This window comes from Taudactylus pleione, unplaced genomic scaffold (genome assembly GCF_031769625.1).
Source record: "Taudactylus pleione unplaced genomic scaffold, aTauple2 ptg000032l, whole genome shotgun sequence".
In the NCBI taxonomy this organism is placed as follows: Eukaryota; Metazoa; Chordata; class Amphibia; order Anura; family Myobatrachidae; genus Taudactylus; species Taudactylus pleione.
This window is the reverse complement of record NW_028284434.1, coordinates 36,345,388-36,489,566: the sequence shown is the minus strand read 5'-3', so window position 1 is coordinate 36,489,566 and position 144,179 is coordinate 36,345,388. Positions and strand designations below refer to the sequence as shown.

General features: G+C 44.9%; 1 protein-coding gene across 3 annotated transcripts; it reads left to right on the top strand.

Annotated features, from left to right (window-relative positions):
* Nucleotides 1-47,337: 47,337 nt before the first annotated feature.
* On the top strand, nucleotides 47,338-125,764 carry MICALL2 (MICAL like 2). 3 transcript variants are annotated; one of them, XM_088452022.1, is made up of 18 exons: nucleotides 47,338-47,543; nucleotides 53,745-53,888; nucleotides 72,722-72,770; nucleotides 73,678-73,819; nucleotides 80,445-80,605; nucleotides 89,431-89,552; nucleotides 90,708-92,075; nucleotides 93,053-93,321; nucleotides 94,340-94,430; nucleotides 97,726-97,892; nucleotides 99,950-100,132; nucleotides 111,164-111,219; nucleotides 112,505-112,628; nucleotides 114,545-114,635; nucleotides 117,885-117,958; nucleotides 122,433-122,547; nucleotides 123,969-124,018; nucleotides 124,447-125,764. In XM_088452022.1, exons 2-18 carry the CDS (start codon nucleotides 53,746-53,748, stop codon nucleotides 124,545-124,547), a joined length of 3,306 nt encoding a protein of 1,101 aa, XP_088308148.1. In that variant the 5' UTR covers nucleotides 47,338-47,543; nucleotide 53,745; the 3' UTR covers nucleotides 124,548-125,764. The 3 variants fall into 3 exon arrangements, with proteins under 3 accessions (XP_088308148.1, XP_088308146.1, XP_088308147.1); XM_088452020.1 differs by having other exon boundaries at nucleotides 94,337-94,430; XM_088452021.1 differs by having other exon boundaries at nucleotides 47,338-47,548; nucleotides 94,337-94,430.
* Nucleotides 125,765-144,179: the final 18,415 nt, after the last annotated feature.

Genomic DNA, 144,179 nt, shown 5'->3' with positions numbered 1-144,179 from the left:
ACATTTTCAACATGGTCACCGTCGACATAATATACTGAACCCATAATAAATACAGTGGTCTGCAGCCCAGGGGCACATGCTCTGCTTACCGTTTCTTTTTGGCCAGTGGCATCACAACCCCTAGACTGCGAGCGCCGTATGATCTGTAGGGGATCCGCATCACAATCCCAGCAGTCAGGAGTCAGGCGTTTAAAATGCCGGCTCCAGAATCCCGACACCTGCCAGAATACCAGCCCTGGCATCCCAGCCGTCGACAATCCCGACAGTAAGTACTGGAGTTAGCGGGAGGTTTAGGGATTAGGGTTAGGCACTAGGGGGAGGGTTAGGCACTAAGGGAGGAGGGTTAAGTTTAGGGTGAAGGGAGGGGGAGGTTAGGTTTAGGATTTGGGGGGAGGTTAGGTTTAGGCACAAGGAAGGGAGGGTTAGGAGTACGGAGAGGGGGAAGGTTGGGATTCTGACCGACAAGTGTCGGTACCCTAGCAATGTCGGGATGCCGGTGTCTGGATTCTGACCGCCGGGATCACGAGCACCGGTATGCCGTACTCATACTAGGGGAGTGCACCGGCCACTTTTCGTGTTTTGTGTTTTGGTTTTGGATCTGGATCTTTCTTCGTGTTTTGGATCTGGATTGGTTTTGCCAAAACCACCCTTCCATGTTTTGGGTTTTGGGTTTTGTGTTTTGGATCTGTATTTTTTTTTAAAAAAGCATAAAAACAGCTAAAATCACAGAATTTGTAGGTTTTTCTGCTCCTATGCTATTATTAATCTCAATAACCTTAATTTCCACTCATTTCCAGTCTATTCTGAACACCTCACACCTCACAATAGTGTTTTTATGTCCAAAAGGTTGCACCGAGGTAGCTGGATGACTATGCTAAGCGACACGAGTGGGCGGCACAAACACGTGACCCATCTAGGCGTGAAACTGCAGTGGCAGACAGGATGGCAGTTTGAAAAACTAGGCCCCAAACTGTACATAATGCAAAGAAAAAAAAGAGGTGCAAGATGGAATTGTCCTTGGGCCCTCCCACCCACCCTTATGTTGTATAAACAGGACATGCACACTTTAACAAACCAATCATTTCAGCGCCAGGGTCTGCCACACAACTGTGGCTGAAATGATTGGTTCGTTTGGGCCCCCACAAAACAAGCTGGCAATTAATCTGTCCCTGCACAAACTGGCTCTACGGAGGCAAGATGTCATCCTCATCCTCCTCATCCACCGATTCCTCACCCTCTTCAGTGTGTACATCCTCATCCTCACAGAGTATTAATTCGTCCCCGCTGGAACCACAGGTCCCTCTGTACGTTCTGGAGGCTGGTCTCCCTGGAAGAGTTGATAATTCATTTTATGAACATCATCTTCTCCACATTTTGTGGAAGCAACCTCCTACGCCTTTCGCTGACAAGGTTCCCGGCTGCACTAAACACTCTTTCGGAGTACACACTGGAGGGGGGGCAACTCAGGTAAAATAGAGCCAGTTTGTACAGGGACCTCCAAATTGCTTCTTTTTCCTGCCAGTACAGGTACGGACTGTCTGACATGCCTACTTGGATGCTGTCACCGATGTAATCCTTTAACAGACAGACGCACGCTTGTCGCTGCTGCTTTGAGGATGCAAGTGCGGCTACAGCCCACACAATTCACAAAGACAGAAAAAAGAAGAATATTTTTATTGTTTGTGTAGCACAGACAGACGCACACTTGTCACTGCTGCATTGAGGACAGTATCATATGCAGTGACAGTAGACTTGTCAGAAATTGTTGGCATGTCCTTCAGTCTGGACCAGGTGTCCAAACCAGCCCTTGACTTATGACACAGGCGCACTCTTGGCGCTGCTACTATGTTGATGCACGTGCGGCTACATCGCACACAAGTCACAAACACATTAAAAAAATAGTTTTTTATTTTTTGGAGCACTTTGAGGGTTACACCACCCTTTAACAGACAGATGCACGCTTGTCGCTGCTGCTTTGAGGATGCAAGTGCGGCTACAGCCCACACAATTCACAAAGACAGAAAAAAGAAGAATATTTTAATTGTTTGTGTAGCACACTTTGGGGGTGTCACCACCCTTTAACAGACAGACGCACGCTTGTCACTGCTGCTTTAAGGATGCAGGTGCGGCTACAGCCCACACATTTCACAAAGACAGAAAAAAAAAGAAGAATATTTGAATTGTTTGTGTAGCACACTTTGAGGGTGTCACCACCCTTTAACAGACAGACGCACGCTTGTCGCTGCTGCTTTAAGGATGCAGGTGCGGCTACAGCCCACACATTTCACAAAGACAGAAAAAAAAAGAACAATATTTTTGTTGTTTGTGTAGCACACTTTGAGGGTGTCACCACCCTTTAACAGACAGACGCACGCTTGTCGCTGCTGCTTTGAGGATGCAGGTGGATCTAGACGGGATTTGGAACCGGGGACACACTACCTCCATCAATTGTCTAAATCCCACTGCACTAATGGCGGCTACCGGACGCACGTCTAACACCAACATAGCAGTCAAGGCCTCAGTTATACGTTTTGCTTCAGGATGACTGCTGTCGTACTTCATCCTCATCGCTAGGGACTGTTGGAGGGTCAATTGTTTAGTAAAAGTAGTGATGTTCCTACTTCCTCTCTGGGATGATGAACAACTCCCAGCAGCAGCAACAGCACTAGGAGGAAGTGGTTCTTGATCTTTCCCTATTTTATTTTTATCGGAGAAAGTTTGGTCCTCCATTTATGTTATATTGATATATACGTGCGGCTAAAGCGCACACAAACACAGAAAATATTTTTTTTATTTTTGCTGGAGAGTAGTGCACTTTGTGGGTTACACCACCCTTTAAGAAATGAGCCAGCCGGCTCTTTACTTATGGGACACAGGCGCACGCTTGGCGCTGCTCCTTTGTTGATGCACGTGCAGCCACAGTGCACACAAGTCACAAACACAGAAAATATATATTTTTTTGGTTTGGAGTGTACTTTGGGGGTTACAGCACCCTTTAACGGTCAAGCCAGCCGGCCCTTTACTTATGACACAGGCGCACGCTTGGCACTACTTTGTTGATGCACGTGCGGCTTCTGCGCACACAATTCACAAACACAGAAAATATATATTTTTTTGGTTTGGACTGGAGTGTACTTTGGGGGTTACAGCACCCTTTAACGGTCAAGCCAGCCGGCCCTTTACTTATGACACAGGAGCACGCTTGGCACTACTTTGTTGATGCACGTGCGGCTACTGCGCACACAATTCACAAACACAGAAAATATATATTTTTTTGGTTTGGACTGGAGTGTACTTTGGGGGTTACAGCACACTTTAACGGTCAAGCCAGCCGGCCCTTTACTTATGACACAGGAGCACGCTTGGCACTACTTTGTTGATGCACGTGCGGCTACTGCGCACACATTTCACAAACACAGAAAATATTTTTTTTTTGGTTAGGACTGGAGTGTACTTTGGGGGTTACAGCACCCTTTAACGGTCAAGCCAGCCGGCCCTTTACTTATGACACAGGAGCACGCTTGGCACTACTTTGTTGATGCACGTGCGGCTACTGCGCACACAATTCACAAACACAGAAAATAATTTTTTTTTTGGTTTGGACTGGAGTGTACTTTGGGGGTTACAGCACCCTTTAACGGTCAAGCCAGCCGGCCCTTTACTTATGACACAGGCGCACGCTTGGCACTACTTTGTTGATGCACGTGCGGCTTCTGCGCACACAATTCACAAACACAGAAAATATATATTTTTTTGGTTTGGACTGGAGTGTACTTTGGGGGTTACAGCACCCTTTAACGGTCAAGCCAGCCGGCCCTTTACTTATGACACAGGAGCACGCTTGGCACTACTTTGTTGATGCACGTGCGGCTACTGCGCACACATTTCACAAACACAGAAAATATTTTTTTTTTGGTTTGGACTGGAGTGTACTTTGGGGGTTACAGCACCCTTTAACGGTCAAGCCAGCCGGCCCTTTACTTATGACACAGGAGCACGCTTGGCACTACTTTGTTGATGCACGTGCGGCTACTGCGCACACAATTCACAAACACAGAAAATTATTTTTTTTTTGGTTTGGACTGGAGTGTACTTTGGGGGTTACAGCACCCTTTAACGGTCAAGCCAGCCGGCCCTTTACTTATGACACAGGCGCACGCTTGGCACTACTTTGTTGATGCACGTGCGGCTACTGCGCACACAATTCACAAACACAGAAAATATTTTTTTTTTGGTTTGGACTGGTGTGTACTTTGGGGGTTACAGCACCCTTTAACGGTCAAGACAGCCGGCCCTTTACTTATGACACAGGCGCACGCTTGGCACTACTTTGTTGATGCACGTGCGGCTACTGCGCACACAATTCACAAACACAGAAAATAATTTTTTTTTTGGTTTGGACTGGAGTGTACTTTCGGGGGTTACAGCACCCTTAACGGTCAAGCCAGCCGGCCCTTTACTTATGACACAGGCGCACGCTTGGCACTACTTTGTTGATGCACGTGCGGCTACTGCGCACACAATTCACAAACACAGAAAATAATTTTTTTTTTAGTTTGGACTGGAGTGTACTTTGGGGGTTACAGCACCCTTTAACGGTCAAGCCAGCCGGCCCTTTACTTATGACACAGGCGCACGCTTGGCACTACTTTGTTGATGCACGTGCGGCTACTGCGCACACAATTCACAAACACAGAAAATATATATTTTTTTAGCACTTGGGGGGAGCACCCCTGATGGACAGAGCACCCCCTGGACAACACTACAGCACCCCTTTAGGACTGGGACACTGCACAGGACTTTGGAGTGGACACAGCCCCTATGGAGAACTGACTGCACAACACAGTCCCGCCAGCCCCTATGGACTTTGAAGTAGTGGACACAGCCCCTATTAACAACAGCAGCACAGCACAACACAGCCAGCCCCTATGGACTTTGAAGTAGTGGACAACAGCAGCACTACACTACACTACACTACACAGCCAAGCCAGCCCTAACTCCCACCCTCCCTCTTCACTGTCCACAGCCGAGTGAGAAAATGGCACCGACGCGGGTACCTTATATAGGATCCAAAACCCGCGAGACTCGGAAGGCGGGATGATGACGTTTTGCCTCGATTTCAGATCCGAGTCAGGCGGGAAAAGTCGAGCCTGACTCGGATCGGACTCGGATCGGGGGTGGCTCGGGGGGGTTCGGATTTCAGAAATCCGAACCCGCTCACCCCTAACTCATACCATCTGTAGCGCTATATCATCGGTAGCACAGTAAAACTACATTTTGGGGGCTCAAGTAAAGGAAAGGATTATGCTGTATAATTTTAACATTAAGTGGGATTGTTCCTTTGATAACCCCATGGGTCAGTATGATAAGAATAATTCCCTGTTCCAAATGTTTCTCCGAATCCCCACCCTCCCCTAATGTTGTCTCTCCTATATCCTGGATGAATTCTGTCAGTTTATTCAGACTCAAACAGAAGCATCTGGCTGATCACAATCAATCAATTAGTGATTACACAGACCCCAGTTGTAGTCAGCACCGGGGAAGGTTACAGGCGATTGAGGCACATTTAGGTGTGGTGAGATATTAATGCTGGCCATACACTAGTGCGATTTCGGGCCGATTGCCCAATTTTAGATGCATCGTACGATGAATCATGTGGAAATAGTGTAGTATTTAGGTAGGATACGATCCACGCTCGTATGATCACATGTGCAGCCCATATTATCTATCGTAATCGTATGCAGATCGTGCCATATATATGTGCATGCGATGCATCGTGCGTCCGACCGGCGCCATTTCAGTGACATTTTGAAGAAGCGTGTGTTCTTTCCTTGACCTTCCCTCCTAAACTGCAGATCGATCATATCGTGAGATCGTATGTACATCATGTGTCAATCGTGCAGCCGGGACTGCCAGGGAGCTGCTGGGGAGTTTAAGGGAAATCGTAAGATGAATCTCATCTATGCTGGTCGTGCTAGTGTATGGCCAGCATTACTGTAACTGAAAATATTAAGCTGAAAACACATTCACACAACCCTAGGCAGCACTTAGAGCATGCATCCAAATCACACTGCACATGCTTGCCGATGGTTACCACCAGGGGATGCCGAACGAATCTGAATAAGACAATTTCAGTAGGCGTGGGCCTGGATGGTAACAGGGGATTGGCTAGCCACACTTTCGGAGGCCATGTTTAGATCAACATTCTGCGCCTGAATAGGGCTGGTGCAATGTTCGATGGTGCAACCGACCGATATGCGTCCGATGGTGCGTCTTAATACGCAAAGTAGCAGATTAGTAACGCAGCTGGTGGGCATCTCTGTATGAATCAAGCCTCAAATGCGATTGCCACATTCCGCTGTGGGTATAAGTACAGTAATTGTTTTCAGCACGAAAAAGCATAAGTGTGCAAATCTAGGTTATATTGACTGTGGATGTATAGTCATTGTGGCTATATGCTAGAGACCTGAAATGGCCATAGTGGCTTTATGACATTTCACCCAAAGCTAATTGTTTTATGTAATGACTTTCTTCTTCTATAATGTCTACTTTATGAGATAACCAGTTGCGTTTTGTGTTTTTGTTGCATGGAAACGTTGAATCTGCTGGCAGGATCGAAGGGAGACTTGTTTAGATAAACTTTAAGATTTCGGAAAACTAGCTGCTATTGCATTGAATCTTATGAAATACTGGAGCTCCATTAGGCCCAACCAATTCCATAAATTAAAGTTTTATGACAGCCTAGAAAAACTGGAAAGAGAAACTATGGGGCCCTCTGCGTGTCAGTTGTGGATTGCAAAAATTACATTTCTTCTTCAGGGTCCATAGGGCTCCACAAGGAGACATTGGGGTGTAGGTGGGATCTGGAGGACCGGACACCAGCAGCAAAGCTTTTCAATCCCAGGATGCTCCGGTCCTTCCCCTTATACCCCACCCGGTGTCTGGCAGGAGCTGGACCACCATTATAACAGAGAACTGCATTAAGCAGCCCAAGCTTTAATGTTATGATTTAATTTACTTTTTATTTTTTACCAAATGGGCGAGCAGCACCAGACTGTCCTCTAGACGTCACCCAGGGCCAGCTCCAGGGGGTGCTGCGCCCTGTGCAGGATGGGTTATAGTCGCCCCTTACTCGCGTGCTGCATTGAAAATTGGGGCGTGGTCTAATTACCCTAAATGACATTATTTGGGGGCGTGCCCTTATGGCACGACTCCCGTTAATGTCAGGCTTGGGGTGAACCCAGCACTACATCAGTAGCTGGGCTGCCTCCATCTCTCCGTGCACTGAATGGATGCCACGTGCATGCCCACGCCATCCAATCCTCTTCTCTGGGGCTGGCACTGTCGCACAGCTGCTGCGGTGGGGGTGCCCAACCTCCTGTGGGACACTTCATCCCGCAGGTGGAACAGCGGGGCAGTGCCCGTAAACGGGACTGACCCGCTGAAATCGGGAATGGCTGGGAGGGGTGTGCCCTCTATGGGGTGGCGCCTCTGTTCGACTGCACTAGTCGAACATGCCTCAAGCCGGCTAGGTATTCCTGGCGGGGCTTTGAGCGGGACTAGCTAGCAGGCTCCCCGGACCCCAGACTGCAGCCTGAAATCCAGGGGACAGGTAAGGTAGAAGCCCATTCGCGGGAACCCGCGTTTTAATGCAGTCTTGCCTCCGGTCTCAGGAGACTGACCAGAGGCTCTGATGTGGACACTGGCTCACCCACTGCTCCACTAGACCACTGGGGCATAACGATACTGGCATATTGTAAAAACCAGGGGACCCGGTGGTTAACGTCAGCCAAGGGATAAGGCGCTCTCCCTGCAGCCCCTCCCCCAGCTTAGGGCGCCATTCCACTGTGGTCATGGTGTTCCCTGAGCTGCTTCTCCCTCACCTTCTGCCCCATCAGAGACACGCATCAGCCATTTTAGGCAAGCAAGTCTACGGGAAATGGTGGGTCCAGTCTCCCTGTATACCTCTCCCATTGGCCAGGTTATACAGCTCTATATCCTACCAACCACTGTGGTCTGTGTAGTTGATTTTAGTGTCCATTGCAGACATGTAATGTTTTTTTCTGCGTTTGTGCAGTATGTGACTTGTGCTAGCACTATTCTCTATTTTCTATACTGTCAGTTTATACCTGTCCCCTTTTTTCTACTATACCCTACTAAGGTATTGGAGGTTCATTGTACCTCACATCTGCTATTTAAGTGTGAGGATTATCACATAATATATAGCACCTTTGCACACTACACTGTGCCATATATAGCACGGTTACACACTACATTGTGCCATATTACACATACTGCAAGGTGTTCATTGCACTGTATCATACCGTGTACTCTATTATTCTTGTGAGTATGTCTGGCAGAGGAAAGAATAACAAGCAGCCTGATCTCCTCCTATTCTGGTGTTTTGTAAGTCCTGCTTTGCGGGCTTAGCCATAGAGGACCTCATTCAGGATGGTCTCTGTATTAATTGTTACACAGCCCCAGGTCCCTCAGCCCTGGTGTCTCTCCCTCAGGACCCACCATGGGCTGCCTTTTCACAAATGCTGGAAAAACTTGTGGACCAAGTAGCAGTCCCCATGGTAGCTCCACCTATGGGGTTGGATGGACACAGCAGGTACCCCCTGCAAATCCTTTGCCTCCCCCATGGATAGATGTACTGTCTACCTCATAAAAAGAGTTTGACCAATACCTCTATGGTTTTTCAGCAAATGCTGTACAAAGATAAATCTTTACCTACTAAGCCTGCTAAACGTACTATAATATCTTCCCAATCCACACAGTTATCTGATTCTGAGATATCTGGGGAGGCAGAAGACGCAGATCTCTCTCACTTTGACTCCGTCTCAGGAGAAGTGGAGCCACCCTCTAAACTAAATATACCTGCTCTTGTGAGAGCTATTAAAACTATTCTACAAATAGAAGAGGCTGAACCCGCTCCTAAGAAAAAACATGCACTTTTTAAGTGACAAAAGGTTGTTTTACCAAAGCTTCCTCACTCTGACCAGCTATCTGATCACATGGGTGAAGCTTGGAATATGCCCGGTAAAAGGTTTAAAATTTCAAAATGGTTCAGTTCCTTTTACCGGCTTCCAGCTACTGATTGTACTAAATGGGAAGTTTCCCCAATGGTGGATTCTCATGTAACACGTCTGGTTAAAAAAAGCCACCTAATTCATACTGCAACATCCTTGAAGGAGACCACAGATAGACGTATAGAAGCTTGTCATAAATCTATATACTCTCTTACAGGAGCTATTACTCATCCTGCTAGGGCTACGGCTTCTGTGGCAAAAGCCATTGAGAGTTGGGCAGAGGCCCTAGAAGACACTTTTCCCCCTGATGCTTCAAGGGAACAGCTGTACTACATATCTCACATTAGAGATGCAGCCTCCTACTTAGGTGAAGCAGCTATGGATATGGCTCTCCTGGCCTCCAGGATATCTGCTACTTCGGTAGTGGCCTGCCGTATTGTTTGGCTACATTCCTGGAAAGTAGATTCAGAACCAAACGGACTCTAGAGTCTTTGCCTTATGCAGGAGACATCCTATTTGGTCCAGAATTGGATAAAATTGTGACTACTTTGGCGACTGACAAGACGGCATTCCTGCCCTCTGCATATAATACAAAGCCGAGGACATAATACAAAGCTTTCGGTCCTTTCGCCCTCAAGGCTAAGCCAAGGGTCAGTCCTTTGCATGGCAACAGACATCAGCCAAGGCCTCCAAGCCTAGGGCTAAACAAGCCTGGGCTACTAGACGTCCACCTGCCAAGTCTGAGGACAAGCCTGCAGCCTACTTCTTCATTTTGCCCAAGTTTGGCATCAAACCATGTCAGATGCCTGGGTAAGAGAAGTGGTCTCCCACGGATACGCCCTCTCCTTCCTGAGGTGACCCCCCCAACAGTTCTTTTGCACAGGACCTCCATCTGACTCGACCAAGGGCCTGCAGTGCCAAAAAGCCATTCAGCCCTTATTGAATTCATCGGTAATAATTCAGGTCCCCTCCTCACGGGGCAAGGGTTATTATTCTGCCCTTTTCAGAAGCCCAATGGGTCTCATCAACCTCAAATCTCTGAACAAGTTTATCAGGGTGCCCAGGTTTCATATGGAAACCCTCCATTCACTATCCTAGCTACAGAGCCGGGAGATTTGATGGTATCCCTAGACATTCAGGATGCTTACCTACATGTACCTATAGCACCTTCTCATCAACAATATCTCCAGTTTGCTACACTGCAGCAACATTACCAATTTCAGGCTCTGCCGTTTGGCCTCTCAAAAGCAGGCCAGTACAAGTACAGTTTGACAACACCATGGCTGTGGCCTACCTCATCACCAAGGGGGCACTCAAAATCAATCAGCAATGACAGAAGTGTCCTGCATTCTCACATGGCCCGAACGCAATCTCCCAGCCATCTCCGCAGTGTTCATCCCGGGGATTCTCAATTGAGAAGTGGATTTCCTTAGCCGTCACAATGTGCATGCAGGAGAATGGTCTCTACATCCAGAAGTATTTCAGCTTCTGGTGGACAAATGGGGTCTCCCAGAAGTGGATCTCATAGCCTCAAGATACAACAACAAACTTCCAGTTTATGGAGCCAGAACAAAGGACCCCAACGCAGCCTTCATAGATGCCTTGTCAGTAAATTGGAACTTCCATTTGGCATATCTGTTCCCTACAATATCCCTGCTTCCTCGAGTGCTTCGGAAGTTCAGACAGGAGGGGGGCTCAGTCCTGTTGATAGCTCTGGCTTGGCCCAGATGTCATTGGTACTCTGATTTTCTCAGGCTCTCCATAGACGTTCCTCTTCACCTTCCTGTACATGTAGACCTGTTGTCAGGGCCGGATAAGGGCTTGTGGGAGCCCTGGGGCAACTAAGTTGTGGGGGCCCCACCAAGCCATATGGAGCCTACCCCCCCCTCCTCCATTACACGTTAAACATGCACACACATATATATATAATATATATGTACCAAACATATACATTATATATAACATACACACTAACACACACATATACAGTATACACACACACTAACACATATACATTACATACAAAGTATACACACACTAGCACATATACTGTGTACACATTGACACATACATGCACACTAACACATACACAGTATACACACACTAACACATACTTTATATACAATAACACATACAAATATATACACAAACCTATACATACACATATCCTAACTGTGCAGTTTGTATATTCTTCCTGTGTTTACGTGGGTTTCCTCCGGGTACTCCAGTTTCCCCCCACACTCCAAAAATATACTGGTAGGTTAACTGGCTCACCACAAAAAAATTTACCATAGTGTGTATGTGCGTGTGCATGTCATAGAAAATATAGATTGTAAGCTCCACTGGGGCAGGGACAGATGTGAATGGTAAGATATTCTCTGTGAAGCGCTGCAGAATATGTGTGCGCTATATAAATAACTGGTAATAAAATAAATAAGTAATATATAAACAATAAAACAGTATACATACACTTACATTCTATGCAGTTGCTGCTCACTTCATTAGGCCCCGCCCCCTAGTGGCGTAATGGCGTGATTCACGTGTCAAATAGGGGCGGGGCTTGTCATGTTGGCTCTGCCCCCATTTTATCCATGGTAGAAGGCGGAATTAGTCCGTCAGGGGAAGTTCTATGTTTAAAAGCCCCATTTGGATTAAGTCTTCCAATCCGGAGGCAAGAGCTTTTTGGTGGTGACTCCACCTTCCTACAGTATAAATAGCTTGGATATGCACACTTTCCTTTATGTCCTGACAAAGGCTCCCAAGAGAGCCGAGACGCGTTGACCTTGAGGAAGTGTACTACTTTTTTTTACTGATCCAGAGGTATGTCATCGGGCATTTGCACTTTAACTTGGAAACAAAACTGATTTCTATAAGTTTTGAGTCTGCGCTTTTTCTTGGCTGCCTCTTGGAAACCTTTTATTGTATTTTTTTTGGTATTTTTTTGTATTTTAAACCTACTGTATATAACTTTTAGCATACCAATTTAGGAGTTATTTTATACTTTTGGATCTATGTTGTCATATATGAATAAACTATCTTTGTGGATCTACATCTTTGGACTGTTAAGATTTGTTTGAGATCATACGGAGTGGTAATTAATAAGAATCTATAGAGAGAAAGAAACCCTGATCCAACATTGCGTTAATTGTGAGTTCGGTACGCTGCTTTGGTCAATATAAAGAAACCTTTATATGATTTCTACTATTTACCTCAGAGTGAGTGAATGGTACGCAGGACTTCCTACCTTTCAGACACACACTGGGAGAAAGAACCTCTGTTTAAAGAAACCTTTATAGGAGGCTTTATGGTGTTTTCCTTGTGAGTAGGGTACGCTCTGTATCTTGCACGAATCATCTTCTAGAGTGTGGATTTTTGTCTCTTCTTGTCATCATACTGAAAGTACATAACAATGACACAATGTATGTTTCTCTCTTTAATACATATATTACACGGAGAGAAACATTTGTGAAGTTGGATGAAGAACCTACCAAAAAGAAGTTCATGAGGATATGGTCCTAACTGAAAAGGGACTTTTGTTTGAACATATGTTATAAGTATACACCTGGACCAAGCGCCTGTTTGTGTACCTCCTTTGTTGTTTATAATAATTTCTATGTGTATGGATTAGGTGATTTCCATTTAGACTTAGGAGATACTTTGGGCCGCTCTGCGCATTTAGGACCTCATTCAGCGCCTCTCGCAAAAAGCGAGTGCTCGCTCTGAATGAGGGCGGCCGCTTTTACTTTTGAAAGGCGGCCTCCTGGCCGCTCGCTAAGCTGTGGGTTACCACCCACAGCTTTAGCGAGTGACTATGTGATGGTCGCGATGGTCGAGACCATCGCGACCATCGGGGCTTGCGACGAGACCCTTGCGGTAGGGTTTCGTCTACCGCAAGCCCCAGGTAGCTTCCTGTTCTAACAGAGCAGGAAGCTTCCTACTGACATCACTGGTGATGTCAGTAGGGCCGCCTACAAACGGCAAGCATTCCTTCAGGAACGCTTCCGTTTGGCCGGCCACCCAACCACCCCGCCTACAAAACGGGGCGAGCTGTCGACAGCCGCCCCTTTTGTAGCGAGCACCGGAGCGAGTGCATTTGTCACTCGCTCTCGGGCTTGTGCGTGCGCAGGCCCTCACCATTGACCCGCTTGGTAAGTTTTACCATAACTCTCCTTTTTAATTAAAAAATCTTGAGTAAAATATTATCAAGATAATGTTCTCAGGACAAATCTGAGTTGCAGTACGACTGCAGTATGTGATTAAGTGGGAGCCGTGGTTCTCTAATCAAGCACAAATACCATACATTACTGGGATATAAACCCTTTAGACATGAATTTTACTGTAATACTTTTCATGAAGATATTTTGCTGCAGTGCTTTGCTGTGGACTCTTGAACATATATAATTGTCATGGCGTTTTAACATTAGGGACATTATAGACATTTATGTGCTTTACATATAATTAGTAGACACTTTGGGCTCTATTTACTACAATCTGCATTAAAATGCAGATTGTAGTGTGATATTACCGACTGAATTCACATTGCGATTTCAGGCAATATCACAGGGATTTACTAAAAATCCCTTGCAGGGACAAAGCTTGTGATAAAGCTCTGTCCCTGCGAATCCCCTCCGAAGCCTTATCACTGTATTTTTCAGAAAAAATACAGTGACAAGGTACCCACGCATGTGCCGATTGGCCGCCGCTACCCCCCACGATCGCGACACCCCCCATGACCCCCCACCCCTTAATTTCACTTGCCTCCAGTGATCGGTGCTCCGGTGATGTCCTCCGTGGCTCCGGTCAGCTGGTCTCCCTTCTTGCACTGTGACCCGGTCAGCAGAGCAGGAGTCCCGTAACTGGGGGAGATGCTGGATAATGCCACCTCCAGGTGGCGTTATTATTACAGGGCTTCCCCTGGTACTTTTTCACAATTTATTTTTAGTAAATGCCAGGCAGATCGCATTTCCCATTACAATTATGGGAAATGGGATCTGTTTACTAAAAACTTGATAATTAGGGCTTGGAGTAGAATTTTACGAATTCTACTCCAATTGCCCTGTAGTAAATTTAGGTGAAACTAAAATAATGTGAAATGGGTGTGAAAACACCCCTTTTCACTTAATTTTAGTAAAAAAAATGGTAATAAATAGAGGCCTTTGAAAGGCATGTACAAAATACCTACTTCATCTGACACATTTCATCCATCTAAAATGCTAATGCAGCAGGAGGTGTCTGTAGGAAACAGTCACCTCCTTGCTGCATCTGCGATTCCAGCGCTGAGACCGTGGTTCACAATGGCTGCTCCTTTAGCCAGGCTGTGGAAGATGAAGCTTACCGTAGCATCATCACTCGCGAGGCTAGGAAATCTGTGTCCAACGACGCAGACCCTGGTTTCATCCCTCTTGGAAAACAGGAACAACACGCCCGTTTCCAGGAACTGTGGCCAGCTACTCCCCAACCCCCAAATGCCACAGTATGCCAATCATGCTGCCGCTTGGGTGGGTCTGCCAGAGAGATCGCAGGACCCGTTCTGCACTTGCGCAGACCCCAAAATCTCGGAGATGTGCGGTGTTCTAACCATCGGGTTATTATACATCTCTGAATCAGGCCCACAGTTTGGATATGGAGAGCACATGTGACCCATGGAATGTTATCCAAGTATTTCCAAGTATGTAAGTCAAGCCCACATGCACATTTATAGTCTATTCATTCAGTTGGGGCTATCACACTCACAGCTCCTGAGCACAGAGTCCGGAGAGTGGCAATGCCAAAAGTCCCCTCACCTGATCCCCTATTGTGTGCAGCTACAGCAAGGTTTTAGGCTGATAATGTAATGGTCCTCAGCTTGAGGACGGACAGCGATGGACAGAGGTCTGCTTGTTCCTGTTGAAAAGCTTATATCTGCATTGCTGTATACACTTCCTGCCCCTTTTGATTTAAGCCAGCATTCTTGAAAGTAGTGATCTGTCAGCTCCCCAGTAGTCCTGATCCTCAGTAAACATGCAGGAAGGATTCTTCCTGATCAACAAGCAAACAGATACCAATCAGCTCCTGTCATTGTTCAAAACAGCCTATAAAGGGAGTTAGGAGATGATTGGTTGGTACTTTATTTTCATTACCTTACCCCTCTCTCTCTCCAAGGCTTAGTACATAGTTCCCTTAACTCAGAGCCAGGAGCTTGGACCAAAATGTAAGGCTGGGGTAATCTTTGGAAAGCCTTCCCCAGTGCCCAGGCAGACACAAGCTGTCCAGTGGTTAAAATGTTTTGGTGGCTGAGCCGGAAGCACCTCCCTCAGCAACTGCAATCCTGTCCCACTGGTAGTAACGGCCCTGATTATACAGCGCTATGTAAAATATTGGTACTATCTAAATGAGTCATTATAAAAGTTTGCCATATAGTATAAAGTGCTGAATACAATTCATCCTGGAACGTGTTTTGGGTAGTCCTCAATATATTACGGGCAGCAAAACTCTGGTGGCATTTCAATTTATTTTTCCTGGTTTGCACCACACATCATCTTGCTCTTATTATGATCTTGTCAGATTAACAGATAGAAAGCATTATTTGCAGATAACCACATCATGATTACCTACACTTATACAATGCATTGCCACATAATGGCATTTCTGTAACATTTGGAATCTATCCACAGTTTCAGTAGAAGCAAATTCTTTCTCGTAGATCAAACTACAATTCTCTCCCTGGAATACATTTTCTAATGTAAATAACTCACTACGAGGAATTCTTAAGGGCTTCTGACAGGCTGCTTATCCACAGGGATGATCGAACTCGAAGAACATGTTCTAAAAATGAAATGTATCCCTGTTTACCAGTTGCAAGTAGTTTATAAAAACCCACTTTAACATATCATTAGTAGATGCTTTGAAAGGGCTTTTTCCCCACAGGTACAAAATCCTTTAAAACTATGATCCACTTTAATTCAATCTTAATAAAATTGAGTTACTGTCTATTTCTTCCTGGTAGGTAATGGACAAACCACTAATGCAAGCACCGTATGGCTCACTTTGTTTGGGTTGCATTATTACATTTGACAGCTAAGGGACTTGTAGTTTAGATGATCGAACATAGAGGGATTAAGCGGAAATTATGTTTTTATGAATCTTCTGGTATAATGGAAATTGGTTGTTTATGGGTTGAACATTTTATATATATATATATATATATATATATGTGTGTGTCTGTGTGTATATATGTATATATATTATATATATGTGTGTTTGTGTATATATATATATATATATATGTATATATATATATGTGTATATATATATATATATATTTCAGAAAAAATGTCGGCACTTGGAGACTTTGATAAAGTATCAAAAGTGTGTATTCAAATGAACAACCTGAGACACCAACATTTCGGGGCCACAACGTCCCTTTGTCAAGGTAGCTGCTGCATTTATTAAGAGAGAGTGCCGATCCGAGGGGGATAATATATATATATATATATATATATACACACACACACCCAATACTATGCAAAAGTTTTAAGCAGATGTGGAAAAAATACTGCAGTGTTAAAATGCTTTCAAAAATTGAAGTGTTAATAGTTTATTTTTATCTATTAACAAAATGCAAAATGAATTAACAGAATTCTAAATCAAATCAATATTGGTTGTGACCACCCTTTGCCTTCAAATCAGCACCAATTCTACTAGGTACACTTGCACACAGTTTTGAAGGAACTCGGGCAGGGAGGTTGTTCCAAATATCTTCTGTGGATGTCTGCTTGCTCAAATCCTTCTGTCTCTTCATGTAATCTCAGACAGACTCGATGATGTTTCAAGGCTCTGTGGAAGCCATATCATCACTTCCAGCACTCCTTGTTCTTCTTTACGCTGAAGATAGTTCTCTTCTTAATGACTCCTACTGTATGTTTGGGGTCGTTGTCCTGCTGCAGAATACATTTGCCTCCCTGATGGTATTCCGTGATTGATAAGTACCTGCCTGTATTTTATCAGTATTGATGACACCATTAAACCCCAACTCCATTTGCACAGTACTGTATAAATATACATATGTATATATAGAGTGTGTATGTATATACAGTGTGTATATATTTATATACTGTATGTGTATGTACAGTATATATGTTGAAGGAGAGCTCTCTGCACTATCTTCTCTGAGCCACCGGGATCCTGTACTGCTGGAGTGACATCACAGTGCAGTCTCGACTACGGGCAAACCGAGACATGCTACCGCACATGCAAGGCTTGTCCGTGCGTCTTCCAGCTCTGTCCTCCATTGTGTTAATCTTGTGCAGAGAGGGTGAGTAACACATAACAAGGGGTGTGCAATCAGTGCTGCTGCACATAGCACAGAGCTCTGTGGGCGGCACCATCGCCACCCCACAGCCGTTGCTTCTGGCTGGCAGGATGCAGGGAACAGCATCCTATAGCCAGGATCACTGCTGCAGCACCATTGGAGTGTTCTTTGGAAGTATGTGTGTGTGTAAAGGAAGACCCTACACGTGTGATTATAGATGGTATATTAGCAGCTCCTCCTTTTCCAGTCCTAATTAGTTGAGAGCCAAACCAATGGTTCTAGAAACAAGAAAAAATTTGGTAGCTCGCAGCATATTATCCCTTTTAAAAAAACAAATCCTAAGGGCCTCATTTAACAATGAGACATAAACACCCGCTAAAAAGGTTATGTCTTGCTTCCAGTATTTAACAAACAGCTGTAAGCTTAGCTTGCCGCCATCTGTCACTGTACAGCTTATGCCATCTACGGATGGAGATAGCGATACGGTCCCTATTGTCTATTTTGTACATACAAAGTCACAGTACAGATTTGGACACTTGGTAGCAGGAATGTAAGGAGCATTCCTGGACGGTGACTGGGAGGTAACACGGGAGTGGCTAAAGAGACACTTATGGGAATGTCGTTAAAAGTGGTTGCGTACACAGACGCTCAAACACTCACATAGGCAGCCATACCCAGATGGAGAAACTGCACCTGCCATGGGGCAGGCGCAAGTTTTGACGGTGCAACCGATGACGCATCTAATGACGCACGCAGCCATATTTCAGCGCCTACAGTCGCTGATGGTGGGTGTCTCAGTCCTTGAACATTCAGCCACACGGATGTACAAAAGAGAAGGGCTTTGCATTAGCATAAAGTTGCAGATGTAAGACTGGCAGTAGACACGCACGCGGTCGGTGCAGCATCCGAACCATAATCAGGCCCCATGTGTGATATCGGAAAAGGTATCACTATGTTTCTGCAATAATTAAAATTCATGGCAGCATAAAGATACTGCAGACCTTGAACTCTTTCCATTTGTCTATCTACAGGGGTTAAAGTGGATCTGTCACCTACATACAATTTGTAGGATGGATCAGTATTCATGGGAATGCAACTAAAGCTGGGTACACACTACACGATATTTTGAACGATTTGGCCAATTCCGACGCATCGCAATGATAAATCATTCAAAACGTGTAGTGTGTACCCACTATTACTATCCCGATGAGCACTCCCGCCGGTTGTTCGTTGCATCCTCAGATCTTTTGTACATGCAGAAAGATCTGAGGATGTCGCTAGCGATGCCATCGCCACTCCGTCACTGCCGGCATCGGCAAGTGTGTATACACTTGCCGATGCCGGTACCCCTGCTGGGTCCGTCGCTAACGAGGTCGGTACACACTAGACATCGTCACCAACAACTAGTGACATCACATGCCTCGGTGATGTCACTACTTCATACTGAATACTGGTTTAGCCCACAGCAGTGGCAACCTCCACCATGTTTAGGAAGACGGGTACACTAAAGCCAGTCTGCCCCTCCTTTCTCAGTGAAACTGAGCTTCTTGAACTAATCATGAACTGTATGTGGCCTTGGGAATGAGATGTGCTATCCATAAAAATTTGGATAATACTCATTTCTTTTGATCCAGGGATAATAAAAAGGTATTGGCTCCTGGGTCTATCTTGATATATTTTGTGTCCTTTTATTAGCAATATACCAGATGCTGTGTTCCTAAGATGACATTTGCGAAGCTCATCAAAATCTGGTTTCAATAGAGAAAAACACATGGTTTTGTTGAGTAGCTATAATATTTTGTATTAGAACAAAAGAGACAGTCCCTATTTTAAATGGAATCTTCAGCTAAATAATTAGCAAATATTCCCTTCATCCACTCCGGTATTACCACCACAGTGCTATCCTTGTCTTTGCAATTACTTATCTGGCCAACCAGATACTGTATGTTGCTCAGCTCCCATGGACCTGCTTGTCTAATACTCATATAACAACGTATTAGACAGGACAGTTACATGGAAACGCAGATCTGCAGACCCATCTAGAGTTCTGATCAGTTCAGACTGAACACAGATTGTCACTCTGCTCCTCTGCTAGACTGTCTACCAGAGGAGCAGCGTGATCTGTGTTCAGTCTGTGTGCAGCAATCGATCAGAACTGTAGAAGTAAGCTTAAATATAAAATAGACAATCACAAAGGGAGGTTATGGCCATAAAAGGGGTGAAGGATTTTTCTTTAAACATGCAAAAGAGAGGTATTGAGCCCACTTCATGAAGATACGGGCCCACCACCAATATATTGAAATGTTTATTTTAATTATCTTTGGTCTCTTTCCCATGGTTTTATGAAAAGGTGTTGTGGTCTACATAAGGTCAGGAGACACCTAGAAGTTGTGGTCCAGTCATAATGTCCAGGATAATTAAGTAGTTTGAACCCTAGGAGTCATGCTGCACCTGTCATGTATAACATATCGATATGACCTTGCTTACGCATTGCTGGCTGGTACCATAAAGTATTCTGGCCAACCATTAGGCTGCTACCTCTGGAAAAGCAGCCGGGGGGGGGGGGGACTTGGCAGAGGTGGGTAGGGGAGGATCGCAGCAGAGATGGGAAGGTCTGGGGCATGACAATGCAATCACAACATTGTAGCCCCAATCTCTCTATGAAATGCTGAGATTACTAGCATTTTGGAGCAGGGGGTGGAGCTATGGTGGCGCAATTCAATGTGAATCACGTCATCGGTTAATAGGCCCGATTAAGACCTGCTCGCTAGGCTGCGTTTGAACGCAGCCTGCCGATGTTTGCAATCTGAGCATGCGTATAAGTCGCAGTGCGCGTCCCCGTACTAGTCCATGCGATCGGGAAGCATTCGCTGGCTGCGCATAGCCAGCTCGCTAGAATGAGTGACAGGACAAGCCGTTTGTGGGTGGTGACAGGGGTTGGTCGATGGAAACGGGGGAGTGGTGGTGCGAATGCAGGCATGTCTGTGTGGTCCAACGGCATTTAAGGGGCGTGGATAAATTACAGCTTGCGACTGCATGTGTAGCTGGCGATTCACACAGCGAGTGAAAGGTATGCAGTCCTTGAGGTAGGGTATGGTCAACCACAACTCTGCGTGTAAGTCAGCCTTGTATTGATGTTACCGATGTTTACTCAATGGTGAGTATGCAATCAGTGATGATAGTCTGCATACTTGTATAACTGCCAACGCATCATGTAACCACTTTACTGATAGAGCTGGTGTATCTGCTTGTTTTCACAGTGATATTGGAAATCCTGACTTGCTGTTTTTTTTTTTTTTTTAAGGAATTTGGGTACATAAATGTACTCATTTTAACGTGTGTGTGTTATACATTTGTTATTCCGAAATTTTGAGTTTACTTTTATCTAAAACAACACAGCCGTAAATGTATAAGGTTATAAACTATTGTTTATAACGGCATTAGTCTGAGTTGTACAGAATCTGTACCTTTGAGCTGTCAATATCTACTCAGCTCAACAGACTAGGGATAATTCCACAGTTCATTGATACGTGCTCACAGGCTGTCATCTGCCTGCTACTATCAACATAATAACAGTTTGCCAAAGTTGTTACGTTTGCAATCTGTTATAGTAGTATCATACATGTAACTCTGTGGAGAACGAGCTACATGTATGTAGCTGTCATTATTACACAACAATCTCCAGGCAGACAAATTTTGCTAGTAACATGCTTTGTCAAGGCTGACCAGATTGCCTCGTTCTGCAGCCTGATATACCGTCAAGGGACCAATCCACATTGTTTCCCGAGTCATGTGTTTCTTTTAGCCAATTGCAATGCAGATTCGATTGCCTGCCGTTTGTATTGTTCCCAGTTATTCCATGATATGTAAGTGTATTTAAATTAGGGATGTGCAGGCTCGGATAGGTTCGAGTTTGCACGCTGAGTTCGGATTTTTCCCTCCAAAAAAATGGAACTCAGAAAGAGGCAAAACGTCATCTGGCATGGACGAACATCATCATTCTTGGACCAGGAATGATGATGTTCGTCCATGCAAGATGACGTTTTGCCTCTTTCTGAGTTCCGTTTTTTTGGAGGGAAAAATCCGAACTCAGCGTGCAAACTCGAACCTATCCGAGCCTGCACATCCCTAATTTAAATTAGCCCATCAAGACCTCTACATGTAAAGTATATGCAAATTCGCATCCCAATGTGGGCAAGCTCATGAATTCTATTCCATGGACCTTAATCCACCGATGTTTCATAACATATATCGTTTTAATTCCTAAAGCTGCCCACACACATAGGTACGACAGATCTTATAAAATACGGCCAAATCCTGAGTAAATCATGAGTCCCCACTCACAATCACGATGTGATGTGTGTCCCCGCTGGTCACACATCGCATCGTCAGATCTGCCGTGCAGTAGGGCAGATCTGACAATCTAGGACCCAATGCACTGTGAAAGTCTGGATGCAGGAGAGATCGTATGAAGATTGGACACTAAATCATGTGCAGATCTTGTGGAGAGCGTGTGCAGAGCTGCCGGGGAGAGTTTCAAGGGAAATTGTACACATCGGCTGATCGTGTGCAGATCGCTATGTGTGGCCACCATTACTCTCTGGTAATAAATTTTATACATCCAATTAATGGTTATTAACCCAAAAGGTATCATCCATTTTGGATAACATAAATATGTAGTGATCCACATTAAGTAAATAATTAATAATAATTTCATCTTATAAATAATAATGTGTCCGTTTGCTACATTTTGCCCTCATCACTACATAATGGTTGGAATAATAAAATTGTATTGAGTTATGTGTTTGTTGTTTAGTGTATACAGGGCCTGATTCAGAGCCGGATGCTCTGACAGAGCTCTCGCTCTGAAACAGGGCCGTCCTTCCTGATTTTTAGAGCGGCCTCCTGGCCACTCGTATAGCTGTGGATGACCACCCACAGCTGTAGCGAGCGGCCAGGAAGATGGTCGCGATGCTCAAGACCATTGCGACCATCGGGCTTGCGACGAGACCCTTATGGTAGGGTCTCGATGCCGCAAGCCCAAGAGTGCTTTCGGCTCAAACAGAGCCGAAAGCACTCCCACTGACATCACTTGTGATGTCAGTGGGGCCGGCCCCAGACGGTAGGCGTTCCCATGTGAACGCCTCTGTCTGGGCAGCCACGCCCCCGGCACGCCCACCAAAGGGGGCGTGCTGTCAGTCAACATCGACAGCACGCCCCCTTTGGTACGAGACACGGAGCAACGGTTTGCCCGTCGCTATCCGGGTCTCACGCAAGCGCACGATGGAGCCGGCTCCGTCGTGCGCATGCGCACTGGGCCAACATCGATCCACTTGCGAGCGGGTCTGAATCAGGCCCACAGTGTATTATTCATTATCACACTAATTATTGTGTTGTGTGGCTTCCTATGTGAATTTATATGCCCAAGTGTGAGAATGATCTAATCATAAGAAACAATAAATGACAAATACAATTAAAAGTTATGTAGCCTGATCTATTGGTATCAAGCTCAAAAAGTACAAAAACTAGTGCATGTGTATATATTAATTCATATTATAGATGTGACTCCTGTAAAGGTAAGTCTAGGAAAAAGAATGGAAATAGCAACAGTGCTATAATTCCAGATTTCCAATTTGTCCATAAGATCTCAACTCAGTTCATAAGCTGCATACACACACAACGATTTTGTTACCAACGATTTTATGAACGATTTTCTGTCGGATTACCTGTCAGATTTTTTAAAGTGTAATGAATGATTTTTTTGAACTACAAACGATTTTTGCATATTCCCTTAATGAAAATCGTTGAGTTGACAAGTCTGACTAAACTACAAACGTGAACGCGCATGAATGATAATCGTTCATCGTTTGACTCAGAAAGTGAACGATTTTTTGAAACGATTATCGTTTAATGATATCGTTTAACGATAATCGTTCAAAAAATTGTTGCGTGTGTATGCAGCTACACTCTTAACTTACCTACCCTCTACAGAGGGTAGGTAATCTCCCTATATCCCAATCATGATTGGTGGTTAGTAGTTCTCGATTATTCCATTTTACAAATTTAGATATGTATATTCCTTGGATGTGCACATTCAAAGTGTCCCACCTATACTGTGTAATGGGATTGTTGCCATGTTATACATTTATAATAACACTCATAACATTCTAAGGGCCGTTTTCAATTAGAAGCAAAAAGTAATTTTCCACGAAAAAGTATCACCGAACGCGGCTTTTCGCGTGGTCGGAACTTGTCTCCAAATTCAATTCGGTTTTCACCTACGCGGAAAGTCAATGCAATGTAATATAGAATAGCAGGAGAAAAGAAGGGCAACATTTTTATTTTGGGGTGCAAATGTAGGCAAACCACTCAGAATCCTTGGGACAGCCCCCCAAAGGACAACTGTGTGCAAAAATCCTGGAAAAAAACATAAGAACACCCCAAAAAAGTACTTTCATTCTGGGGTGAAAAGTACAAAGTGGGGGGACAAGTGTAAAAACTAGCGAAATAGCCTTCTTAGGGGTCTGCAAGGATGGGACAGGTGTTTTTGGGATTGCAGGCGCATGCAACAGGTGCGCTTTTCATATTTTATTAAACTTTATAATATGCTAGCACCCATTTTCATGTACCCCAAATTTGACTGGACTATTTATTTTCACCAAAAAATACTGCTTAATGCCATTCTTCACCACTTTAACAAGGACGCTAATAACAAGGATTTTAAACAACTTCAGTACCACAAATAGTTTTATTAGGGCTATTCGGACACTTCTACATTGATCCCCAATGTTAGTGCATCTTTTTGGGGGGTTCAGACTGATTTCCCCATCTCTGACAGTACTTTCCGTCTGTTCTGCATTCGCCGCTTGCAGTTTTCGCTTGGTTAGTAATTGAATAGGGTGAAAAGCGTGGACGCGCACGATAAGTTTTTGCGTCCAAAACACGCGATGTATGATCATGTCCAAGAGTGTTGTTCTAATGAAGTAATAATTCATATTATGTATAGATCATTCTATAATTATTAATAATAAATCCTCTTACTATATAACCTCTTCCTCACTATAATTGGTTGGTGTAAACTTATACAACATGTTGTGTGTTTATTGTTGTAAAGATGTTACACTGTGACAATAATATAGTGCTTTTATAAGTGAATTAGCATGCTCAAGTGAAAACATATAAAAAATCTAGTGTGACTTACTCAATACAGTGTTAAAAAATATGTAAATCAAAATATTTAGCGACAGATGTGAAACTTAAATTAGTGCATTTAAAGGGGCCTATCCATTACCCGACAGGAGGTTTTGGTCACATTGTTCACAAAGTCGGGTAATGGATAGCCGGCAAGGACCATCGATGCGCGTGCACGCTGGGTCCTTGCCATCCCTGACTGTCTACTGAACATGCCCGTCAACCTGACGACTCTCGTCAGGTTCGGCATGTTCAGAGATAGGAGGTCGGGCTCCTTCACTGAATGACGTTCAGTGAACGCCGTTCAGTGCGGGCATCGGAACCTCGGCGATCTGAATGCTAGACGCCTAATGGCTAGGCACCTGAAGTGTGCATAGATCTGTGATATCTAACCCATGGTATACAGTTTCTGTGAAGGTAAATCAAACCAAGTGAATAAAAAGGGTGAGGATTAATTGTATTCAGTAGTGAGGATAGGGTCAATAGTCTTGTAGATCCTCTATCCCTATATTATTTGTTCAGATTTCCAGTTCTTCTACAGGGTCTTACTTAAAACAATTATACATTGTTATTTTATACTCATATACAAAAGGTAGTTGATCTCCTTACATAATAATCATAGTTAGTAGCTCTAAATTTTTCCATTGGTATTAGCTTAGATGCACATATTCCTTGAATATAAACTTTCAAAAAATCCCACATATATTATGTGATGTAATTGTTGCCATATTATATATGTCACCACCCGGGTCTGTTTTCCCTGTCGCTGGGTCACTTACCGAATCTGCCAGCCTGAGCCTCTCTGTACCACCTGTCTCTGCTCAGCCTATCCCAGGTAACCCAGCGGTATATATCCCAGCTGCTGACTCTAGCTAATTGCCAGTACAATACTCGTACTGAGGGCCTGATTCAGACCCGCTTGCGAGCGTTATGTGCTCGCAGGTGGGTCAAAGGTGGTCCAGTGCGCATGCGCACGATGGAGCCGGCTCCGTCATGCGCAAGACCCGAATAGCGACGGACAAACCGTCGCTCCGGGTCTCATTCCAAAGGGGGCGTGCTGTCGATGTTGAGTGACAGCACGGTCCCTTTGGTGGGTGGGCCGGGGGAGTGGCTGCCCAAACGGAGGCGTTCCCATGTGAACGCCTCCGTTTCGGGCCGGCCCCACTGACATCACGAGTGATGTCAGTGGGAAAGATTTCGGCTCTGTTTGAGCCAAAATCTCTCTGGGGCTTGCGGCAACGAGACCCTACCACAAGGGTCTCGTCGCAAGCCCGATGGTCGCGATGGTCTTGACCAACTTCCTGGCCGCACACTATAGCTGTGGGTGGTCACTCACAGCTATGCGAGCGGCCTGGAGGCCGCTCTAAAAAACAAGAAGGTCGGCCCTGATTCAGAGCGAGCGCTCTGTCAGAGCGTCCCTCTCTGAATCAGGGCCTGAGTGAGCTATACTGGGCTCATGTTGCTTACTTGTATCCAGTTTGTGCAGTTTTGCTTTCTTCTGCAGTACGGATTCCTGCAAGTGATCTACACCTGGGGCAGCTATTCCATTGGCTGCACAGAGAATCTCAACCTGTTCCTGTTATCTGAACCTGCAACTCACCTGTGTATACCATTTTCACTGCATGGTGAGTATTCCTGATTCCTGCTCCATTGGTGCCGTTCCTAGTATCATCACCCACTATCCATTAAGGTGTCCGGTCTGCATCCGGTTCTGTCTATGCCTGAGGCAACTATCACGCTGGCTGCACATAGAACCTTCATCTGTTCCTGTTATCTGAACCTACAACTCTCCTGTGTATACCATTCTCACTGCATTGTGAGTGTTCCTGCTCCATTTGATGCCGTTCCTGGTATCATCACCTACTATCCATTCTGGTGTTTGGTCTGCATCCGGTCCTGCTACCATCTGAGTGCTCCTGGATCCTGGACTACAGCGACAACCCAGTTCCAGCCTGGTGAATACGTTGCCAAGATCTACCACTCCAAGCATTCCGGTTTACAGTAAGAAGAGTGTTATTTTATCTTTCTACAGTATTAACCCAGTATCAGCCTGGTCAATCTACTGCCACACTCTCCACTGATTGCACATACAAACTTGTCTCCAACACCGACGTCCCTGGTGGTCTAGTGGGTACGATACAGCATCTCTCAGCCGAGACTGGGGTTCGATTCCCGGTCAATGGAAGTGTTCTATATTTCATGCCAGGAGGTCTCCTTAGGCCTGCCAGCTTTCTCTACACATCTCCAGACACCCATACAGGTGAATATCAGACACCGAGTTCACATACAAACAGTTTGTACTGGCCATATGGATCTGGTTGAAAGAATTTGTCTAACACCGGACCTCCTTAGCAATATTGCGGGACGTCTGGAGGGTCTGGAAGTGACAAGTCGCCAGCTGGCCCAATGTCTTCAGGAAATCTCCACTCGTCAGGATATGATTCTAAATTGTACAGCAGGACCTAGAGTTACCCCTCCTTCGTCTATTACTACTCCTGCACCCAGACTTCACCTACCAACTCCTAACAAATTTGAAGGGAACCCCAAGTTACGCCGTGGGTTTCTAAACCAATGTGATGTGCACTTTACCCTGCAACCTGCCAATTTCCCATCGGATAAAACTAAAATTGCATATATTGTATCCCTGCTTTGGGTCCAGCTCTGGATTGGGTATCCCTATTATGGGAATGATCTGATCCACTACTGTCTGCTTATACTGACTTTATTACCACTTTCCGTAGGATATTTGACGAGCCTGGAAGATCTACGTCAGCAGCTAGAAACATATTTCGACTACACCAGGGCAATAAAACCATGGGACAATATGTGAACCAATTTCAGACTTTAGCCTCAGAATTGCAATGGAATGAGGAAGCTCTCATATCCACATTCTGGAATGAAGTTTCTGACAAAATAAAGGACGAACTGGCAACCCGCGATCTTCCATCTAAATTGGAGGACATTATTTCCTTGTGCATCAAAATTTATTTACGCCTCCAAGAACATTCTTATATAAGAAATAAAAACAAGGTTTTTTCATCTATTCCTGTTAAAAATCCTATACCTGATACAGAACCCATGCAAATCGATAGGTCCCGTCTCTCGCCTGAAAAACGTCAGAGACAACGTCGGTTAAATTTATGTTTCTATTGTGGTGAAGTTGGACATATAATTTCTTCTTGTATCAAACGACTGGGAAATGGTCACTCCTAATCTCTCAGAACCTACTGTTTCCCTGCACCTTGCCTCACACTCTAACTCCCAGCTGGACTTCATTACCTCTGCCTGAACTTCGTTACAGCTCACCAAACCTGCATACTGGACATTTCCTGCCTGTCACTATCTGGACATTCTCCCATTTGCTTCATCACAGTTATCAAGTGCACTTTAGTGCTAAACCTGGATTTTTTTTTTTGCCATTCCCATGTCTGCTAAATCACTTATTAAAAACTCCACCTTTTTATTTAAATCTGCTTCTGTGTCTGCTCCTGTCACCACCCCGGGTCCACAACAAACCCGGACCTTCACAGTTTGCACTGGCCCAATGGATCCGGCCACAGAATAGGAGTCTGGAGTGGATTTATTTTGCTGTATTGCTGGTTGTGTAGAAAACCTGGAAACTGTGCAGCATCAAATGGCTTAGTTTTTACAAGAGATGTCTAAGCGAAAAGATAATCTGCAAACCTCATTAACCACCCCAGGCGTATCAGCAACTACACCCCTCCAGCAGTGGCATAACTATAAATTTTGCTCCCCCATGCCAAAAAAGTTTCAGGTGCCCCCCCCCTCCGCCCAAACACACCCAATGACTACGTTTAAGGTGTGTGGTTACATGATACAGCAACGTGCCTTACACATTATGACACACTAAGTAATGCCACTTATAACACAGTGTGCCACACCGGAATGCCCCTTATAACACATTATGCCACACCGGAGTGCCCCTTACAACACATTATGCCACACAGCGATGCCCCTTACACATCCCACACAATAATGCCACATATAACACATAATGACATACAGTAAAGCGCTTATAACAAATTTATGCCATGCTGTAATGCCCCTATTTCACATTATGTCACACTGTAATGCCACATACAACAGATTATGCCACATACAACACATTATGCCACACAGTAATGCCCCTTACACATTATGTCACACAGTAATGCCCCTAATAGCACATTATGCACACAGTAATGCCAAATACACATTATGCCAAACAGTAATGCCCATTACATCCCACCCTGACAGATCTACTTCACCAACCCTCCTTTCTGCTCCTGCCAGTCCGTCACCTCAGCTCAAGACAGGTTGCACAGTTTTTATGTCCATGTAGAACCAGATTATTGGGAACATAGTTTATAACCTGTAAACTGTGTATCAAATTAGTGCCCCTTATACAGTGCCCCCTGTAGTTGTGCCCCAAAATGCAATTCCCCCTATACTAGTGCCCCTTATGCAATGCCCCCTGTAGTAGTGCCCATTATGCAATGCCCCCTGTAGTAGTGCCCCTTTTGCAATGTCCCCTGTAGTAGTGCCCATTATGCAATGCCCCCTGTAGTAGTGCCCATTATGCAATGTCCCCTGTAGTAGTGCCCATTATGCAATGCCCCTGTAGTAGTGCCCCTTATGCAATGCCCCCTGTAGTAGTGCCCCTTATGCAATGCCCCCTGTAGTAGTGCCCATTATGCAGGGCCCCCTGTAGTAGTGCCCATTAAAGTAGTGCCCCCTGTAGTAGCGCCCATTATGCAGGGACCCCTGTAGTGCCCCTTCTAGTAGTTAGCCCCCTGTAGTGCCCCTTCTAGTAGTTAGCCGCCTGTAGTTAGCCCCCTGTAGTTAGCCGCCTGTAGTTGCTCCCCCCCTCCGCGCGCACACAAACAAACACACACACACAAAAGAAAAAAACACAAACACTTACCTTTATCCCCGCTCCAGTGCTGCTGCCGTCCATACCCCGGCGTCCGCTCCTCGGCACTATGGGAGTGATGTCATTACGTCACTCCCATAGTGCTCTGCGGGACCCGGAAGACGGAGCTCACTCCTGAGCTCCGTCCCCGGCGTCCTCTCCTCGGCACTATGGGAGTGATGTCATTACTTCATCCTTGGGTTCCTCAATTTCAAAGCCTGCACTTCTTTGATGTACCAGCTGTGGAAGACACTGTAAAGAGATTTGCATCACTTTGGACTCAAGTTCGTGCTGACCTGGAGAAGGCGTCCTCCCATTACAAATTTCAAGCTGACAAGAAGCGTAGGATAGTACCACGTATGCAAGTTGGAGACCAAGTCTGGTTGTCCACCCGGAACCTACGGCTCAGAGTACCATCTATGAAAATTGCTCCACACTTCATCGGGCCCTTCTCCATTATAGAAATTATTAACCCCATGGCTTATCACCTTCAGTTGCCCCCTTATCTGAAAATTCCCAACTCCTTTCATATCTCCCTGCTTAAACCCCTAGTGTTGAATAAGTTCCACAGTGTCCTGCCTGCTTCTCTCCGTGTCCAGACTGAAAGAGGCGTGGAGTTTGAGGTTTCCCAAGCCTTGGACTCTCGTATGCGCAGAGGACATCTGCAGTACCTCTTGGATTGGAGGGATTACGGTCCAGAGGAGCGTTTTTGGACTGATGCCCGTGATATCCATGCTCCTGCACTCATCAAAAGGTTCCACGCTGCCCATCCGGAAAAACCTGGTGAGTGTCCTGAGGCAACCCATAAGGGGGGGGGGACACTGTCACGGCCAGGGTTTCTCGGCATAGTGGTCACCGGGTATTACCTGTGAGGTCATTGTGGCGAGGGGCATTGGCTGCGCGTGATTCTGTGCGGGCAGATTGTTACTGAGGCCTGGTGGTGTTTCCGTTCCGTTTGGCATGGGCGTCGCCATCTTGCCTCAGGTCATGTGATTCAAGCTGTCCAATCCTGGTGGGTCATGTGCTCTTTCCATCCAGTCACAGCATGGCACCTGGTATTTAGGAAGGTCCAGAGCCTTCATTCATTGCCAGTGCAACGTGTTTCTCAGCTGCGGCTGGGAGAGTACCTGTGCCTTACCTGTCTGCCTGGAAGCGCTACTAGCCTGTTACCTTGCCTGCTCCAAACCTGCTGGAATCACCCTGCACCCTCCATCTGCCTTTCCCCTGCCTGAGTACCTGAACCTGCTGTTTCCCTGCACCTTGCCTCACACTCTAACTCCCAGCTGGAATTCATTACCTCTGCCAGAACTTCGTTACAGCTCACCAAACCTGCATACTGGACATTTCCTGCCTGTCACTATCTGGACATTCTCCCATTTGCTTCACCACAGTTATCAAGTGCACTTTAGTGCTAAACCTGGACTTTTTTTTTTTGCCATTCCCATGTCTGCTAAATCACTTATTAAAAACTCCACCTTTTTATTTAAATCTGCTTCTGTGTCTGCTCCTGTCACCACCCCGGGTCCACAACAAACCCGGACCTTCACATATTGATTATAGGGGGCTCAATGAAATCTTCGTAAAAAATTGTTATCCATTACCACTAATCACAGAGCTTTATGATAAAGTGAAGGGGTCCACTGTCTTCACGAAATTGGACGTAAGGGGTGCATACAATTTGATCCGTATTCGCCTGGGTGACTAATGGAAAATGGCGTTTAATACTAGAGATGGGCACTATGAATACCTTGTCATGCCCTTTGGTCTGAGCAACACCCCAGCCGTATTTCAGCATTTCGTGAACAAAATATTTTGTGACCTTCTGTACCACTCGGTGGTTGTATACTTGGATGATATCCTTTATATTCTCCAATGATTTAGTCACTTATCGTGACCAAGTGAAAGAGGTCCTCCAAAGACTTCGTATTAACCAGCTCTACTGCAAAATTTTAAAATGTGTGTTTGAAGTACCGGACATTTCTTTTTTAGGGTACATTATATCAGGTACCGGCCTCAAGGTGGATCCTGAAAAGGTTCAAGCGGTGCTTTCCTGGTTTGAACCCAATTCCTTAAAAACCTTTCAAAGATTCCTGCATTTCGCTAACCACTATAGGAAATTTGTTAAAGGATTTTCTACACTGGCAGCTCCTATCTCTGCATTAACCCAGCACAGTGGACCCCAGAAGCAAAGTTGGCCTTGCAGCTACTAAAACAATCATTCATTTCAGCTTCTGTACTCTGCCAACCTGACGTCACTCAACCTTTTATTCTTGAGGTGGACGCATCCTCTTAAGGAGTAGGGACGGGTCTATCACAGAGATCTAAAGAGAAATTACATCCATGTGGTTTTTTCTCTAAGAAATTCTTTCCTGATGAAAATAAATATCCCATTGGCGAGAGAGAACTTTTAGCCATCAAACTAGCCTTTGAAGAATGGCATTATCTGCTGGAGGGTGCCAGTTACCCAATATCCGTGCTTACCGACCACAAGAATCATCTCTTCCTAAAGACGCCCAATGCCTCACGCCCATGCAAGCCCGGTGGGTGTTAATTTTTCTCCCAATTGGAGTTCCGTCTTGGCTCTCGCAATTGTAAGGCAGATGCCTTATCTCGGTCCATGAACCCCGAGGACGAATCAGAAGTTCCTGAACCATATCCAATGTTAAATCCTACTGTGTTCGCTGCTACTGATGTGGTTACACCTCCTCTAGGGAAAACTGTCTCTCCTGAACTCCGCAAACAATTACTATTATGGGCTCATGCCTCCAAGTTCTCCGGCCACACAGACGTTAAAAAGACTTTGGAACTTATCAAAAGATCATATTGGTGGCCTTCTATGCATTCTGATGTACAAGAGTTTGTATCTGCATGCTCTCAGTGTGCCCAACATAAAATTTCTCGCTAGTTGCTTGTTGGACCATTACAGCCTCTGTCCATTCCTCTACAACCGTGGACCCATATATCCATGGATTTTACCACCGACCTTCCGTTCTCCAAGGGATTTACCACCATATAGGTTGTAGTCGACAGGATTTCGAAAATGGCACACTTTGTACCTCTATCAGGTTACCATCTGCACAATTTCTCTCTTAGCTCTTCATTTTCAAAATACTCGTATTTTGTCTCCATGGATTACCCAAAGAAATAGTTTCGGACAGAGGGTCGCAGTTTGTTGCCTACTTCTGGCGAGCTCTCTGCTCTTCCTTACAGATTCAACTAAAGTTTTCCACAGCTTATCACCCACAGTCCAATGGGTAGACTGAGTTAACCAAGATCTTGACACTTTCCTCCGTATGTATATTACTTCCTCTCAGGATGATTGGACTGATTTCCTGCCATGGGCCAAATTCGCCCATAACAACTCATACCACACTTCATCTGGAACTACTCCCTTCCTAACAGTCTATGGGCGACACCCTCTTATCCCTGAGTTTGTCTCTTCCGACATTTCATGTACCAGCGGCCAAAGCATATCTTCAATATTTTTCAAATATCTGGAAGGAAGTTCATGCCACTTTGAAAAGATTTATATAGAACAGGAGAGTACTAGCGCACCAAGAAAATTAGGAGATATAAAATGCAAGCGAGCTGCCGTTTGGGATAACTGACTAAATCCCTAAATACAATATCTAGGTAGAGGTGGGATTAGCTCAAATAATTCTGTTATCATACACTATATAGACATTGCTAAGTGCTAGCTGAGCGCAGTTTATCCTCTTTCCACTTTGAAAAGATCTTCAGCTCGCTATAAAATCTTTGCTAACAGAGGAGGGCCATTCCACATCTTAAAGTGGGCGATCGTGTTTGGCTATCCACATGTAACCTGACTTTGAGTTCCATCAATGAAGTGTGCTCCTTGTTTTATCAGTCCATTTCCTATTATCAAGATCATCAATCCAATGGCCTACTGTTTACAGCTTCCTCCATCACTCAAGATCCCCAATGCCTTTCATGTGTCTCTTCTCAAACCTCTAATTCTCAACAGGTTCCAGTCTTCTCCTCCAAAACCTCCTCCAGCCAAGACCCAGCGAGGGGTTGAATTTGAGATTGAGAACATTTTCAACGCTCAATGTCGTTACAGGGAAACTCCAATATCTGGACCATTGGAAAGGATACGGTCCTGAGCAGAGATCCTGGGTGAGTTCTGAAGATGTTAATGCACCTTGTCTTGTTTTTAGCGTTCACGCCACGTTTCCTGGAAAGCCAAAGATATGTTCTGAGGCCACTCCTCAAGGAGGGGGTACTTTCACAACCCGGGTCTGTTTCCCCTGTCGGCGGGTCACTTACCAATTCTGCCAGCATAACCCAGCGGTATATATCCCAGCTGCTGACTCTACCTAATTGCCAGTACAATATCTAACCTCAGTTCCTACTGCGTGAGCTATACTGAGCTCCTGTTGCTTGTATCGTTTGTGCAGTTTTGCTTCCTTCTGCTATACGGATTCCTGCAAGTGATCTACACCTGGGGCAGCTATTCCACTGGCTGCACAGAGAATCTCAACCTGTTTCTGTTATCCGAACCTGCAACACACCTGTGTATACCATTTTCACTGCATGGTGAGTGTTCCTGGTTCCTGCTTCATTGGTGCCGTTCCTGGTATCATCACCCACTATCCATTCTGGTGTCTGGTCTGCATCCGGTTCTGTCTATGCCTGAGGCAGCTATCCCACTGGCTGCCCAGGGAACCTTCATGTGTTTCTGTTATGCGAACCTACAACTCGCCTGTGTATACCATTCTCCCTGCATGGTGAGCGTTCCTGCTCCATTTGATGCCATTCCTGGTATTATCACCTACTATCAATTCCGGTGTTTGGTCTGCATCTGGCCCTGCTACCATCTGAGTGCTCCAGGATCCTGGACTACAGCGACAACCCAGTTCCAGCCTGCTGAATACTTTGCCAAGATCTACCACTCCAAGCATTCCGGTTTACAGTAAAAAGAGTGTTATTTTTTCTTTCTACAGTATCAGCCTGGTCAATCTACTGCCACACTCTCCACTGATTGCACATAAACTTGTCTCCAACACCGACATCCCTGGTGGTCTAGTGGGTACGATACGGCATCTCTCCGCCGAGACTTGGGTTCGATTCCTAGTCAATGGAAGTGTTTTATATTTCATGCCAGGAGGTCTCCTTAGGCCTGCCAGCTTTCGTTACACATCTCCAGACACCCATACAGGCGAATATCAGACACCGGGTTCACAAACAAACACAGGGCCTGATTCAGAGCCGGACGCTATTTGAGCTCGCTTGGTCAGAAAAAGGGGCCGGCTATTTAAATTGAGCGCTCGCTCTTTGTGGTCTGTTGACGCCTCTATGTCTGAGCGAGCAAACGAAACATGCGCTCGCTATTTTGTAAAGACACCCCCTGGCCGCTCGAATCATATGTCATCTCCGCTATTTATTTGATTAATCAAGCACATCGAAAGGCATCTGAACTGCTCGCAGTGCTTGTGGTAGGTTTATCCTACCGCAATCATGCGAACAGTTCAGGCTAAGAGGCAACCAAGTGACATGGTCGATGACGCTGCTTTGTTAATTATGCGCACCCTTAAAACACCCGTTTTGACCCGTTTGGCACGCCTGCGTTCGGATCTCCACTCCCCGTTCACAAGCACCTTCCCCTGTTACCACCCACAAACGCCTCATCCTGTCACTCAAATTAGCAGGCACACGCTATTTGGCGAGCGCTCGATTTCCGATCGCACTGACTGGTTGGCGCATGCGCATTACGACCCATACGCATGCGCAGTTGTGCGAACATTGCTCGGAGCGGCCGCTTACGAGCGGCTCTGAATCAGGCCCACAGTTTGTACTGGCCACATGGATCCGGCCGAAAGAATTCGTCTAACACCGGACCTCCTTAGCAATATTTTGGGACGTCTGAAGGGTTTGGAAGTGGAAAAGAAAAGGGGGAAAGAATCTGTATATGGCGCACTTAAAATAGAACTTTTATTAAATCCTATCAAAAATAAATACAAATTAAAATAGCGAAAATGTGTCAAAAATAAAGTGCAAATATATGTGAAATTGTGTTTTAAAATACACTGTGTGCCTGTATTTGGTCTCTTTATTCTAAATATGAACCTGAATTCCTCACCTTAATTTGGATGAGGCAAAACGTTTGTCAAACCTAAAATATATGTGGGTTGATAGTAATTTGTATTGATAAATATATATACAGTCAGGTGCATAAATAACGGGACATTGACAGAATTTTCATATTTTGGCCTCTATTCACCACCACAATGGCTTTGAAATGAAACGAACAAGATGTGCTTTAACTGCAGACTTTCAGATTTAATTTGAGGGTAATTACATCCAAATCAGGTGAATGGTGTAGGATTTACAACGGTTTCTAGATGTGCCTCCCACTTTTTAAGGGGCCAAAAGTAATGGGACAAACTAAACAATCCTAAATCTAACTTTCACTTTTTAATACTTTGTTGCAAATCCTTTGCAAGCAATTACAGCCTGAAGTCTGGAACGCATAGACATCACCAGACGCTGGGTTTCATCCCTGGTGATGCTCTGCCAGGCCTCTACTGCAAATGTCTTCAGTTCCTGCTTGTTCTTGGGGCATTTTCCCTTCAGTTTTGTCTTCATCAAGTGAAATGCCTGCTCAATCTGATTCAGATCAGGGGATTGACTTGGCCATTGCATAACATTCCACTTTCTAGCCTTAAAAAACTCTTTGGTTGCTTTTGCAGTATGCTTCGGGTCATTGTCCATCTGCACTGTGAAGCGCCGTCCAATGAGTTCTGAAGCATTTGACTGAATATAAGCATATATTGCCCAAAACACTTCAGAATTCATTCTGCTGCTTTTGTCAGCAGTCACATCATCAATAAATACAAGGGAACCAGTTCCATTGGCAGCCATACATGCCCACGCCCATGACACTACCAGCACCATGATTCACTGATGAGGTGGTATGTTTTGGATCATGAGCAGTTCATTTCCTTCTCCATACTCTTCTCTTCCCATCACTCTGGTACAAGTTGATATTTGTCTAATCTGTCCATAGGATGTTGTTCCAGAACTGTAATGGCTTTTTTAGATGTTGTTTGGCAAACTCTAATCTGATCTTCCTGTTTTTGAGGCTCACCAATGGTTTACATCTTGTGGTGAACCCTCTATATTCACTCTTGTGAAAACTTCTCTTGATTGTTGACTTTGACACATATACACCTACCTCCTGGAGAGTGTTCTTGATTTGGCCAACTGTTGTGAAGGGATTTTTCTTCACCAGGGAAATAATTCTTCTGTCATCCACCACAGTTGTATTCCGTGGTCTTCCGGGTCTTTTGGTGTTGCTGAGCTCTCCGGTGCGTTCTTTCTTTTTAAGAATGTTCCAAACAGTTGATTTGGCCACACCTAATGTTTTTGCTATCAATCTGATGGGTTTGTTTTGATTTTTCAGCCTAATGATGGCTTGCTTCACTGATAGTGACAGCTCTTTGGATCTCATATTGAAAGTCGACAGCAACTGATTCCAAATGCAAATGTCACACCTAGAATCAACTCCAGACCTTTTACCTGCTTAATTGATAATGAAATAATGAGGGAATATCCCACACCTGTCCATGAAATAGCTTTTGAGTTGATAGTTCCATTACTTTTGGCCCCTTAAAAAGTGGGAGGCACATATAGAAACCGTTGTAATTCCTACACTGTTCACCTGATTTGGATGTAATTACCCTCAAATTAAATCTCAAAGTTTGCAGTTAAAGCACATCTTGTTTGTTTCATTTCAAAGCCATTGTGGTGGTGAATAGAGGCCAAAATATGAAAATTCTGTCAATGTCCTAATATTTATGCACCCGATTATATACACAGAGTCTATTATTGTCTGTGTCTTATACAAGCTTGTATCCAAACAATATATACAAGAATATCATTTTACACAGGGTACTTTGCTGAATCATCTGAAATTGAATGAGACAAGCCTTATGAATGTCAGTGACGGGCAGTGGATGATGCTCTCCATTACCCTCTGCCTCTCCCTTTCACCCCCCTCCCTGTTACCCACTGCTTTTCCTTGTTGCCCTCTCCCCGTCACCCTCTGCTCCTCACCCTCTTTCTTTCACCTACTCTCGGTCACCCTTAAGCTGGCCACACACTAGACCAACTTTCATCCAACCAGCCAACTAGTTGATTGGTTGGAATGAAAATTTGGTAATGTCTGGGAGTAAATGATGATCAGCAATTTGCTCCTAAATGAAAGAAAACAGATGAAAATGGTCGTCAGACAAGTTTGTTAAATGTTTGATGTAAACAATTTGTTCAAACAACAGTTTTTAGTCCATTTTCCGGAGTTTGTGAGAAAATTGTTGATTGTCATTTGCTTTCATTCCTTACCAGATTTTCATTCCAACCAATCAACTAGTTGGATGTAAGTTGGTCTAGTGTGTGGCCAGCTTTACTCTCTCTGTCACCCACTGCTGAGATGGGAAGAGGGTTACAAGGAGAAGCAATGAGTGATAGGCAAAGGGTAGAGGCAAATGGTACAGTATGGTAGGTTTCTGAAGGAGGGAGTAAATTAAGCTGAAAGGGTTCAAGGGGACATGAAGGTAAAGTATCTGTGGAGGAGGCAGGCAGAAAAAAACAAGGAGAGTTGACTGTGAGTGAAGAACTGACCTTTCACGCAGTCTGACTGCAGTGTAGTTGCTGTAGCGCTCCTCTAGTATGGTTTTCACAACGGGGCCGGTCACTACATTGTGACGTTGGACCCCGGGTGGTATGGGCAGTGGTGGAGGAATGGGCACCAGAGACGAAGCCCACCGCTCAGGAGCAGCCTAAGCCCGCAGCCTCTAAAGACACCACCCCTCAGACACCGGCCGCCTCACCGCACAGAGGATGAGTGGAGAGGAGACGATAGGGGAGGAGAAGAGGAGTGCCAGACCACCTTCTCCTTCTTTGTTATGGCCGGCCGCAGTGTAATGAGTCAGTGTGACTCATTATTATCACGGCTGTCATTGCAGCAGGCACGATGGGCACCAGTGCAATGCACCGCCGATAAGACCGCAACTGAGCTTCCCAGATGATCAGGGCCAGATTTCGGCGGGCCCCATGGGACCCGCCAGGCCCTAGGCAGGCACCTAGGTTGCCTAGCGGTAAATCCGGCCCTGGCTCAAAGGCACAAATTCGAAAACTCAGACTAAGTGACTCTAAGCACTTATTGAACAATATATAACATCATACACTGTACAAACATTCATGAAGGGAGCAAGACTCAGATATGTGTTTTTATTGAAGTATATAAATTACAAATATAATAATGCAATAGTAACTTGCAATTTTCTGAGCATACATTAGCGGTTATGCTATCAAATCTACAGCATTTTAGGAATTCCACTAGCCAGATGAACATCTCAATTCGCTGTAGATAGTACTCATATATTCCTTTTGAGGCTAAAGTATGTGCTTAGGATGAAGGAAGTGAACATTTAAATATAATAACTAACCACATTACGTCACAGGTATATTTTATGTAATCGGTATGTAATACAGCCAGCCGCATGGCCGGCAGTTCGAATCTAGGCAAAGTCAGGCCGACAGAGGAACAGATCCCGGCAGCGGCAGCCCGACAGCGCTGGAAATCCCAATTGTCCCCAGGTAAGTACTAAGTAACCTAACCTACCCCCCTAACCCTCCCTTACGGGTGCCTAACCCTAACCTCCCCAAATTCCTATCCCTAATCCCCCCTCTAAGTGCCTAACCCTAACCCTCCTTCCCCCTAGCCTAAACCTAACCTCCTGGGGGGGAGTGCCTAACCCTATGTGTCCCCCCGGGAGCCATAGACCCAACCCTCCCCCCCAGCGGCTGTCGCTCGCGGCGCCCGGCATCCCTTCGATCGGGATGCCGTCGTCGGTGAAATGTGCGGCGCCTACATCTAGACGCCGGTCATTTCACCCTCATCGGGATATGACAGTCGGCAAGCCGGCTGTCGGTGTAATGTCAGCCGGCTTTCCGATTGCATCCCATATTTTATATAGCAAAAGATACTCTATTTTCTATACGAAGGGGAGAATATTAATTAATGAGAGAAGGCACTTATGTAACATAATATTGTAGTGAGAGTGATTGTCCTGGACCCCAAAATTATAGTTAATCCCTTCTTTAGGGGACTGTCTAGATGGGAATAATCCAAGACTAGCCACTGAGTAACCACTGAAGACTGTTAAGTGCATTGAAAGGGTTAAAACTTGGACCTCGCTACATATAGTAAATTTGTCCATGTATATTTTATTGAATCAGTTGAGAGGGAATTTAACCAAGTACAATTACCCAATGATATATTTGATTAAATGTACTCTTATCTATATATAGTTTGTCCATCAATCCGTACATGGTGTTACTAGGCTACAAATACCAGTAGCACATGTATATTTGATTATTCTATTATTTATGCAGCAGATCTAATTAGTAGACACAATATACCTTCAAACGCATTTAATTCTCACCCGGAGATACTGCTAAAATACTGTAGTTAAATATACCAGAATACACACTGTAGGTCAATCTGATTATTAATATTTGGAATCAACACACAGTGGGACTTTATTCAGTTTTTATTATCACAATCTTTATTTGCAGGGCCGAATTAAGGTCTGTGGGGGCCCCTGGGCAACAAACTTGTGGGGGCCCCTTATGCAGTGCCCCCAGTAATGGTCCCCCTATGCAGTGCTTATATAATGCCCCCCAGTAGTGCTCCTTATATAGTGCCCCCAGACCCAGTAGTGGTCCCCCCATGCAGTGCCCCTTATATAGTGCCCCCAGTAGTAGTCCCCCCCTATGCATTGCCCCCAGTAGTAGTCCCCCCTATACAGTGGGGCCAGTAGTTGTCCCCCCTATGCATTGACCCAAGTAACTCCCCCCCAATGCCCCCATGAAGCGGCCCCCCTCTACAGTGACCCCTGTAGCAGCCCCCCAATGCAGTACCCCCTGTAGCGGACCCCCCTATGCAGTGCCCCCTGTAGCGGCCCCCCTATGCAGTGTCCCCTGTAGCACCCCCCCATGCAGTAGCAGCCTCCCCTATGCAGTGTCCCCTGTAGTCCCCCATGCAGTGTCCCCTGTAGTGGCCCCCCTGTAGCGACTCCCCTATGCAGTGTCCCCTGTAGCGCCCCCCCTATGCAGTGCCCCCTGTAGCGGCCCCCCTATACAGTGACCCCTGCAGCGGTCCCCCTATGCAGTGCCCCCTGTAGCGGCCCCCCCTATGCAGTGTCCCCTGTAGCACCCCCCCATGCAGTAGCAGCCTCCCCTATGCAGTGTCCCCTGTAGTCCCCCATGCAGTGTCCCCTGTAGTGGCCCCCCTATGCAGTGCCCCCTGTAGCGACGCCCCTATGCAGTGTCCCCTGTAGCGGCCCCCCCTATCCAGTGCCCCCTGTAGTGGCCAACCCCTATGCAGTGCCTTTTACAAACACACACACAAAAAAAAAAATCACAATTTACCTGAATCCCCGCTCCTGACGCGACTGCCGCTGCCCGTTCCGAGTCCCGGCTCTTCCACTGAACTATGGGAGAGACGTCAGCGTCATGATGTCTCTCCCATTATCACACGCTGCGGGGGGAGCCGGAAGGCGGAGCTCATGATTGAGCTCCAGCCGGATCCCTCCATTGACGCAGCAGCCAATGAGAGTCTGTCTGACTCTCATTGGCTGCTCTAACAAACACACAGCTGCCGCCGACAGCTGTGTGTTTGTCACTGTGTAGCGTGGCCACGCTTCCTGCGGTCTACACTACACTAGCAGCGGGTGCAGGCTGCACCGCTGCTAGTGGGTGCCCCTCCGTGTGTGGAGGCCCAGGGACGACCGCCCCTGTCGCCCCCCCCTTAATCTGACCCTGTTTATTTGTATTGTTATTCAAAAATGTATGTTTGTTTGTGTAGGTTTTAAATATTTTGCTGTAAACATTTACATTTTATAGAAATATAATAAGTTATATTTTAATTGAAATTAGTGCGCCATCCAAGACAACTCCTATCCTTTCTTTTTTGATGTGAAAGTTATTGGTTGTCCATAGGCAGCAGACCCAGTCTAATCCTAACAATAACACCACACTGGTCATACATAAATTACAGATGGCCAAATATTCTCTGTAATGCGCTGCGGAATATGTATGCGCTATATAAATAAATATGAGGTTTTCTTCTCAAAGATATGAGATTGACATTATAACTGGGGCAGCAGTCATCCCTTCTCTTTAAACATAAATAAATAGGAATAATCCGCTGTATCTCCCGAATGGAACACGCAGCTAGACTGAGTACAACAATCCACATTGTTTCCCGGGTCATGTGTTTCTTTCAGCCAATTGCAATGCAGATCCGATTGTCGGCCGTTTGTATTGTTCCCGATTATTCCATGATATGTAAGTGTTTTTAAATCAGCCAATCAAGACCTCTACATGTAAAGTATATACAAATGTGTGCACGGAGAATCCTTATATCCCAGGGAGAGGAGGGATTAGCTGCAGGCGTCATGTGAAAGCAACCTGGTCTCTTTTTGGTGGATGGACAGTTGACTGATACAGACGGTCATGGCTGCAAACCTTCATAACGAGATATTACAGTATATAACATCTGAGAGACTTGGATTCAAACCTCAGAGGTAAATACTAACACTACTATTGAACAAGTCTTCCTGCCTAACATTATCCTCATAGTCTTGCTCCACCTTCACCACCATGACCTGCTTGACCAGATTATCAACAACCCTCTCCTTATGTTGACTAGAAAGCTATGGCACCTCCTGCATTATAGGTTTAAACTAAATCGATATTTATCAGTTAACTTCCCTTTTGAAAGTTGACCATGAATTACAAGACTGTATGGCTGCCTATTTCTTACCCTCTGAGACAAAGAGGTCTGTGGTACACCTTACTGACATTGCTCCTAGGGGACCTAGGACTTCTGCTCATGCCCAGGACAAATTCTCTGGTACTATATCTTTTAATATGGCATTCTGCCATTCCCAACAGTATATCAGTACTTTAATATGCAGATTCTTGCCAACTGATAGGGGCAACACATTGATTGACTTCTACTGACCCAAACCCTGGTATGCCAGATTATCACGGCACACTACCGCTCTCTCTGCCAGCAAATTGATTATGACTCTCTCTTAGTGGACGACCCAGCTCCCATTGCTGTCACTAGCTGTCCTACTCTGTTCCCCGGCAGATTTGTGTAAGCAGCTCCTAGTCATGACCTAAGTGGAAATGTTCATTAACATGATGTCACAACTCTCGGATGGCAAATGGACGCAACCCGTATTTGGGGATTGGCGTGACCTATTTCTGAGGTGCGGAGTCTAATGTGCCAGCGGTGTTCACCAGGGACCCTTGCAAGAGGGTATGGGCTTGGTTGCGTCCAACACACAGGTCGCGACCCTCAGAATAGGTTCCCCTATACAGGTGTACTCTGGATGGAGCGGAGAAGACTTTGAGCGTCGTAAACAGGCCGGGTCAGAACCAAACAGACAATAAGCTACCAGGGAGCAAACGTGTGTAGGTCGCAGAGGATAGCCAAGGTCAGAACCAGATAACCAAACGCAGTACCAGGGATTAGACAGAAGCAAGTCAGAAACAAAGCCAAGGTCAGGAACAGACTTGCAGAAATCCTCTAATCAGTGCAGCTGGTGATTGCACTGACCTGAATAACAGGCTGAAACTTGATGTTATCTGAGTAAGTTCTTAGGAAAGCTATTAATTCCTAAACTGGAATACAGCAGCACACAGATCAGGACACAGGAACTGTAGATATAGAGCCAGATAGCAGTGATGGTTTTCTGCACAAAGGAGCCACAGGATAGAACTTAACACTGGGAAGCAACTTTTTGCTCTGGCACCAGTGGGAGTTCTCACAGGGGATATGAATCTGTTGCAAGTCTCTGATAGGCTGCTCAGGTCAGCTGAGCACTCCAACTGGAAGAATGCTAGCAGCTGACATAGTGCATGATGGTGATGTCAGTGCAAGGTTCACGAACAAGGACAGGCAGAAATCCTGACCTGCAGCAAATGGTAATGTCAGTCACACAATTTGAGCAGAGTGTGACACATGATGAGTTATATTCCGTTGACTCTGGAATGGGGCTGCTTGTGGAATTCTCCCTGAGAACTCCAAAGTCTCCAAGGGCTGTAACAAACTCTTACTAGCGGTCTTGGCCACAGCTATTCTCCAGGCTTGGGTTCCAAATTCCTTCCCCCCACTCCCAATGTTTAGAGTTAATTGTACCACATTTTAAGAATGGACTGGATGGAGGCTTCATTGCATAAAGAGGCGCATTGGAATAAATTCTTTGTCACTTGGGAAAGTTATATTGATGTCCTCGTTGATACTGTGAAATTCCAGTTGTGGAAATGTGATATGCACTTCGATTACTGGACTTAGACCCCCTGTAGCACTTGGCACTGATTAAACCCTTCTTTTTTTATGTGTCATGCATTTGCATTGTATTATTTCACTACCATGTTTGATTTACATTTGCCTCTTGTTCCCTTGTAGCGCCTCCATTGTTTGTTGTACTGGACACTTTCCTTTAGATATGCCCCACCAAATATTGTAGATTTACATTCCACTTTGGTTTAATTTTGTATGTTTAGAGGTGTTCTATTTATGTTTTATTGCAATGCTTTTTAGTGCTTCAATAAAAATCAAACCACACACCTATTACTCTAGGTGCAATTTATGTTCCCTGTAAAATGCCAGAAACCTTTAAATCAGTATGTCTAAATCTAGACTTCCTCTCTACAGAAAACCCCCACACCTTTCCTTAGGGAATGAGATACAGTATAACTTCCATTTAATGCCAAACCTAGATATTCTAAGCATTTACCACATTAAAGTTTAAAAAAAGACCCTCCACTTTACTGGCCTTATTCACATAAATAATAAATATCCCGAAATACAGATAAATAATAAATATCCCGAAATACAGATTAGCCAATCCAAAGGTCCATGGGTAAGGTTTTTTTTTTTTTTAAAATAAAAAGACATTGATCAGGTACTGATCAGTATGCGGTAACAAGGGGATATGCACTATTCTAACAAATGAATTAAATAAAACAGCTTATTGAAAATGAACGTCATATATCACTGTCATACATGATGTTAATGCTCAAGCAACTATTTTATGTCCTTTTACAAGCCAGTCCCACCTCTCCGCTAGTAAGTGTGTCTGTGATGGAAATGTGCCCGAGACTGAATTGTCCTCCCTTGTGCTCATCTATGGAGCACTCACAATGCGGATTCATGCAAGATACACTCCGCCATTGCGTGTATGTCCAACTCTCCACCAGACCCAGACTGTAAATAATGCAGCATGCACCTCCCCCATCCCCAATAAGCCAGCTATTAGTCATACTTACTGGCTTCCCCCTTTGTAAGGTTGGTGGTTTGTGTGGAGATAGTGGTGCAACTAACGGGGGCCTACCAACAAATTAATTTGGGCAAATCCCCATTCTCCCAATGCATGGGTCAGGAGATCATCAAAATCCAACATGTTGGACAATCTCCATTCGCCAAATCCGACTTAAAATTATTGGAATTGATGGGACAGAGATTTTTAACATGATGGATTTTGCAGATCCCCAAGAAATTGACAATGATCGGAGTCTGATTGGTGGATAGGACTGGCATAGGTGAATTGCTGCCTAAATGTATGGCATGCATCAGTAAGGGATAGGGTGACACCATGATTGTATCATTGTGGCCCTGCCCCTGCCATCATGGTCCCACCCATGGTTAATGTAATGCTGTGACAGCAGAGGGGGGGGGGGGGGGGATGCATCTTCACGCCGCCCAGACCATGGATGTCAGGAAATGGCTACAGGAGGGTCTCTGGGAAACATTCCCACTTTCCAGGAGAGTAGGGAAGTTTGCTTTTTATTGATGTAACCTTCCGCGAACCAGGTGGAAAAAAATCAACATGGCGTTCCTTGTGAGGTATTTCACACCCCATGCTTATACTTCACCATAGGTATTCTAATTTAGTATGACAGTAATTCCGACTGTCATAACAGATTCTTGTCCCTTAAGGTATAAAATAAAACAAAATAATAAAAAGGGAATAAACTCTTCAATCTTTTCAAACAAAATTAAAACTAATTTTTACGAACCAAACTTATGTCTTCTAGTAACAACTTTTTTGAAAAAGATCATTTAACGTTTGAATCACAAATGTTCGTAAAAATTTAACTTCTGAACAATTAATATAATTATATAATTAATTAAAAACTTAATCAACTCAGTCTTAATGAGATCACTCTTGGCTGACATCAAGGCAGATGCCGAACCAGGTGGGGTATGAGATGCCCACACGCACGTGTACTCGCTGCGCCAGCGCTCACCACTTTAAACTGCCATCACTGTGCAAACTGGCAATGTTGCAACTCAAACTATACTAAAACGGCAGCTTGCGCAGTATTTTATAAATAAAAATAGGAGTTTAAATCTTGGTGGGGTATGTCACACCCCAGCTAGTTCACCAAAGGTTAAATTTCCTTAAGATGTGCAATTTGCCTTACAGCAGACAAGCAATGTCCTCCACACTGTTATTGCATATAATGTCAATTGAAAGACTTCCTCAGAGCCAGATTAAAACAACAGAGCTGCCGGGGTAGTCGCCCAGAGGCCCCCACAGATAGCTACATCACATTGGCGTATCTATAATGGGTGCAGGGTGTGCGGAGCACAGGGGCACCTGGGTCCAGGGGGGCCAAAACCACACACTCTGCACCCATGTTTAATACTTAACTTTCTGGAGTCCATAGTTGGCAGTGCAGCAGCAGAAAAATTCAAACTGAGAAAATTGCTCAAGTGGCCATTTTCCTGGAGATTTGCACATGCGCAGTAGAAGAGTCTACGGGACCATGGCGTGGGTGCCATGTTACCAGAAAGCTGCGCATGCACAGCAGACTCGTTTCCGTCTGCCATACCTGGCTTCTAGAGGCTGCAGCAGATACAGTCCCCAGAAGATGGCATCTGTGTACATGTCCAAGTCACTGGCCCTGCCAGAAGCATCGCACATGCACCATAATTAAAATATATATTGCCCCCCCTGAAATCATTCTGAAGCCCCTGATTGGAGGGGTACCCACGATTTAGTTGCCCTGAGGCCCACACGAACTGTAATCCTGTCCTACTTTCTCAGCTCCCTGCTGCAATTACCCTGTGTCACAGACATGGCAAAGCTCGCCTCTCACGCACGACACTGGGGAATGGGGGGTTGGGGATGTCGGCGGTCAGAATCCAGACGCCAGCAAACCGATAGGGTTAGGATACCGACATCTGTCAGGAACCTAACCCTCCCCTTCTACTTACTCCTTCCCCCCTATTGCCTAACTCTAAACCTACCAAGTAGCGGCTCCAGGCACGGGCAAGCCGGTCCGCCGTCCGGAGCGCCACTGTAGCCGGTCCGTCGCCCAGCGATATCGTTAATATGTAACTTCAGAGAGAGGGAGCGGAGGAAGGGGCGGCAACACAGGACGGCGCTGGGCGCAGCAAAGCCTAGCGCCGGCCCTGAACCTTCCCCCTTAGTGCCTAACCCTCTCCCTAGTGCCTATCCCTAAGCCCTACCCCAACACTTACCGTCGGGATGGCGGCACCGGGATTCTGACAGCTGTCGGGATTCCGGCGCCGGCATTCTAAGCGCCGGCATCCCGAATGTCCGGATTATAACTACATCGCCCCCCGCAGCGGGCACTGGGAAAGCTGCCGTGTGCTGCAGAGTCCAGTGTCTCCCAGTCCCCTCCTTCTCCCTGCTGCTAGAAGTCCTGCCCATTCTCCCTGCTGTCAGAGACAATAACGCTCATGGCCCCGCCCCCACAACATTCAGCACGTTGATAGTTAGACTCGCCCCCTCTACAAGCCCCACCCATCACACTAGCTTGATCTATACAGTGAGCGCTCGGTCCAGCCCCGCTCCCCGGGCCCCTCCTCCTCCATAGTGTGACCCAACGGAGATCTCCTCTGTCTCTAGTGCGAGTTGGAAGGAAGCGACATCTTATCTCTGGGACACACACAGCTGAGCAGTCCGTCTGCACTGCGGGCATATGGAGGCAGCAGCACGTATACACTGACGGGGCTCGGGCTCACTGACTGCAGCAATCATACAAAGTAAGGTACTATACACTTACACTGTGACTGTACAGTATGTCTGCCTGTTGTAAGTCTAGTAAGCGTTACATGCCGGCAACATACATTGCTCAGTATTATTAGACACCGCTGGCAGTAGGTTCGCCTGTCAATTCATTTGCAAGCTGCATGGTTGAATAAAGTGCATCTGTAATTAATTATTGCTGTAGGTACTTTTTGTATTGTGTATATACAGTAAATTATATTACACAGCATTTAAGTATTCTGGTGACTTACAAAGTAGGAACCAATAGCCATTGGCTTCACCTTGTGTGTGTATATACTCACTTCTCCAGATTACATGTTGTGTGTATAATACAGATACAGATCTCTCTCTCTCTCTCTATCTATCTATCTATCTATCTATCTATCTATCTATCTATCTATCTATCTATCTATCTATCTATATATATATAAACTATTAGCATTCTACTGTCGTCGTCCCCCCCCCCTCACATTCCCTGTGTACAGCCGTGGCCAAAAGTTTTGAGAATGACACAAGTATTGGTTTTCACAAAGTAAAGGTGCCTATCCATTTGGCGACCTGTAAGTCTGAATGTTTAGCATCAGACCTTCAGGTCGCCGAAGTGCGGTGACCGCACATAACGTCATTCAGTGAAGGAGCCCGACCTCCTATCTCTGAACATGCCTAACCTAGTTCAGGTTGATGGGCATGTTCAGTAGAAAGTCGGGGTTGGCAATGACCAAGCGTGCACGTGCATCGCTGGTCCTTGCCGGTTATCCATTACCCGACTTTGTGAACAATGTGACCAAAACCACCTGGTTTTGGTCGGATTGTTTACAAAGTCGGGCAATGGATAGGCCCCTTTAGCTGCTTCAGTGTTTTTATACCTTTTTGTCAGATGTTACTATGGTATACTGAAGTAACATTACCAGCATCTCGTAAGTGTCAAAGGCTTTTATTGACAATTACATTAAGTTTATGCAAAGAGTCAATATTTGCAGTGTTGACCCTTCTTTTTCAAGGCCTCTGCAATTCGCCCTGGCATGCTGTCAATCAACTTCTGGACCACATACTGACAGATGGCCGCCCATTCTTGCCTAATCAATGCTTGGAGTTTATGAAACGCTTGTAATGTTACTTCAGTATACCATAGTAACATCTGACAAAAAGGTCTAAAAACATTGAATCAGCAAACTTTGTGAAAACCAATACTTGTGTCATTCTCAAAACTTTTGGCCACTTCTGTAGGCTGCGGAAAGACTCTCTTGCGTAATGATCGATATTAAACCTTCTGTGTTTTATAAAGGTGCGTATCCACTAGCAGATAGCAGAACGACAGTACGATTACAACATTGTAATCGTACAGTCGTTCCTCTTCCCGTGCACTGCCTACACTGAACGATATGTCGCTCAGTGCAGACACCCTCCTCATCCCTGAACATGGTCAATCTGTCGTTATCGGCAGATTGACCAGCATGTTCAGGTGATGTTTGATGTCGAAAACGACCAGCGGGAGCGCGCATCGCTGGTCGTTTTCAACATTTTCATGCACGATTAATGAGTGATTGAACAATAACGATATCGTTATAGTTCAATCGCTCATTTTAATCGGCAAGTGGATACGCGGCATAACTTTTTATTTTTTTCATGTTAAGGAGCAGTGATCACAACAAGTCTTTTGTATATACTACTGTATTCTAAGTTTTACTTTCTGTCTTGTTTTACTGTAGTGATAAACATGAGTTATGTGTGTTTGAGACAGATATAACAATGAGATGCAGTTTGTAGTGAACTCAGAAGTTTTGTATTCAGTATGAAAAGTTTAGTTCACCTCTTGTGGTCCACAATAAATTTAGACTAATCACCGACATGGGATAGGATCAGAGATCAGCCTGATCTGTACATTTCAGATCTCTTGTAAAAATTCTCTTATCGTCCAATTTGCAGCAGGTCTATGAGTTTGTTGACTATTGTGTTTAGTTTTACTTGTCTTGACTTGTTGAACTGAGTGGTTATAAGAGCTATGTCATAGCCCATTTCCATAGTTAGTCCTCATCCACAATTCTAATACCCCTTTCACACTGCCAAAATTACCTGGGTTATTGCGCCTCGGCTTGGTATAAAAGGGCCCCTGAAAAATAACCCGGGTCGAGTGCCCCGCCAATCCACCCCTGGTAGCGACCAGGGTTGGATACTGTAACAACCCGGGTTACGGGGTGGTGTGAACGGGTGACCCAAGTTAACCGACCAGGGTCCCATTACAAGCCTATGGAGAGCCAGATCACTTGTGCTTGGAGATGATGGCATTTCCAAGCACTGGCAGATCAGAAAACACTGCACCCGTATGCACTGTAAACGGGGCTGACCCTGATATAACCCGAGTCGCCGTTGCGTTGTGAACGGGGTCTGACCCAGGTTGGACCTGCGTTCAAAGATCTGTGTCGAACACAGGATTTTAGTGGAAAAGGGGTATTAGTTTAAATAATGCAATTACAACCAGGCCAGGCATCTAGATGTGTGGAGTTTGTACATTCTCCCTGAGTATTTGTGTTTTTTTTTCTGGCTGGTGCGCTTTCCTCCCACATGCTAAAAACATACGTTTCATTGGGTGCTGACAAAAAGGACTAGTGTGTCCGAGTCATACATGTCACTATATAAATGAACGATAATTCAGACCTGCATGTGTGTGTTTGTTGCTAGCTTGAATAGTCTTTTGAGTGTGATTGTAGGTCATATAGGTTTATACAAATCGTCTACCTGTGGTTAGCAATTCATAAGTGAATGGATCGAGCGTTGTTTAGAAAACCACAATGCATCCAAACAATAAAAAAATGAAGGTGGGTATGGGGTAATTCGACACAGGTTCCATTGTTAGACCTATTTTACATGTGATATACTAGCGTTAAACTGGTAGTCAAGCATATGATTTATCCCCAGCCTTCATCTCTGACAACATTAGTTATTTGATTGTGATAAAAAATGTGTTGTATGTTTGTTGCTTTGTTTGACCAGTTAAATGGTATGTACTAATATGTGGCTATACAGATAGAAGGTGCTGACCTCAGAATTATTCTCGGTAGGAAATGGAGGTCCATACTGGCACCTGCCCTGGTACAGACGAGGGCGTGTATCTCTCTCCTAAAGATCAACACATACTGTACATGGTGATTTGAGGTGATACCTTCATTCGTGTCGATGGTTAAACAACTGGATCTTTATCTAATTTAGCCACACAAGCTGAATGAATGCATCTTGCCAAACTTGAGCTTATATTGCCTAGTGACACTTGTTTTTATTTAATTGACTTTATATTTGTTTAGTGTGTGTGTGTGTGTGTGTGTGTGTGGCGCAAGATACCATAGAGATCGAACAATAAAGTCGCTCCTATTGTGCTCCAAATTTCCGTTAACTATTCTTTCAGAAGGGATAGTATTGATGCGCAGAGTTTAAAATCTGTAATTTCAATAACAATCATTGCTACTGTGCATTCATAGAACCTTCATGGGAAGTTTCAGTTTGCTCTGGTCTGCCCGATGATAATTGTGTTTTGTGTGTGTGTGTTGCAAACTATTTGACCTACATTTGTCTGAATAGAGTTATCGTATGCCCAGCATCAGTCGTTCTATCGCCCATTGTGATTGCTGATAGAAATGGCGATGGTATGTATTGCCAAATGTAGTTTTATGGTCTTAAATGCAGTTGACAAAGCAAACAATTTTGTTTTGTATAGTGTTCAAAGATAAGTAACTAGAATCCTCTGTGGACCATTCCCAGTTCTCTTGCAGATTGCGGTTATCACCATAAGGGATGAACTTGGGCTAGGTTTAGTTCCGCAGTTAGCGCTTACTTTTATCACTACCAACTCATTTTCCTTGACCGGTAGAAACTAGGACCAAAGCCTCAATTCTGTGACGAAAGATTTATGACTTGTGCCAAATTTTAGCGTTGGGAATATGTGCAGTGACTGGCGTGTCTATGAAGAATATTGTGTATATTATTTTATTCTGAATATCAATTAATGAATTGGCACAATCAATCACCGATTTTTAATTGCCCAAAATACATGCTGTGTACTCTGGCCAAGACGACCAGCTTATTTGTCCTAGCTGCCACACGCAGTGTTGTAGGGCGTCCCCTGGGATTGTGGTGCATGTGGCAGTGTGCCTCTAGTCATAGTAATAGAGGGCCATTATTTATAGCTGTCTAGGACTGCTGAAGGCGTCTAATGCTTCTCAGCTGACACACTGGGAAATAGCCACATGGATTGCGCTGTTCTAGAAGGTGGGTAGAAGCTGGTGGCTGCTTATTGTTGAGACAGCTGGCATTTGTAGTCATTGCATGGCTGTATAGCATTAAGGCGAAAAGTCCCCTTAGATATAGATAGCTGTTTTTTTGGGGTTTTTTTGCCAGTAAGTTTCTTTTTAATAGCAATAAATACTTGTTCAAGAGCAGGTTGTAGGCGAGGTTACTATTCATTATTAAACGCCTTCAGGTCAACAGAACACCTTCCAGTATCCTCGACAGGTGCTAGACGATTAAAAATGAGCGATTGAACGATAAAGATATCGTTTGAAAATCGTTTGCAGATTGTTTAAAAAAATGGTCTTTTAGACATCTATCATCATGCAAACATGCTGGTCAACCTGACGATAACGTCTGGTTGAGCATGTTTGCAGATGATTGATTGTGCCTACACTGAATGACTGCTCGTTCACTGTAGGTACATCACAGACTGACAAACGACTGCACGATTACAATGTCGTAACCGTGCAGTCTTTTGCCTGTCTTCTAGTGGATAGGCACCTTAAGTTCAAGGATTGGGCCACAGAAAGACGTGGCTGCCGGCTGCTCGTGATTTGCCACCACATTTTCAATAATGGGCAGGGAATAAAATAATAATGAAATATTATTAGGCAGGGGCACATCTTATTTTAGATTGTTTTTAGTTGTAGCAAAAGTCGGCACTGTATGCAAGAGCCATTGCCCTGTTTTATTTTTTAACGGGCGCTGTTAATAAGACTGGGAAGGAGTTCCTGGAGCTATTCAATTCCGTGCACTGTTAGGGTGACTAAAGCGCGGCCAGCACTTTAGTCGGCGAATGCCGGTTCTCGCTACTAAACACCATGGTTAAGTCGCGAGAACCGCCATTCTCCAACTTAAGTTGTTATAGTTGGACTAAACAGCGTTCTGAATTCAATATCTCCAGGACTAACTTCCCGGCGTTATTCACCACTCTTAATTGAATCGTCCCTAAATTCTTGTGTACCAACTTTCCTTTTACTTGTAGCAACCTTCTGCCAAACAAATGTCCTGTAATGGAGCATACACACGGTCAGATTTGTCAGATCAACGATTTGAACGATTTTTGACAGCATTAAAATGAATGATATTGTCCAAGTCTGACTGCAAACATATCAGAGGTCAGATATCGTTATCTTACCATCGGGAACGCGCATCGTTCAAATCGTTCATCTGACAGATATGTCAGATTTTCCTTCAGATATGAACGATTGAACGTTTTTTTTAAATCGTTATCGTTCAGATCTAAAGAAAAATCTGACCGTAAGTAAAGACACCTTTCTGCATTTTATTTCTGCAGTTTTGAATTAAGAAGTTACAGGCTTAGATTACACATGGTGCATGACTCTAGACCAGGCCAGCTCTCCAGCTGTTGTAAAACTACAAGTCCCAGCATACCCTCCCACTGATCAGCTGGTAAAGCATGCTGGGATTTGTAGTTTCACAACAGCTGGCGAGCCACAGATTGGCCAGGCATGCTCCAGACTATAATTGTAAGGGTGACATCACAGTGGCCAGTCACCAAAATCTAGAACATTGTCCAAATAAATTAAAGTGTGTTAGCCACTGGATTCCCGCAGTTTCCATTCGTCACCTTTATTAATTGCACTGTAATCTTTTGCGACCCAAGCAGTAAGCTTCCACATGGCGTTGATCTGCCTATGGGTGACCTTGTCATAAGTTGTGGTAACATGGTGTGGCAGCAGCTAGCTATACATACCTCTTCACCACAAGTGCCAATCGGCTAGTAATAACTGCATTTTCCCAATGGAAGCTCACAATCTGTTTAGTTTTCCTATGTATGCATTTGTCCATGAGAACTTTTTGTCTTCAAATAAATATTTAAAGTACAATTTTTATTTTCTCTTGACTTTTTTTTTGTTTTTTCTTTTCATTCCTTCCTTTGGGATCCTCATTAGGATGGCTGCTATTAAGGCTCTTCAACAATGGTGCAAGCAACAATGCGATGGCTATCGGGATGTCAGCATCACCAATATGACCACATCGTTCCGAGATGGGCTGGCATTTTGTGCCATACTACACAAACACCGGCCTGACCTTATGTAAGTATATCCATGGAATTCTGTAGCAAGCCTGTTGCGGTATTGGTGGAAGTGCTTAGCTGTTTGAGCTCACGGATGGCACATCTGGTGATGTAGAATCAAATAGTGTGTGTGTGTGTGTGTGTTTCCCTTTAATGCTGGCAAGTCTATCGGTTTCTTTGTATGCATTTGATACAGACCTACCGTCTGAGTCCCACGGGGTATATGATTTTGAGAGAGAGGACTTGTATTGTCTTTTGAGGAAGGGCGCAGAATGGAACAAGAGCCGTAAGACACTAACAGTGGATAGAATTTTCGGACATGGGCATGTGAAGGTAGCTCTCCTTAGTTTACAGTAGAGACAGATGGGGAATAATGATGGACAGTATTATGTTCCCGCATGGATTTAGACCAGTGTTGTGCCATTGTTATGTTAGAGTGTGGTGGAAAAGATACCTGCCGCTGATCTTCGTTCTATTTATGGTTTGTGTGCATGTGACTATAACTGTTCTGTACTGTTATTACACACCCTATACGTTCTGCACTACTACAGATAGATTTGCACAAGCAGCTTTGCAATTTCGTGCTTGCTAATATGCAAATGCAGCAGGAGCTGTCTGACACCCCCTGCTGCATTTGCGATCCCAGCACTGCGACCAAGCCAGGTGAGTAAGCCTCAGCTTATGTAGACTGGCCGGCTTGCGAGGCCAGGAAACTGTGCCCGTGATCGCATATCCTGGCCTTGCCACTCCCGGCAAATGGGGGCGACACACCCTCGTTTCCGTAAGTGCTTTCAGTTCTCTCCCACACCCCGCCCTGTAAATGCCTCTGCCTGTTCATCAGCTCTAAAGCCGGGATGCTCAGCAAGCATCTCTGCATACATGATCCTCCTTATTCCGTTTTTTGGTAACTTTCAGCTGCGGTCATGTGCTGCTCACCACACCTCAGACTGGAAGTAACAGGACTAATTGCTCTCTATGGAGACATGCGTGAATTGGGCAAGTGGCTGAGCCCCGCTTTACTCTCTCTCCTTTCTCACCCAGGATGCTACTAAAACCCTTATCCACTCACTGGTCATCTCCAGGTTGGACTACTGTAAACTCCTCCTATCTGGTCTGCCTGATGTCCACCTCTCTCCACTCCAATCTATCCTCAGTCCTGCTTCTCGGCTCATCTTCCTCTCCAAACGTTCCCCTTCCCTTCAGAGCCCAATTCAAGGTTCTTATATTCCCTTACAAAGCTCTCACCCAGTTCTATCCCTTTTACATCTCTGACCTCATCTCCCTTTACTCTCACATCCGCCTTCATCGCTAAATGTACGCCGTCTCTCCTGCCAACTGATTACTTCCTCCCACTACCGCCTCCAAGATTTTGCCCGTGCTGCTCCCTACCTCTGGAACTCTCTCCCTCTGCCTATCAGACTCTCCACCTCTCTACAAATCTTCAAACCGGCTCTCAAGACCCACTACTTCATCATGGCCTTCCAGCTCTCATCCTAACCTACTGCTCCTTGCTCTTGTCTAACCCCATCTGTGTAACACCTGTTTGTCTGCTCTGCCCCTTTAGAATGTAAGCTCTCACGAGCAGGGCCCTCCACTGTCTTGTGCTACTGCATATACTGTCTACTCTTTACTCAGGCACCTAACACCTGGTTGCTTACGCCCTGTTGTTGATTTGAGTGTTATGATCACTAATGCAGCAATGTACAGTATATAAACATTGTACTGGTAAGTTGCTTGTTCACTTATTTGCCTATGTACTTTGTAAGGTGCTGCGGAACACTTGTGGAGCCATATAAATAAAGGATACCGGTAATAATAATAATAGCACCAATGCTGATAATACCTGTATATACTTTTACCTTACTGTGTTTGAATTTACAAACAATTTAATAGGATACTAATTGTATCAAGAAAACAAAAAAACATGTTTATGCTTTAATTCACCACATGTTTTTGTATGTAAACACTTTGTTTATATAAAGCCTATAAAAAAATAGTTTATTTGCACAAAATGATGTAGCTCAGTGAAATTCTCAGAACCTGTTTGATCATCTTATTGGAAGATGTCATTTTTTTTTCTCCCCAAAGTGAAGGTGTTGGCTACAAAGCCCAAATAAACGTAGCATTCATTAAGATCTGGATGACTGCTGGACCGCGGGATGAAAATAGAACCACTGTGGGTGTGTTAGTAATATTGGAAAAATATGAAGTGTAACAGAGTACTGTGAATGCATCCACGCCCCTAAATGTTTTCCAGTAACTGGTGTGAGGACCACAATGCACCCATTTATGTCCTCCCCAAATATGTTCTCCGTGTTCTACTAAAATGTGGTAACTGGACAGGCGGAGATTGAAAAGTGTAGGGCTGTGTTTTCATTCTCTATTTTTATATTCCGTGTAGAAATGTGATTTTATTACAAATGAAGCATTTAAATAAAATAAATAAATATGAATAGAGAATTGTACGCCTGAATTGAATTACATCAGGTCATCCTATTTGATAATAAGAAAGTTTAAAGCATTGTTATATATTTCTCTGTTGTATTGTGGTTGAAGAATATTTTTATTTATTAACTGGAGAGTGGGAAAGTATAGGGTTAACTGATAAAGCAATGATGATTTACATTGATGTCTTCTCCTTATTTGTTCTATTATACACTCGATACTCGGAATTGCATATGAAATGCGCTGTCACGGGCTGGTTCTGAGCCGCACACAAAGTGACTGTAGGTATGGACAGCGGCAGAAGCTGTATTTACTACCTTATACTAATGTCGGTATCCTTTTAACTAGAGCGGAGGATCGTGCGTGTGCAAGCAGGAACCCAGACCCCCATTAGTTATTCACTGGACGTCGCAGCTGGCATTATTAGTATCTTCACCAGCCCCATGCTCTGTGTTCTACAGATTCAGAATCAGTCACACACAGATATACAGGTGTCGCTAGCAAATTAATCGGTGCCGTCTCCTGAAGTGGTTTGTTGAATCCAATTGCGACTAAGATGCATTTTTGGTGCCAAAAAGACGCCAGGCGTCTCATGCCGCATAGCGTATTGAGGCTAAGTGTAGGAGGACATACCTGTATCTAGCCTTTCTGCCATGTCTGTAATATGTAGTGCAAAAGTCCCCAGCTGTTGTGGAACTGCACATCCCAGCATGTCCTGCCACGGTTTTACTATTAGGGCATGCTAAAACTGTGGCAGGACATGCTGGGATGTGTTGTTGCACAACAGCTGGGGGCATGCATGTTGAATACCCCTGCTGAAGTGAATAGAGGAGCGATAGAGGGACCAGATTTTTTAAGCCTCTTCTGCAATCTCAGATTTACTTACTGGGAGCTGCCATGATAATCACTTAAAATCCAACCCTGATGACAATCCAATGTTTATTTAATTCGACTAATGCTGGGTACACACGGGGCTGAACGATCTCCCTTGAAATTCCTGGTGTGCTGGATGAACTATATAGTTCATCCACACACCAACGATGAACGACCAACGATCGTTTTCCCGTATAGAAAATTAACGATATTGTCCAGATTGGCCTGCATGCATGCCCGATGGATGATATCGTTATCGTTCACCTGGAGTGTGCATCCTTGGTCGTTTATTGCATACAAATGGAACGATATATCGTTGAACGTTATCGTTCATATCGTAACGATATATCGTTCCGTGTGTATGCACCTTAAGAATTTTATGGCGAATCTTCACATATCCTACACTGCGTAATAGCAGCTGGAATATAAAAGTTACCTGACTAACGTGTTGGCAGATAAGGTGAAATCTGTAGCACTGCATTAATGTAGACTGGTGGGTAAACTTACGGATGATGTGGTAAGTGCTGGATGTATGATGAAGGTCTTCAGGTTTTGTATACTGTACAACTCTGCAAATAGGGGTCTATATCAATCCTCAAAAGGTTACATGTAAATTGATGTACCCAGATGTCCCCTTTCCTCTTTAATAGTTTTATTTGCAAATCTAGATCCTGGTATTGGTTTGAAATATTCATTAATTCACTCACACGGTCATTCCGAGATCAGGCCTAACCAGCTGATCATAGGGATCTTGTAGTTTTTCACTATCTGCTCCGATTTTGATCTGGAAATCTGTTTCTAATCACGCATGCCCCAATGTCACACGTGTGTATCTGAACTTATTTCAAGTCCTTCTGGACCTTCTGGATTGAATAAACTTCTCAATAATATCCTTCATTAGCCACAGTTGTGTTCAGTAGATTCTATAAATGTAAGCAAGCCATTTGTAATGCTGCTTATGGAATCACGCTGCACTGAAGTAAGCTGTCTGCAGGTCAGGTCTGACATTTCCATGCATAGATTTATAACCTGGAACAAGAATGTAAGAATGCCAGAGATTTGCATTGATTACGTTGTTTATGGGTGTGTTATATTTTTTCTTATGTATTATGCAGACATAGATTTTTGTCAACTGTCCACCTTGACTGTTCAGTCGAATCTTGAAACATACAACTTTTTCGGTTATAGTGACTCTGCCACTTTGATTTTCTCCTCTACTAGAGCAATTGTTGATAGCAAAACAATTCATATTAGTTTTAACTTTGCATCACAGAACGTTACACATTTAAAACACATGTACGAGGTAACTTATATTAAAGGAAATTTCCAAATGTATGGTGTTGTTTACCTTGATTAGACTTCATAAAGACTAATGTTTAATAGTTGTCCTTCACTAGGCTGTTTCACTGGTTAGATGCAGTCCCTATCCTCCAACATAACCCATTCCAACAGGTACAAAATGTTCCGCTCTTGGACTTCCCACCTAATTTATAATTGCAGTCACCTGTGTTGAAACACCTGTCTCATCAATTAACTAGTTCAACAAAGGTGACTGCAATCATTCATTAGGTGGGGAAGTCCAGGAGCAGTGTTTTGTACCTAATGGAACGAGTCATGTTCGAGGGTCTGGATATACCCCATAGCATAGTGTAAAGGTGCATACACACGTAAGGATTTTTTGAACGATTTAACTATAACAACGTCGTTATCGTTCAATCGTTGAAAAAATCGTTCAGTTTCTGAGTTATAACTATGAACGATTATTGTTCATGCTCGTTCCCGTTTGTAGTTCATTCTGACTGACCAACTGAACGATTTTCATGAAGGGAAATTACAAATATCATCTGTATTTCAAAAAATCGTTCATTACACTTTAAAAAATCTGACAGAAAATCGTTCATAAAATCGTCGGTAACAAAATCGTTGTGCGTGTATGCAGCTTTAGTAATGGTACACGGACGTAATTACATTTGTCTACAGAGGAAGGGGGGATCATAAGCGAAAAGCTACAACAATATGTGTTACAGATTTCAAAACTGCTGACATCAGCCCATATTCAGGTATAAAATATTCTAAACTAGAGAGTGTATCCAACCAACCAACTAAACAAGATAGTCATTGCCCCCTATTGGAAAACTATACCATTTGGGTCTATTGCAATCTGTTATTTAGTTTATAAATAAAATACTCAGAGTTGATATTTACTGTTGTTATTATTATTATTATTATTATTATTTGTTTTACATGTTGTGACAGAATAGTACTTTCTTTTTAAGGGAGAAGATTTGCGCCTGTGAGATATTTGTGTAAGTGGAGATATTGGTGCTGAAATCTCAGAATACGTCCATTTGTACTCGTGTGTTTCTGTCTCACAATCACTGAGCCAGTCCCCCGTTTTTGTCTGTCCTGTCCTTCTCTTTCATCTCATCCCCAATGCTGGTGACCTTGCATAGTCAGCAGGATAAGCCGTGTAATTACGAATATGACATGACATGGCTGAGGAAAAGAAAGGGAATTACAAAACCTAATTTCTGGTTTTAAAACTCCGTCATCTAGACAAAACCTCATTTAAAGATAAAAATATGGTTTTGTGTGGTGATGACCGTTCCGCTCTGAAACCCTGGTCAGATTGATACAGCCAGTCCCTGGATGCGTTCATCAGTTCTGTTGTACAAGGAGAAATTTTATGTTCGTTTGTTTACAATCTGAAAAGTTTTGTGAATGTGCAATAAGTTACGTAGTCATTGTCAGCTGTCATCTCAAAAGCCCAGATGACGACCTTATGTGGTATATTCATTTCTTGTTAGTTTTGCAATTTTCTGTTTGTTTGGTTTACACAGACTGATGGTGTTACACTTTGGTCTGAATGGATTTCTCTTTTAAGGCTCAGGATCAAGATCACTGATAAACTCCAAGTGGCATGTCTCCAGGAATATAAGGTTTCACTCTTACAGGTTAAATGTGACCGAAATGAAGCATGAACGGCTACAAATGTCTCTTCAGAAGTAGCGTGAATTATTGGTGCACCTCAGGTGCGATACATGCACAGCCTGTGCCTTATAGCCGGTCACTAAGGACACCATATGTTATGTATTTGCACATGTGAGGACATCAATGTAACTTAATTTTCTGACGTGTTCTCAGTCTATGCTCATTCCGAAGTCTGTTCATGCAACACCACGACCAGGTCAGCCTTTTATGTTCTCTGGTGAAACTTTAATGGTTTAATGACTCAATAAATGTTATCTCATGAAGTAGAATGCCTCATCCCTTTAGTCCTGTCCCCTGCCCATCCCCCATTTTGGCAGGTTTTCTACCTCAAAACACAAGACACCATTTTGGTGCGTGTTCAGCCGAATCAAACCTCACTGGGTTTTCAGCACTTCGGTCTTGATTCAGAGGTGAACAGAGATGTGGCTGGGTCTCTATGGTAATTCTGCAGCCTGCTGAAACGCCCACTGGCTGCGCAGTTATTCCGTTGCGGCGCATACTTAGACGCTCCATCAGTTACAACTTTGAAAATTGCGCCAGCCCTATAGCAGGTGCTATTTCACCATCTGAACAGAGCCATCGGTGCAACTGCATATTCCCGCAGTCTGTCAGCGACACCCCCACTTCTGGTTAGCCACAGCCTTTACCTCCCGGGAACGCGCACTGAGAATCAATCTCTCTGCGTGCAATTTCGATCTGTGTCTTATGGTGCATACACACGGTCAGATTTGTAGGACGATATAAACTATATCGTTAATAGAGTCCTTTTTTTTTTGGGCCCCTTTCAATCCCCAAACGACGGATGTTGCGCGGGCACGGATGGTCGATAATGATAATGACCATCGTCTGTGCATGCAGTCCAACCTGGTCGGTATCGACCAGGTTACTATAGGGACCCGCAATCGTTGACTACGGGTCGTTTAGGCGTTTGGGGGTTGGTGGTGTGCTGGATGATCGATATCGATCATCCAGCATATGCAAGACGATCAGACAACGATATCGTTATCGTTGTCTGATCTGGCCGTGTTTATACACCATTAGAGCTGTAACCATCGAGAGGCATGCACAGACTGAAAACATTGGTAGCTTACATGCGTCATTGCCACGGTGTATGCCTCTGAATATACAATATGTAGATGAAAGTGATTTGGACACTGACGGCAAATACTGTAGATCAACAAGATTTTATTGAAGTCAGTACTTTGTAGGTCCACCATGTGCAGTGATTACTGCAGACACCCTTCTTGGCAAACTGTCCACAAGTTCCTGGACAACAGCAGGCGGTAGGTTTTGCCATCCCACCTTAAGTGACCAACTGTGATACTGAAGAAGGTCGAGTCGGCCTAGAACGCTCCAATTCGTCCCAGAGGTTCTCAATGGGGTTAAGATCTGGACTCTGATCTGGCCAGTCCATCCAGGTTACTGAATGTTCTGTATACCAGTCCAGCGTCGCCCTGGAAACATGACAGGTGGAATGGGCGTCCTGATAAAAACATTTGTTGTTTCCGTAGAACTGCAAGTGCATGGGTCTCCCTACAAAGTGTTCTTGTCGAAACTGCCGCATTAGTGGCCATTTGGAAACTCGTGAGCAGTGGTATGCATATCGCTTGCGCGGGGGTGTCCAATCACTGTTAACTACATAGTTTATAGGTATTGGCTTCAGATCAGCCTAAAAATAGTCTCATCCGTCAATGAAGAAGCAGGCTTTATAAAAGCCTTTTATGTACAGTACTGTATAGCCATTGTCTTCTTTGCACTCTTAATTTAACCTGCTGCCAAATCTAAATTAACCCAAGTATTCCTATGTGCACTTCAGTTCATTGTGTCGCTGTGACTGTATCCTATTAATTACGATGGGACACTTTATAAAACTGTCTCTTAGTTATGTACTCTATATGCTTCACAGAATAGGGTTATTGGCCATAAATCTCTCTTACTATGCATGTGTATTGGAATAGTGATTTCCTTAGTGGATAACTAATTAGACACCTTTTTGTGTCTGCCAAGTGGGCAGCAGTTAGATGCCCCTGAGAAATGATTCTTCTGATGTTCTTTGTATTTCCTTATCTTATTCAGGCATAAAATGCTGATCCTTTGTCCGCCTTATATAGTCTGTATATCTTGGTCTGCACAAACTTTATAAAGTGTTTGCTTTGTAAGTGTTTTGTTAGTTGCCTTTGGCTGCAATGTGCTGACGGGTCACCCATTTCTTCTGCCACGATACAAGTTTGCAGTTGCAGCAGGAATTAGTTTGAATATCTTGTGTAGAGACAGACTACAGCTTTGAGTAGAAACTAAAACCAGGGTTCTCTGTATGAGGTATACAGTATGTGTGGTGTGTGGCTCTTTGCTTGCTCTCATACACATTGAAGTATTAAAATAGCTGGGGTAGTAAAATACTAAGGATAAAAATGATCATTTTAGATATGAAACTTGGAGGTAATATAAATAGATCTGTTAACCTGAGTTTCTGCTACAGTTGGGTTAAATTAATGTTTTATAGAGCATGATCACACCACTGTAATACAGGCAGCTGAGGCTTCTCCCACATTTAGGGGGAGATTTATCAAAGCTTGGAGAGACATAAAGAACCAACCAATCAGCTTCTAACTGCCGTTATACAGGCTTTGTTTGAAAACCAAGCTTTGATAAATCTCCCCCTAAATGTGTGTACACACTAGACTATTTTTGGAACAATATGCCCGATGCCGACACATCGGTATGACATTTCGTCTAAAATCGTCTTGTGTGGATGCTCTATCTCATCCGGTGCACGCTCCTCTGGGGTCGGCAGCCACGTCGTCAGGTCGGCCCTACAATGTAAGTGAACCTGACGGTGCAGCTGACGACCCCATGCAGCAGGGGCCGACATATCGGTCAGGCACTGGATCGTCTAGTGTGTACTCGCCTGATGTTTCAGCCCGTCAGCATGGGGAGGATGGAGGGCGGCAGTCGCATCGCTGGGTACACACATCACTTAGTGTGGACCCAGCTTTAGTGTCCTTCTGGGATCTGATGTAGATCAAAAATCAGAGACTGCACTCTGTTGAGCTGCTGTGACATGAGTTGCCCTGCCACTGCACTCTGATGTAGGTCATAAATCCAAGACTGCACTCTAAATCCAAAAATGCATGCTGTGACATGCTACCCTGCCACTGTATATGAGTCTGCACCTGTTTTCATGATGACTGCAGGCATGAAATTCATTAATTCATTCATTTAGTAATTTATTATTCAGTCAAGTTACTTTAAGTATATGATTTTGCTCCTTCATTCACAGCATTGTAATGTCAAATAGTGGCTTTATTTACTTACCAGAAGGTGTGGAATAACAGAAACTTTACAAGATTTGTGTGGCTCAGAATAAATACAAGTAGGCTACACCAAGGTGATTTTGGATGAATTCACTGTGGAGTCTGATAGGTGAAATGTAAATTTTAGCAGGATTTTCTGTTTCATACTTGAGAAAAGATACCTGCTCTATTCAAGATATTCTTTTTAAAACTTTGCAAATGCATCATTCGCTAGCATAACACAAATGTATCTATGCCTGGCACATACACTACTAGAGCAGACCTGCATGCATTATGTGATTTTTGTAACTTTGCATTTGCACGCCATTAGTGTCATTTTATTTTTTTTATTTAGGGAACTTATTTCGTCGAAAAATTTGGGCTCCAAAGTGTTCCTTACAGCCCCTAATGTATTTTATTTATATGTCGTCTTTAAGCAATATCAAGGTGTTTAAAAATAATCTTCAGATCTACCAAGAAACTCCTTAGCTGTGAGTAAGCTATCTTGTGAAATGCACAATGTTGAAACCTAAACACGCAAACCTATGCTTGCCTATGGTCCCCGAGTTATGGTAGTCTCTGTGTAATAAGTTTGCAATATTTTTTTTTTAATAGTAATAAAACTATTTTATAATTATAATGTTCATGTTCAGTCACCAAGGAATAATTATTTGCTTCCTTGTATCCTGTAAAATTACTTGGACCCAAAACATAAGTCAACTGTACCCTGATGCACCATGATCCTATTCTCATGTACAATATCAGCAATATACTCAAGGAAACCACAGTGAAGTAATTAGAAGGAAGTACTTAATTACAATTGAACGATGGATCACAAAGCTCTACATCACCTCCAGAAAAAAAAATTACCCAGAACAGGCTATGGGGGAGATGTATCAAATCTAAAGGTGCCCATACATTGTGCGATAAAGCAGCCGATCCGACGGATTGGTACGATATCACTGCTATATGGTACAGTGTGTGGGCATGATATCGGACAGTGCGATCGTACGTCGCACCTCCAGATCTTACTGTATGTTCAGTTGATCTGGGGATGCGATGTACGATCCCATGCAGCACTATGCGGGGGGAGGGGGTGGCGGCATATCGGGAAGCGGATCGCTCAGTGTGTGGGGACCGCTAGATATGTCTGCTGTCAGATCGCAAGTCGCAGCGCAAGCTGCCTATTGTAACGTGTTTGGGTGGCTTTAGAGATAAAGTGGAGAGAGATAAAGTACCAATACCAACCAATCACTGTCTGTCATTTTCAAAACACAACCTGTAAAATAACAGTTAGAAGCTGATTGGTTGGTACTTTTATCTCTCTCCATTGTTTTATACATCTCCCCCACAGACAGAGGGCGTGTGCAAGGTCTGCTGGGGCAGGAAACTAGAAGAAGTAGGATAAAACATCTCTAATGCAGTCTATTCTGGGTGGTGGGGGTCCACAAGTCAGAAGGCCTTTCCTCCCACTCAGTATTTTTTCCTGTTATGCCAGAGAAAATACTCTGAAGCTGACTTGTTCTTCACTTCTAGCTGATATCACACAGCTGTGCGCTCAGACAAAAGAATCTGTTTATCAGATGTTCCAAAAGCTTCATGTTCTGTATACTGTATTGTGACCACTGAGAGGACATGATTTATTTCTAGCTCCCTACAGAGCCGAGTGAAGGAGAGACACAGAAGCAGCCTGTGACGTTCACTCACTAAGTGCACCTTGTTCTGGCAATTTCTGAATGTTTTTATTTAATTTCCTATATTATTATTATTATTATTATTATTATTATTTTTGAACAGGTTTTTTTTTTTTTTTACATTTTTATTAGTGTGCTATATAAATGAAAGGGGAGGTATCGCAATATTTGTTATAACCAACCACCAAACAGCCAGTGGTGGCAGACTCCCATCATTTATGAGTTGTAGACATTGCTCGCATCCATCAGTTTGAAAGGGTGCGGTCGCTATAGAAGGAATCTATCTAAATAGGCAGCATTGATCATTTTCTGAGAATTAAAACTTGGAGGGTCCAGGTCTTAGAAAGGTTGTTGGGACCATTTAAGTCCTTTATTCCCCAAAAATTATACTTTTGTGGAATTTCACTTTATGGCATACATGCCTACCCTCCCGGTTTTCGCAGGAGGCTCCCGATTTTTCGGGTAACCCCCCGCACCCCCGGAAGGGTAGGCATTTCTCCCGCATTCTGCCCACTTCCTAGTGAAGTGGGCAGAATTAGGAGAATACCCGCTGCAATCGCGGGTCTCCGTGAAGGGGGCGGGGCTTAAGCTGTGATTCTGCATGAATCACAGCATTTGGCCCTGCCCCCTATGTAAATTGTGCCCAATCGCGGCAATTTTACCACGAGGGGGCGGGGCTTAATGACGCAAATCGTCAAGCCCCGCCCCCTGCTGCTTCTCTTACCCGGGCTTCTCCCGGGAAGAGAATATTAAAGGTAGGCAACCCTGCTTTATGGACCTTTTTAGTGTACGAGTTCTCTGAGGAAGTGCCTCAGGGTGAAATGCGTTTGTCTACACAGATTGACGTTTATATATTTTTCACCTTTATTCATTTGTTCTTGAGATTTCTTTATATTAATATATTTCAACCCTACAGTAGATATTTCTACATTCATGTCTTGGGTTGGGTACGGGATAGCGGCGGTCAGAATAGCATAAACGGCATTCCGACAGTCAGAATCCCAACAGAATTAGGTAATTATCCTAACCCCGCAGGGGACAAAGAATATAGGTGAACACTCTGAGCACTAAGAACTAAGAACAATGATGGTCAAAATAATCCTGATAAACTCTACAATTAAAATGGACAATAAGGGATATATTTACTAAAGTTAGAGTTTTTAGAAGTGGAGATGTTGCCCATAACAACCAATTAGACTCTACTTAGCATTTAACTAGCAACTACTAGAAAATAATAGCTAGAATCAGATTTGTTGCTATAGGCAACAACTCCATTTCTACAAACTCTCACTTTAGTAAATATACCCCAAAGTGAGGTGCTTAGTACAAGTTTGGCCAAAATTGTTTGTCATCCACCACATCAAGGTGAACCCCATAAGACGGGTCCCTAACATCCCTAATACTAACACCTCAATTTATCCAGGACTTACTTGTAATAGTGCCCATTCTAATATGTAGACAGCAATGCAAGAACCTGTGCAGATGATTAAAAGCAAGTAAGGGCAGATGGGTGGGGTGCAAATACCAAGCAGAGGGAGTCTCAGCCTTCACGTGTACAATATATACAGAAATATAGTAGAAAGCGGGAGGGGGCTTGGACTGCACACCCTAATTTTAAACATAATAAGAGGTGCTACCATGCTGAGACTTGTAGTACAATGCAGGGGACAAAGAACACAGGCGCACACTCTGAGTACTAAGAACAATGATAGTCAAAATAATCCTGATAAACACTACAAGTAACATGGAGTATAAGTGAGGTTCTTAGTACAAGTTTGGCCAAAAATGTTTGCCCATCCACCTCGTCAGGGTGAACCTCATAAGATGGGTCCCTAACATCCCTAATACTAACACATTTGTCAAAAGTATCCTAACCCCTAACCCACCTTTCCCGCAGCCTAACCCAAAAACCCCTCCCCCGCAGCCTAACCCTCCCCTTAGTGCCTAACCCTAATACTTAACGTTGTGATGTCAGCGGTCAGGATTCTGGAGCCAGGATTCAGGCTGCTGTTGGGATTCCGGGGCCAGTATTCTGACTGCCGGCATCCCGACTGCCGCGATGCCGACTACATGCCCATATCTTGATACTAATTACATCCTATATCTGTGTTCTAAGCGTATATTGCCTCTTGATCACATCTGTCACAGTTCTTCTACTTGGAACCACCACACGGCCTTCCTTCCACCCAGTTTCCCTAAGTACCTATTATGCATCCTGCCACTTATTTTGAACTAATACACATTAAAGCACCATATCTAGAAGCCATCTATGTTATACACTTGCCCTGATTTTTCACAGCATAGGTATATTCTTCCCATATCTTCACTTCAATTCATCCTCCGCTAATACACTCCTAAATAGTTCAAACCTGGCGCTCAATTCCATAATACTGAATTTGTATCTTCTTTCCAGTTGTATCTCCCATCCTTATTCATCACACACAAAATATAATTTGCCCATCGTTACTATTCGCACCTTATTTTGCCCATATCCTAACCCTACTTGACTCATTCTGGTACCATATACCACCAAATTCTTTCCTCTTCTTGCCATATACACCTGACTCTCCTCTATGTCCGGCATAGAAACAGATTGTTTGTGTGATTTAGTATGTGGGCCTGTTCTTCCCCTACAGATCTAAATGGTCTTGCGTGCTGATTGGTAGGTGCTCTTGAATTGTCAGTACATACCTGCCAGGTAGGCATTTGTGGTTCCTATGCTGGTTGTGTTGTGTCTACCAGCAATGATGTGGCAGGGACTGGTTAAAAAAAACGTGATGTGAAATTATTCCTTTGCAGTCAAAAAGGAAAAGTTAGCTGTGTGTAAATATACTGATGTATTATTTCCATAAGTGGCCATAAAAAGCATTAAACTCCATCTTGAAATTTGTTCCTACATTGGAGTAAAACTTTCCAGATTAATTTTGATTCCACAATCAGCACTAAACAGTTTAGATCAATTCAATCTTTAATTGCAAATTAAAACAAACAAACATACAGCCAATAGTTTGTTAATAAAAAAATGTCTTCACTACTTTGTTAATTTATGCCATAATAAGTCCTGATGCAATGTCTTGTATTCAGGAGTAATATATGTAATTGATTGGCGTATGCCTGTGTAAAGTTAAACTGTTTCTGCTGATTTCAAATTGATACAACTGTCTGTATGACAACCCACAGTTGGCTTAATTCATTTATATGCAAGAGCTTAATCATGAATATCAAATAACATTTCAAAGCAAATCCTTGAAGAGCAACAATCAGGAGAAGGCTATAACATTTTCAAAATCTTTTACTGTCTCCAGAACACTGTCAGGTCAATCATAAAGATACGGGAGTCAATCCAATTAGGTGCGAGGTACGAGTTGCTGTTTTCTCTTTGAATTTGCATAGCAAATTCATTTTGCAATCCAATCAGCAACTCGCACTTAACCAGTCAGAGTCAATTCACATTTTTCCATTCACATCTCCCTCCCTGAGGGTGAGAGATGGAAAGAAAAATCTTTTTTTTTTTTAATGGTAAAATGTCGGGACACCGTGTGACCCCCAACCCCCCAATGACTAATTAGGCATTTGGAAGTTTCCCATTATCTTAATTAATCCAATAATTACATGTATTTTTCTGGGATTTAAAAAAAAAAAAAAAAAAAAAAATGGCCTCAAATTACCCCCAAATCAACTTTTTCGTTAGTTTAGGCACCCCAAATTTAAAGTATTTTTTTTATTTGAAAAATAATTTTTTTTTTACAATTTTTCAAAGTACCCCAGAACTATTATTTTTTTCTCTACTTTTTCATTTGAGAGTAAACAAGTTACTTTTTTTTTTTAGTAATTTTTTTTTTATTTTTTTTTAAAAAGCACAAATTAGCCATTTGATACCTTTTAATACTTTCCTAATGCCCACAAACAGCGTTCTATACGGTCCAGCTTATGCAATTTTAAATTTTTTCTGGTGTCCAGACTGGTCTCCCCACTTCTCTCACATCGCATTTGGCAGTCAATTTGCAAACCTCTGCTGCGTGTACCGCAAATAGACATTATTAATTGGATTGGAGAGTTCTCGGGTCCATACATTCGTGCGACGTCGAGTTTCATGAAACAAACTCGCTACTTGCAATTCGCACCTAATTGGATTGACCCCATGGAGAGAATTTGGTACAACTCTGAATTTGTCTAATAAGATGAAAACTGGATGCAATTTTTATTTTATTTTTTTGCACATGAAAACAGGTGAAAATTGCAAAGCATTCTGGTAGAGACTTACCCAAACACTTTGTAATTTTATAACTGCCAACCCAGATGAAGCCTATTTTGTGCCTATTTGTTGACAATAATACTACTCATCCACATACAGTAGCTCCCAGCAGTGTGTATGTGGAATCCACAGCTGCAACTGCAGGGCTAGCTTATGAAAGCTGTTGATTGCACTGTATCCTCAATAGGACTCCTGTGTCCACACACAGGACTGGTAGTTCTCTAATTCACCCTTCCTTCACTCCTTCACTTTCTCTAGCTGTGTGATACATTACTACTACTAGTAATGTTACAACATTGTATCCAGTAAGACTTTTTTTCTTTTTCTTATAAACCCTCGTACTTCTGTGGTCTCAAATAAACAAACCTTTTTGGAATGTTTTGTGGCTTTTTTGTTTTTCCACGCTGTAAAACTGATTACAGTTGCGGAATCGCCAGTCTTTGCACAGTGTGCCCTGTACACAGAACGTACAACTGAGCTGCTGGACACTCTGTGCAAAGTGGTCAATCATTGGCATGATTTTCTAGGACGCTTTAGTACAAAAATGTATGGTTTGCTACAAGGGAAAGAAAAAGAACCCGAGTATTCATATAGGTTTTAAACGCTGCGGAGACTGCCACTTTGTAGGCTAAGTGACTTATTGGTTCCCATTGACACTTGAGTTTTGGTTGAGCCCACAAAATGGCTGCCACAGTATGTACTATATGTTATGCTGCTTGTGTGGGAGCCAACATTAACCAACAAAGTGTGTCGCTCAATAATACCTATAGCTAATTCAGTGTGCTGACCGTGGTAAATTATAAACCCAATAAGGTGTGTAAAATATGCCCTTTGAAGTGCACTGGACTTTCTCACGCCTACATTCACCTGTTCTAAGTATTGCTCTTAAACAAACACAAAGGCTTTTATTAAAAAAAACAGTGCAAGTTGGACACATGCTGTAACCCATAGCAGCCAATAAGATTATATTTCATTAATCTCACTACACAAGATTGCTAAGAAATAAATGGATCTCTGCTTGATATAGATTGAAGCATTTGTCTGTGAACCACATAATTAAATACACCACGTTTTTTTTTTGCCACCATTTTAATGAAGTAAACTGCCAAAGGCCGCTTGGGTTGTGTGTAATGTTGGTATTGTCTGAATGCAGCATGTGATATGGATGATGTGAATGAAGCATGAGATTAATGCTGGGTTGTGTAGGAATATATGAGTGCCTAATATCCTTTTTATCGGGTAATGTTAGCCATTGTTGCATGTCCTGTCTCATTAGCTGTGAGATCTTTATCTGTGGTGTTGAGGCCCTGTCACTCCTACATTGTGGCACTATCACTGTACACAGTTTTTACAGGAAGCACCTGGATGGATGCTGAAGGGTGGGACAATGCAATTTAATTCAGGCTGTGTCTTTCTTCTCAGCTGGTAGCCTGGCTTCACAACCCCAGTAAGATTACATGGCTAGTGAGAAGTGTGCTCTCTGCACAGCTCTGATATGACCTGATGCAGCTCCCATGATTAATAATTCTGCTATCGTCATTGGTTTCATCATTTAAAAAAAAAAAAAAAAAAGGAAGGATATAAATCTGTAAAACCTGCATTATAAAAACAATATGCCGAAGTTCACACATGAATAAATAATACCATCTTGCATCTGTGAGTATATGTATATATATATATATATATATATATATATATATATATATATATAATGTGGTGCAGACTGTTTACAGATGCAAGTTTAAGTTCAGTACTTGAAGCTATAGGGGGAGATGTACTAAGCTCTGGAAAGTGGTAATTTGGACAGTGATAAACTACCAACCAATCCGTTCGTAACTGTAATTTTTCAAACACAGCCTGTAACATGACAGTTAGGAGCTGATTGGTTGGTAGTTTTATCACTTTTCAGAGCTTAGCACATCTCTCCCATATATTCTTGCCAAATGTCCTTTGTGGATGATTTTTTGTTTCTACATGTTCTGATAAATAATCCAAGCTGGGCATGTCTGCGTCCACAAGTACTGGGACCCATACATCAGCAATAAAATAAAAAATTATTCACTGATTCTGTGTCGCCCCCCACATCCCGATTTAACGATTCTCTCATCCACCAATATGCACCCATACGTTGCTGATACGTACCAGTGATTCGCAGATCATATTCACCACAGAACGGATCTATCAATCGCGGAAGGCTCATCATTTTACTAGTGATGGTCTGCAAAACGGCTGGTCGGTACCATACACTGGCCCTGATTGATCAGTGAAATCCAGCCTGTTGGACAGAATCCTGCCACTCTTTGGTCGGAATCGGCAATCCGTGACCCCCCGTACAGTACATTGCCGATTTTTTTTTTTTTTACATTTTTTTTATTTACACAATCATCTGCGAAATGTAGAATTGCCCCTACTGATTGCTGATGTATGGGCCCCATAAGTTTTATTACAACCAAAAAAGCTTGTCTTTAGTTTTTTTATTATCCATTGTACTATATGTTTATAATGATATATATTTATCTAAAGGTGGAGGGGCCAGCTGTTTGCACATGATATTTAAATGTATATGAACTAAAATGTATGTGCTGTTGTGTTAAGCCTTTGATTTCATCAGGGATCTTCTCATTTTGAAGTTATGGGATTCTCTAAAGGGAAAACTGACATGTGGAAACACTGGATGAGTTATCAGTGAATTCTGGATTTTGCCTAACTAAAGTCCGCCATGTTTTATTATGCTGCTTCAGTCTTCCTAGTTGAGAAACTTGTTCCTCCCGGCACCTACAATTCCAATGAAAGCTCATGAAACGACCAACTGTTAATGCAGCTGATCTCTCCAGGCATATGCTCTCATTTCCAGTAGAGCCGTCCCTCACCAGTTTGATGCCCGAGGGAAGATTTTAGCTGTTGTCCCTTAAACGATTTGATGGTGCGCCACTGTGACTGTTAGGTGCTCCCACCCCCTGGAGCAATAGTACCCTAGGCATTCACTATATGGCCTACGCCCAGGACTGGCTCTGATAACCTGACTGTGTGCCTAGGAGCATTAAGGGTACTGTAGGCATTGGGAGGGTTGGGATCCTTCAAAAGACCACAGGTTTCTCGGGCATGGTACACTGCATCATTACTTATTGGGGATTAAGGAATTATTGTTTTAAAGTAACAAAAGTGTGGATTATTATTTTTTTTTTTTAAATAAAAGAACCCCTTTATTCCATAGTTCTACATTAATGCAATAGGAGACCTTATTTGTAGCTCACCATGTATATTTTAAACCTAATGGACATTTCCTTTTACTTCATTTCAGCAATTTCAACTCTCTTAGTAAGGAGAATGTCTATGAGAATAACCACTTGGTAAGTTGTCCTTATTCTTGTCCGAATCACCAGTCTGCATACTGTAATGTCCAAGGATATAAAATAGGCCTCTTTACATGTTAGATTTTCTTGGATTTTCCCTGTACTCTTTATTCTAAAGCTAGTAAGTATCTCATAATTGAGGAACATTTACTTATAAGCTAAGTTTCTTGAAATCGCCTCACTTTGTGTCTTTGAGTCAAGTATTCCAAATATTTAGTGTGTTCTTGTTTTTCAAATCTTATTACTGCTGCACTCCCAAAATGTTTCTGTGTATGGGCGTGTAACCGTAGCTAAAACTTCCCTTCTGGAACTGCTCCATACATTTTCCAGGTCTAACAGAGTCATTATGTCATGATAACCTTGCTTGGCCAAAGTAAAGTTAATCATCTAGATACACCTAATCCATATTTAGGATTCAACTGGATGCTCCTTAGTTTTTTTTTTTACTAAAAATTAAGTCAAGCACTAAACTGAATCAGACTGCTAATTCTCACATTAAGATGAAGAATCCTAATGATAAAATCTAAATGTCTTTGCCCCTCAAAGTTCTAACTCCTGCATGTGTGACATGATTATACATTTCTGTGTGTAATAAATATATATTACACACCTATACTGTGCAAGAACCTATAATCTGACAGCTAGGTTTAATAATATGTATTGAGAAGAGTTTAGCATAATTTACATATTTGTTAACCACTAATTAATGGCGTCTCATTTATTGATAAGGCTATAGTGCGCTGTTTATTGAGCTCTTACTTGGTTAATGTCTTTACACAGCAGGCTGATTGACGTCCATTCTCCAGCTGTCTGTGTAGTAAAGAACAGGCCTAGTAACGGCAGTCTCATTGTTCTTGTAATTCAATGTGTCCCATGAGTCCTTTGCTGTCTCTCCATACTGCAGGCTTTCCGTGTTGCCGAGGAACAGCTGGGGATTCCGGCTCTACTCGATGCTGAGGATATGGTCATACTACGTGTCCCAGACCGGCTCAGCATCTTAACTTACGTGTCCCAATATTATAACTACTTCCACGGGCGGTCGCCGAGTGAGTAACCCGCTTTATTATTTTGAATGTACATTATTTTTAGGATACCTTTTTATGTGTATATCAACATTGGACCTTTATTATTACATATGTATACACTATTATGCTTATTTTTACATAGTTCTAGATATGCAGAGAACACTGTATAATTATATATTTTTTTAGACTTTAATAAATGCAGAATTCTGTAAAACTGAAAATTCATGCGCAAATAGCATCAGCCAATGTGGTTATTTCAATTGAATTAGGCACACCTCTAAACCGGAATTAGCAATCTCTCATCCTGTAGGAATTAAGAGAACAGGGGATCCAGTTGGCCACTGATGTACACGTCGTCTAACTGGAGCAAAGATATTTGCTCCAGTTAGTCGACAGAATTAATTGTTTGATGGTCACACAAAATAACCAGACCTGTATCTGTATAAACACATTATGTACTGTAGAAAGTATGACACATCAGAAAAATAACTCCTGACCTGAAGCAAAGAGCCACCCAAATTGTTAAGTGGAGTGTCATAACTTCACCAGTAATGCACTATTACTTAACTTAAACTGAGTAGCTTTTCCTTCTGGCATTGTGCTCTTGTCAAGGTGAGATTTTTATCCTTGGGATGATGAGAGGGGGAAGGTGATACTTTTGGTTCCTGAAAAAAATAGGTCTTTGTAAGGAATAGGATGTTTTTTTTTTTTTTTTTTTTTTTTATGGTTTGATCATTTATGACTTGGACCACAATAGTTCTCTGCACAACTTGCAAGGCTAATATAAAAACTTGGAAGCAGGTAAAATAGGATAGGATACCCATCTTTCTCATTCAGACTGATTCAGTTCTATGTGATGCTACCTCATATAGCATCACATCTAGTACGGGTGTTCAGATCACCCGTACATATGGTAGTCCAACATCACGTGTATTCCTGCACACCACTGTATGGGGGGGGCGACGCAAAATAAAGTGTAGTTTGAGTGACGTTGTGCCGCCGTTATTGGTGTTCCCACCCCATTTCATGGAACACTCTGGGCATTGTTAAAGTATAACTTGTAATTGAATTGCCCCCATTGAGTCCTGTACTCAAGACATGTACAGTATCTATCTAATCAAGTCTTGTTGGATGAGCATTAGGTCTGGAGTTTAAAAAAAATAAAAATGATATCATCATCCAAAGCTAAAAATGTACCTGTGAGTGGGCTCTGAGAGTCCAAAACCTCCTTATCTGAGGCACACCATTTGCCAGGCCTGATGGAGCCCTCAATGGATCTAATGGCCCATGCGATGCTCCATTCTCCTTTTCCTACTTTTCTTTTCTGAAATAACCTAGCGTTGTGTCAGGGCCCATCTCCCACAGCCTTCCAATCACGGATGAACACAGATTTCGCTTGAGATGGGGACAGGCGCCAGCGCCTGCTCTGCTTGCTTCAGACGGGTTGAATTGGTACCAAAGCACTTTTTCTTTTTTTCCGTATAGAACTATTTGCATTCTAATAGATTGGACAGTGGTACTGATTGTGAGTTGGAATACAGAATTCTTTGTGGCAGCATCTAACATTTCTCTACATCTCTGAAAATTATATTCTGTCATTTATGTTTGTATTGTAGGTTACTATGTGTTATTGAATTATTATCTGAGCGCCAGAGGTGTTTTTTTTGTTTTTACTCATTTATTCATTTTAATTATCTGAAATGTAACTAGTTTTATTACATTAGCCTCCTCTATAATTTTTCAGGTCATAAGTTTATAATAGGCTTGCAGAATATGTTGGTTATTAATAGCTATTAATAATTAAAATTGTAGTGCATTATTAATGTGCCATACAGAGCTGTTTGTGTGCTGCATTGGGGCAGGGTTTTCGGGAGGAGAGGCCGCATGGACCCCCTCCTCTGTGGGAAAGCCCTATCCAGCTGAAAGGGTATGAAAGGAATCGGTCTCTGGAGAGGATTGTTTTCAATTGTAACCCCTAACACAGAGGGGAAGAGACAGTCTCCCAAAGCGCAGTGGTGAGAGGAATGTGGCTGCTGCTGACAACTGACCCCTAGGCCCGACCTCCTGCTTTTATAGACATAAAAATTGTACACAAGGAAACTGCCACAAAAAAGACCCCCACATTATTTAAAGCCACTGGACTCTGACTAAAAGCTGTACTGTCATCTATAGTTTTCCAGAGGGGACTTGAGCAATGACAAAAACTTGTGGCTGAATTTAACAGCCTGGTACGTTGCTGTAGAGATAAATATGTTACAGGCCTTGAAACAAAGTGCTAAATAGTTAAGACATTTGGAACATGCTGTAACTCAGCAGTGTATGTAGAAGTCACCGTTCCCCTCGTTTGATTTAATTATCCTTGGAAAAGTCCCACAGAGTTCAGCATTTGCGGGAAATCCCAGGCGCTGGAAATGTTTACGCGTCTAACTAGTAATGTGTCCGTCATACAAGCCTCAGTGGTGAAACATGTATATGTGGTTTCAGAGTTTCTGCCTCTGTTATAGTGCTGTCCTGTTTATACAGGCAAGGCAAAACATTTGGAGACTTAAGTTAATAATAAAACTATTAATAATCTTGGTGGGGGGGGGGTCAAAAAAGGAGTTTTTAAATTCCAATTCTTTTTTTTTTTTTCCCATGTGTGTATTCTCACCCCCGGCTGAGGACGATCGGTCCGGCATCCTCTCAGCATTCCGGTGTCAGGATTGACATAGGCGTCGGTATTTCAACGCCTACGTTAAATCCCTTGCCAGGATTCCAGTGTCGGAATTGAGACCGGCGGCCACATAACTGCATCCCTAACATTTGCACACCTTGATGCAAACGACTTAAACAATTAAATGGATTAAGCAGAATAAGTTACAGTGAGCAGGTGGTGGGGATATTGCTGCAGGTTTATCAGTGCAGTCCCATTGTAGCACACACATAATATAAAGGGAAAAAAAGACCTGTACTTACAGGGGTAATGTCAGTCCGGTTCGGCAGAGTTATTACATGTTATAAAGGAAGATGTCTTCGGTAATTGCTGCAGTTAATCAGAGCTGGACCATCCATAAGGCATCCAAGGCTCCAGCCTAGGGACCCAGCGGGAACTGAGGCACCTGATGATTACAATAACATGTATTTATGTGTTTGTTTTATTTACCATACACTAGGAGAGGGAAAGTGGGCCCAAATTCAGTATCATGCCTAGGGCCCCGTTAGTCAGACTCTGATGTTAATTCCTGTGTTGTTTACAACCTGTGGCCATGTGCTTGATTGGTGATGGTGTAAACACACCAGTGGGGTAGGTCAGTGATGTGCGGGGAGGCCAATGACTGGGGAGGCACACATGGAAATGGGTCTGAATGCTGGAAGCCTGACTCACCCCCTACCCACTCTAACTCTCCCCTCGCTACACTAAGCTTTAATGTCCAATGATTTATCTATCTGCATCACTGTGTCTACTCTTACTGCTGAGCTCCGATCTCTAAACAGTTCAGTGCACTTCCTGGTCAGATGACACATTCAAGGTGTCAATCAGTGCTCAAGGCATGCCCCCCATACTCAGAGGCATGCCTCTATTAACACTCTTTCTGTGCAGCTTACTGCCCATGGTGTGGCATCGCCCCCAGCTCTGCAAGCCGTGTCTGACTATACAGAAGCGAGGCTGAGCTGTTGCTGCCTCATCTTTTGTCTCCCTGCAGTCCCAGGAAGCTCCACAAAGCTGGTGGGTTTTAACAAAGATGTTTATAAGTTATAAATATCTTATTTGTATTTTTCTAATAATTTTTATAGCAAATCTCAGGAGTATGACAGGGGAGGCTCTGCCTCTCCTGCCTGCACGTCCCTGGGGTAGGTATGTCAACCTTAAATGTTGATGATTTTTATGTCAACATGTAAATCCACATTAACCCTTAAATTCTAATAAACCGCTAACTAAACTAAAGTGGTTACAATAAAACCGCAAGTGCGATTACGGACGCAGGTCGCCTGATTGTTTAGTATTGTGCGTGCACATAAGCCGCACTGCACAGTGATCGCACTGCAACTACAGACGCACAGAGGAATCCATTGCAAAGTGGCTGACGGGGGAGTGGGGGGGGGGGTCGGAAGAACGCAGGCATGTCTTTTCAATTAAATGGCGTTTACTGGGCGTGCATAAATTAGCCACTGCGACTGCAAACGCACATGAGAGCTCAAAGTGTGCCTGTAGACTTGCAGTGTCTGTGGCTGGTCAGATCTTCTGCAAATACTGCTTGACTACCCGGTGTGCATCGACTATACCGATGTCTACGCAGAAGAGCGACATTGGACAGATCAAGCAGTAGTTGGCGTCTTTATGGCGGCTGAGCTTTGGCAAGCTTTAGCATATATTCGTAGCTGCGTTCCAGATAGCAGAACTGTCCTCACCGCTACATTGCGAAACCATTATTAATAGAGCTAATAGAATGCTTTAAAACTACCTTCAACTATCAGAACTTTAGGTTCCTAAACTATACTATACATTTTTAGTATGTGTCAATAAATATATAAATATATATATATATATATATATATTTATATATATTGAGAGAGATCATATAGAGTGCATTGGATGACTTTCTCAGCCTGTCCTCTCTAGGGAGATCTACTACTTGAGGAGGGTGTGTTTTAATAAAATGTTTTCATTGCATGGAGTCCTTCTTTTAATGACACAGAGAAACTGATGAGGAGAATGTAGTAAAAAAATAAGTATATGTTGGGTTTGGCGTGCCAGCATTTACCCCATGTGACAAATACAAAACCGTTAATCTCCGTTATGGTGAAAAGATGTAGTAGGATTTATTTTGTTCTTCCTGCCCCTAATGTACAGATGTGTCCATATACATCTATCCTCCATGCGCTACAAGTCTCGCCACACAACGCGTGCCTCGGTAGCGCTGAGCGTCTTTCATGCGACTTTTTACCTTCAAATGCATCTTATTCACACAGTGATGCGAATAGCTAGCACAAGCAGCTTCTGCTGATTAAAATGATATGCAGCATGCCTATGTTCTCTGTGCAACTGCGGCGTATCTGCATGCTAAACACTACATTACAGTGTTACAGCCGCTGACACTGTAACGTAGCATTTCACATGCAGATACACCCACAATCAGACACAGAACATAGGCATGCTGCATATCATTTTAATCAGCAGAAGCTGCTTGTGCTAGTTATTCGCATCACTGTGTGAATAAGACTCATTTGAAGGTAAAAAGTCACATGGTATGGCTGTTTAACATGCATGAGGACACATCTGTAGCAGTGTGATAACGTACCTGGGCCTGAGAATACTAAACTCTGCTTTGAAGCTGTCTAAAGTGACAGTAAAATGGATTGCCATTCCTCTTTGCTGTTTTGCTGCTTTTCTACGCTTCTGTCTTGTTTGTTTGCATGTTATCCCTCTCATTTGTGCTCTGGATTGAGATGTGTGTTTCTCAGAAGTGAAATATTTCCAGAATAAATAAAAAAGGTTGGCTGAGATCCTGCCCTAAACCTGCCATGGAGGGAGTTTGAACATGTTCTTGTTAGTTCCTCTAAAGGAATAAAAAAAATATATAAAGACACTCTCATTAATTTGTCCCTTTTTTTTTGTTGACTTGTCCATTGGGTAATAAAGAATAGAGCATTTGCTCTCAGCCACAAGCTGTGTGTGTGCTGTAATAAGTCTGGGGAGTAATTGAATTATCCTTGTTAGTGGGTCACTGGTTAGCACAGCATAAATAAATACAATTGCTATGTATTCCAGCTAAGGAACAAGGATATATTGCCTGCATTGTGCACATTAATGGAACTTTATTTGCTTAGAAAATGCCAAAAGGCGTGATACCCAAATACGTCCAAGACAGCTAGGTTATATATTAACACAAAGCAAACGTGGAATAATGCACAGCAACCGAGCAACAATTAGAATTGGATGATCTAGCGCATGATGACGATGAAATACAAATTCTGGTTTCTGTGGGTTACTGCACTTTGCATGGCTGATTTCTGAGTCCAGTCTCTTGGTATGGACACACAAGCGAGTTGTAGCATGCATCGCATGTGCAGAAGTAAATATACCCATTTTTGCATATCTCCGACCAATTCTCAGCAGGGTGGATCTTTGATGGATCTCAGGGGACATTTATCAAATCTTGGAGAGAGATAAAGTACAAACCAATCAACTGCTGACTAGCAATTTACAGACTGATTGGTTGGTGCTTTATCCATCTCCACTTTCTTGCTCTCTCTCTAAGATTTGATAAATCTCAGCCTTAGCGTGAAATGGGAATTCCGGGGCGGGAACTGGCCGGCATGGAACTGTGCCGTGTTATGTGAGTGTAACGGGAGTATCGTGGGTGCTCGAGTTCCGTGCTAGGCTAAGTCCTCTGTACAGAGAAGGGAAGCCTGTTTCGGGCGGATCTCTGTACTAACGTGACGGGAACACAGTGAACTTGAGCAGCTTCCAGCTTGGAGCCGCACGGATCCTCATGTTAGCCCTACGGAAACTCACATTAACAGAAGGTATTAATTCTGGCAGCTGCGGCATCACGCAAATCCAGCCCCTTTGCGTCAGACTGAGAATTGATGACAAATGGAATTCATATATGAAGTTTTTTTTTTCAGATTTTGTTTTGGTAACGCACTTATTTATCTCTTCCAGTTGGAGGCATAGCAGCTGTGAAACGTCCTCCACCAGACACCATTGAGGAGCCAGCTGGAAAGAAGATGACAAACCACATTGCCCCTAGTCCTGAAAGGACACCCATGAAACAGCCGCCACAGAGAGGCCCGGCACCCATTGAAAACGCTCCTGTTAGAGCAGTAAGTCTATTTTTACTCTCTTTATTAACTATGAATAACAGATCCCATCATCCACCCACCACCACCAGCTTGCTGAGGAATATTGGTTCTGTAGTTATTAAATTCTGTCCACCAGAGAATACATAAGTATTTGTAAAGAATTGTTTTTATTTTACATTTTTTAGCACTGTAATGTGATGTAAAGCGTAAGGGGGAGATGTGTCTTGGAGAAAAGTGGAGAGAGAGAAAATACCAACCAGTCAGCTCCTAACTGTCAATTTACAGGCTGTTTGAAAAAATATCAGGAGCTGATTGGTTGGTGCTTTATCTCGCTCCACTTTATCTTGTCAAGCTTTGATACTTCTCCCCCATGTTGCAAATAGCCATGTAAAAATACATAATATAGTACAAATTGATAATGCTGGTAAAAATACATAATATAGCACAAATTGATAATGCTGGTAAAAATACATAATTTCTACTTCAGGGTCCATAGGGTATCCACAGGATACCTTGGGGTATAGGTGTGACGTCAGTCGCAGGGCACCAAAGAGTTAAGCTTTCAGCCTCCCAGGATGCACTAGGTCCCCCTCCTATACCCCGCCCCCAGGCCAAGGCACCTCAGTTTAGTTTGGTGCCCGGCCGGAGTCGGGTGCACCTGTTGGAGTGGGGGCTAGAAGAGCCCCTGAAGCTTTTTCTTCATGCAGCTGTGGCTGCACATCTGGATGAACAGCATGGACAGTCAGTCCTGACGTCCATGCTGTCTTCCCTACACCCCGCCGGTACCAGAACGCCGGTACTGATCCGGGGATGCTGGTGGGCGTCTGGGGTCACAGCTAGCGGTGACCCCAGATGCTCCGGACCATGGCCGGATTCAAGGGGGACAGAGGTAAGCAGCGGGGTCCCGCGGTGGGTCCCCGCTGATCACATGGTCCTAAGTCCCCAGGCAGGGGGCTCCCTGGGGACTGGCTGCAGCGTGGAGCCAGGCGACCAACCTGCGCTTCCACTACCCCCTGGGACAGCGGACCGCAGCAGAGCGGTAGCGCTGCGGCGTCCCAGGGGTTAAATGCATGCCAGGGGAGCGCGCCTTCCCTGTCTCACAGCCGGCGCCTCCCCCGCTGCACACAGCCCTCTCTGCACTGTGCTGACTGGTCCTGTGTCAGCGCTCCTCCCCCAGGCCAGCTTCTCTCTGCTCCTCGGCGGCCATCTTCTCTGCAACGCATGGTGAACGCTGCTGGAAGTCTGGAAGGAAGCATCGTGGTCTGGGTCCCCCCGCATACCTCTCCTCCGCTGTGGCTCAGGTCTGTGTATGCAGCGCTGTGTCCTACCAGGCCCTGTGTCTGTGTAGTTGAGTGATCAGCGCTGTTAGTGCAGGAATTGTTATTTCTCTGCATTGTATGTGACTGTGCTAGCGCTGCCTGTAACTATTCTTCACTAAACTGTCAGCTTTATTACTGTCCCTGTTCTTTCTGCTAAAGCCCTTGCGGTGCGGTGCTGCAGGGTGGTCTCTCGCCTATTTAATACTTAATTGGTGAGAGAGGTCACATACGTGGTGCCATCATGTCTGAAAGTGATTTTCCCCTCCGGCTACAGTGTACCACGTGCAAAGTACCGTTAGCGGAGGGGGAGGGTAGCGCGGAGGGCCTTTGCCGGCAGTGTTGTCCATGGCGCGGCCTATTACGGTTACAGCACCGGTACAGGAGCCGCCCTGGGCTTGTTTCGCTCAGGCGTTAACAGCTTTAGTGGGCCAGTTAGCTCCGCAGCCCGCGTTTACTCCGATGGGTTTGTCCCAGCAGTCTGTGGTGTCGTCACCCATGCAGGGGTTCCCACGACAATTGGTGGTACCCCACAGTCTCCCTATTTCCCCGCTCCCGGGTTCTCAGGAGCCAGCGTGGGTTAACTCCCTGACGAGTTCTTTACAGCACTTGTCGGATGTATTGCAAGGGGAGTCTGTGATGCGGCCTCATAAAAGGCCGGTGGCGTCTCTGTCCGCTCCTTATGAGGATGACGAAGGGACGTCTGATGATGGGGAGATTCTGGATCCTTACGATCAGGAACCTTTCCATACTAAGGACGCTGATGCTAAGTCCAAAGTATATATTCCTGGACTTATTCGGGCGGTCCGCACAGCCTTGGTGATTGAGGACGAAGTTCCCCCAGCGGCTAAATCTAAGTATGCCTTTTTCAAAGATGTGAAGGGCGATGCCACAGTCTTTCCTCTTTCGGGTCAGTTGGTGGACCATTTAGAGGAGGCGTGGAAACAACCTGGCAAAAGATACCAGCCGCAGAGACGCCTGGCGGTGGCTTATCCGTTCGCGGATAATTATTTTGCTAAGTGTGAATCCCCTCCACAGGTGGATTCTCACGTGACCCGTCTTGTCCGTAGTGCCACATTGCCGATGCCATCCATGTCCTCCCTTAAGGATGCTACGGACCGCAAGGTAGAAATCTGCCTGAAGTCCGCTTATTCCCTTGCAGGGGGGGCAGCACGGCCGGCTATGGCCATTTGCTGGGTTGCCAGAGCGATGGAGCGCTGGGCGGATTCATTAGAGGCTTCTTTTGAATCCGACTGTCCGGCCGAACAAGCGGAGTTGATTGGCAATCTCCGTGATTCGGCCACCTACATCAACGAGGCGGCTCTAGACATTAGTACTCTGGTGTCTAGAATTTCTTCAGCAGCGGTAGCTGCTCGTCGCACCTTGTGGCTGCGATCCTGGAAGGCGGACGCAGATCCAAGAAAGGTCTGGAAGCGTTGCCGTTTACCGGAGAAGTTCTCTTCGGTCCGGATCTGGATAAGATTGTGGCCACGCTGGCGGCAGCCAAATCTGCTTGTCTCCCGTCGGCCGCTGCTCCTTCTGGTTCTGGACCATCGTCCTTTCGGTCATCTAGGGCCCAGGGCAGGCCCAAACCACAGTCGTTTCCTCGACAGGCTGGCCCTAAGAAATCGGGCAAGCCCCGGAAACAGGCATGGAGTACCAGACGTCCGGCCCCCAAGCCAGATGACAAGCCTGCGGCCTGACGGTCCGGGTCTCCCCTTGGGGGATCCCAGGGTGGGAGGCCGCCTGCTGCAGTTCTCCCGGTGTTGGTCGTTCACTACGACAGACACTTGGGTTCTGGAGGTGGTCTCTCACGGGTACGCCCTCTCCTTCCGGCACAGACCCCCGGCTCGATTCTTCACCACGGGTCTACCATCAGACTGGAACAAGGCTACGGAGCTGCGGAAGGTATTGCACACTATGCTCCAGGCTGGAGTTATAGTGCCTGTTCCATTCTCCCAGAGGGGCCAGGGTTTCTATTCAAATCTATTTTTGGTACAGAAACCCAATGGGTCATATCGTCCGATTCTCAACCTCAAAGCACTCAACAAGTCTTTGCGGGTCCCGAAGTTTCGGATGGAGACCCTACGGTCCATCATTCTGGCGCTGGAACCTGGGGACTACATGGTGTCATTGGACATACAGGACGCTATGGCGGTCATGGCGGCTTCTCTGCGGCTGCAAGGAGTCCGCATGTTGCCGTACTTGGACGACCTGTTATTGGTGGCAGGATCTCCAGAGCTCCTGTTACACCACTTGGACCTGACCATTGCACTGCTGCAACGGCACGGCTGGCTAATTAACTGGCAGAAGTCCACTCTAATCCCGTCTCGGAGGATTCTGCATCTTGGAGCCTTATTGGACTCGGGACAGCAAAGGATCTTCGTGACGGAGGACAAGATCTCTGCTTTACAGTCAAGGGTGCGCAGTTGTCTGCACAGCCGCCGGGTGTCCTTACACTCGGCGATGAGGTTACTGGGCTCCATGGTGTCGGTGTTCGACATGGTGGAATACGCCCAGTTTCACTCTAGACCTCTGCAGCACCTGATCCTGTCCAAGTGGAACGGGCTGCCTCAGTCTCTGAAGTTCCAGACGATTGTGCTCACCCCGGAGGTTCGCCTGTCCCTTGCGTGGTGGTTAAAGATGACCCACCTCAACAAGGGACGTCCGTTCTGGGTTCCAAATTGGGTCCTGTTGACAACGGACGCCAGTCTTCGGGGCTGGGGAGCAGTTTCGGGTCCACACTTGTTCCAGGGCAGGTGGACACCGACAGAAGCGGAGCTTCCAATAAATATCTTGGAACTCCGTGCGGTCTTCAATGCTCTCCTGCAGGCACAGCGGTTTCTCCAGGGTCACCCGGTGCAGGTCCAGTCGGACAATGCTACCACCGTGGCCTACATAAACAGGCAAGGAGGAACTCGCAGTCGGGCGGCTCTCGTAGAGGTCTCTCGGATCCTGGTTTGGGCGGAGCGCAATCTTCCGGCCATATCAGCGGTCTTCATCCCGGGAGTGCTAAATTGGGAGGCGGACTTTCTAAGTCGCCAGGACGTTCATACAGGGGAATGGTCCCTGCACCCGGACGTTTTTCAAATACTGGTGGACAGGTGGGGTCTTCCAGAAATCGACCTCATGGCGTCCCGGCACAACAACAAGTTGCCGGTGTACGGGTCTCGCACAAGAGACGAAGGGGCGTCTCTGGTGGATGCTCTGTCCGTCCGGTGGACGTTCAGGTTCGCATACCTGTTCCCTCCGGTCTCCCTTCTTCCACGGGTAATCCGGAAATTCAAACAGGAAGGAGGGACGCTCCTGTTGATAGCTCCCGCGTGGCCCAGACGGCACTGGTTCTCAGACCTTCAGGGTCTGTCCGTGGACAGTCCTCTGCGGTTGCCGCTACGACCGGACCTTCTGTCTCAGGGTCCTTGTCTTCACCCGGACCTGACTCGGCTGTCCATGCTGAGGTCCTGGGGGTTTGCCAGCTCTGTGGTGTGTACCATGTTACGAGCTCGGAAACAGTCTTCCGCGAGGATATACCATCGCGTGTGGCATACGTTCTTCCAGTGGTGTCGACCGAGAGGTTATGCACCGCGGGAGTTTCGTCTGTCTCGGATTCTCGCCTTCCTGCAAGCGGGACTAGATCATGGGCTTCGCCTTGCTTCTTTGAAGGTACAGGTTTCGGCCCTATCTGTCTGGTTTCACCGTAGGATTGCTACAATCCCGGATGTGCGCACCTTTATGCAAGGTGTTCTCCGTATTCAGCCGCCCTTTGTTCCACCTGTGGCGCCTTGGGATTTGGCTGTGGTCCTGAGGACTCTCCAAGGACCGCCGTTTGAACCACTGGGCTCAGTGGATATTAAATGGCTAACAGCTAAGACTGTTTTCCTTCTGGCCGTTGCTTCAGCCAGACGTGTTTCTGAGTTAGGGGCTCTTTCTTGTAGACCCCCTTTCTTGGTTTTTTCATGGGAACAGGGCAGTGCTCCGCACTCGGCCCGAGTTTCTCCCCAAAGTTGTTTCCCAGTTTCAGGTTAACGAGGAAATAGTTGTTCCGGCCTTTAACTCACCGGGTCTTTCCGTGGGTGAGGCCTCTTTGGATGTTGTGCGGGCCTTAAGGACTTATGTGGACCGCACTTCTTTGTTTAGGAAGTCGGACGCTTTGTTGTCCTCTATGGCTTCTGTAAAAAGGGTTGGCCTGCTTCAAAGCAAACTTTGGCAGCCTGGATCCGTATGGCTATTTCTGAAGCTTATCTTCATGAAGGCCTACCGGTCCCTCCTTCTCTGAAGGCTCATTCCACTAGGTCTGTGGGTCCTTCGTGGGCAGCTTGACGTGGTGCCTCGGCAGTTCAGATCTGCAAGGCTGCTACGTGGTCTTCTGTCCATACCTTCGTGAGGTATTACAGGTTTGACACCTTCGCCTCTCAGGATGCTTCCTTCGGGCGGCGGATTCTCCTTTCTGCACAGGAGCGTCCCCACCCTTAAAGGATACTGCTTTGGGACATCCCCAAGGTATCCTGTGGATACCCTATGGACCCTGAAGTAGAAAATATGAGATATGGTAAGAACTTACCCTTGTTATCTCTATTTCTACGAAGTCCATAGGGTTCCACAGGACTCCCGCCCTGTCGCACCTGTGCTGCAGATGGGCTTTGCTCTGGTCACCGGTTTTCCGTCTCCCTCTGGTGAGAATGTGATTCTTGTATGTGTCCAGATCTTTGTTCTCTCTCTTCCTTCTCCTCCTCCGGCCTATGGCTTGGTAACTAACTGAGGTGCCTTGGCCTGGGGGCGGGGTATAGGAGGGGGACCTAGTGCATCCTGGGAGGCTGAAAGCTTAACTCTTTGGTGCCCTGCGACTGACGTCACACCTATACCCCAAGGTATCCTGTGGAACCCTATGGACTTCGTAGAAATAGAGATAACAAGGGTAAGTTCTTACCATATCTCATATTATAGCACAAATTGATAACGCTGGTAAAAATACATAATATAGCACAAATTGATAATGCTGGTAAAAATACATAATATAGCACAAATTGATAACGCTGGTAAAAATACATAATATAGTACATATTAATAATGCTGGTAAAAATACATAATATAGCACAAATTGATAACGCCGGTTTGCCTTTTTTTTCACAGCAGATTGTGTCAAATCTTATGACTGGTATAGCGCAAAACATTTAGGGGTCTATGTACTAAGGTTTGGAGAGAATTAAAGTGGACGGAGATAAAGTAACCAATCACTGCTAACTGTCACTTTACAAGCTGTGTTTGAAAAACTGGTTGGTACATTATTTCCGTCCACATTATCTCTCTCCAAGGCTTAGTATATAGACCCCTAAACTCTGTGTCTCGGCACTATAACACCCATGCTGTGAACACTGAAATAACCAAATACTTAGGTTTCTCAAGTCTTGGAAAGAAATAAAGTGGAGAAGTTGCCCAAACCAACCAATCAGCTTCTGTCATTTTACAGGTTGGGCTAGAAAAATCTCCTCTTAGAATGAAAAACTAGCCATGTTCTATCATTGTTCAGTCACTTAGGCATTGCAGTGTGTGGAATGTCCTGTCATTAATGGACAAATGCTATGTCCACTATACTTTCATCTGTCAGGGCACGTTCTGTGTTGATATGCATATTTTCCATAAGGTGTTAAGGGTGAGATTTAATAAAGCTTGGAGAGAGAGAAACAATTGGAGATAAATAGCACCAACCAATCAGCTCCTAACTGTCACTTTACAGGCTGTGTTTGAAAAATGACAGGAGCTGATTGGTTGGTGCTATTTATCTCCAATTTTATCTCCCTCCAAGCTTTATTAAATCTCCCCCTAAGTCATTAATTATCAGCTTCCTCGGGGAAATCGTGTCATGCTCAGGTGACATCCATGTTAGAGAATTTATGGTGCGTACACACTGGGCGATTAAAGTGGATGACTGAATGATAACGATATCGTTATCGTTCAGTCGTCCACTTTATCGTCCATTTAACACAAAAACGATGAGCGATAACGACGACGCGCGTTCCCGCGGGTCGTTCGTCATCATCGTTCATCGGGTTAACATGCAGGCCAACCTGGGGATGTCGTCAGGTTGCTGCATGTTATGGAATGGGGTAGAGAGCCCGGCGCTGAACGATATCGTTAATGATGTCGTTCAGCGGGTGTGCTCAATGTCATGAACGACACTGAGCACACCCTGCCAGGGACACACTAGACAATATCGCTCAGGGAGCATATAGTCTAGCGTGTACGCACCATAAGAGTCTGTTAGAAAATGCAAAGACGCTGACTGCATGGATGGTGAAATGGGTATGGGTAAAAAAACAGACAAGGATGTAGACACATCTTTTCAAAATCTACAAGCTGAGGGACAACAGACCCATAGATTGTGAACAGTCTGCTCCTGGCAGAGGGCGTTTTGGGCATATGGGGGCTGTTGATATACCCATCTTGTATAATATGTCAGGAGAAATTTATTGTCGATGAACTGTTGCATCAGTTTAATAACTAAGGGGAATACCAAAATGGGAACTAGACAGTATCTTCCCAATTAGTCATCTATAAGTCTTGGGATACGTTGTTTCTATTTATCAATAACCTGACGGGCTGATCATTTCTCTTTGCATGAATTAAACTAAACATGTCTGTACAGGTTGGTGTGGCAGAGTTAGTGTACACACCAGCGGATGCCCTGATACAAACGAACAGCCCAAATGCTTAACCAGTGGAGTGGTTTATTGATGGTAGATGCAGTGCAGCCGTACTTACTGTTATACGCACTGGGTATGTGGAACGCAGCTTCAGTCGGTGAGTGTATATGGTTAGCAGGCTCTCTGTAAAGTGATGTGGAATCTTAGGTCTCACAGGTCTCAGTGGAAAACATGCGTTTCCCACTGTGGCGCTCCTAACAAAGTGAACAAGATGGCGCCGCGCATGTGCAGTACTAGGATTGGCAGCCATCTTGGTAAGGGAGTAAATCCTCCCTAGAGATTGCAACATGGAGTCTGCGCAGTAACGCTCTCCATCTTCAACACACACGTGAGGCAGGTATCCATTTCCCAAAGAGCCGCTGTATCAGGGGAGGGGAAACTATATAGTATAAGGTTTATGATCTTGTCAGTTTGTGAAAATGATTATTGAATTTCATTTATAATTCCCCCGATAAGCAGTGATGACGCAGAGGAAAAGTATTGGTTATTTATTTCAGTTTCTCAGAAAAAGATTCGTAGTTTGTTCAATAACTTCTAACCCCCCTACACAGGGTCATCAGTAGCAAATGTGAAACATATCATTTATTTGTGTCTCATTTACATTTTTTTTTATTTGAATTGAAACCCTGAGATCATACATTTCTCATTCTATGAAGGCTTTGTATTCATGCATATTATGAATATTACTCGACTCTGACCAAAAGTAAAACGTCTGATTATCTTCCACAAGCTGATCTGGAGATCCACATTACCACAATGCATTAATGTTGGCTGCTAAAGTAGTGTTTTAGGTGTATGACACTTATGACACTTTCTTATTTTTCCTCAGGGCATTAGAGAAATTAATCCAAATAGTGAAGTAAGCAGCAACTGCTCTGTCTGTGGTAAACATGTACATTTGGTGCAGAGGCACATGGCTGACGGGAAGCTGTATCACAGGAATTGCTTCAGGTAGGTCTGCTGTACGTGGCCTAAGGAGCAGAGACGCCTGCTGCACAATGTGCTTTCCTTATTTGTGTTCTGTGCACTTGGGCTGAATGTGTTATGTCAGACGTTCAGTGGAGTAACTGGTGGCTCCAGCAGTGCACAGGCTCCATATACTGAAATGGCTGCATCACCGATAGCCAGAATATTGGCTCTTGCTGCTGTCCTGTCGGCTGTAAGAATCCATTATACGGCCGCCTGTTGTTCAGTCAGTGAGATGTGTGGTGCAGCCTGGGGACTGTAAGGTCTTGTACTTGTGCCCCAAGTCTCTTAAGTACACTTTTCATTGGGCCCTCCTAGTTTAGAAGTATGTCTAAGTCGGGTAGTCCTGTTGAATTGGGGGACCTTTTATTTTAAAATTTTAATTTGACAGTCTTATTTTGGACCCATTATTCGCTGGGTCACTAACAATTGTGCCCGGTGTTGTTGTGTTTTCCTCTGTCTTTCAGCTCCTTTCCATCTCTGTACCCCCTCCCCCTCATTTGTCTCTTTTTCACTCTGTCATTCCTGTCCCCCTTTTTTGTTCCTCTCTCTCATCTTTCTCCCTCACTGATCTGTTCCCCCTTTTTGTCTCTCTCTCTCTCATCTCTGTCCCCCCTTTTTGCAACCCTCTAATCTCTGTCCTCTATGCCCCTTTCTGTTTTTTGCTCTCACCCCTCCATCTCTCTCTCATACCTCTGTCCCCCTTTCCCCATCTGTCTCACCCCTCATCTGTCTCTATCACTCTCATCTCTTCCTCGTCTGCCTCTCTCATATCTGCCCCCTCCCCATCTGTTTCTCTCTCATCTGTCTCTATCACTCTCATATCTGCCCCCCTCCCCATCTGTCTCACCCCTCATCTGTCTCTATCACTCTCATCTCTTCCTCGTCTGCCTCTCTCATATCTGCCCCCCTCCCCATCTGTTTCTCTCTCATCTGTCTCTATCACTCTCATCTCTTCCTCGTCTGCCTCGCTCATATCTGCCCCCCTCCCCATCTGTTTCTCTCTCATCTGTCTCTATCACTCTCATCTCTTCCTCGTCTGCCTCTCTCATATCTGCCCCCTCCCCATCTGTTTCTCTCTCATCTGTTTGCACCTTTTCCAAGACTTCAGAGCTAAATTATGTTTTTTGACTATTTCAGATGTAAACAGTGTACACGGACGCTGCAGCCAGGTAGTTATAAGCCAGGAGACCAGCCTGGTACTCTCATCTGCAAAAATCATTCTGCTCACACTCCCTCCCCAACAATGAACAGCGTTTCCCCTTCTGGGCCATACAGTCCTGTAGTGTCTTCTGTAGGTGGTAATCTGGCCAGTCCAACTGCAACCACACGGCCCAGCACCACCTCAAATAACAATACCTGGCAAAGCACCACAAGTCCCCCTGTCCCAGTACCAAACAATAGGACTGTTGTTGGCTTTGTTAATAATAACAAGAACACTACTAGTATTACGAATACCGCAGGCCAGGAGCCTGGTAATAAGATCATCCACAACATTCAATCCACAGTCATCAACAATGCTCCAAGTTCTGCAAACACAACCAATAATGAACCCACAAACAGGACCGCTGTTGGATTTTATGGTAACCTTAAAGCAAACTCCAATGTCTCCACTGGTTCTGGAGTAACTGAACAGCTTAACAAATCTACATATAATCACTGGGGTATCAATAAGGACAGGACAGTCTCTAATTCATTGGGCAGTGCTGCCCATGTACATCCGACCACGAGTCCAACCGCAGGTTATTTACATACGGGAAAAGGAAAAATAGAAAATAGTAACTCTCCTATGCCTCAGAACAACTCATTTGATAGGGAAGCTAAGATTGGCCAACAAGGCAAGATAAGTGGTGCCTCAGGTAATGTCCCAAGTTTGCCCTCTGTGTCAGCTGCAAGGTCACCAGCTCCTACAGAGGAAGCAAAGGATCAAGACACCGCACCAAAGCCTTGGTTTTCATCAACTGCAAAAAATAAGGAAGCCCGTGAGGCGTTCTTCCAGTCAAAACCTGTTACAGAAACTGCAGCAAATTGGTCTCCATCTGGCCGAGAGTCCCCAAAAGTCTCTGTGGCCAATGGGCCAGGAAGGTCTGTTGCTATTAATGTGACACCACACACTCCTGTTAACACGGAGAAGGGTAAAGTAAACGCTGAGAAGGTTAAAGCTAACTCTGAAAAGGATAAAGCCAACGCTGAAAAGGATAAAGCCAAAGCTGAGAGGGATAAAGCCAAAGCTGAGAGGGATAAAGCCAAAGCTGAGAGGGATAAAGCCAAAGCTGAGAGGGATAAAGCCAACGCTGAGAAGGATAAAGCCAACGCTGAGAAGGATAAAGCCAACGCTGAGAAGGATAAAGCCAACGCTGAGAAGGATAAAGCCAACGCTGAGAAGGATAAAGCCAACGCTGAGAAGGATAAAGCTTGGAACTATCTCTTGAAAAATATTCCTGGATCGACTTCTCCCAAACCAGTGGGATCGGCAGAGAGTCCAAACAGTATATCAACACCAAATAGGTACGGGTGTCTGATTTATCTTTGTACGGTTAATCAAGAAAGTATTTTTTACTGTTGTTGTTTTATGAAGCCCATGTTACACAATGAGGACATTACAAGTAAGTGTATAGCCAAATGCATGTTTGTATTAAGACATTAGTACCAGAGTGTGGATGAATACATCTGTTTCAGTTCCAACCTAGTTTTGTGCTAGATAAGCCCTGTCCGTAATTCCTTGGTAACCCAGACTTGAAGGGGAATGTGAATAAAGAATGGTTCTAAAGACTGTTCCATCTACACCGAGATATCTGGAAATTGTTTTTCAGCAGTAGGGGAGCCCCTTGGAAGCAAGGCACTGGAGCACTGCTCATTCCCCAAGTTGTTTTTCCACTACCCTGTTTATTATTTAGCTCTTCCCACTAAAGTGCTGCAGTGGAAATCTGCTGTTTACTACAACTTTGCAGAATGGTTTGTTACCCTAATAACATCAGTGTTAATTTATTATTTTTATTTTTTGGATATTTATTATTTTAAAACAGAAAAATCTTATGGGGAACAGGCCAAAAAGGGGCAGAGTGAATGTGGTTAATTAATGATCATTATCTTTTATGTATATACTCCTAGCATACTGAGTTCTGCTCATATATGACCGTTATGAGATCTGCACATTCTTGTTCTGTTCTTAAGCCGCAAACAGTAATTTGATTACCATATTTGTATTATTTTGGACTATTTTGTTTTAAATTATATACCATACAGAATGATGCACCCCCCCCCCCCCTCCCATTTTTGTTATTGTTTTTTTTTGGTTTTTTTTTCAGTTTAATTACTTTGAAAGGGCTGAAGAACATTTTACTGTATGATATACATTAATTTCTTAAGTATTTCCCAGATGTATCATTCCTACAAATAATTTGTCATTTGGATTGTAATCCTGCCTTATCCTATATTTAACAACATGGCTCGATCGGTATGTAATATATCTTCAATTTATGAAGGTCAATTGATCCACCTCAAAGGGGAACACCAAGTGCCACACCAAAGACTGAGCCCGTGAAACCGGTTCCAAAAGAAAGGAAGAGCAAAGTGCCAACATCTGTTTCCACCCCAGAGCCCCCGAAAACTACTCCGACATACAGTGTTGCCAAAGGGCCCAGTACACCGCGCTCTGACAAGAGTTCTGTTCCGGCACAGACCACCTATCTGGCACAGCCCAGTGTAGTGAACCCAGGTAGATTCCAGAGGCTGGATGAACCATCTCCAAAGAGTGAGTATACTTGTGATTCTAGCTCTTCTGCTAGGTTTAGTTATGGGAGACTTGAGCTAAGTGCAACTTTAAATGACTGGTGTTTGCACATTCCACCTTAGGGCCTGATACAGAGATGTACGCTCACCTGATGGTCTTGTGCAGAACGGGTTCTGCGATCTCGCTCACAGTCCCCCCTTTAGCCTCAGCATGATTGACATGCTGCAGTGTTTGGGGGGTGATGCAGGGGGCTTGGCTTGCCTAAGTTTCCAGAAGCATGTTGCCCCGTTTTTTGGGTGGAAGGAGGCCAGGGTCTCTGTCAGAGGATGCAGATTTCCTAGCCTCGCAAGTGAACCAGGCAGCCTGGCCAAAATAGCAGCCGTCTTGACCATCAATCGCGATGGTGATCCGAGCCAGTGTCTTTGGACGCTGCACTCGGATCTCAAATGCAATGCAGGAGGTGTCTGTTTCCTATAGATGCCTCCTGCTGCATCTGCATTTTGTTAGACGGTATTGCATAGCCGCTTCTGTGCGTCCATCTCTGCATCAGGTCCTAAGGCAGGGGTAGCCAACCTCAGTCCTCGTGAACTACCAACAGTTCACGTTTTCCAGACCACCTAGCAGGTGCACAGGTGTAATCATTACTAACTAACACATTTGAAAAGATCCAGAGGTGGAGCTAATTATATCACTTGTGATTCTGTGAGGAGACCTGCAAAACATGCAACGTTGGTAGCTCTTGAGGACCAGGGTTGGCTACCACTGCCCTAAGGGGTCTATTTACTAAGCAGTGTTAGGAGACAGAGTGAAAAGTGATAGAGTGCCAGCCAATCAGCTCCCAACTGCTGACTCACAGGCTGTGTTTGAAAAATGACAGTTAGGAGCTGATTGGCTGGCACTCTATCACTTTTCACTCTGTCTCCTAACACTGCTTAGTAAATAGACCCCTAAGTGTGTTCCGTTCTCCCTATTCTATCTGATTGCCATTATCTGGAGTGTGAATCTTCCTCTTAATGAACTGTTCTCTTTATTGCAGCAGAAAATCCTACCACAACAGCATCAAAATCTGAAGCCCCTGAGGCCTGGAGGTCTATGTTGAAATCCGTTGACAAGAAACCATCATTTAACAGGTATATTCCAGGGCGGGGCACTAACCTGCTAGAATACGGGAAATTCCTAAGGGGAAACTCCAATGAAAAACCAGCTTCTTGTATTTGCAGAACCAGTGGTCTTATACCTGGGACTCCAGCAATATGAGAAATACCTTTACTATAACTTTCGCTCCCTTAGATTTGGAGAGAGGGAGTTATTTTGAAGATATTGTTAATAAGTATTTGTTTTTTGTATATTTAGGTGGGGTCTTCCATTTAGCTTCCTCTGTGTAGATAATATTAGAAGAAAAAAAAAAAAACACAATAAAGGTGGGTACACGCCAGGCAGATCTCTCTGCCGACCCACAATTGCACCGACAGAGTGACCGATCAGGTGAGCTATACACACTTACTGAACGGCCGCTCCACATGTCAGCGCTGACATCACAACAGGGCGGGCATTTGATGTCCGCCAGGTGAGATGTCCATCATCAGCGATTTCTTCAAGTGTACTGGTGGTCGGCAGGCTAACCTCCCATATACACAGCCAGGTGCGCGATATATCTGCAGATCGGCTTTAGTAAGGCTTTTGACACTGTTCCACATCGCAGACTATTAAATAAACTGGAAAGCATGGGATTGGATACAAAGATAGTTATTATTTTTATTATTATTATAGTTATTATTATTTTTATTATTATTATCCTTTATTTATATGGCGCCATTGGGTTCCGCAGCACCTTACACAGTACATAAACGAATAAGCACACAAGAAAACCGATATTAACAGTACAAACAATACAGGACAGATACATGATTTATACATTGTTGCATAACACTTGGTTACAGACACCATGCTGCTTATCTAAGGGTTTGGTGCTGTTGTAAATTAGAGTATAATTAAGTGAAGGAGAAGCACATGAGGGAAGAGGGCCTAGCTCGTGAGAGCTTACACTCTAAAGGGGAGGGGGGAGACAAACATGGGTGACACAGATTGGCTTGATACAAGGGTCACAGTAGTCTAATATCTATGGAAAGGTTAGTCTAAACTTAGGAAAATAGTTGAATGGATAAGATCATGGCTGCAGGATAGGAAACAGAGAGTTGTAGTAAACGGAGTGCAGTCTCAAGAGGGAAATGTTACCAGTGGAGTACCTCAGGGATCTGTACTTGGACCAGTGCTTTTTAATATCTTTATTTGTGACATTGCAAATGGTGTTAAAGGGAAACTATGCCTTTTTGCAGATGACACAAAGGTATGCGACATGGTAGACACACCAGGAGGGGTAAAACTAATGATGATGATCTAGGTAGACTAGAGGAATGGTCAAGGACGTGGCAACTACAGTTTAATGCCAAAAAATGCAAAATCATGCACTTGGGTCTCAAAAATCCAAAGGCTAAATATAGAATTAATGGCACTATACTGGAAAGTACTGAAGAGGAAAGGGATCTATGAGTCACTATTTCAGGTGACTTAAAGGCAAGTAAACATTGTAACAAAGCAATGAGGAAGGCAAGTCAGATGCTTGGTTGCATAGGGAGAGGAATCAGTAGCAGAAAGAAAGAAGTGATAATACCACTGTATAGGTCATTGGTATGTCCTCATCTCCAATACTGTGTTCAGTTCTGGAGGCCACATCTCCAGAAGGATATTAATACATTAGAGACTGCACAAAGAAGGGCAACTAAAATGGTGCAAGGCCTACACCACAAAACGTACCAGGAAACACTAAAGGATCTTAATATGTATAGTTTGGAGCAGAGAAGGGAAAGGGGGGACATGATAGAAACATTCAAATATATACAGGGTTTTAACAAGGTAAAGGAAGGAGACATTCTTCAAAGAAAGAGACTTATTAGAACAAGAGGACATGCACTGAGACTGGAGGGTGGTAGGTTCAGGGGAAATTTGAGGAAAAATTACTTCACAGAAAGGGTAGTGGACAAGTGGAATAGCCTCACATCAGAGATGGTAGAGGCTAAGACAGTAGAGCAATTTAAACCTGCATGGGATAGACCTAAAGATATCCTTCAGAAGAAGTAAGGATCAATAAGGGTTGAAGTAACAATATGTTTAAAAATGGGGCAGACTAGATGGGCCAAGTGGTTCTCATCTGCCGTCAAATTCTATGTTTCTATCTGCTGTGCTGCAGAGACCATTGGTGCACCATTGGTGCACCATTAAAACTTGCATTAGTCCCAAGGCAGGTGTGAATTCTCCATCTGAACATGGCGTCCTGTGTCTGCGCCACTGCGTCTTTAGACGCAGCAGATGTCGGCAACACACCCGCGTCTGGCTAGCCACCCCCCTCTTACCTCCCAGGAATGCTCACTGAAATCCACAGCTCTTGCCTTCCAAATTGGCTCTGCGTCTTTCGGCGGTAACCATGGGGACACATCTGCAGTGCGACTCGGACGCTTACTGCGTGCATATGTGCATTACCTGCAGTTAGCGGGCACTGAATCGGGCTCGTATATTGTGAAATGCTGCTCTATGGTAAATGAAGTACAGCCATAGCAGTTGTCTCAACCTTAACCCTCAAACTCTCCCAGCCGGTCATGTTTTCAGGATTTCAGTCTGTGGAAGGTGGTGCGATAATTACTGACCCAACAACATAGATAAACTGAGCTGGGCATGATTAAAGAAATCCACAAAACATGACCTGTTGGTGGTACTTGATGATTGGAGCTGAGCACCCCTGGTGTATAGTATAAAGTTATATTACTATTCATTACAATTATTTTATCTGTTTGATATGGAGCCAGGTCTTTAAATCTGCATTTTTATTGTCTTCCCGCTGATAACTAAATAAAAAGCCCCTGTTACAACCAGGACATATTGCAGAAATACTTGTATTTGTTAGCTCACTACACCCCGATACAATATCCTAGAAGCCTGTGAGTTACAGTAAGCACATCGCCCTCTGAGCAGCTTTACGAGGCCTCTTGGTAGGAAAAGTTGAAATGTTTGAGTCATCTTACACAACAATTTTACATAGTATTTAACTTGGCAAAATGAACTCCAGGCCACTTCCAGTTATGTGTCATATTGTGCCGTTACAGCATGTGTCTGGGAAAATCCTGTAACTGCTGGATTACAGAACGATCTGTCTCCAGTATGTGCAGGGCTGCTAACTTCGTGCCGCGTGATCGTTTATTATAGTAATTCCTGCTTCCCGACCACATAAAGCAAACCACACATTTCTTTGCCTCCTATTTGTCACTGTAATGTGCGTTTTTTGTGTAAGTTTAAGTCTTGATGCTTCTCAATGCTAAAGATGCTTGATTGAAGGTTATTTCCTCCTACAAATGTTTATTATATTTGACATAGGACTGTGCATGTGGCCAAGCCTACTCCAAAGGAACCAGAGACCACCGTTGCGCAAAAGAAACCAACAACGGTTGTGACTGTGACCATCTCGCCAAGCCCTGCTGGCAAAGAGAACAACCCAGTTCCACCAAAAGTACCCACTGTTACACCAAGCCCAGTGGTTGCAGGTAAAAAATTAAAAGAAGCCAAGAAGTTAATGCACTAAAGACAGATAGCAATCAAAGCGGATTGTGGTGCCAGCTACTTGGGGGAGCTGTAACTAGCACCCTGATCTCTTTTGGGCCTTCTGCATTCTTCTGTATCATATTCACTAAACTGTTTCATGCTATGCTATGAGCTGCACTGATGTTCACATGCAAGGAGAAGCGTGGTATGGGGTCAACAGGGGAGCTTTAAAATACAGAGGAGCTTTAAACTAGTATTATATGTGGAGTGTAGAATTTAGTTCCGTTTAACTCCCTGAAGAATTAATGCACCAACACAAACTCATAAGCCGAAGTTCTCAGTAAAGCTTTGTGCCATGACGGCGTCGCTGGGGACGGGTATACTAATTTGGTGAGGAGCAGCACTATATTCTATCTGTTTGAAAGTTTTGAAGCACTAACACTTTTAATGTAGGTGTCCATGTAGACCTGCCTTAGGTTATGTACCCCTTTGCAGTTTGACCTGCCCTTCCTCCTAAACCCAAATCCATCGTAGTTGATCACAACACGTTTTCTATTGGGTGCAGTTCGTACATCTTGACCATTTTTGCTGAATTCCACCGATCAGGAACACAGTATTGTACTGACGGTGTTACGTTGTACTTGTAAAGGAGGGCTTTAAAAATGACCATTCTTCATCAGGTTTTTGTAGAACAGACAAGAGTGTAGTCACCCACGATACCATCACTTACTATTACACATAACTATGAAACAACCAGTTGAGGCTTGTAATACACTGCCTGGTAAGCTGATAAAGTAGTGTGATTTATGTTATGGTAAGGAGTAATCTCTCCTAATCATTGCAGATTCCTACAGACAAATTTTACCCCTAATTAAGGTGAAGTTATGTCATCCCAGTGTATTTGAAAGAAAGCATAAATGCTTAAATTGGAAAATAAATATCTGAACATGTAAATAACGTAAATGGATCCTATTTTATTGTTATCTGTCCACCTGCTCGAGGATATCTATATTTTTTAGGCAACATTAAAATCCCCTACATAGTACAAAATACATCATGCAGTAGGGCAATGGGAATCTTTTTTTCATTATATACTGTCTTACTAATTCTCTTTTTTTATCTGTCTTCCAGCAGTGTCTCTTTTTTGCCTAGATTGCTTTTCTACTTTGTTTTTCTTTACAGCCTTTTGTGTTGTACCTATTTCCTATTCATTCTGTCTTCTTATATTCATAATATAATATATCATTTTTAACCTCTTTGCAAACATAGTGGAAAAAGCAGACTGAAAAAAGCTCAGCTTCCCTGAATGTACAGTCGTCTCACTGAGGCGTTGTGGTGAGCTGGTGGCATAGAAAACTCGCATGTCACTGATGTGTGTATGTGCTTGTAATGCATGCTCCATAGTGATGTACTTTACCCCTGAATCTGCATTACCGTTGTGTGGATTATGATCTTCAAGTGAGCAGTCACTTGCACCCATTGCAGAACGACAGTTTTTGTGGCGGTGCCTCAGTGATGTCTCAAATTTCCGGTGAGTTGATACGCTATGCACTCATGACTGCCTTAGCGCACAAATGACTACCTCCACTGTTTAAGGGACAGGTAAACTTTAAAACTGTAAAAGGTTGTAGTTTCCAGCAATTGCTGTGAACTTTGGGATCTGAACAGTGTACAGAGTCTTAACCTGATACCTTGTGTCGTTGCATAATGCGTAGCTTTAAGCTGGTTTCGTTTTCTTTCCAAGCTATATGATTATGGACGTTTCCTAAAAATGTGAATGGTTTCTACTTGTGCCAACTTGCCAGTCCAGTTATCAGGAAACATGTTTCTACCGTTGTTGTTCTGAGGCTTTTTTCCTCTCGGCGTTCTCTGGCATGCCTGTGTAGTCTTCAGACATAACATTGCATATCTGAGGGCATGCGTGTGTGCATGATGGTATTTTTGTTTGTTGTATGATTTGTTTTGCTGTAACGTATTACAACTATTTCTCTGCCAGCACATTTTAAGTTTTTTAAGTTCCCTTTTTTATCTTTTAAATGAAAACTCCGCCTCTTTTCAGAATCAGCCAATGTAACGCCCCCCAGGAGAAAGCTTCTGCCAGCCAAAATAGACTTGATTAATGATTGGCCAACACCTGAACAAAAGTGGCAAGATGGCGCTGAGGTCACTGGGGGAGAGGCACCCACATGGCGCTCTCATTTTCCTTCTAAAAATCCTTCCACTTCAGACAAGACCTCCACAGGTACGCTCGTTGGTTAATATAACTTGGATTGTATTATGCCAAAGATAAATGTGTGTTTGTACTTTGTGCTCAGAAAAAAGGTGTCGCAGTGCGCCAAAAGTTTGATATGAAAAATTGGGGCATCTGTGTGATCAGAAGTTTCACATTACGCTATCCGTACTCTATTGGGAGAACCAGTATACACAAACATGCGGCCTATAAATGAATTAGGAACCAGTGAAGCATTATAAATGGCACACTGTGTGAGTTGAACCCATATTTGAATGCAGCCTATCAGTTCATAGGAAACGATTGGGTACAGGATGCCAGCAGTCAGAATCCCGATGCTGGCATTCCGACAGGGTTAAGATACCTACAGCTGTCAGTAAATATCTTAACCTTACCCCTAAACCTAACCCTTCCTCCCTGCACCCTAAAACTAACCCCCTCCTAGTGCCTAACCCTAACTATCCCCCCCTAGTGCCTAACCCTCCCTCTATTGCCCAGCCCTTACCGCCCCCTAATCTCACTACTTACTATTGGGAAGCCGGCATTGGGATTTCGGCGCCGGCATTCCGCATGTCGGGAAATAAACTGCATCCCATAGGAACTATATCTACCAACAATTCTGAATGACAAATTAGGTCACATCTGATGGACCAAAAACAACCTAGATTGGTTGAAATGATTCTCATTTAGGGCCTGATCCAGAGGTGAACACAGATGCGCCTGTATATTTTGGTGGTCGCCAGTCTGTAAGTTTATACTAATGCCGCTATAAAGCCCTTCCCTAGTGTACATCGGTGCATATGAATGTGCAAGGACAGTGGCGCTCACTTTGAGGGTCTGTACATGTTGTAATACCGCTTCTTGTAGATACCCCATCGTTCCCACCACCGAAACTTGTACCAGCCCTATAGTAGGTGCAGATTTCCTTTAATGTGAGTGATTGAGCATCTGTATATACGCCAATACTTAAACTGTACGCTCACGACAGACCATCTCCTTGCATCTATTTTGTCACCGCCCAGGAACGCCCAGCACTTTTTTAGGACCTTTCCAATACCAGGCGTCTCAATCGCAGCAGCGCCTTTGTGTGTACACACTGTGTAATGCACGAGCCGCAGGAGCATGCGCTGTGGTGAGACATCTCTGAACTAAACATCAGCATTGTGTGCGAGACTGAACCAGGCCCATGTTGAATCAGGCCCTTATATTTAGAGTGCAGAAAATGGGAAAATGGGGTCTGCTGCTAGATATGTCTGAGCTAGTGACATCAGTGGATCCCTTCATGTACAGTACCTGCAATAGCTCAGACTGTCCTACTCTGGATATCGGCCTGATTCTGAGTCACACGCAATGCCGATAGTATCGCAAGTGGTTGAGGTTTTTCAACTGCGTATGTTGCTAAGTAGCTAATATGTTGCACAGTGCATGTGTCCCGCAGTGTGTTCGCTCAGAGTCGCAGGTGGCTATTCAGACGCTCAGAGAGGCAAAGTCTGACTGGTGTGTTATGGGAGTGTCGCGGATTTGTCCAATAGGCTCCTGGCGAACTATGTCGCATAAACGCTCACGCTGGAAGCCATGTACTCTGATGGAGAATCTGCAACTAGCCTGGGGCAGGTGCTATTTGTGATGGTGCATATAATGGTAGTGTCTTAAAATACACCAAGCGGGATTATTGCATCTACAGCGGCACAAAGTGGGCGTCTCAGGCCTTGCACATTCAGAAGCTGACTTGTACACCAGGGAAAGGGCTTTATTAGCATAAAGTCACAGACCCGACTACGGCTAAATCGGTCGCAGCAGCAGGCTACTGAGAGTCGGCCTCACTGTCTCTGTGCTCTTACTGAAAGATTTTACAGCTTAGAATGAGATTTCAGTACACGAAAGTGGATAGATTATTCCTCATCATACACAAGCTTCTATGTGGAGGTTTTTCGCTACAAGATTAAGCTCCTATCCCGGTGTTTTACCTTCACTTTCAGTCATGTAATATCGGACGCTACACTTTCAAAATGAGTCACGTTACACAAGTGACCTTCTGCATCTGATATAAGGAGATATTTGACCAGAGTGTCAACATAATAACGATAAACTAGAACTGGTTTTAACATGGCTTTTATGTTTTTTGCACTATGGAGTTCATGTGAAAAGAGTGGAGAAGTGGACCAGTGGAGACATTGCCTATAGCAACTAATCAGCTTCTGCCTGTCATTTTATAGAATGTACTTGATAAATGCTACCTCAAAGCTGATTGGTTGCTATGGGTAGAGCCGCATACTCACTAGACGATGTGTGTATGCAGCACCCGTCGGGGGTGCCGACATTGGTAAGTGCGTGCATTCGGCAGCATGGCATCGTTAACGATATCCCCAGATTGAGCTGCATGTTTAGCCGACTGGTGATATCGTTAATGACCCACAGGAGCGCGCATCGTTGGTCGTTCAGTGCAAACACACTGGACTATATGAACGATAACTGTATGATTATCGTTAACAAGAATCGTCTAGTGTGTATGCCCCTTAACTTCTCCACTGGTCCACTTCTTCACTCTTGTCACTGCTTGATACATAAACCCCTATGTACTTAAACCAGGGATGGGGAACCTCAGGCCCGGCCGTATAAGGCCCCTGGAATCATTTGGCCTGGCCCTTGGAGCTTTTTTCTGCTAGCCTCATCTGGCTAGCAGGGTGCTAAGAATGGCACCCTGCAGCCAGAAACTATGCAGTGGTGCTGCCTGGAGCGTCCTTAGGATGCTTCAGACGGTCACACCGCTGCCCTTACAGCTTCGGGCATTGCTCTAATCACCGGCGACTGTGGCCCTGCCCCCATGTGACATCACACAGAGGGGGCGTGGCCTGCACCGGGCCCTTGAATAATGTCATATATTTCAAAATGGCCCTCGGCAGAAAAAAGGTTCCCCACTCCTGACTTAAACAAAAAGAGGGTTGCTCCGTGACCCCGTCTGGTCAGGTGATCACCTTGTGTACTGTGCTCTTTCCTGACCCAGCTTTCTCCATAGCTCACAGCAGGAGAGTCAGGTGTGGGAGGGAGTGTGACGCAAAGCCAACAGCTCAACACTGAAACAGAATGGAGTTGTCATATTACATACTGCATACAGAAAGGCCCATATTTTGTTTCATTTATTTATTTTTCTTTGTTTTGCTAAACAGTGAACAAAGCACTATGTATTCAAGACACAAACAAGCAATATAGAACATATTTTACTTGCATATAATCGCATTGCAACAATCTATGGCATAAGTTGCTCTATTAAATAATTTAAATGCTTAGTATGGGTCCACCTGGAATATGAGCTGCATCTGTGTACATTAGTTATTGGCCTTTATTACAAACACTCCTCTGTAGTTTTGATTTAATCTCCAATTCCCAGCAGTTATAGTTACAGCAGTGTTTATATTTCTGTACACATGTTATTTTTAACTCCTCAGTATAGAATACACATGAGTCGGTGAGACATAAACTTTCAGTCAGCTGAATACATGACCTCAGCGATGTGACAAGTTACACAACGTTTGCCTCACCCGTCTGAGTCACGTTAATGACATGGGAGGTAGACAGTAATTTCATGCACTGGATCAGGTGCGCGCCTCTAATGTTTCCTGCTCAGAGCTAAATTTAGAGCAAAGTCATTATGTAGCAGCCTTCCCTCAAAATAACTTACTCAAATGGTTCCTAATGATTTGATTGAATAATTTTCACCGATACTTGTTCAGCCTACAAAATGGCTGCCTCTGCTGGGTGCCCTCTAACAAAGCTTTATCTGCTTGGAACTGTTCATTTAAACCGATTACTTTTAGTTGCTTTTTTTTTTCCGTCTTCCTCCATTAACCGGTTTTAGGAAATATTTAATTTTCTGCCATTTAAGTGTTGATTTTTGGAAACCGTCACAGGGGGAGGGCAATTCTTTTTGTGGAAAAGTTGTATTGTGTTAAGAGAGGCAGCGTACACCTCAAAATATTTGGGCCGTTGCCTGGATTTTTTATATATTTGCTCATTGCATTTCAGTGATAATTATCAAGACAATCTTTGATGTACCTGCATCCAGTATTTTTACCCTATTTTTTTGTTTGTTTTTTATCTTTGTTTTTTTGTTTTCCTTGCATTCAGGAAGATGAGATAAAATATTTAAGACGTTACTTGCCTTATTCAGCAATATAATCCCCAGCCTGAGCTGTCCACGCGGCCTTGGCTTGTGATTTAAGCAGTGCTGACAGCTGCTGAATGTGGAAAAGTGAGACACTCACTCTGTGCCCAGAGGCAATTGATGCGCTAGGTCTGGTTTGTCTACCCTATGGAAAGTGTTTGAGATCATTTAGTTCACGGAGATCTAATACCTTTATACTTCTCACTTGTAAGGCCAGGCGTGGGCCACCTGTGGTACTACACGTCTCTGCAGGCCCTGCCAGCCTCCTGGGTCTCTTGTTTTGTAGTTGTACATTGTGTTTCTGCTGCTTCTTTGAGCACAATGCCTCTTTATTCTCTTATCATTGTATTGTAAACTAACATGTCACAGGAAACATTGTAGATAAAAGGAATAAAACAAACTGTTTCCTCTTGAGTCAGGAGACTAGAATGTTTCATATGAAAACAATGTAAGGGGGAAAATGTATCTGATTTAAACTGAGGATTGCAGTGATTTCCTTCAATTACAGTCAGATCCTGCAGTTAGCTGGGCAGGAGAGCGGCTATTATATGTAGTGCGGAAATAAGCTGTATCTATTTTTCTACTTCAGGGTCCATAGGGGGTCCACAGGGTTGACCTTGGGGGTTATAGCTGGAACAGGATCCATGGGCACCACACAGTTAAGCTTTTAGCTCCCAGGATGCACTTGGGTCCTCCTCTATACCCCGCCCCCGAGCCACAGGCACCTCAGTGTAAGCTGGTGCCCGGCCGGAGTCGGTCACCGCGCAGGGGGGCTGCAGGAGCAGCCCCCAGAAGCTTTTTATTTTAAGTTAGATTTTATTTATTTTTAATCTATTTTTACTACAGACGGCAGCGAAGGGCTGTCTGTACAGACGCCCACGCTGCCGCTCTGATCCCCGACTGGCGCCGCGACGCCAGTACTGATCTGGGGATCGCGGCGGGAGGGCAGAGTCCGTACTAGCCGGACTCTGTCTACCTCCCAGGACTGCTGCCGGAGTCGCCGGGGATTCAGGTAAGCCGCGCGTCGCTGGCTAGCGGCGGCGCGCGGAATGCCTTAAATGCAGTCCTTTAGCCTCCGGTCCGGGGGACAGACCGGAGGCTGCTGGCAGTGGCGGCGGGCCCCCCCCATAACCCGTGGGACCACTAGACCACCAGGGATAAAGGGGCAAGCGGGAAGCCAGCATCCCTGGGGTTATGGCCAGCCAGGGGAGGAAGCCTTCCCTGTTCAGCGGCTCCTCCCCTCAGCTCAGCGCGCCTTTCAGCACGCAGTCTGGCGTCGCTGAGCTGCAGTTACACGGCCACTCCTCCTCTGAGGTCTCCAGCGGCCATTTTCCCAGTGGCAGCGCAGATCTCAGGGAGCACGCGGACTGGTCCCCCTGTGTACCTCTCCCCTGATTAAGGACAGCGTACACAGCACTATAGCCCTCCCAGACACTGAATCTGGGCAGGTTGATTGTAGTGTAAAGGTGCAGTGAGTATATCTTCCTGCATGGTATGTGACTATTGCTAGTGCTGCCTGTCTGTGCTTATTTTCCGCTTACTGTCAGCTTATACCTATCCCTTTACTTCTCCTACAAGCCCTACAGGTGTGTGGGGGAGGGGCGTTTCTACTGACCTCACTTATATAGATCACGTATTTGTGAGGTCCGTCACATACAGTTGTGTGCTACTCAGTGCCATATTGTGGGCTGTTGTTCAGCACACCGGTGAGTGCGTTTTACTTCTACCCTGGTGCCAGATATATAATATATTCTGTCATGTCAGACGAGGAGGTTGAGCGCTCAGTGGCTCCGGTGTTGGCCTCCTGCGGACGCTGTTCTGCAGGAGTAGATAGGGAGGATTTGTCACAGGATGGCCTGTGTAGTCGATGCCAGGTGGCTCCTGGCCCATCCAGACCTTCTCTGGCGCAGGAACCACCGTGGGCGATGTTTTCTCAAGTGCTGGTGTCTATTGCGGACCGTCTGTCGGTCCCGACTGCTCTCCCTACTAGGGCGGTGCCCCAGCCAACCATCCCCCATTCCCCGGGTGTCCCGCAGTTATTGCGGAGTCCTCCTGGGTCTCAATCAGTTGGTCCCTATGCGGGGTTGCCTATATATATACAGGCTTCCCCTGTGCCGCAGCAGCCTGTGGTACCTTTTCAGGCCCCTATGGCGACGCCTCCACCATGGGTGGATGTGCTCTCCAACTCCGTGCAAAATTTGGCGGCCGCTTCCTCGGCTTTTCAGTCAATGTTGCAGACTGACATGCCTTCTAGGATTTCTAAACGCCCACTCATGACACGGGCTGCTCAGGTATCGGACTCAGAGGGTTCCTCAGATGATGGGGAGGTCCCTGATGACACTGACTCGGACGCCTCGGTCCAGGAAATGGATACCAAGTCGTCCATTAATGTGCGAGCACTAGTTAGGGCGGTGCGAGCTATTCTTCTTATAGAGGATGAGGCACCGGTTCCTAAGTCGAAGTTTCCTAGTTTCAAAAAAACTAAGGTGGCTTCTGCGGTGTTTCCCCTGTCGGATCAGTTGACGGATCATATGGCGGTAGCTTGGCAGGTGCCCAGTAAGAGATTCCTTCCTCAGAAGCGGTTGGCTTCTAATTACCCCTTCCCTGAGGCACATTGTAAAAAATGGGAAACTCCACCGGCGGTGGATTCCCATGTCACCCGTTTAACTCGGGGCGCCACCTTACCATTACCGTCGATATCCTCGCTGAAGGATCCCACGGACAGGAAAGTTGAGACTTGCTTAAAGTCTATTTACTCCCTCTCCGGGGCGGTGGCCCGACCGTCCATGGCCATCTCCTGGGTGGCCAAGGCCATTGAGGGGTGGGCCAATGCATTGGAAGATACCTTCCCAGACGACGCTCCGGATGTCCAGCGGGCGTTGTTGGGACAAATGAGGGACGCTGCTTCTTACATTGGTGAAGCTTCTTTAGATGCTAGTCTGCTGACCTCGCGGGTATCGGCTGCAGCGGTGTCTGGCCGCCGATCCTTGTGGTTGCGGTCCTGGAGAGCGGACTCTTATTCAAAGAAGGGTCTGGAGGCCTTACCTTTCAATGGTGAATTACTATTTGGTCCGGACTTGGACAAAAGAGTGGACACCCTGGCTAAATCCAAGTCGGCCTTCCTCCCTTCGGCGGCACTGCCTGCTAAGGTTCGGAGTTCGGCTTTTCGTTCCTTTCGGGTTCAGGGTAAGGCGAAAGGTCAGTCCTTCCCGAGACAGTCTGCGAGTAAGACTGCCTCTAAACCCAAGAAGCAAGTCTGGAGTGCTCGGCGCCCTTCTTCCAAGCAGGAAGATAAACCTGCGGCCTGATGGGACGGGCCTCCCTCTGGGGGACCTCAGAGTGGGAGGCCGACTTCTTCTATTTGCCCAGTGCTGGCACAATACCACCACGGATGCCTGGGTTCGAGAAGTGGTCTCCCAGGGGTACGCCCTGTCTTTTCGGCACAGACCACCCCACCAGTTTTTCTGCACAAGTCCTTCTCAGGACAAGACCAAGGCGTTACAGGTTCAGGAGGCTATAGAGTCCTTGCTGAAAGCAGGGGTCATTGTTCCCGTTCCTCTATCACAACGAGGGACGGGGTATTATTCGTCTCCGTTTCTGGTGCAGAAACCCAATGGTTCTCATCGCCCTATCTTCAACTTGAAGTCTCTGAACAAATTCCTCAGAGTTCCCAAGTTCAGGATGGAAACGTTACGTTCCATCATTCTGGCGATGGAACCGGGGGATTACATGGTGTCCCTGGACATCCAGGATGCCTACCTCCATGTTCCGATAGCATCTTCACATCAGCGGTATCTGAGGTTCGCTATCCTTCAACATCACTAGTTCCGGGCGCTACCCTTTGGTCTCTCCACGGCACCGAGGGTGTTCACGAAGATTATGGCGGTCATGGCCGCACATCTTCGGTACCAGAATGTACGGCTGCTGCCGTACCTGGACGACCTCCTGTTGCTGGCGAGCTCCCCGGAGGTACTGCTTCAACATCTCCACCTGACGATCGCTTGCCTGCAAGCACACGGGTGGTTGATAAATTGGAAAAAGTCCTCCCTGATTCCATCACAGCGGATGGTTCATTTGGGAGCCCTGCTGGATTCGCGTCAGCAAAGGATCTTCCTGACTCCGGAGAAGGTCGCCTCCCTACAGCTGCGGTTGCCGCCTGTCGGTCCATTCGGCTATGAGAGTTCTGGGGTCCATGGTGTCGACATTCGACATGGTGGAATTTGCCCAGTTCCATTCCCGGCCCCTGCAGGGGCTGATTCTATCAGAATGGAACGGGTTACCTCACCGGATCCGCTCTCAGATGCTGGTGTTGTCTCCGGACGTTCGGCAATCTTTGGCTTGGTGGCTTCAGACAGCTCATCTGGTCGAGGGGCGCCCATTTTGGATCCCGGACTGGGTCCTGCTCACGACGGATGCCAGTCTCCGGGGTTGGGGGGCAGTGACCGGCTCTTTGTCGCTTCAGGGTCGTTGGTCAGCGGAAGAAGCACTTCTCCCCATCAACATCCTGGAACTGCGGGCAGTATACAGGGCCCTGCAGTCGTCCGGCCCCGCTCTTCACGGAAGGGCGGTACAGGTGCAGTCCGACAACGCCACCACGGTGGCGTATATCAACCACCAAGGCGGAACTCGCAGTCAGGCAGCGATGTCGGAGGTGTCTCGTATCCTGACTTGGGCGGAGGGTCACATTCCGGCGATCTCGGCGGTCTTCATCCCCGGAGTCCTCAATTGGGAGGCGGACTTCCTCAGCCGTCACGACGTGCATCCCGGGGAATGGTCGCTTCACCCAGAGGTGTTTCAGCTACTCGTGGACAGGTGGGGACTGCCGGAGCTGGACTTGATGGCCTCCCGTCACAATCACAAGTTGCCCGTTTACGGGTCAAGGACAAGAGACGCAGGCGCAAGTCTGGTGGACGCGCTGTCGGTGAAATGGACGTTTCACCTGGCGTATCTGTTTCCTCCGCTATCCCTGCTTCCTCGGGTTCTGCGGAAATTCAAGCAGGACGGCGGCATGCTCGTGCTGGTAGCTCCGGCGTGGCCCAGACGTCCTTGGTACTCCGATCTCAGGAGCCTCTCCATCGACGCTCCGTACCTTCTTCCTCAGCGTCGGGACCTGTTGTCTCAGGGGCCCTGCCTTTACCCGGATCTGGGTCGGCTGTCTTTGACGGCGTGGCTCTTGAGACAGCCGTCTTGAGGTCTCGGGGCTTCTCCGGTTCGGTTATTGGTACCATGCTCCGGGCACGCAAGCCTGCTTCAGCACGGATTTATCACAGAGTGTGGCACACTTACTTTCAGTGGTTTGAGTCCAGACATTATGATCCTCAGGTGTTCCGAGTTTCTAGGATCTTGGAATTTCTTCAGTCAGGATTGGATCTCGGCTTACGCCTTGCATCTCTGAAGTTTCATGTGTCCACCTTGTCCGTGTGGTTTCAACGGCGGATTGCAATACTACCAGACGTTCACACCTTTTTCCAGGGTGTTCTCAGGATCCAGCCTCCCTTTGTGCCTCCTGTGGCTCCTTGGGACTTGGCGGTGGTGCTACGGGTCCTGCAGGGTCCTCCGTTTGAGCCTCTTGAGGCGGTGGAGCTCAAGTGGCTGACATTTAAGACGGTTTTTCTCCTGGCAATTGCTTCGGCCAGGAGGGTGTCTGAATTGGGGGCGCTTTCCTGTCGCCCTCCTTTCCTGATTTTTCACCAGGACAGAGCGGTGCTCCGCACTCGTCCTGAGTTTTTGCCCAAAGTGGTCTCGAAGTTCCACATTAATCAGGAACTTGTTTGTGCCAGCTTTTCAGTCCCCTGGTCTTTCAGCTGGTGAGACTTCCTTAGATGTGGTCCGGGCGCTTAGAATTTATGTGGACCGGACGGCTTCGGTTAGGAAGTCTGATTCCTTGTTTATCCTCTTTGGTTTTCACAAGAGGGGTTGGCCTGCCAACAAACAAACGTTAGCCCGTTGGCTTCGTTCCGTTATTTGTGAGGCTTATGCACAAGAGGGTTTACCGGTGCCAGCCTCTGTTAAGGCTCATTCCACTCGTTCTGTGGGTCCCTCTTGGGCTGCTAGACGTGGCGCTTCTGCTGTTCAGCTGTGTAAGGCGGCCACTTGGTCTTCTATTCAAACGTTTTTGAGGTTCTATGCGTTTGACACCTTCGCCTCTCTGGATGCTTCCTTTGGGCGCCGGGTGCTCCTTTCAGCACAGGAGCGTCCCCGCCCTTAGTTGAACTGCTTTGGGACATCCCCAAGGTCAACCCTGTGGACCCCCTATGGACCCTGAAGTAGAAAACAAGAGATATGGTAAGAACTTACCTTTGTTATCTCTGTTTCTACGAAGTCCATAGGGTCCACAGGGCGCCCGCCCTGACGCACCTGGCTTCAAATGGGCTGTGTGGCTGGTCACCGGTTTTCCGTCTCCTATTGCTGTGAGTATGGTTTCTTGTGTGTTCCAGTCTTCCTTCTCTCTGTTCCATATTCTCCTCCGGCCTAGGCTGCTTACCAACTGAGGTGCCTGTGGCTCGGGGGCGGGGTATAGAGGAGCACCCAAGTGCATCCTGGGAGCTAAAAGCTTAACTGTGTGGTGCCCATGGATCCTGTTCCAGCTATAACCCCCAAGGGCAACCCTGTGGACCCTATGGACTTCGTAGAAACAGAGATAACAAAGGTAAGTTCCTACCATATCTCTTGTTATACTGACTGTCACTAATGTGTAAGGATGCCCTGCTGCTGGCACCCAGGCTTTCCAGTTAAGCCACACACATGGGTTGATGATTTCGCCATTAAGTGCACAGGCCAAGCAGCAGATACACTTTTGAATTATACGATCTTTGTATTTATGAAAAGTGATGGATCTTTTACTTCATTTTCAATTCATTTATTGTCTTTCTTTCTTACAGTTAAACCTTCCAGTCCAAGTATGGGAGAAAATGACAATCTAGCGTCACCCATCAAGGTGTGTAAAAGGAGAACAGCAGAAATGTACAAATATGTAACAGGCATATTGCCTATAATGTGTGGTACAGTAGCGGACACACAGTGGTGGATAAAGGGTTAAACACAATGCAGACGCAACTATTACACCCTCATTGCGTGCACGGTTACAAATATGGATGTTTGTCTGTACACAGCTATGGGATCACACCATGCCCACTCAGTACACTTGGTTTCAATTGGTCAGCCTTATCAGTGTGAGCGTGCAGCAGGCTTATTGTGGTGCAAGAAATCCACCTAGTAACAGACCTATTCAGTGTCTGACTAGGCTTGAAGAGCCCACCGGGAGAATGCATTGGTAGTGGCCCATGCTTTGTGGTGGGGTCAGTTACCACAGGGGGTGTGGCTAGCCCCCACAGGGGCTTGGACAGCCATTAGAGACCATGTAATTGACCCTTATATAGAGTAATAATGTATAATTCGGGTGCACAGTCTGAAACCTGACATTAGAGGAAGAGGTGAGGCCCCTCCGGGGATTCCCCTGTACCCCTGTGAAAAACTAGCCAATGGGAGCTAGCTGACACAGGAATCTAGGGGCGGGCTAATCCGGTGCACCTGTCAATCACTCAGAAACCCAACTGATCCTTCCCTGTGAGTATAATGATCGTCCCCGGCAGCAGCGTTTGGAGCAGACTTAATTTTATTGTTTACACGGGCCCCCCCTGGCAGTTTTGGTAAGGGCTGTAGCCCCCCACCCTGCAACCGCTTCTGTATGTGACTGAGTTGCACATGGCTCTGACTCGCCCATACATCTGTGTGCGCTTGACCACAGCACATGCCACCATGTGAAAACACGCAAGATCCCTCCGCAAGACTAAGCTGCGTTCAGGCCAGTTCTCCATAGCGAGGTGCGATTTGTAACCACCAGTTGTCTGTAAATTTACTGCATCATTAACACATACTTATGGTCCTGATGCTGTTCAGGGTGGCCAATAAGAAGAAAAAAATAAGTCTGCCCCCTCCTGACACTGCAATGGTCACAGGTCTCACTCCAATAGGGCTGTCCGTCACTTACAGGTCCTGGCTGCCATTTTTATGTACAGTAGACTCTGCCACTGTTACTTCAATTCATGGAAAGACTCGATGTAGTAAATGACTAAGTTTTGATTGAGATTGCAAAACTCTTGTTGGCTAATGCTGATTCTATTTGACAACTACACTACAGCGATCTAACCATGATCTCTAGAAGATGAGGGTGTATTTGCAGAATATTTGTGGTTTGAATAACCCATCTGGTCTGGTTACAGCTTCGTCCAGAATACATACCAGAAGAGGCTATCCAGAATCAGCTCCAGATCATAGAACAGGAGCTGGACACTTTGGAGCAGCACGGAGTGGAGTTGGAAAAACAGTTGCGGATCTGTGATGGAGGTGAGGCCCGTCAGTGGGCATCCATGTGTTATTCCACCTGGGTAGCTAATCAGATTAGCAGACACCCGTGCTGCAATATGTAAATACATAGATAACTTTATTTGCTCAAAACAAGGATTCCCGATTCCTATCCAATGAGAGAACTCATATGTAGGGACATTACTTAGCTTTATTTTTCTTATGTTCAGGCTTCATCCAACTTTCTTTTGTACATGTAAGGCCTTATTTAGCTTTGTATAGACATCAGGTTCCTTTTATGCAAGTTACACAATGTGCTGTGTATGCCCAGGAGATGTAGTCAGGATCCCGACAGTCACAATACCGATAGCGACCTCAGACGGTCACAATCCTGACTGATTTGACAGTATTAGGGTTAGGTTTAAGCTGCAGAAGTAGCAGGTTGGGCTGCAGGAGGGCGTGGATAGGGTTAGGCTGCGGGAGGGCCTGGTTAGTATTAGGCTGCGGGAGGGCCTGGCTAGGATTAGGCTGCGGGAGGGCCTGGTTAGGATTAGGCTGCGGGAGGGCCTGGTTAGTATTAGGCTGCGGGAGGGCCTGGCTAGGATTAGGCTGCGGGAGGGCCTGGTTAGGATTAGGCTGCGGGAGGGCCTGGTTAGGATTAGGCTGCGGGAGGGCCTGGTTAGGATTAGGCTGCGGGAGGGCCTGGTTAGGATTAGGCTGCGGGAGGGCTGGGTTAGGGTTAGGCTGCAGGAGGGCTGGGTTAGGGTTAGGCTGCAGGAGGGCGGGGTTATGGTTAGGCTGTGGGAGGGCTGGGTTAGACTGCAGGAGGGCTGGGTTAGGGTTAGACTGCAGGAGGGCGGAGTTAGGGTTAGGCTGTGGGAGGGCTGGGTTAGGGTTAGACTGCAGGCTGGGTTTTAGGGTAAGGGTTATGATTTGGGTTGAAATATTTACCAAAATCCATTTGGATTTTGACTGTCAGAAAACCTACAGCAGCATCCAGACGGTCAGGATTCTGTACCCAACCAGGTGGCAGCACAGTGTAAGCAGAGGACAGTAAAGGCAGAATCACATAATTGCAATGACATTAGATGGGAATGCATATTTCTTGTGGGTACTGGTCAGCTGTTTTATCAATATAAAGATGAAGATCAGAAGCACTATCCAGCTGCTTCTAATTGGCTGATTGACCCCTCCAGCTGATAGTACTTACATCGTTATACTTGCTTCTATATTATATCAAGTCACACAGTCTATTCTCATAACTTAGTTGACATTTATTTTTGGGCTGCAGCAAGAAAGAAAATTCCCATTTGATATTTATGTGGGAAGCAACAGATTAGTATTCCCTATCACATGTACACTCGTACAACCCAGGTATTCCCTATCACATGTACACTCGTACAACCCAGGGTTTCTTTTTTATCAGAATCCAATTTTCAGTGTAGGGGGAGAAGCAAGCACCCAGGGGAAAACACTATACACATATCCAGAATCAACACCTTGAATAGAACTTGTGACCTCAGAGCTTTGAGGCACTAATGCTTACCTCTACGCAAACCTTGCTGCCACGTACAGTTTTGCTACGCAGATAAGAATGCCAGTAACCTCTTTTCCTTATATTGATAGGGGGACCTGATAGTGAATATCTAACCATATTCGGTTGTTCTATAATTAAATTAAACCCTATAATACCGTAACATGTTTAGAAGACTTTTATTTTTGGGTAGTATAATTATCCCATTGACGTAATGCTGTTCCCTTATTGTAGGATAGCTGAGTTTTCAGCATTCATGGTCTACGTGTGCACACACCCCAGCAAGCCGTGGAAGTGTGGCAGCTTGTCTGCTCATGTGTGTGATCCGAGCTGGGCCAACACCAGAAGAGCTGGCAGCCATACTGTATATAGGCATCAGGTCGCGTGTGAAGTAACTGTAACCATCTTATTTTCTTGTGTGCAGATGAATCAGAGGATTTGCTTATGGTCGAATGGTTCAAACTCATCCATAAAAAGCAGCTTCTGCTGAGAGAAGAATCGGAGCTGAATTACATGTGAGTGTGATCACAGGCACCGCGTCACTGCTTTGTACAGTATGCTGTGTTATGTCATCAGGAAGTTGCTTTATACTGTACACCCAGGATCCTCAGACAGTCAGGAATGAGTCCATGACAAGGAAACTGGATACAAGTGACGTGATAACAATAGAGAATGATTGCACATAAAAATGCTGACTGCAGAACTGACACAGCATTTAGAGACTATGGCCTGTACTCAGTTAGTTTCGCACCCGCGATACTTTTTCGCATGCCGGACTTTTCGCCGACGTCGCCTGTTTTCGGTGCGGAAACTTTTAGTGCGCACCCCCGCTATTCGCCGTATTCAGTTCCAAAGGACGCGAAAACGGTACCCGGCGAAACTTGAACAGGCGGACAGTGCTGTCAAAAATGGGGAAATCAGCCTGAAACCCCCCAAAACATGCACTCGCATTGGGGATCACTAGAGAAGTTCCCGAATAGGCCTGCTGAACATATTTGGGGTACTTAATTGCTGTCATTAGCTTCTAATTCGCGTCTTTGCACAAGTGGTGAAGAATAGCATTAAGCAATATTTTTTTAAAGAAAATAAGTAGTCCCAGCAAATTTGGGTACAAGCATAGTTTAAAGTTGCTAAAGTGAAGTTTTAAAAATGGTAAAAAATCCACCTACCGGAAGCACCTGCAATCATAAAAACACCTCCCCCATACCAGAAGTCTATATCGCTAGTTTTTATGTTTGTCCCCCAACTTTGCACTTTTTCACCCCTCATTTTCAAAGTAATTTTTTGGGGTATTCTTACGTTTTTTAACCTTTTTGTTTGACGCAGTTTACCTTTTGAAGGCTGTTCCAATGGTGCAGAGTGGTTTCCGCACCTTTTGCACCCCAAAACCGCAATTCTGCGCTTTTTCTCGCCACCTATTCAGAGGCGAATCTTTTTCGCCTGGTACATTGGATTGACTTTCCGTGTACGCGAAAAGTCTTTGCAGTTGAATACGGCGGAAAGTTTCCACCTGGCGAAATGATGTCATCCGCGATACTTTTTTGACGATTTCGGCTTTTCGCCTGGAATTGAATACGGGCCTATGCAGAGCCGTAACTAGACTTTTTGGTGCCCTGTGCCAGAGAGAGCATTGGTGACCCCCCCCCCCCCATTTTTTAAATGGCGACATAAGAGTGCACCTGAAAAAGGGCCATGGCTTCATTGGGAAGGGCCAGGGAGGAGATAGGGGTACTTCTGGGGCAGCCAGGAGATGCTGGGGATAAAAGAAGAGGAAGCTACAAGTGAGAATGATAATAAACAGGAAAATTGAGAGGCCCAAACAGAGCCCCCTGCCCTGTGGTGCCCTGTGCATCCGCTAAACCTGTATTTTATATTTAATGATCCATTAATTATATACTACTGTCTAGGTAAGAAGCACACTGATTACCTAGACAGTCATCCTCTATTGGCATGGGACTTCAGCTTTGTAATGCTGCTTTTATGATTCACCCAATTTTATAGCGATTACATAGGAATATCACATGACCTACGTCTTGGCTGTGATCACTGGTACATATATATTGAGCTAGTTGATGTCGGACAGAGAGAAGCACAAATTTGCGCTGATCTCCAAGTCAAGCAATTAAAGCGACAGTCTGATTTGATTCCTATGATGTGATGCAGATTGGCACCTAAATGCATTGTTAATGAAGCTTATTGGGCCCCATTTATAAATGAATGAAAATACCAGCTGCAATTTTCGTTTAGTATCACTGTGATACAAATGAACATGCCACTAGTATTTATTAATACTTAACCCCTCCGGCATGGTCCCGTGAAGTCCTCGTACTCAGCGAGGTCCTCAACTGGGCTGCTGGCAGCCGAACGCTGCCAGCAACGGGGCTCCGGTGTTATGCACATTTGCGACGGTCCGTCTGCACATGTGGATGACACGGGGACACGGCCTGGAAGGCTTCGCTAAGCCGGAAAGGCACCGCCGGGTCTCCATTGCCGGCAATGGGGACTGCAACGCTCTATCTAAAAAATGATGCGGTGAAAATAGCGGTAATCTTAGATTACTGCTGTTTATTAAATGCAGAAAGGTGGTATAACCCCTTAAGCGAGCGCTAAACGGGTTCTGTTTCGTTAGTAAATGGAGCACATTGTCACTTGCTGATAAACATGTAAGTAAAGATAAACATGTAAGTAAAGAACGACCGAGTCAGTTATGGTGCGTATACACGGTATGATTTTCATGAACGATATGAAGGTTAATGATATTTGGGGTGTGGATGAACGATATCGTTCATCCAGCACACCGGGAACTTCAAGGGAGATCGTTCAGTGATCTGGTTTGCTGAAAGATCGTCCCACATGTACGCAGCATAAGTAAGTGTGGCCTCATCAAGGGAGAGAAGTATAGGATGAAACTGTGACAGGATGACCTAATTAACACTATCTAATAATTGGACTGGAAATAAATATTTTTAAAGCTTCGTTTTTATCTTTTGTAAAGTTTTTTTTTTTTTTTTTTAAGTGATTTTACGAAGTCTCTCTTTTATTTTTGATCCTAAAGCCTATACTTTGGAGAAGTAGCAGATTCCGTTTGGGGTAGCTCACACTTGAAATGTGCAAATTGCATTAAAGTTACTATAGGACGGATAGTGGCAAAATATAATTTTCTGCTTTCCTTTATAGTAATATGTAGCTGCTGATTCTCTAATCTATAACGTGCTGTGCATCCAGAAGCGTGACCAGGCCTGCCTAGGACCCAGGCATCTGGTCCATGTTAGCAAAAACATCATTATGATCCAAGTTTAATAATTAACATTGTGTGCAAATATTATATGGAGTTATCAGATTTTACTGCTATGCACACACCACGCTAATGTAATATCAGACTTTACTGGCTGCATGTGTGCTTGCCATAGAAATGTAACCATGGACTAGAACCTGGCACCATGTATAAATAAGATGGAAGATAGGGTATCAAAATGGTTTGGGGGGCCGTATGTGGCCCATGTGTTGTCGGTTCTATAATTCTCCATTAGAAAAGTTTATTACAGTTTTTAATTTATTTTTTAAACACATCAGTGGTCTAAACCAATGCAACTGCACTCAGTAAATTGTGCCCTGCAGTGAGAATTAGGAGTGGGCAGGGGGTGTGTATTTGTTGGCAGGCGCTGGGCTTGGTAAACAACGCTGATTGAAAGAAAGTAGCTTGCCTGCCTCTCAACGTTTGTGCAGAGTATACAGCTCCTAATGGTTTAGTCAATGTTTTCCAGATCCAAGCAGCAAGTTCTGGAGAACCAACAGCAGGATGTGGAGACCGAGCTGCGCAACCTCATGAACAAGCCAGGTGAGGATAGGAAACACGAGTCGGGCTTGGGACAGCTTAAAGGCATGTTGTAGGGTTTTAGGAGTCAGAATTGTGCTCTATTATGGGACTACAGCTAGAAGCCCCGGGGACTGAAGTCCTGGTATACAGAACAACCACACCATAGAAAGGAATTGCAAGCCTAGGAGTGGCCTCGGAGCTGAAAGTGAAAGACAGATTAGCTGTATAAATGGGTGTGGGTGGCAGGCATTCAGCAAGCAGCTCACCTGTACAAACCCCTGCATCACGCACTTAGCTTCAGTCTTGTGATCTAGGAACTAATCCATGTTGAAGAGTGTGATACAAATATTTGTGCTTTTATGATTCGTTGTCCAGACAATAAACCAACTGTCAGGACATTGTTCTAATCACTATACAAATGTCACCGGTACTCCGGAACAGGATGTAGCATTAGGCACAGTGTTATTGTGGGGCTGCAAAGGCTCAAAATTGACCCTTTGGCTCCTGAACTCTCCAAAAACGTGTCCCCACCCCCCCCCCCTTCCTGCCCTCAAACCTCTACAGCCTTTCAATCAGGCTACGGCTAACCCCACTTTGCGACTGGAGCCGCAGCACATGTGCACTGTAGCTTCAGCAAATGTGCACAAAACAAACCATAGGTCTTTTGCGACTGAATTGCCACTGCGTCCGGGGCCGAATCGGGCCCATTGTCAAGACTACTACAATGAAACAGGGCAACACAGAAGTCATATGGGAGGCTACAGGTCATTTAAATATAAATGCACACAACGGTGATGTTTTAACATGAACTACAGGCAGCAATCGGAGACTATTGGTCGGAATTTCGGACACTCTGCATTCTCAGCCTGAATATTATACGTTGAGAGCGACAAATGCTGTGCAGCACTCCTGATACCACTGATTCAGGACCAATAACCGGCCTCGGGTGCTACATACGTGCACTCAGATTCTTTGGCTGAATGCTCGGAAATAGGCTTTCCAGCCTGATTAATGTTTAGTGTGTGCACCCAGCTTAAGGCGCAGACAGCATGTAACTCAGGGCAATACCACGAACTGCTGAAGCGCATTGTGACATCCGTGCATTAATTTGGATTGCAAGGCAGATCAAGTGAGTAACTACGGAGATTGACTGCAGATTTTATTGTAGATTGTAGTGCACCAACTGACTCTCATACTCTGCAATGTAGTAGCAGACAGAGCATGGGCATTGGATAACCAAGTCGAGGAGGAAGATTATACGGTCCAAAGAGTCCTCTATCAGCTTGTTTAAATGGATAAGAGCCACCAACCTAGAGAACTGTGCAGCTGGGAGTTCTTCTTTACAACAATGAAAGGTTCTGAGAGTTCCTTAATGTAGTGAGGCACAATTTCCTTTCTTGGTTTGGGTGCAGTTATTTAGACAAGGTTCATGCTAATCTCTACTTAGTGGTACCGAGCATCTGTCGTAATACAACTACTGAGTTTGTGTGGTTGACACCTGGTTTGATGAGCAATGACACAGATGTTATCCATACGTCATGTCCTTCTCCGTTACCAGGTCTGAACCCCGCCTAGGATTTATGGGGACATTCTGGAGCCAAAGTAGATTTTACGAATACAGTAACTGGAAGGACAAAGCATGTGACAAAACATAATGATAGATACTTCCAGGGGCATCGAGAGGGGGGGCAAGTAATAATTACCCGGCAGCGCCCCCCCCCCCCCCTCCTAGCCGCAGCAGTCTCCTATGCCTGTGGGGGAGAGCGATCACACTGATCGTCCCCGCCCCCCGAGGGTCTCACAGCAACCTTTGCAAGCACCACTGTGCTGTACTGCACTGCAAAAATTGTTTTTTTGCCCTTTTATCCCCTAAGGGGGCGTGGCCATGATTCCTGCGATTAGGACACATCCCCTTACCCTGGCAAGGCTTTTGACGCCCCTGGATACTTCTATACTAATATAGTAAGAACATTGTGTCTGTCCGTTGGTTCCAAATTGGCGCAAATATTACTGAACCGATTTTTATGAAACCCATAATTTTGTATTGGAAACTCCTAGAAATAACCCGCACTTTGGCCCTCATTCAGAGCCGCTCGTTAGCGGCAGTACGCTCGTTCCGAGCGATGTTTGCACATCTGCGCATGCGTACGGTTTTTAGTACGCATGCGCGAACCAGTCAGTGCGGCCGAAAATCGTTTGTACGCTATATAGCGAGTGCCTGCTATTTTGAGTGACAGAATGAGGCGTATGTGGGTGGTAACAGGGGAAGGTGCTTGAAAATGGGGAGTGGAGATCCGAACGCAGGCGTGCTTAAAGGTCAAAACGGGCGTTTTATGAGTGTGTATATTTAAAACAGCAGCGTCATTGTCCACGTCACTGGGTTATTTTATAGCCAGAACTGCTCGCAAATTTGTGGTAGCAAATACCAACCACAAGAATAGCGAGCAGTTCATACGCTGGTCGATGTACTCGATTAATCTAATAAATAGCGGACATGACGTATGGTGTGAGCGGCCAGGGGGCGTTTTTAACAAATAAACGAGCGTATGTTTTGCTCGCTCGTTCAGACTTAGAGGTGTGAACAGACTGCAATGTGCGTACGGATCATTTGAATAGCCACCCCTTGTTTTTAAACGAACGACCGCAAATAGCGAACGGCTCTGAATGAGGGCCTTTGTTTCATCCCGATCCGTCAAGTTAAAGCGGAGCAATAACAAAAACAAAATCTATTCACATTATCAATGAAAGAGGTGTGGTGCCATGCGCTCGGCCGGTAAGGGTCGAGGGGAGAGGTGCTTTCGGCGCGTGTTCACTTAATTAAGATAGGCTGCATAGCAGTCTGTGCACAGGGCACACAGTGACATTGTTATAACTGGTGGGTGAATAGGAGAGGCTACATAGCAGTTTATGCACAGGGCACACAATGACATTGGTGTGAGAGGTGGGTGAATAGGATAGGCTACATAGCAGTCTGTGCACAGGGCACGCAGTGACATTGGTGTGAGTGGTGGGTGAATAGGATAGGCTACATAGCAGTCTGTGCACAGGGCAGTGACATTGGTGTGAGTGGTGGGTGAATAGGATAGGCTATATAGCAGTTTGTGCACAGGGCACACAGTGACATTGGTGTGAGTGGTGGGTGAATAGGATAGGATACATAGCAGTCTGTGCACAGGGCACACAGTGACATTGGTGTGAGTGGTGGGTGAATAGGATAGGCTACATAGCAGTCTGTGCACAGGGCAGTGACATTGGTGTGAGTGGTGGGTTAATAGGATAGGCTATATAGCAGTCTGTGCACAGGGCACACAGTGACAGTAGTGTGAGTGGTGGGTGAATAGGAGAGGCTACATAGCAGTCTGTGCACAGGGCACACAGTGACATTGGTATGACTTGTGGGTGAATAGGATAGGTTACATAGCAGACTGCACAGGGCACACAGTGACATTGGTGTGTGTGGTGGGTGAATAGGATAGGTTACATAGCAGTCTGTGCACACAGTGACATTGGTGTGAGTGGTGGGTGAATAGGAGAGGCTACATAGTGAGTGGTGGGTGAATAGGACAGGTTACGTAGCAGTCTGTGCACAGGGCACACAGTGACATTGGTGTGAGTGGTGGGTGAATAGGATAGGCTATATAGCAGTCTGTGCACAGGGCACACAGTGACATTGGTATGACTTGTGGGTGAATAGGATAGGTTACATAGCAGTCTGTGCACAGGGCACACAGTGACATTGGTGTGACTGGTGGGTGAATAGGAGAGGTTACATAGCAGACTGCACAGGGCAGTGGTGTGAGTGGTGGGTGAATAGGAGAGGTTACATAGCAGTCTGTGCACAGGGCACACAGTGACTTTGGTATAACTTGTGGGTGAATAGGATAGGTTACATAGCAGTCTGTGCACAGGGCACACAGTGACATTGGTGTGAGAGGTGGGTGAATAGGATAGGTTACATAGCAGTCTGTGCACAGGGCATACAGTGACATTCGTGTGAGTGGTGGGTGAATAAGATAGGCTACATAGCAGTCTGTGCACAGGGTACACATGACTGGTATGACTGGTGGCTGAAGCCGCTGCTGCCACCAGTCTGTATAGCACTGCTGGTAACGTGGCCACTCTCGTGACAGGGCCCCTATGCAAAGCAATACAACTAGAACACCTGACGTTAAAAAGAAAAAAAAAAAAATGTTGGCAGATGCAATTTCATCGTGGGTGTAGCCGTGGGCAACAGCCAGTATAAATATTACAATTGGCAGACAAAACAAATAGTAATGGCAAAGCAAATATAATATAGGGTAGGGGAGGGGGTTGAGATTGCCGCCTTCTAAATTGCCATTGAATATTTGGTGTTCTCTGCAATTCTTGGTGGTTAGTGGAAATACTGGCCAATTTGCCGGATAATTTAGGCTAGATTGGCAACTAATTGGCTATACATGTGTTCAGCTATAAACTTTGTTAACTCTTTCATATTCATTTATTTTTTATTCTATAGACCATCTAAAATCACATATGGACAAGACCAGAGAAAAACTACTTCTGGAAAAATATATACTTATTGTCAACGGCCGCAGTGAGATTATTGAATGCTTGGACGAAGACAGACTACGGTAGGAAATTCCCTTATTGTGAAACAAAAAAATTTGTATTTCCCCAAATGGACATAGAGGTCCTGATTGAGCAAGGATCGCAGATGCTAATACGGACGCAATCGGCCGATTGTCGCGTACTGTGCATGCGTGGGCGCGTGCGCGAACCGGCCACTGCGATCGGGACTGTGATCGCAGTGGCTACGCAGACCCATCACAGATTGATTGACAGGAAATGCCGTTTGTGGGTGGGGGCGGGGGGGTCGTGGACACAAATAAGTGCCAGTGCGTTTGAACGCCGTTGCATGGGCGTGCATAAATTATCCACTGTGATGCGCTACGTAGCCTGAGGTCTCATAGCGTGCGCTGAAGTTAGCAATTTCTGAGTAAGGTCAGACCTTGTGCCAGTGTGCGCGAGGCTGCAATGGTACTCTGTGTTACCGATGTTCTCACAGTGTTGCTAAACATTACGGATGTGTGTAAGGTAAAGTGATCGTCTTTGTGTAGTGCTGCAGCGGCATAGCGATCTCAATGAATTAGCATACTATCGCAGTTGAACTGCGTGCCTAATCGTAGCTGCGATCACAATATCGATCCAAGCTGAATCAGGCTGAGACTGTGCATGTCTACATAGAGTATAGAATAGATGGCGATAATGCTAAAGTCAGTGAGGCTCGATGTCTATGGGAGAAATCATCTGATTTTAGACTCTAGAGTGTTTGCCCTCAGAATTTAAAACCGCTATACTATTGGTAATTGCAAAACACACACAATAACACTGCGGTTTAGTAAGTAAACCCCTTTAGGGCTGATTTTCCAAACTTTTCCCTAAACCAGTGGTTTTCAACCTCAGCCCTCAACTTTTCCCAACAGGTCATGTTTCTGTCTGTGGAAGCAGGTGGGATAATTACTGACCCAGCAAAATAGATGAACGCACTTGTGCGTGATTAAAGAAATCCACAAAACATGGCCTGTTGGCGATGCTTGAGGACTGGAGTTGAAAACCCCTACCCTAAACAACAGGAAGATTTTCTATAACTCAAGTTAGACAATAAAAGTAAATGTTTGTTGTTTGTGGTTCAATGCATAGCTGGTGAATGCCCCTTACCACTGTAACCCTCTCCCTCCCCCTTGCTCCTCTCACCCCTCCTTCGTGTAATACTACAGCCTAAACCACAGGCTCTCAAACTCGGTCTTCAGGACCCCAAACAGTACATGTTTTCCAGGTCTCCTCACAGAATCACAAGTGAAATAATTAGCTCCCCCTGTGGATCTTTTGAAATGTGTCAGTGAGTAATGAGTACACCTGTGCTCCTGCTGGGTGACCTGGAAAACGTGACCTGTGTGGGGTCCTGAGGACTGAGTTAGAGAACCACTGGCCTAAACTAACAGGAAGTGGAAATGCCTGCTCTAATGCAAACACCTACTTTGTTATATTATAGGGAGAAGGCAGAGGATGAAGTCATGGAAGATATGATCAAAAAACATTCAGGTACGCTGTATTAGCCTTTTATCAGTTAACTGGGCCATTCTGGGCTTGCATATTACAGGCAACCTATGGAAGGTTCCCACTGTGTCCATGGGTGCAAACTTTTAATTTTGTTTTATTTAATGTTTGTGCTGCTATAGTTTAATAAATGACTCCTATAGCTCATTTGCTTGCACAATCATTGTACCCAGTCCAGGATTTGGCCAGATTCTATTGTATAATTCAAGTATTCGGAGAAATTCTAATTTCCCTGGGGAGGGCCCAACCTCCATTCTTAATTTTATAGTACAAATCACGGTTCAATATTTTGCTGAGATTTTGTAAAAACATTTTATTCTATTATTTTGTTTGCTTATCCTTTTGGAATTGTGTCCTGTGTTGCAATAATACTAGGTTTTCTCCTGTGACATCTGAGCCTGTTCTGCTTATAGATTCCAAGCCGAAGCAGCCAAGTCCGGAACCCAACCTAAAGAGAAGATCCAGATTAAGCTTTTCAGGCTGGTTAAAGCCAAAAGATAAAAACAAAACTTAAAGAGATTGCTTGAAGACCGTCAGTGACGTGGACTAAACAATTATGCCTTGCACGTGACCTTTTGTGGAAACACTGGATCAACGTTCACAATTATGTGCTGAACCACTCCCCGTCCTTGTCAGCATTGTCCAGGCTGCAGGGCAAACTCTAGCAAGATTAGTGCAACCCTCGGCTCTCCACACCCCGCTGTAGACACTGCCCATATGACAACAGACTGCTGCAGATCTTACCTTTTACAATGCAACTGTGTAACGTAATGGCTGAAATCCACATAGCCATTGAGGTTAGAATTTAACTGTCTAATGGCACTAAAGTTTGTTCTGTACTAGAATGTATTACGAGTATTAACAAATGCTCCCTTGAATTAGTCACCGATATATTTTCTCCAAAATTCCCGACTGGTCCTACCGTATAAAATAATTTTCGGCCTCCTACGATTACTTCCTTCTGTCAGTTGGTTGTTTGATGTGCCGTTCAGACAAACACTCAGAGCTACAGTACCTACTGGATCTGTCAGACATTCACATTTGCATTGAACAAATGCGATCAACACAGGGATCTTCAATCCTTCCTTTAAAGTTCTGTTTGAGCTGTACTCTGTTCTGTTTAGTGATAGAAAAGCGAAATTAAGCCGGAGAGGAAACACAAGCTGGAATGCCTGCATGTAAGCACCCATTGCTAGCATTTGCACTGGAACGCTGGACAGTGTCTAACTAGTTTTCACATAGCAAAGAAAATCTCAGAACAAAGTGACAATGAGCTCTGTGACTGCTGGTCCATGAAAGCAAAGCATTACGTCTCCTTAACTTATGTCTCAGGAGTTTGTCACAGATGTGCAAAGAGCCAAATCCCTGCTGAAGATGATGCAAAGTTTTCTGTAGTCTGGGGCCCAGCCCAGCACACTGGGGAAAGTTTTACACAGATGGCTGCTAAAATGCCTTCAGTACTTAATCAGCCTTGTCATGTTGTTTTTTTTTCTGTTGTTTGGTTTGTATAGGGAAACGAAATATGATGCTCTAAGTGGTGGACACTTATATACAATGTACTTCACAGTGTGTTTTTTATTCTTATTATTCTGTAACTTACGTCCTTCTGTCTTATGAATTATGTTGTTTAACTTTACAAGGAGGTTTGGAGTAGTTTCATTCAGTGCCTTCTATGCTGGTCAGTATACATACCGTAACTTTTAATATGTTGTAAATTGAAAATAAACATTTTATTTCATAAATTATATCAAATATATAGGATTGCAGTATTGTAGCCTTACTACCTGTAGCCGTAACCTCACACCGCCTCCTGGCTGTATGCCGCAATCAGATGTCTCTAATTGTGCGTTGGAAGGCCGGGACCAAGGAAGGCTTATATATGACATTGTGCAAAAAGCATTAATAATCTGTAACCCATAGCAAGCAATACCTGCTTTTAGCAGCTAGTGTAATCCTACTGAAGGTGTTCGTATTTGTACATGTAAGTTTGGCTATACGTTAGTGGTGAAAACAGAGAGATTTTGCACCATTGGACCTGTTCTATCCAGTATACAATGTGGTTTTCATAGTTTCATCTTATTTTACAATCCAATATTTGGCTTCCATGAATCACTGTTTTCTAAGCACAAGTCCCCCTTTGAGTCACCTGAAATCTTTTGCGCACAATTTCTTCTTCAGGGTTCATAGGGGGTCCACAGGAATACCATGGGGAAATGTGGTGGGAGTGGTCCAGGCACCAAACAGTTAAGCTTTCAGCTCCCTGGATGCCCCGGGTCCTCCACATATACCCCGCCCCTAGCCACAGGCATTCAGTTTTTTATTTGGTGCGGCAGGATTCAGATGCACCTTCATAACAGGGGGACTGCTCAGGCCCAAGCTTTTTCTTTTATGTTTTATTTATTTTTACTTCAGAGCAAGCAGCGCTAGGCATCCTAAAGGATGCCTGTGCTGCTGCTCCACCTACCCCTGCTGGCGCCACGACACCAGTAACTGGACTGCTGATTTCGGTGGGCACCAGCGGAGCTTGGCTAGTGGTGATGCTAGGACCCGGAACTGCAGCCGGGAAGCATGGGGATGCACGTAAGGTGATTCCCCGCTCACGAGTAAACACCTGGCAGTCCGTACCTCCATCAGTTGCAGACATGCCGGAGGTTGCTGTAGTGGGGCGACCGTTGCGTCCGCTCCCCCACTAGACCACCGGGGCAAGTGAGTTTGGTGCCGGGCACAGTGGTGGCGGCCATGTATAAGGCCAGCGCACCCAAGGTGTTAATACAGCTTAGGGGAGGTAGGGTCTCCCAGGCAGCCCCTCCCCCAGCCCAGATGCTGATCCAGCTGAGGTTTTCTTGCGTCTAGGTTGCTCCTCCTACTCTCCTCTGTATATGAGATGCCCAGCAATCACTATCAGTGCTCTGCTGAAGCTGCTGGTCTCAGGAGGTTTTGGGTCTAGTCTCCCTGTATACCTCTCCCCAGAGGCCAGGCTACACAGCGCTCAAATCCCACCAAGCCTTGTGTTTTGAGTAGTTGATTCAGGACCCATTGCAAGTATAATTATATATGCATTGTATGTGACTTTTGTTAGCTCTTCTGTATTTAGATACTGCCTTTATTTTCTTTACTGTCAATTATAACTATCACTGCTATTTATCCTCAAACCCTTTGCTGCAGGTGTATGGGGAATATTTTTTCCTTTCTCTATTGTACTTTACATTGATACTTGTGAAGGCAGTCACATTTACACTTCTTTATTATGTCTAAAGGTAAGTGTAAACAGGAAACTGAGGCCCCGGTGCTGGTTTCATGTAAAAGCTGTTTGGCGGGCTTGTCCCCTCAGGATTTTATACAGGATGGTTTGTGTGCTATTTGTTATAAAGAACCACCTCACCAGTCCAGTCTACCAGCCCCTGTACAGGTGCCATCTTGGGTGTCTTCCTTGTCTCAGGTTATGATGCAGCTAGTTGACCATTTGGCTGCTCCCATGCTTCCTTCCATAATGGGATACCCACAGCAGTTCCAGCCTGCTGTTTGTCCCCATATACATCCTTCCTGGATGGATGTTTATACCCACTCAAGTCAGAGTACGGCTCAGTCTGCTGCTGCGTTTCAACAAATGTTGCAGGCAGACCGGCCGGTTGCTATTAAAGCGCCTAAGCAGACAATATAATTTGTCAGTCTGCCCAGCATGTCGAATCATAAGCATCAACAGAGGAGTCGGATGATGCGCCGGGTTCTTCTCCAGGGTCTATCTCAGGAGAGGAGGACCATCCTTCTACAGTGGATGTCTGTCTCTTCTTTGGTGAGGGCGGACAAATCCTAAATATAGAGGATGATGAGCCAGCTCCTAGACCTAAGGCTCCAGTGTTTAAACACCAGAGGGTGGTAAAAGCTGAGTTTCCTAAGTCTGAGCAGCTCACTGAACTTATGGGAGAAGCATGGAGTAACCCGGATAACTGTTCCATGTTACAAAAAGATTAGCATATTAGTACATTCTTTAGGTGGGAAAGCATACAAAGTGGGAAGACCCTCCTACTGTGAATGCTCATGTGACACATTTAGTCAGGAGTGCTACGTTGCCTATACCGTCCGCATTTTCCCTTAAAGATCCTACAAATAGAAAACTGGAAACATGTCTTAAATCAGTGTTTTCATTGTCTGGAGCTGGTATTCTGCCGGCTATGGCTGGGGCTTGGGTATCCAAGGCTGTTGAAGAATGGACGGGGGCATTGGAAGATACTCTACCAAATGCTACCAGAGAACAGCTGACATATATATCCCACATACAGGAAACGACCTCCTATTTGAGAGAAGCTGCAATAGATGCTGGACTACTGGCTTCTAAAGCAGCAGTTGCTGTTGCTCACAGAGCCCTTTGGTTAAGACACTGGAAAGAAGATGTGGGATCCAAGAAGGCTCTGGAATCCCTGCCTTTTATGGAAACCTACTACTTTTTACGAGCAGGATTAGATAAGATAGTGGCTACTCTGGCAGCTTCAAGATCTGCAGGTCTGCCATCAACAGCTACATCAAAGCCTACTGAATCCTCTTTTCGGTCCTTTTGCCCTCAGGGAAGAGCAAAAGGACAGCCTTTCTCCAGACCATCTAGTTCTCGCAGGACCACCAAGACGCAAACTAAAGGTGCACATCCACTAGGCGTTGGGGTAACAACAGTGCGATTACAACATTGTAATCGTACAGTCGTTCCCCATCCCCTGTAGTGCCTACACTGAACAATTTGTCATTCAGCGCAGGCACCCTCCCTCATCCCTGAACATGGCCAATCTGGTGTTATCGGCAGATTGACTGGCATGTTCAGGTGATGATTGATGTCGGAAAATACCAGCGGGAGCGCGCATCGCTGGTCGTTTACGACATTATCTGATGGGGCTGGCCTCCTCCTGGGAGATCCCAAGGTGGGAGGTTGAGGACTCCTGGCATCAAACAGCAACAGACGCCTGGTTCCGAGAAGTGGTCTCTCAGAGGTATGCCCTCACTTTCAGGACACATCCTCACTAGAAGTTTATTTGTACAACTCCCCCATCAGATTCTATCAAGGCTTTGTTCCTCCAGGAGGTTATTTACTCCCTGTTGCGGGCAGGGGTGATAATCCCGGTTCCTGTGGTTCAACAAGGAAGGGGATATTATTCCAATCTGTTTTTGGTTCAGATTGGAAGTTTGTCCATGTAACCAAGTTCTGTATGGTCAATTATTCTGGAAATGGAACCTGGGGTTTTTATAGCTTCCCTGGACATTCAGAATGCATATCTGCATGTGCCTATTACGTAAATGGCCCCACGGGTCTTCACCAAAATAATGGCAGTTATGACGGCCCACCTCAGGTGTCAGGAAGTCAGAATACTGTCATACTTGGACGGTCTCCTGATATTGGCACAGTCTCCAGCTGTTTTACAACACCATCTCCAACTGATCATTGCCTGCCCACCGGCACACGGCTGGATCAAGAAGTTCTGCCTTTCTCCAATACAACGGATGGTACATCTGGGAGCACTTCTGGATTCTCAGACACAAAGGGTGTTTCTGACAGGGGACAAGATTTCAGCCCGATCATTGCAAGTGCGCAAATTGCTCCACAAGCGAAGGGCATCTATCCTATCAGCGATGCAGGTCCTGGACTCAATGGTATCCACTTTCGATATGGTGGAATATGCTCAGTTCCATTCCAGGCCTCTGCAACAATTGATTCTCTCCCAGTGGAACAGGCAGTATCATCTAATGTGGTCCCAGAGGTTCCTTCTCACTCCAGAGGTTTGGCTCTCTCTCTCTCTTTCTCTCTCTCATGGTGGCTGCAAAAGTCTCATCTGGACAAGTGTCGCCCATTTTGTTCCAAATTGGGTGCTCCTCACCATGGACGCCAGTCTTCACCAGTTGGGGGGGTGGTGACAGGTCATCATACCTTTCAGGGAAGATGGACAAAGCAGGAAAGTCACCTGCCCATAAACATCCTGGAGCTTCGTGCAGTATACAAAGCCCTCATCCTGGCACAAGACCTCCTCCAAGGCAGGCCGGTCCAGATCCAGTCCGACAATGCGACCACAGTAGCCTATCTCAATCATCAAGGAGGCACGCAAAGTCAGGCATCCATGAGGGAAGTGGCAAACAGTCTGATCTGGGCAGAATGTCATCATCTGGCTATCTCGGCAATATTCATCCTGGGAGTCCTCAACTGGGAAGTGGACTTCCTAGGTCGTCAGGACATACACGCCGGAGAGTGACTCTCCATACGGGAGTTTTTTAACACTTGGTGAACAAATGGGGCCTACCAAATGTAGACCTCATGGCTTCATGTCACAACCACAAGGTCCCCAGGTACGGGTCCAGGACCAAAGATCCCTCAGCCGCTTTCATGAACGCGCTGGTGGTGAGGTGGGACTTAAAGCTAGCGTATCTCTTTCCTCCAATTTCCCTCCTCCCAAGGGTCCTCAGGAAATTCAAGCAGGAAGGTGGTACTGGTAGCTCCTGCTTGGCCCAGACGCCACTGGTTCACCGACATACGGAACCTATTCATAGACATTCCGATTCCTTTTCCTCCTGTGGCCGGATCTATTAGCGCAGGGTCCCTGCTTGCATCTGGACCTACCTCGTCTGTCTTTGAGTCTTCCATCTTAAAAGCCAAAGGTTTCTCCAGCTCTGTGATTCAGACTATGCTTAGGGCACGAAAAGCCTTCCTCTGCCCACATATATTACAGAGTTTGGCACTTCTTTGGTCAATGGTGCTCCCACAGAAAGTATGACCCTAAGGTTTTTAGGGTTTCCCGAGTACTTGCTTTTCTCCTGGCTGGGTTAGACCTCTGTCTCTGCCTGGCCACACTGAGAGTACAGGTTTCTGCGCTGTCAGTTTGGTTCCAGCGAAGGATCACTTCTTTGCCAGCTTTTTTTTTTTTTTTTTTAGGGTGTTCTTCGAGTTCAGCCAACCTTTGTCCCACCAGTGGCACTTGGCTTTGGTTCTAAGGGGACTACAGGCTCCCCCATTTGAACCTCTGGACTCAGTAGATTTGAAGTGGTTGACAGCAAAGATATTTTTTCTCCTCACTATCTCCTCTCTGATTTGGTAGCGCTCTCTTGTTGCTCCCCCTTTTTTGATTTTTCACCAGGATAGAGCTGTTCTCCATACACAGGTGGGTTATCTTCTGAAGGTAGTATCCCTTTTCATATGAATTAAGAGATTGTGGTTCCAGTCTTCAGACCTTTCTGGTGTTACCTCCCTGGATGTGGTTCGTGCTTTTCGTATCTATGTGAATCGTGCAAACTCTATAAAATCAGCTGCTCTTTTTGTGTTTGTTTTTTAGCTGGCCAGTCTTGTTTGTGAAAACCATACAAACTCTGGCTAGATGGCTGCACGACTATCTCTCAGGCTTACACGCAGGCTGATCTCCCTGTTCCAAACACAGCGACCACACATTCTCAGTCTGTGGGACCAGCGTGGGCGTTTCGACGTGGTGCCTCTGCTGAACAATTGTGCAAGGCAGCTATGTGGTCTTCTGTCCACACCTTTTTTAGGTTCTACGCTTATGACACTTTTACCTCTCAGGATGCTTCCTTTGGGCGGCGGATTCTCCTTTTCTGCTCAGGAGTGTCCCCACCCTTAGAGGAACTGATTTAGGACATCCCCATGGTATTCCTATGGACCCTGAAGAAGAAAATAAGAGTTTTGGTAGACTTACTTTTGTTTAACTGTTTTTCTTCAAGGTCCACAGGCACCCACCCTGACGCACCTGGCTGCATTGGGTAATTTTTCTCTCGGTCACAGATTCCCTCATCTTCTGTGAGAGTGTTTCTGGTGTACATTGTCCTTCCTTCTTCCTTGGGCTTCTTATAAAACTGAGTGCCTGTGGCTAGGGGCGGGGTATATGTGGAGGAGGACCCGAGGCAACCTGGGAGCTGAGAGCTTAACTGTTTGGTGCCTGGATCACTCCAACCACATTTCCCCAAGGTATCTCTTTGGACCCTATGGACCTTGAAGAAAAAGAGTTAACAAAGGTAAGTCTACCATAACCCTTTATTTTTTTATTATCCCATATTTCAAGACACCGAAGAGTGTTTGGTTTATAAAGACACTCACCTATGGTGTGAGTGGCATTTCTACACCAATAATAAGTGATAAGTCACTATTAAGGAAATTATGAACAATATAGGAAATATAAACACCTAATAGTATATGGTTGTTACGATCACCAGTAAGACATCTAGAGTCACACTAGCGAGGTCTGCTAATAACAGCCTCCCCGTTTTTCCCTTAGAGCTAGTATGCTTATTGGTACTTAGGTTGCCGCCTGATCCTATACTCGGGACAGTAGAGGCTTAACAAGGGGGGATACAGATGCACACTCTAAGCACTAAGAATACTAAATATCAATAATAGTTAGTTATATATATAACTATCAATTACCATGGTTTTCTATTGAGGTTCTTAGTACATGTTTGGCCAAAGATGTTTGCCCACCTACCTACAGTAGATGATTAGACAGCTATATTGGTGATCAGTTAGCATTTAGTGGCTGGTGGTGGATTGAGGCTGGCACAGGACAGAGTGATAGTAACTTTGTGGATTAGGTCGCTAAGATGTTACCTGAATGACAAGTTGTGACCAAGTAAAAGGACATGGTTTTGAGAGCCGCGTTGTGACTTTGGGAGCCAAGATGTGCCCTTGATGAACTGGGTGCAGCCTTCATGGTATAGATGTAGCCTTGAGCGTCGAGGTGCAAACTTGATGGTATGGATAGTGTGGCCTTGAGGGTAGAGGTGCGGCCTTGATGGTATAGGTCGTGAGACCGCAGGCAGATACCACTGGAAAATATGGCGTGAGCGGTACTCGTAGCCAAGTGGAGGCCTGAGATTGTATTCACACACTGGGGTGATTGCCACTGATACGGTGGGACCTCAAGCTGAGGCTGCGCTGGAGTTCACACACAATGAATAAACTATAACCGGTGATGTGGCGCTGGTCCATGCAGAGTAATAAAAGATCCTCCACAAATGAGCGGCAGGTACGCCAATTGCTAGAAAAATTACAGCTGGGACACTTCAGCAGTACCTGCGGCCGCCCGGCATCTTGGTCTCCCAGCAACAGCAGGCGCCATCCCCACATTGTCAGCGTCCACATTGCCTCGTGACCGGGGAGACAGAGCACCAGAAAGTAAACCAATTCAACTCAACTGGTGATAAGATCATAGATTAAAAAAATAGCTTAACTTGATAATAGTTATTCTGTCAAATGGCCCACCAAATAGTATGATGTGAATGGAAAGAAAATAAAACATAGTGCACACGGCCTGATTCAGAGCCGGACGCTCTGAACGAGCGCCCGCTGTGAATCAGGCCGTTTTTTTTTTTTCTTGGTGCGTCCTCCTGGACGCTCGCATAGCTGTGGGTTACCACCCACAGCTTATGCGAGCGTCCATGATGATGGTCGCGATGGTCAAGACCATCGCGACCATCGGGCTTGCGACGAAACCCTGCGGTAGGGTATCGCTGCCGCAAGCCCTCGAGTGATTTTGGCTCTATCAGAGCCAAAATCACTCCCATGGGAACACCTCCGTCTGGGCAGCCACGCCCCGGCACGCCCACCAAAGGGGGCGTGCTGTCACGCACCATCTACAGCACGCCCCCTTTGGTGCGAGACCCCGAGCAACGGCTTCCCTGTCACTCGCCGGGTCTCGCGCATGCGCACGACGGAGCAGCCTCCGTCGTGTGCATGCGCATTTGGGTACCATCTTCCCGCTTGCGAGCGTCCTGCGCTCACGAGCGGGTCTGAATGAGACCCACTGTTTGCTAAAATTAAACTGCAATAAAACCAAAGATAAAAACCATAAATAGGTACATTTTAGTCCCAAACAATTACTATGTAGATGGTTTTATTATAAAACCGGATTTATTTCAAGCAGTGACAAAGTAAAATAGCAAGTAGCACACGTACAAAAATACATAAGATAGAATGCTTATCTGTCCATAGGGGGTCTCGGGTACAGTGTCTCAGACCCGACGCGTTTCGTCTATAGTGAAGACTTTATCATGGGAATGGTATTGCTGAGCTCAGTAGCCATATTTTACCTAACAGAACAAACAAGATGCAATGCACATGTGGAAACTTATGGTGACATCACTTCCTGTTACAGTTTAACCTAGTGGAAAACAGAGGTATGAGCAACTGTTCTTAACCAAAGTAGAAGTGCTAACTGTACTTGGATAACAAGGATATGGAATAGACAGTGGAAAAAAACACAATAAAAGGCATTTAAAATCATAAACAAATCCAAATCTGTCTGTGGAAAGCATACATCACTTCCGGTTTATATGTTCTGGGATTATAGTGAACCGCACCTGTCACTTCTGCCGGCAGCATCTAATTACAATCTTATGGGTGGAATAAATGTGGACCACGTGATGTCACATCCACAAACGTCACTGTCCGTATTAACGTGTCAACAGAAAACAGCATTAGTCAAGCTACTTGTTATGACTTAAGTGCCATCTTTAAACATTAAATGGGGCACCCAGCGGCCATTTTTATGAAGACTGTCTATATCGTTAATGAGTCAAGGTACAGACATTTTTGGGATGACTTCTTCAGTCTTTCAATGGAATGTTCAGTTTTTCTTTTGAGTTAAAATATAGAGCAATAGTTGTCTTACTTTGAGTATATAGGTGAAAGGACCATTCTTTGAGGCCATATTAGATCTATAGTAGCTTCTTATGCAACCAAGATGAAGAAAAGGGAACAAATGGATAAATAGTTCCTATAGTATGCATAAACAAGATAAATGTATTCTAAGGATGCAGTAAAGTGCAAATTTAAAGGGACCGTGAATACGTGCATAAAGTGGCATATAATATATGAAGATAAATACTTATATATAAATAATCATAAGTATAATTAGAAAAAGTGATAACAGTTTATAGAAAAGGAGCTATTTCACAGCTGTTATTGAAACCTGTAGGAACCATGGATTGGAGTTCAAAAATCCTGTACATCTGTCTGGGAAAGTCTATTTATAATATCACCACCTCTTTCACCAATATTTACATGTTCAATAGCTTTAAAAGTAATGGTGCATACACACAGTCAGATTTTTCTTCAGATCTGAACAATAACGATTTACAAAATTGTTCAATCGTTCTATCTGAAGGAATATCTGACATGTCTGAACGATGAACAATGCGCGTTCCCGATGGTCAGATAACGATATCTGACATCTGATGTGTTTGCAGTCAGATTTGGACGATTCCATTCATTTTAATGCAGTCAAAAATCGTTCATACCATAGTTCAAATCATTGGTCAAATCGTTCAATCGTTCATCTGACACATCTGACAAATCTGACCGTGTGTATGCACCTTAAGATCATTTGGGTTTGATTTATTGTGACATAAAAAATGTTTAGAAGCAGCGTTGCTTTCAGCTTTATTTTTTATGCTACGAACATGTTCTTGTATTCTGAGTTTAAGGACTCTCTTGGTTTTGCCCACATATTTAAAACCACATGTATACTCTAAAACGTAGATTGCTAAAGTTGAGTTACAATTTAAAAAAAATCTTTGTATACTCTGTCATGGAAAAAAAAAATTAATTTGGGGTGAATATAGGCATTCGGTATGATTTACCCCCGGCCGCATGGTTCAAAATCCCGGCAGGGGCAGCCCGACAGAGGAGGAAATCTCGATCGTCCTAAAGGTAAGTATAAACTAGCCTAATTCTACCCCCTAACCCTAACCCTCCTTTAGGGTGCCTAACCCTAACCTCCCCCCCTGTGCCTAACCCTAATCCCCCCTCTAAGTGCCTAAACCAAACCCCCCCTTCCCTGCCGCCTAAACCTAAGTCCCTCGGGGGGTGCCTAACCCTAACCTCCCGGGGGTGCCTAACCTTCCCTCCCCCCTACCCTGACCCTAACCTCCAGGGGGTGTCCGCGGCATACCTTTGATCGGGATGCTGGGCGCCGGTCTCCGGTCTCTAGAGTTAGACGCCTGTCATTTAACCCTCGCCGGGATTAAGCAGTCGGGAAGCCAGCGGTCAGAATTGCGTCCGCCGGCTTCCTGAACGTATACCGAATATAGTATCACACGTTGCAATGATCACACTTGTAGCATCCATTACATTTCAGTGTACTGTTGGTGGGAATTGTTGCTGGATATCTTAAAAGACTGGCGCTGGAACATACTTCAAACTTCTAGTTTTTCTGTATACAGTTTTGGGACGTGTAGGAAGGATATTTTTCAGGATAGGGCAATTAGTAGAACATTCCAATGTTTTACAAAGGATTTCTTAATAATGTTCTCCTGCCAATTATAGGTGGTGATGAAAGAAATAAGCTGCTTATCTTGTTGTTTCGGTTTAGAAAGATCTGATTTTGACAATTGTTAAGTTTCCTCCAAGGCATTGGTAGTTCAATAAGTAAAGTAGCAAGACCTCTCATGTGTGTAATTTCCTGCAAGACCAGAGCAGCTAGACCACTGCTTCACCATCACGGCCATTAGACTGCGCCTTATAATAGTCCTACTGTCCCAACATCAGTTGTAAAATGTCGTGGGTGGAGGAAACATGGTCAGACATTGAGGAGCGTTTAAAGGGCACATCATCGGCTGAAATTCATCGCCAACTTGTCCAGGTGTATTGTGATAATGATGTCACGGAAACATGTTTGGGTTTGGTGCACTGCCTTTGATTACGGCAGGACAAAATGAGCAGAGCTCCAGTTGGCCAGATACGTCCACCACAGATGACAATTTGTGCCACATTGACTGTCTGATTCAGGAGGACAGACGCATTCAAGTTAGTGATATTGCTGACAAACTGAACATCTCAGTGGGTACTGTACACATGAGCAAATGGGGTACAGGAAAAAGTGTACACGCTGGGTACCGAAGCAACTCAAAGAAGTTCACAAAGCCAATAGGATGGGATCGTCTCTCGTGCACTTGATGCGGTACAATGAGGAGGGAGTGCAGTTCCTACAGCGTATTACTACAGGCGATAAAACGTGGGTGCATCAGGTGACTCCGGAGACGAGGCAAGCATCCATGACATGGAAACACATCGTCCCCACCTTCAAAGATATTCAAAACAACTCCTTCAGCAAAGAAGGTCACGGTGACCATCTTTTGGGACCACAAGGGCGTTTTTCTTATTGATCTCTTCGCCAAGACAGATACTGTGAATGCTGTCCGCTCTTGTGACCCATTGAGCCAGTTGCGGAGGGCAATTCATCAAAACCAACCTGGGTTGCTTCGAACAGGAGTTGTATTGCTGCATGATGACGCCAGGCCACACTCTGCCAACTGCGAGCTTGAGTTGTTACAGCGCCACCATTGGGAGGTACTGGACCATCTTCCCTACAGCCCTGACCTGGCAAAGAGTGGTTTCCATCTCTTTGGACCACTGAAGTAGCAACTGGGTGGAAGGCGATTCGCAACCGACTGTGAAGTTCAGCAAGCCGTTATGTTCTGACTTCTGGAGAGATGCCTTGGTATACCGTTGAAACAAATGCTTAGACAAGTATGGGAACTGTGGAAAAATAATCTGTACCAAGGCCATACTATTGATTATACGTATGTGTATGAGTTGAGTAGATGTACACAATGAGAGGTCTTGTTACTTTGTTTATTGATTCACCCTCATATATTATAAGAGCTTATATTAGTGGGTCAGGAGATTTAGAGCTATTCATAGAGGGGTGTGCTATGTTAAGTTGACAGTCGAAATGTCAACATGCTGACAGTGACCACGTCGACATTCATCTTGCCTACACGGGTGACATGTCGACATGATAGAAAGAATGTAGACCTAACATCCCTGGTAGCCTAACAATCCATTACCTGGTCCCGACTGCTTCAGGAACTCCAGTGCGGTTTATGGTTCCGGCGGTCATGTGATCATAACTTCCAGAGCCGAACACTGACTGCGGTTCAGGTGATTATTTTAACTGTAATCTCTACCCCAAGTGCCTAACCTGAGGATGTCGACATTGCACCTCTCGACATGTTGAGCCATGTTGACATTATAAATGTCGACCATGTGACTGGATCTCTCATATAGGTGCCTGGCTGTGGGCACAGCTGAACCATAGAGAGCTTTTTGCCTGTCTTACCAGTGTAGGGTCTAACACAAAACAACTTTTAGCTGAGCTGTATTACTCAGGCGTTGAGCTGCAGTAAGTCACCTAGACAGGCAGCCCTGCCCTACTGTACATGCTGTATGTGCTATTTCCTTGTTTTGCAGAACACTTTCTCTTTTGCATCCATTTTTCAATTCCCTAAGCATGATCATTTCACCATTACTTATGTACAGTACTGTTAGAGAAATTGGTAATTTCTTCTGCATTAGTGGTTTAATAATTAGCCTCCGACCTTAAAATGAGACTTTCTGTTTTTTTCTGGAGTTAGGGATTGAAAAACAGGCCTGTGAGTAGCCAATCATGACTTTGTACCTGCACATTTACAAGTCAGGAATAAATAAGGCAGCGGAGTGAAGCAGGTTACACAACACTAAGTTTGTGCTGCCGAGTGAGTTCACTAGGTGCAACCTCATGGAGCCAACTGTAGCACTAAAGCTGGCTATCCGCCAGAGCAACTCTGCACCAACCATCCAACTAGTTGGTTGGAATGAAGATCTGGTACTGTATGGGAGCAAATGACAATCAGCCATTTGCTCCTAAACACCGGAAAACAGACGAAAGCTGTTGTTCAGACAAGTTGTTTAAATCAAACAGATTTAACCAACTTGCTGAACAACCTTTTTCATGTTTTCTGGTGTTTGGGAGCAAATGGCTGATTGCCTTTATCTTCCATACATTCAGCAGCATGGGCCCCCTACTGAAAACATCGCCCGTCGGACCTACATGAGGTCACTGACAACTTAACAAATTTGTCGTAACAAGTGGTCGTTCTCGGCAAATTAGTTTACAATGTCGCCTAGTGTGTGCCCGGCATAAGGTTCTCTCCTGGCTAGCCCTCTCTGTGTTACAGTGTGCCTGAGAATGGTAGCATCATCCCTGTATAAACCTCATTCTATTCCATTCCAATTCACATACATCGCTCCGTATCAAGCTGGAATGGTTATATCAGTGACTGATTAAGCTATTGGAAGCTGTCTGCCACCTTGTGGTGACTATGAGGTACTCCGGCAGAGGGATTTCTTTGAAACAGCTGCACAATAAATTTTTGGAGACAACTAAAATGCCAGACTTGCTCATTGGTGAGGTAATTAAATGAACACATCTACTCAGAGCTACACCTGTCTTCATGTAGGACATATTACTGACCCTCCAATACTGTAGATCTGTAAGACGATTGGAAAACTAAATATTATGTTTCATGGTTATGACTTAAAGATCCCAGTGTAACCAATATAAAGTAACACTGTATCATGTGCAGCTATATCCCCACTACATGCAAATGAGAATCTCAACCATGAAAGTGGGGCTTATAATTGAGTAGGATAGCTGGAGCCTGGCTAATGGCTTGCAGCGCAGCCTCATACTCATTCAGAGCCGGCTCATCAATTAAGCAACCCTGGTGCACGCCAAGGGCCAGGGGACACTGAGGAGCTCTATATAGACTACAAACTTTATCTTTTTAAATGTAAGGGTTACAAAGGAACCCAATCAGTATCCTGCATAGGGCCACATGGGAGCTTAAACCACGATCTATACTCAACTCTCTGCCAACACTAACACATCTGCAGGTGATTTTCCACAGTAACCTGTTGGCTACCTTATGCTAATGTAAGTATCCGCCCATCTGTGCTGAATATCCGTCTGTCTTCCAGTCTGCAGCTGTCATCATTGGTATTAGGACTTACAACCACTGCATGCTAGGTGCAAAAGATCTGTCTGAAACCGGCTCCCCCACCTCCATTCACAGCCCACAAATGAGCACAGAAGTTGGCCTACACGCCCACGACACTACCGCAGCACCACCACTAGGAGGATCAATTATGTGCGATCGTGTGGTCACTTCCCGGAACTGGCCATTTCACATGAACAGTGATCCGTCAGCATTCGTGTCACAGAATCCGCTCCTGTAATCTCCTTTCGTGTGCGTTTGCATGGAATGGTGCAGACGCAATCTGCAAACGCTGTCTAGGGCGTGTGCAGAGATTGCAGGTATCTGCGGAAGCCGGCGTGTGCAGAGATTGCAGGTATCTGCGGAAGCCGTCTACATTTGGATTTGCACCTCACTCAGAAACACAAGTTTCTATCAGCTGACCTTAGGGAGGGCTTCAGCGATTTCCATGGTGGACTTGCCGAATAAAGTGTTTTTTAGTTTGCATAATCGTTAGTAGTTGGAAAGTGAACACACATTTTGGGATTGAATCCAGATCATATGCAGACAATCTGCACATTGAGCAATGGTAATGGATAGGTGTCTGTATTAATAACTGACCACTCTCCATCTCTTTGAAAACAGTTTGTATACATCATGAAAGGAAACGGCTATAGTGGAAAGGAGAGTGTATGGCTATTGCAGAATACTGGGTAAAACAGAGGATAAGCTTTCTATATTAGTCACAATAGCAACAGTTGCTCTTCAGCCATGGCCAGAGACGGAATTGGTATGTAATGTCGGCTTTCGGGATGCCTACTGTCAAAATACAGACAGCGGCATCTCGATGGTTGGCATCCCAACAGGGGTTGGGTAAGTATAGTTACCCCACCCCCTTCTCCCCCTAACCCTCCCTTCTTGTAGCCTAACCCTCCCCACCCCACACCCTAACCCTCCCCTAAAGTCTCACCACTTTGTGTCTAAACCTAACCCTCCCCCTTAGTGCCTAATCCTAACCCCCTCCCTAGGGGTGCCTACCCCTAACCTCCCCCCAAAAAAATCTACCACTAACTCCGCTGTGCTACCTAAACCTAACCCCCCCCCATGGCTAACAGCTAAGGGCGCCCCGGATGTACCTCGTTTGGGCTGGCGCCCTTCTGGATACCGGCGTCGAGATTAAGATAGGCGTCGGTATTTCAATGCCTATCTTAAGTCCCTTGTCGGGCTTCCTCCGTTGGGATTTAGACTGGCGGCATCGCGCCCGCCGGTCTCATAACTACATCCCCCCGAGACCATCTACTTCCTCCTTGTGTTTCCAAGGTTAAAGTCTAACAATTTCTTTGTATGTCCAGGCAGGTATTATGTAATAGAAAACATGAAACATGTAAGTGTGCGTGTTCTTGTACACAGTCACTTATTTATTTACAGTTACTTATATAGCACCAGCATATTCCATTGCACTTTACCATTTTTACTAGGTAAAACAGGCAAAGAGGTAGGAGGGCGCTGCTCACAAACTAGAGTCACATTATAATTACTCAATGGAATATATTAATCTATAAATAAAGAAAAATAAAGAAGTGGGTGCAAATGGTGAAGTATGTGTTTACATTTAATTCCTGGCATAAAAACATATACATAATTAAAAACACACATAATACAATGCCTGCTTGTAGCTGTCAGAAATCATCAAATATACCGCTGTACCCTTGGTACGTCAGGGGACGATCTCAAAGCTTCAATCTCATAGATGATCCCACTTCTGCTACACTAATGCATTTCATCATCACAAATGACTTCATCAGGGATTATATAATATTTCTTCTCCATTCAACACTGTAAGTGAAATAAATAAATAAATAAAAGTTGTAAAATATCTTTTTGAATTTGGCACAGTTAGTTTTTAAGACATCTACGCTCTTACTAAGCACTTCAAGCCCAATGTAATAATAGAAGGGAGGGGGGGTGGCATAATCACCTTTGTGATTTTTCCTCTGTGAAAAAGGCAGATATGGACATAGAGTATGCTTAGGAAAGAGGTATTATAGCCCTGAATATTGAATTGAGGAAAAATATGACACCAAATGGACCATAATAACATGACACACTCACTTCCTATCTAATACTAAAAATAAAAATGTTTCAATATCCAGCAGGCTCTGATCAAATGACCTCATGGCAGACAAGAAGCCAGATCCGATGGGTACCTTTCTAGCAGTACCCATGGTTTGGGGTAAAGAATGGAGACTGGGGATTATGTATTGGAAGGTCTGACAATGGTGGTCACCAAAACCTCAGCCAGAAGCAAGCTGTGAAGGGGTGTAGTAGGTATTACTACAAATCCCGACAGCGGCAGCCTGGCAAGGGTGAAAATCCAGATCGTCCCTAAGGTAAGTATCGCTAACCTAATTCCCCCCCTAACCTGAACCTCGGGGGTGCCTAACCCTAAGGCCCCCTTTCCCCTAGCCTAACCCTAGCCTCCTGGGGGGGTGCCTAACTCTAAGTCCCCACCGGGAGCCCTAAACCTAACCCTCTCCCCCCCTGCGGCTGTCCGCGCCCAGCATCACTTCGTTCGGGATCCGGGCATCGGTCTTCCGGCATCTGGTTAATGACAGGCGTCTAGTTTTAGACACCTGTCATTAGTACCACGTCTGGAAGCCGGCGGTCAGGATTTGGACTGTCGGCTTCCAAACTACATCCCCTGTGAAGAACTCATGTTAGTATTGATACGCATGTTCTTGGTGCCTACAGCAGAATGTTGAGTGTGCATTTACCACCATGTTATATGTTTTCTGGTTCTGAATTCCTAGCACCATTAAGATCTTCAACACATCATAATGCATGATCACAATTAAATGAACCTCAGGGTTAGAAGTAGTGGGAGGCCCTGAGAGAAAGAATGGGAGACAAAGGGCTACATTTACTGAGAATCGTAGCCGACTTCTAAACCAAATCACTGAACATCGCCGGCTGTTTGCAGGATCTAAACAAAGTATTTACTAACCCTCATATTTGAGTGTCTATTGAAATTCACAGGCAATAACCATAGTTATTTTTCAGTCTAAAACCCGTCGGATTGTCCCTTTGCGATGGACTCCATAGTCATATACAAGTATGAACCCATCTTCTATCTGCGGTGGATTCAAAGCCCTGCACAGTGCGAGACCCTGAGGCAGATGGAGAGTCATTAAACCAAGTTGTGCTACAAAAAAATCCAGAGTCATGCAGTTCCAATGCTCCAGCAAAGAGAGTAGGGGCTCTATTTATTAACATTATTTTTACTAAAATAAAGTGAAAAATTGTGTTTTCACACTAATTGCACATAAATGAACTAAATAATAATTGGAGTAGAATTCGTAAAATTCTACTCTAAACCCAAATTATCACATATTTTTAGCATGCAGGTCGCATTTCCCATTATTGCAATGGGAAATGTGATCTACCTGAGAGTTACTAAAAATAAATTGTGGAAAAATACTGGGAGAAGCTCCGTAATATTAACGCCACCTGGAGATGGCGTTTTCCAGGGTTTCCCTAAGCCGGGCCCCAGTGATCAGCTGTGTGGTCTACACAGACCACAAGCAAAACAAATTAAAAATACCCGCATCTAGGGTAATCTGTCCTCTGGGGCTCCAGTCAGCTGTTCTCCCGGCTCTTGCACTGTGACCCAGGTCAGCTGCTGCATAGAACAGCTGACCGGGATCACAGTGCAGGATGGGAGACCAGCTGACCGATGCCACTGAGGACATCACCGGAGCACCGATCACCGGAGGTAAGTGTAATCTGAGTAAGGGAGGATTGGGTGCGGGAGGGGGGGGGAGGTGCGGTATCCGGCGGTGGGTGCATGTGCAGACACTCTCTCCCTGTATTTTATTTTTTCCTAAAAATGCAGGGAGAAGTTTGCAGACAGGATTCGCAGGGACAGAGCTTTATTGCAAGCTCTGTCCCTGCAAGGGATTTTTGATAAATTCCTGTGACATTTTAGTCGGAATATCACACTACAACCGCACTTTAAATGCAGATTGTAGTAAATAGAACCCTAAATGTTGTAGTGTAAGCTGTACCTAGCTTCCCGAGGAAAAGCCGCATCCCTACTGAGATCTTCTGAGTTGGTGACTTTTGATATATACACAGTTAACCATATTGTAGGATAGACATTAATGTTATTATTTCTATATCAGTGCTGCAACGTACACTTGTATAGTAAGGCCCCAACATGTACTGAAATGTGACTTGAGTTAATGAGATACATTGCATGGTGTCCTGTACATTGCCTATTTGGGGTTAGATACATTGTTGACAGTTACCATGTTGACATTCATAATGGGAGTTCTGCCTCTGGTGTTGATGAATGTGCTCCTTCTCTTAGTTAGGCAGT

Bases quoted from the DNA above. Each gene is read 5' to 3' on its own strand.
- MICALL2 (XM_088452020.1), top strand. From the start codon at position 53,746: ATGGCTGCTATTAAGGCTCTTCAACAATGGTGCAAGCAACAATGCGAT. The intron at 97,893-99,949 runs GTAAAAAATTAA...GCCTCTTTTCAG, and splicing joins ACCAAGCCCAGTGGTTGCAG to AATCAGCCAATGTAACGCCC. The intron at 122,548-123,968 runs GTAGGAAATTCC...GTTATATTATAG, and splicing joins TTGGACGAAGACAGACTACG to GGAGAAGGCAGAGGATGAAG.